This window comes from Nicotiana tomentosiformis, chromosome 1 (assembly GCF_000390325.3).
Source record: "Nicotiana tomentosiformis chromosome 1, ASM39032v3, whole genome shotgun sequence".
Lineage (NCBI taxonomy): Eukaryota > Viridiplantae > Streptophyta > Magnoliopsida > Solanales > Solanaceae > Nicotiana > Nicotiana tomentosiformis.
In genome coordinates this window covers 45,612,337-45,756,515 of record NC_090812.1, presented here as the reverse complement: position 1 = coordinate 45,756,515, position 144,179 = coordinate 45,612,337, and the positions used below count along the sequence as shown (strand labels likewise).

The following is a 144,179-nucleotide window of genomic DNA, read 5'->3' as shown; positions in this document are numbered from 1 at the left end:
TATCATGTTTTGTTTCAACTGCTGTGAAGCCACCGAGCTTCGAACATTGAGCCCTTAGGTGAAAGCCTGAACAGCCCAATCATCATTGATCGGTGGCAGGTCCATTCGTTCCATTTGAAACCGGGACACGAACTCTCTAAGCATCTCGTTATCCTTCTATTTTACTTTGAAAAGGTCCGATTTCATGGTCTTGACCTTGATAGACCCGGCGTGTGCTTTCACGAAAGAATCCGCAAGCATAACAAATAAATCAATAAAATTAGGAGGTAAGTTGTGATACCATATCATAGCCTCTTTTGACAGGGTCTGTCCGAACTTCTTCAATAGGACAGACTCGATCCCATCATCCTCCAAGTCGTTCCCTTTGATGTCATATGTGTAAGAGGTTACATGCTCATTTGGGTTAGTCGTTTCGTTGTACTTAGCAATCTCGGGCATGCAGAATTTCTTAGGGATCGGCTTTGGAGCAGCGCTCGGAGGAAAAGGTTTTTGCATGAACTTCTTGGAATCCATGCCTTTCAATATTGGCGATGCTCCTGGGATTTGGTCTACCCTGGAATTGTAGGTTTCCACCTTTTTGTCATTAGCTTCAATTTTCTTCTCCCTTGATTCTATCCATTTTGTCAGCTCATCGAGCATCTTAATGATCTCGGGGTTAGCCCCCGATTCATGTTCATTTGACCTTTCTGTGACTAGTTCATCCCTGCGGGTGACTTCCCGGGTGGATCAGGTTCAACCCTACTCGGTGCTCAGTTTTGGTTCTATAACTCAGCTATCCCCGCCTGTTGAGCCTGTAACATTTTGAAGATCACTCGTAAACTGATCCCGTCTCCTCCAATGTTTTTGTGTGTTTTGAGTTGCCAATCGGGCTTCACCACGGACGCTATTCTCGGGGTCGGTTTTGTGTCGATAGCCACATGTGAATTAGTGTCAATTGGGTCTGCGACTAGAATTCCGATGGGATCAATGGGCGGTACTTCGTCATCGGGCACTATGTTGTTATTTTCACTGTGATGGCCGGACTCATTATCATCATGTAAGGAATCTGATTGAGAGTTCGGCGTTTTGAGTTTTAACCTGAAATTAGAGACTCTTCGAAGAACAAGTGTAAAGTAGTGTGTGTTATGGAAATTTGTATCAAATAACTACTATTATTCTTAGCCCCACGGTGGGAGCCAAACTGTTTACCCTCAAATTCGGATAACAATTGAATTTGTAAGTGGTTTTAAGGATATGTGGATTAACTTGACACAAAATAATAAATCAGATTGCAATTGAAATAAATAATAATAAAGTAAATGCAAACCACATGAATTGAACAGTTTCAACCTTGGAAGGTTAGACACTCTCGAGACGAACGTATTTCGATCGATATCAAGACAAAAAAATAAGAACTTAAAGAGAATAATGATGTACTGCTTTGGGATGTGTGTTACAATGTGTCCAATGAATAATCAGCCCCCCCTCCCCTAAGAAAATCAGATTGCCGGTTCCTTATTGATTCATGCTGAGATTCCCGCCGCAGTATCCCACCGCTCATGTATATTTCGGTCTTCTATTGGTTATTATAACAACGTTTCTTCGAGCTCGATCGGGGGTAAGGTCGACTCCGGAATTACGGACTTAATGTTCTCGAAGATAGGCATTCTGACCTCGGGTTCTAGCTCGGTGGGACTCGAGGTAGATCTTCAATATTTGGTTGTCATGTTCCAAGCCTAACCTGTCATGTCGTACGCGAGCTCGATTCCGACCGTATACATGTTAAAATCATGTTCTCTAAAATGCAACAGGAATAAGTTAAAATTGGTGCATTAAAATCTTATTGGATTGTGATTTGTGAATCATGCCAACCCCTGGCAATGGTCCTAGAGTCGGAGTTTTCATCAATCGGCAAACCTATCCTCCTGTTCCCTACTCCCTTTATTTCTTTCTTTCTTTTATATTTTGGTTTAATTTTTTGTTTTGTCCCTTCTAAGTTAAGAGAATCACTTGCAAAAAGAAAAAGCCTTTTCTTTCGTGATCAACGGTCAGTATTTGATATGTTCTTTTTAGGTTCTTTATTAATTACTTTGTATATCTATATTTACTAGTTATATACAAAATCATAAAAAAGAAAAAAATTCAAGATCCCTAAAATCTAACCTATCAATTACATGATACGGTTTACCCGTAAAGCAATACAGTTGAATTTATACGTGGTTTCTAGACAAGTGAATTAGTTTGATCCTGAAATAATAGATAAATTAGATAAAAATATAATACTTAGCCTTGAGATGGAGACAAAATAGCAGAAAAAATAGTTCCAGGAGCAGGGCTTACGGGCACGACAACAATGATATCAAAAAAACAAGAAGATAAAATTATATTAAGGTTTGAATAGAGTGTAGCGTATGTTTGCGAGAAAATTCGTGTCCCTTACAATGATAATAGAGCTCACTATTTATAGCTGCACCTAGGGAACAAGGTCTTGGATCAAGCCCTTCTTTAATGTCAATTATGAGGGCCATTGAAGAATGTGTAACGACGGACAATGAATGTCATATTTCTTGTAACTGGCAGTGTATTTAATTCTGTAGAATATTCTTCATTAAATGCTACCGGGTGGCAGACATTTATTTCATCTTTATGAGTATCATTCTCTCTGGTAACAGACAGGATCGTTGCCTTCGGTTTCAGCTATCTTCTGTCTTCGGCTCCACGCATCACTTCCTCATGGGTCATTTAATATAACATATTTTACCCTATACAGATAGTCCCCTTGGTTTTCGGTGGCATAACTTTGTGCCACCGGAAAGTTGGTAGAAACATTCTTTTTGGCGGAAAATTTATTGACCCTCTCTGAAAAATTTCTGACGGTTGATTAGACACACGTATATCCGCATTTAATGCCCCGAACACGCGTCATCCCATGATTTAACATCACTTTTGCCAGTTATCGAGGTAATTATGGTCATGATTTTATTCGCCTATACCTTTACTTATACGCATCAAACTTCTTCATTTACACTTCATAATACTCTAAATTTTCTCAAACTTTCTTTACTAACTCATACTTTGACTTTAACCTTTCTTTAGCTTCCTTGTGTGAGAGAAAAACCCTCCTTCTAATAAAAATGGTCTCTTCTTCAAAAAACCCTAGTTCTTCAAAGAACAAAGGTAAAACTAATGTTGCTTCTCCCCATACGGTGAGTACCATCATCCCAAAGAATCTAATTACCACCAAAGATTTTGGAGAGAAGTATCCTTATGCTCACCCTCGTACATGGGTTGTTAGCGTATTCCCTTCTTCTATCCACCCTTCCAGTATCTCTACTTTGAAGGAAGATTGCCACTGTCAAGATTTGGATATTATCGCTCCCAACCTAGCGGAGTGGATAACCTTACCGAAGAAGGGTTTTACATATTTTTACACGTATCCCTTCACTTTGGGAGCATTTTCTTTGAGTGGAGAGCTTGATTCCACCATTGTGGAGTAGTGCCTCCATTATCAGGTGTGCTTGGCATGGGTAAGCCCTTCCGTGTGAAGGACAATCACTTGTCTTTGGCACCTGTGCCAGGAGACGGGAGAAGAGCATTTCTTAGCTCGAGTTATGAACCTCTATTCCCCAAACATCTTCCGCAAGGGAATGATAAATTTCAGCAAGCGTGGCCACCATACACTGTTATCTATCATGGATGATGACAATGACCATGGGTGGATGTAACGGTTCTTTTCAGTTTCCACCAGTGACATCATCCCGGCCACAGCTCCGGCTTTCCCGGAATTATGGAACTATACTCGTAACTCCATCGTTATTTTGTTCTTCTGTTAAAGATTATTCCACATTATTATTGACTCTTCTTCATTTACTTATTTCAGCGACTCAATGGGTTCCACCTAGGGTAGAGGGCTTGGACCAATAGGTTCAGAAATTTTTGGACGTTATTACGTCTGAAACTCGCACGTGGAAAGAGTTGTCCCTGAAATACGGGTGAAAGGCCAAAAATCATGGGAAGTCGAACTCATCTTGTTTTTACCTTTTCACATAAGGAAAGTGTTTGACACTTCTCTCCTATTGAATCCAGGTCTACCCCAGGGCTCAGTTGTCGTCTTCGAGGAGGACATTTTGGCTAATCCTGTTGATGTGGCAAGGTTGTTACAGGAGGCTTTTACACAGACATGCGTCTCCGGGCCTACTTCTAGTGCGAGTGCTTGTACCCGGAGTCCCCGAACGGACAACAAGCAACCAAAAAGAAGACGTTCCTCCCGGGGGGAGGGGGGGAGGGGAATAAGAGGGCGAACAATTCCGCTCCCGAGTCGTCTTCAATGGGGAATCCAGCGAGGAGGGGGCTTCTCTACATTGAAGATGATGACCATCCTCAGCTAAATAGACTGCTCAATTTGTTGAGTTAGTTACACCAATCGAGGACGATGCCTCGGCGCTCTGGGGGAGTTTGAGATGGTGGAAAATGCCAACTCCCATGTCTGGATCCCAATCGATGTGCCCGGTACTGTGAGGATGAGTATCGGGTCCCTGTCATCTTCGTTTGACAAGTAACCAACACCTAGCATTGTGTTTTCCGTAGTCGCTTCTCATCCTTCAACGCTATCAATTTCATCTCCTTCTTCATCGACTCTTCCACCAGTAACTGCTACATCATCTCCACTAACCGCATCTGTCGGAGAAGAGGATGTTCCTCTCCCCCAGTCCCCAGTTCATGGGAACTTAGGGTAAAATTACGCCACCCCCTCAGAAGATCCGCAAATGAGGAGGAGCGTTACTCTCTCGGTTTCTACCGGATGTAATCTGTTGTACCGACCGGTGGAACTTGCTAACTATATGAAGCCTTTGGCTTTAGAAAAAGATTGGAAAAAGATTCAAGCTATCTCGGGAGAGTGCTTGTTAAACAGTGTTATGCACAACGTCGCAACGATATATTCTTTATTTCATTTGTTATCTCTTTTATCTTTGATTTAGTAGCATTTTGAGTTTGCCTTTTTTGTTTCGCAGGACAATTTACTTGTTTTTGAGGACCTTCAAAGGTTGATTCGAGATACGGAGGAACTTACCTACGAGCGTGATTGAGTTTTGGCCGAGCGGGACCAAACTACTGCTCGCCTCTCAAAACTGGAAACCAAAACTGCTGAGGTTGTTGTATTGGAAGCTCGTTTGCAGCAAAGTGAGCAAGAAGTAGAGATTCCTAGACAAAGTATCACCCCACTGAGTGTTCAATTTGAAGAAGTTATGGCCAAACAGGCTGAAGTCTATATTGTGTATCTTGCTGCATCCGCTTGCGAGGCTGCCTCCGCTGAAAGATTAAAATCTTTAGAGGAGGCCTTGAACTTTAAAACTGAAAAGCTTGTTGCTGTCGGGGTGAAATATGCCCAATTGGAGGAGAAGTATAAGAGGACCATTGAGCATAATAGACTTTTCAACTCTACTGTCTGTGATCTCGATGTTAGCCTTCGGTTCGTTAGATCCGCATGGGAAAATCTTTCTGCCGTGGTTGACTAACTTAAAGAGAAACTCAAGCGCCGAGCAGCTTCCCTCGTTATTGAAAAAACATATGTTATGTATAACATGAGGAGAATAACCTTGAAAGAGGCTAAAATGGGTGTCATTGACTTTGATGTCGAAATCGCTAAAGCTCGTGAGCTGGAGTCAACTGCTAAAAAGGGTCTTCCAACTAGGCCTGATGCTTCTGGTTCTTTTAGTTCTGGTTCCGAATTCTCGGGAACTGAAGAGGAACCGAAAGGTGAAGATGTTGAAGTTCAAAATGATGAAGGTCAAGATATCGAGCCGACGCTGGATCTACCCACTTCTCCTGGGGGCGCGGATGCTTCTTTTCCTCCAGTTTACGGAGATGCAACAACTTAGCTTTTCATTTCTTTTCCCGACTTTTGTACTTGTGCCATTTTGGCACATTCATTGTAAATAAAAACATCTTTTGCTCAAGTATTGCATGAGTCTTTCTGTGTTCTTTTGTTTTAACTTTTATACAAGTTTAATCTTTGCGTCCTTTCTCGTTTAAGCGTTTTGCACAAGTTTTATTATTTGTGTCTGATTATGCAAGGCTTTGGGTGTATTTTCTCCCAAAAGCATTTTGATTTCGGGCACAAGTTCTTCCGGAATCAACCCTTTATCGTGAGAGTTTTCATAAGAGATGGCCCTCTTATGTTTACGGTGCTCTTGAATAGCACGTATCTTATTCATTACAGCACTAGCATTTGAAGTACTTGTTTAATTTTCAAATGACAAAATCAATTCATCGTTCAGACAAGAAATAAGATAGAAATAAAAGGACTTTACTTTATTCCTTTCATTTTCAAAATGTACATAAGCATTCGTTATGCTAAATAGAAATTGCCATTTCTTGTGGCTAACTTGCACAATATATTTCTACGGGGTTGGTCGCGCAGTCCGCGGTCTAGATGATATGACTATTCTTTCCCCCCTGTCCAGTGTTTGAATGCGAAGAATGTGAATTGGAATACTGGAAGTTTTACACCTTCGAGGATTCCACTGATGAATTGCTAGATAATATTCAGTTCGGTAAAAAACTTCACTTCCCCTTAGGAATTTATGCTATCGAGCAAAAGACTATCTAACAAACCCCTAGTGGCTTGCACTTGTGAACGCTCGGGTAACCTTTGTTCGATAGTAAACATAACTTCCCGATGAAAACTTTGCTAACGAGCAAAAGATTATCTAACCACTCCGAAGTGGTTCTTCACTTGTGTGCCTTGTTATTAAGAGGTCTTATTGCTGTTGTTGAAGCCTTTTTCGTAGTATGTTTTCCGTTGTTGCCTCGTTAAAAACCTTGCCAGAAAAACCCAATTGGGACAAAAACTGGATGAAGGGAAAAAGAGTGCAGCACATACTTTCAGTACATGTGATGTTCATCAGCAATAGTATCTCCTGAGATGTGCCACATTCCAAGTGCTTGGCAACTTTTCTCCATCTTGATTCTCCAACTCGTATGAACCTTTCCCGACGGCAACTGAAACCTGGTAGGGGCTTTCCCATGTTGGACGTAGCTTCCCTATATTGAGTTCCCGGGTGTTTTGAGTTACTTTCTTGTAAACCAAGTCTACCACTTTTAAATAATGGTGGTTGGCTCTTCGATTGTAATATCTTTCTATTCTCTGCTTTTGAGATGCTATCCTTATATGCGCCAAGTCCCTGCGCTCATCGAGCAACTCCAAATTGACCAACATTGCTTCATTGTTTGCTTCTTCATTTACCTGGAAGTATCTTTAGGTAGGCTCCCCTACTTCCACCAGGATCAGGGATTCTGCTCCGTACATAAGGGAGAAAAAAGACTCTCCTGTGCTCGATTTGGCCGTTGTTCGGTATGCCTATAGTACCCTAGGCAGTTCCTCGGGCCATTTGCGCTCGAATAATAGGGCGAAAATGTGATCTTTTTGATTTTCAAGTTTTCAAGGAACTTCGTGACCTTCACGTCTATAAACGGTGGCTCGTTGTCATAGGCTATCTTTTTTGGTATCCCGAATCTGCAAATTATGTTCTCCCACAATAAATTCACCACTTCACGTTCACCGATATTCTAATAAGGACCTGCTTAAATAGTCAGTTAAAATCAAAAGAAACCTTACCTTACTAGGGGCCGGCGGCAGTGGTCCAGCGATATTATTCCCCACTTTATGAATGGCCATGGTGACAAAACTGAGTGCAATGGTTCTACTGGTTAATGTACCAATGATGCGTAGCGTTGACACTTATCGTATTTTATGAATAAAAGCTTTGGCGTCTTGTTCCATTCGGGGCCAGTAGAATCCTAACCTTACCAACTTTAGTACTAAGGAATCTGCACCCGAATGATTTCCACAGATCCCTTCGTGGGCTTCTTGCATAACATAATTGGCTTCAGAAGCTCCCAAGCATCGGGCCAGCGGACCTTGGAAAGATTTCTTGTACAATCGGCCTCATTTGAAGCTATATCATGTTGCTTTAGCGCGCACCACCTGGGATGCCTTAGGGTCTTCAGGCAACTTTCCGTGCTCGAGATAATCAATGATCTCATTCCTCCAGTCCCAAACCAAATTAGTCATATTTACTCGTAGTAACTATCTATGTCTAGAACCGAGTGTATAATCCGTACGACCGTACCAGAGTCCGATCTCTTCATTTTTGTTAATAAGCCAAGGTTAGCTAATGCGCCCGCTTCTGAGTTTTCTTCCCTCGTGATATGTGTAATTGACCACTCCCGGAATCGAGAAGCAGAGCCTGAACCTTTTCTATGTGTTTTTGCATGTGTTCCTCTTTGGCTTCGAATATCCTGTAGACCTGATTTAGCACCAGCTGGGAGTCATATTTGATTTCTATGACCTCGGAATTTAGTCCCTGGGCCAATTCGAGTCCTGCAATCAAAGCTTCGTACTCCAGTTCATTGTTAGTTAGAGGAACCGTTCTTATGGCCTACATTAGGGTTTCTCCCGAAGGCGTGGTTAATACTATGCTAAGCCCAAACCCTTTTACGTAGGAAGCTTCGTCCGTAAATAGGGTCCAAACTCCTTATGTCGATTATGACACCATTACTACTTCTTTGGTTGCCAGATGTAACAATCCCGCACTAAAATCGGCCACAAAGTCAGCCAAAATTTGTGACTTAATCATAGTCATATATTTATATTCTATGTCAAATTCACTCATTTTGACGACCCATTTGGCCAACCTACCCGAAAGATCGGGTTTATGAACGATATTCCGTAGGGGAAAGGTGGTCACCACAGTTATCGGGTGACATTGGAAATAAGGCCTTAGCTTCCGAGCGGCGATTATGAGGGCCAAGGCCAGTTTCTCTAAATACGGGTAGTGGTTTTCTGCTCCCGTTAAAATTCTACTAACGTAATAAATAGGAGATTGCGTACTTTTGTCCTCACGGACTAAAACAACGTTTACCGCTACCTCCGAGACTGCGAGGTAGATTAACAATTTTTTGCCTTCACAAGTACCTTTTCAAATCCCTCAAAACCTGCTGGCATTCTGGGGTCCATTCGAAGTTGTTCTTCTTTTTGAGCAGCGCGAAGAAATAGTGGCATTTCTCTGAAGACCGGGAAATGAACCTGCTCAAAGCGGCCAATCTCCCTATGAACCTTTGAACCTCTTTTACGCTTGATAGTTGGTCCGGAATGTCTTCGATGGCTTTGATTTTATTAGGGTTAAACTCAATCCCCCTTTGTGACACCAGAAATCCCAGGAACATGTCAGAGCTGACCCCGAACGCACACCTCTCGGGGTTAAGCTTCATGTTATACTTCCTTAGGATGTCAAAAGTTTCTTGCAAGTGTTTAAGATGATCACTTGCGTTCAAAGACTTAACAAACATATCGTCTATATAGACTACCATGGTTTTCCCTATATGTTTTTCAAACATCTTGTTTACGAGCCGTTGATAAGTGCTCTGGCATTCTTTAGCCCGAAGGGCATCACATTATAGCAATATGTGCCGAAATTCATTATGAAAGAAGTTTTTTCCTGATCCTCCGGGTTCATCTTAATTTGGTTGTACCCGGAGTAAGCATCGAGGAAACTCATTAACTTATGCCCGGTCATTGCATCAATCATTTGATCGATATTTGGCAATGGGAACGAGTCCTTTGGGCATGCCTTGTTCAAGTATTTATAGTCTACGCACATGCGAAATTTCTTCTTCTTCTTAGGAACTACTACTACGTTAGCTAGCTAGTCCAGATATTTTACCTCTCGAAATGAACTGATATCAAGTAGGCGAGTTACCTCTATTTTGACAAATTTATTTCTGGCCTCGACAATAGGATGTTTTTTCTGTCTTACCGGAGGAATGTTGGGATCCAGGCGTAGCTTGTGTACAGCCACTTCCGTTGGGATAACCTATCATATCCGCAAGCGACCACGCAAAATAATCGACGTTAAATTTAAGAAATTCAATAAACTCAGACTTGAGATCGAGATGTAGTCCTGTCCCCAAGTGGAATTTCATCTCCAAGAACTTTTCGAACAATGCGACTTGCTCAAGCTCTTCCGTTGTAGACTTTGTTGCTTCATCTCTTCTAGTACCTGAAACTATCTTGTCACGTGATAAGATTCCGACGTCTCTTCCCCATGGTTAACTTCACTTGACTCGAGAGCAGGCGCCGGTTCCTACAATTGCTATGCCGCATGCCCCTTCCCTTTGCTACTGGAGACCGAAATTGCATTCATCTCTCTTGCCGCCGGTTGATCGCCTTTTATCTGTTTAATCCCCTCGGGAGTTGGGATTTTCAGCAACTGGTGATACGTCGATAGTACAACCTTCATCTCATGACACCATAGTCTTCATAGGATAATGTTGTAGTCCATATCACCATCCACCACCTCAAAAGGGGTCGTCTTCCTCACCCCCTTGGTGTTCGTGGGCAGCAGGATCTCTCCTTGAGTTGTCACGCTTGCTAGGTTGAACCCGGCGAGGAGTTTTGTGGCCAGAATGATGCTTCCGGTAAGTTTGGCTTGCTCCAATACCCTCAATTGTATAATATTGGCCGAACTCCCTCGATCTACCAGGACATGTTTGATTTTAAAATCTAATACATTTAAAGATCTTACCAATGCGTCATTGTGTGGTAGCAACAATCCATCTGCATCTTCCGCCGTGAAAGTGATGTCGCCTTCAGCGACTTTCCGGAGTCTCTTGCTGTGGGTTATGGATACCTTCATCTTTTTTGTTGCCGAGAAGGTAACCTCGTTAATATCGTTCCCCCCGAAAATTATGTTGATCGTCACGCGTATGGTATCTTCTCCTGCTTTTGAGAGCTCCATGTTGTCACGATTGCGACCGTAATTGTTTTTGGCCTGGTCACCTAAGAATTTCCTGAGCTGGCCATTTTTCAGCAGCGTCACCACCTCTTCGCGCAGATGTCAGAAGTCCCCAGTCCTGTGACTGTTCGTCCCATTGTATTAGCATCACAAATTAGGATCTCTCTAGATGGGATCGAAACTCATCGGCTTCGGGAACTGTGCTTCTTTAATGTTCCTCATAGTCGATACCAACTCTACTACATTGACGTTCAAGTTGTATTCTGAAAGTCTAGGGTAGGAAGGATCTCGAGAACCTAACATTTGCTTGTCCTGTAGTGACATGGTGTTCCGACTACGATCGGTTTTTCTATCGGTAACAAACCTATCTGCCGACCAGAAGCCTCTGCCGCGTCCTTCGGACCGTTCATAGGGCAAAAATCGGCTCCTAGAAGACCGTCTATCTGTGTCGAAACCGTCTTTTGATTTCTCTTTATTCTTTTGCTGACCTTTAACCGACGCCGGGAAGATGAGTTGATCATACCCAATCCTTCTCTTTGACTCGTACCGGTTGTGAACATCCTCCCAAGTCGTCGCTTGGAACTCGAGCAAGGTTTCTTTCAACTTTCGTGAAGCATCAGAACTTCTCGAATTCAAACTCTTGGTGAATGCTTCAGCCGCCCATTTATCTGGAATGGCCGGGAGTAATATCCTTTCCTTCTGGAATCGGGTTACAAATTCTTGCAGAAACTCTGACTCTCCTTGTGCAATTCTAAATATGTCGGCCTTATGGGCATGTACCTTTCTGGCCCCGGTATTGGCCTTAATAAAGGAATCCATGAGCATCTCGAATGAGCCTATGGAATGCTCGGGCAACAGTGAATACCACGTCAAGGCTCCCCTCGTGAGAGTCTCTCCGTATTCTTTTTTGAGGGTCTGAAGTCTCACTATATTTCGGCACGTCGGGCATTTTAAATCGCTTCGAGATTAATTCTGGTGCCACGCTTGGTTTGTACGGCAATTGATTGTACTTATTTGAGTTCGGTCCTTTCAGCACCGGTGGTGCACCCGGGATTTGGTCCATGCAGGTGTTCATTTCCCTCATAAATCGTATGAGTTCATTTTTGAAGGGATCGCTCTCGTTGTTGGGACCGGATCCGCTCTCCCCGGCCCCATCAAAGTCGACCTCATCCCTCGGGGTGTTGTTGTTGACCCTCTGTGTTATTTGGTTTGCGGAAGCACCGGGAGGAGCTTGACCTCACCCATTCGCGTTATTGGAAGCACCCGATAACGCCTGCTTTAGCTTTGTCACAACCTTATCCTTCTGTGTGGATGGCCTAGAATTCCCCCTTGTTGCTCATGCACCACCCTTACCGCTTCAACGATGTGCTCCTCTTCAGCGTCATGAGGAGTCGCCTCCCGAACATGTCGCAGGTACCGCCTGTCATGGACCGATGTGACCTCGTTCACCTCACTGCGGGTATCACTCAATGAATCCTCGTGTTGAGGTTGTTTTCTTGGGCCTCAAGGTTGTGTGTGTTGTTAACACCATTATCTGTCATTTTTATAATTTTTTTGCTAAGAACGAATGATCGAACATGTTAGTAAAAGAGGCAAGGACCAACTTAATTATAAAATTGTCTAGGCCCCACGGTGGGCGCCAAACTGTTTGCCCGTAAAATGGTACAGTTGAATTTATATGTGGTTTCTAGACAAGTGGATTAATTTGATTCTGAAATAATAGATGAATTAGATAAAAATATAATACTTAGCCTTGAGATGGAGATGAAATAATAGAAATAGTAGTTCCGGGAGCAGGGCTTCCGGGCATGACAACAATGATATAAAAAAAATAAGAAGATGAAATTATATTAAGTTTTGAATAGAGTGTAGCGTATATTTTTCAGAAAATTCGTGTACCTTACAATGATAATAGAGCTCACTATTTATAGCTGCACCTAACCGAGGAAACAAGGTTCTAGGATCAAGCCCTTCTTTAATGTCAATTATGAGGGCCATTGAAGAATGTGTAACGGCGGGCAGCGAATGCCATATTTCTTGTAACGGGCAGTGTACTTAATATTGTAGAATATTCTTCATTAAATACTACCGGGTGACAGGCATTTATTTCATCTTTATGAGTATCATTCTCTCCGGTAAAATACAGGTTCGTTGACTTCGGTTTCAGCTATCTTCTGTCTTCGCCTCCACGTGTCACTTCCTCGTGCGATCATTTAATATAATATATTTTACCCTATACAGACACCCAACCCCCATTTGCAATAATCCCCCTACATTTAAGAAACTTTCCTTTTCCAAAGGATTACAAAACATCTTCTCTCTTTCTTAACAATTACCCAAAATTGTTCTTATCCACAGTAACAAATTTCACTTGCCCATTGTTATCCAAAATCTCGCTTACCCACTGTTACCCCCCTCCCCCCCCCACAAATTGCAGTTTCTTTTCCTCTTCCAAAGCGTTTTAAATTCAATTTCTCTCTTTCTTACTAATGACCCAAAATCTCTATTTCTTATTGATACAATGCAAACGAAATTCGGAATATTACTCTAGAATCAAGTTGTGGGTAAATTTTAAATCTTGTTTTCTTTCTTTCTAAAATCTTTATTGTATTTAACTTGCATATGATATATCAATACCCAAAACAATATTCGATACAATACTAATACAATTATAATATGATTATATTAAATTTTTAGTGTAGAGTTGTGATTGAAACTTGAAGAAGATGAAGATCATAATTGTATCACAAATTTTCAGAAATGTATCGCGATTGTATTATAATTGTATATGTATCATAATTGTTGCAGGAATTGTATTACAAATGTATGATAATCGTATATTCATTGTATATTGTTACGAGCATTTGTGAGTTTGTGACGAATTTCACAATTTGTATCACAAATATGATAATTGTATATTAATTTATTTATATTGTATCATGTATTATTTTGGGTATTAATGTACCAGATACAAGTTAGATACAATTGTGATACAAGTATGATATATTTATGTTTTAGGCATTGATGTATTTGATACAATTCAAATAAAATTATGAATACAACTATCATACAATTATCATATAATTTTTTAATAATATAAACCTGTCGAAAATGGTGGAAAGAGAGAAGATGGAGATTCTGGGCGTAGATTAAGTGATTTGATGTAAAAGGAAAAAAAAAAAAAAAAAGGAGAGAGAAGAGGAGAGAAAAAAAAAAGGAAATGATTTAATTGAATCCCTTAATTAAAGATATTAATAATGGGGTGTAAGCCTTTTAAGAAGTAATGTATACAATTTGTAAGAAAAATCTAGACACTTGTTAAAAACTATAAAACATAGGTAAATAGGTTTCTATTATAGTATAACTAGGTAAAAATTCCTCTCTTTTTTTCAAACAGTCTATTCGAAATAAAATTATAGAATAGAACCAAAAAATTGATATGACCAACTATGGCATTTCTCCATTTCTCGTAAAATGAAAATACTTTGCGGTATTTCAAACCGCCATATATTTGTGAGAGAAAAAAATGTATGATGGATAATATAACACGCATCGTCCGCTTGGAGATAGCTCAGAATTCATCCAAAATTTGTCAGTTAGTGCAAATGTTTGTCAAATAGACCAAGTAAATTCAACAGTTTGAATCTCACATAAAGAAACAAATTTAACACAACCTGTCTTATATCCTCTATGTTTTTGTTACTTCCATCTTATACTACTTGATTATTACATACGATTTTGCAACGTATTTTTAGCCGGTTTCCTTCTCTATGAAATTTCTCTTTTAAAGTTGGTCCAGAGCAAATTTGTGAGAAAAAGAAAATTTGATTAGTGGAAAAGGTTCATTTTCATTTTATTGATTAACGTTTAGAAACAGATCCGCATAAAAAGAGTAAAATCATCCATCTCCTCTCTATTTATCCATTATCTCACCTCCTGGCTATCTAGGGGACATTATTATATGAAGCCAGCTATATATATAAAACCTTTGTCTCTTATGAATTATGATATGAAGCTAGCTATATATATTAATACTACTGGAGGAACAAAATGTTCTTTAGCTGTGACTTTTTCTTCAAATATATATCGTAAAATATGTGATTTATTACGGTTTTTTAAAACATATAAATCTATATCTCAAAAAATTGAAGAATCGGTATTTCATGTTTCATCGAAAACTAAATAATTTAGTCATCGTATTCAAATTCCATCATATGTTATATAGGACGGCAGTAATCCTTTTAATGATACTCCAAAGTAAGTGTCAGCTAATGTACCCCTATCCCTATGCATGTGTCAATTGTGTTTTACTTTTGTTAAACATATTTTCAACAAAATAGTGCATTCAAGGCATTCATCGCATGGATCATTAAGCAATCAAAAGATTAATTTAATTGATCTATCAGTTGTATATCTCCACTCACTATATATTTTCTGTTGGAATTGTTTTAATTTGGATATCTAACTCAGGATCATGATTGGTGTTTCCAAAACCAATAAACTCATGTGACACATTATTGGAACTGTCATGTTCTTTCTGTAGTCGGGTTTTTCTGAAGGGAAGTGGGAAATCAGGAAGTGGAAAAATGATTCCTACTAATATAATTACCTTACTTAAAAAGGGGAAAAAGAATCCTAATAACTAGAAAGTACAAAATACTAAATGATGGTGGTGGGGATTTCTGTTCTAGCCTCCTGCTTACACAGCAACCAAGAAGCTGTTATCCTTTTTGACTTTTTACGCTTAAAACAATTTTTGCCCCTTCATAATTCTTGGAGCCAATTTTGTATTGCTTCTATTTTTGTTCTCTAAAGAGGACAAATCATTCCTAAATGAAATCTTTGTCCCCTAGCATTTACCTTATTTGATATCTATTCCTCATCTTTGTAGTGAAAGCTTTGGAAGCGAAGCCCTACGAGTCATGAGTTCCATACTGCTAACATTTTGAATTTGAATATTTGGATCAAACGAAAACGAAATCGAGTAGAGGAGCGAAGACGTGTTGAGTACATGAGAACAAAGTTTCATATTGAACGTTGATATGAAAAAAAAAAAAAAAAGAAGTTACATATATGTAAGATTACTATTAATATGAGAACCGTGCAAAATTAGCAAAAAATAACAGTATCATATCAGGTTAAAAATGTGTTTAGTTAGCTTAACCAAACAAACTAGTATTAAAATATGGAATATTTACATTCCTATACAATATTTGAAACTTTATTACCCTCCCTACTCAAGTTTCAATTTAATTACATCATATATACAAATTTACCAATTATATATATTTTAGGAATTAAATGAGTATCCCTTTATATTATGAATCAATTATTTTCCATCCTTATTCTCTCTCCCTCCTACGCTCTCTCTCTCCTGCGCTCTCTCTCTCTCTCCACGTCTCTCTCTCTGTTTCTCAATCCTTAATTCCAGTAGTGTAGAGCAAAGGGAAAGAGAGCAGCAATTCCATGCTTATTGAAATTCCAGTAATGTAAAGATTAAGGTGTTGCACAATTGGTGTTCACCATTGACAGCCATTAAAATGCTTTGAAGCTTTGAATTCAAATTTGAATTTTCAAAAATCATTATTTGTTTGGATTGGGTGTTGTTGCAAACAATTGGGAATATTGTTTGGAGTTTATATCTCAATTTTTAGGGTTTTTTGGTGAAGATTAGACTTGATTTTGGCTGAATTTCAGATTCAAACTCGAAGAAGAAGAAGAAGAAGAAGAAGAAGAAGAAGAAGAAGAAGAAGAAGAAGAAGAAGACATGACATACATTATACTTATGAAATTATAGTAAAGTTGTAGTAAAATTGTAGAAAAATTATATTTTGTTATTTATATATATTTTTTTATTTAAATATTGTATGAAAGTTGAACAATATTGTATAAAAATTATATTTCAGTTGTATGATATGGTAGTTATATATAACTGGGTAGAAATAATGTATGAAAGTTGTAGATAAGTTGTATAATATATAATTAGTTGTATGAAATTTATTTTTACTATGTATAAATTAGATACAAAATATACAAAAGACATATTATGTAAAGTTTGTATAAAAATTATAGTTAAGTAGTATGATATTGTAGTTGTATATAACTGGGTAGAAATAATATGTAAAAATTATAGATAAGTTATATAATATATAATTAGTTGTATGAAATTTATTTTTACTATGTATAAATCAGATATAAAATATACAAAAGACATATTGTATAAAATTTTGTATAAAATTTGTATTTAAGTTGTATTTAACTGTGTAAAAAAAATATACAATAGTAAAGTTTGATGAAAATACTTTTAAGTCTATTATAACAGCCACGACCCAATTTCACCTATAGGTCGTGATAGCGCCCAACACTACAACTAGACAAGCCAACTAGTAATTTAAACCCATATTCAATTCTATAAAAATTAATCGAGTAATTAAACTCTTCTTACTTGCAAGAATTTAGACAATATGAAAAGATTTAGTAAATTAAAATAACCAAGAACAGAATTTAAATCCAAACATTCTACTAGTGTGTGTATGCCAAGACTGGTGTCACAAGTGTATGAGCATCTAGTAGATTATACAAAAATTATAAAGACTATCTGAAATGAAATAGACAGAATAAAATTCCCAGAAAAGGCACTAGTAACTGCAGAACGGTTCAGAAAGCAGCTCACCACTAAGACTCTGGATAACGCGGGTGTGCGCCGATAGGTCCAACGATAGCACATGTCTCAGGTCCTGTACAAAAAGTGCAGCAAGTGTAGCATGAGTACGTAAACAACGTTCACCCAGTAAGTATCAAGCCTAATCTCGAAATAGTTGAGATGAGATGGTCGACTTTGACACTCACTAAGGGTCAATAATAATAAATAAAATAGAAATAGAAACATTCAAATCAACATGATTCACAAAGTTAACAACAATTTTATTTAACCAACAGAAATAATTAAATTCCTTCAAACATAACAATTTTCAATCTATTAATTAAATTCACAAACTGCAATTGAAATACCAAGGTATCGTGTAATTATTATTATTATTAGGCACGATTTCTGTCGAGGTCGTACGGCCCGATCCAAAGTGTCGTGTACACTGCCAAGGGACGTGCGGGGCGATCTATAGATGCATTTATACTGCCGAGGCGTTCGGCCCGCTCCACAAGAAATGAGGACATTTTCTTATGTACCTCCGGAAGAAGAGTATATTTATTATAGATTAATTCGAGAGGATGAATAATTTCTTTTAATAATTAATTAATTTAAGCAGAAAATTAAGTATATAAGATTTCCATCCTTTACTATCTTTCCCTAACAATTCACAATATATTTCAAATAATTTAATTAAATAAAGGATACAATTTACGCGCATAATTCATGCTTTGAGTCCTAAATTACTCGGACTTTAGCATAGATAGTAGCTACGTACGGACTCTCGTCACCTCGTGCGTACGTAGCCCCCACAATTAGCAACAATTATTAATTTAATCACCTATGGGCTAATTTTTCCCTCACAAGATTAGATAAGAGACTTACCTTATCTCAAAGTCCACTTTCCGATCACCATGTCACGTTAAATTCTCAATTCGATGCCGAAAAATCCAAAACTATCCAAATGATATACAAAATAATTAATACATGATCAATAATGCGAATTTAGGCTATTAAATTAATTACCCATGCCAAAATGGTAAAATTCCTAAAATTAACCTCGGGCCCACGTGCCCGAATTCCGGAATTTTCGGAGGAATCGTTACCCATAATCTCAAGAACTCAAATATATATTTTCCATCCAATTCCATAACCATTTTCGTGGTTAAAATCTCATTTTTATACAAATCTAGGTTTTTCCTCTAACCCTTGATTTCCAATATTTACAAGTTATAATCTACCCATAATTTATGTATTTAACTCAAAGTGTGTAGAGTTAACTTACCTTCAAATTGCTAGTTGAAATCTCCTCTCAAAAAGCTCCAAAATCTCCCAAAAATGGAAGAAATGGGGTTAAAAATGGTGAAATCCCGTTTTAAAGACATTATGTCCGGTACAGTGAATCCCTTCTTCGCGAACGCGGTTCGTACCTCGCGTTCACAAAGGCAAAATTCCACAACCTTAAAATTACCCTTCGCGAACGCGACAGGGGTCTCGCGAACGCGAAGGCTTACTGGCCTGCCCTTCGCGAACGCGTGATCTCCTTCGCGAATGCGTAGGAAATAATCCACGTCGATCTTATTCCTCTTTCGCGAACGCGAAGGCCAAAACTCCCGGGCTTCGCGAACGCGTCACCCTCCATGCGGACGCAAAGGGCAATAGCCCAGCTCCCATTTTCCTTCTTCATGAATGCGAGGTTCCTTCCGCGTTCGCGAAGAAGGAAACCAGAACTTGAAATTTCCGGCTTTTCCAACTTAGCTCCGGGTGGTTCAAAAATCACCTGAGCCCCCCGGGATCCCATCCAAATGCACTAACAAGTCTGAAAATATAACACGGACTTGCTTAAACTCTCAAAATATGCAAATCAACAATGAAACTAAGAATCGCACCCCAAAACCGAATTGGATCAAAATATGAACTTCAAGTTTCTAACTTCCTTCGAACGCGCCGAATCATACTTATATTACCCGGAATGATACCAAATTTTGTGTACAAATCTTAAATCACTATACGGAGCTATTCCCAGACTCGGAATTCCAAACGGGCCTAAGTACTCCAAACCAAATTTAAAGAACATTAAACCTTTAAATAGTTGATTTTTACTATTAAGTGCCGAAATGCTCTCGGGTTGTCCAAAACCCGATCCAAACATACGCCCAAGTCCAAAATCATCATACGAACTTATTGGAACTGTCAAATCCTGATTCCGGGGTCGTTTTATAAAAATATTGACCGAAGTCAAACTTGGCATTTTAAAGCCAATTTAAAGAACTAAGTGTTCCGTTTTCAACTCGAACATTTACAAATCTCGAACCAATCATCCCCGCAAGTCATAAATTAGTAAAAGCACATTCGGTGAATTTTATTTAAGGGAACGGGGTTCTAAAAGTCAAAATGACTGGTTGGGTCATTACATTCTCCACCTTTTAAACAAATGTTCGTCCTCGAACGGATTTAGAATAATACCTGGAGTGCTAAATAAGTGTGGATATTTGCTCTGCATGTCCTCCTCGACCTCCCAAGTCTCTTTCTCGACTGGTTGGCCCCTCCACTGAACTTTTACTGCAGAAATCTTCTTGGGCCTCAACTGGCGAACCTGTTTATCAATAATGGCAACTGGCTCCTCTTCATAACCCAAGCTATTATCTAGCTGAATTGTGCTGAAGTCTAACACATATGACATGTCGGCCTGATACTTCTGGAGCATAGATACATGGAAAACCGGATGTACTCCCGATAGACTGGGAGGCAAAGAAAGCTCGTAAGCAACCTCCCCAACTCATCTCAACACCTCAAATTGGCCTATAAACCTTGGGCTCAACTTGCCCTTTTTCCCAAATCCCATGATTCCCTTCATCAACGAAACCTTCAAGAGAACTTTCTCACCCATCATAAATGATAAGTCACGCGCTTTCTGATCTGCGTAACTCTTTTGTATGGACTGCGCTGTAGGAAGTCGCTCTTGAATTAACTTTACCTTTTCCAAGGCATCCTTCACCAAATCAGTACCATATAACTTAGACTCACCGGGCTCAAACCAACCGATGGGCGAACGACATCACCGACCATATAAAGCCCAAAATGGAGCCATCTCGATACTGGATTGGTAACTGTTATTATAAGCAAACTCGGCCAAAGGCAAGAAACGATCCCACTGACCTCCAAAGTCAATCACACATGCCCTGAGCATATCCTCCAAAATTTGAATTCTCCGCTCTGACTGCCTGTCGGTCTGCGGATGAAAGGCTGTGCTGAGCTCTATGCGGGTCCCTAATTCACTCTATACGGCTCTCCAGAAATGTGAAGTAAACTGAGGGCCTCTATCTGATATGATAGAAATTGGCACACCGTGCAACCGAACTATCTCCTGAATATAAATCTGGTCCAACCTCTCTGAAGTATACATAGTCATAACCGGAATGAAATGTGACGACTTGGTCAACCTGTCAACAATCACCCAAACCGCATCAAACTTTTGCAAGGTCCGCGGCAACCCGACTACAAATTCCATAGTAATGCGTTCCCATTTCCACTCCGGTATAGTCATCTACTGAAGTATGCCACTTGGCCTCTAATGCTCATATTTAACTTGCTGGAAATTTAGACACCTAGCTACATGCTCAACGATGTCCTTTTTCATTCGTCGCCACCAATAATGCTGCCTCATGTCACGATACATCTTCGTAGCACCTGGATGAATAGAATACCGAGAACTGTGTGCCTCATCTAGGATCATTTTCCTTAGTCCATCCATATTAGGAACACATAGACGATCCTGGAGTCGCAGAACACCATCCGCTCCAATAGTAACTTCCTTGGCACCACCCCGTAGTACCGTTTCTCGAAGAACCAATAAGTGTGGATCATCATACTGGCGATCCTTGATCTGTTCAAATAGTGAAGACCGAGCCACAACACATGCAAGAACTGGACTGGACTTTGAAATGTCCAATCTCACAAGTCGGTTAGCCAAGGATTGAATATCCAAAGCTAATGGCCTCTCTTTTGCTGCAATAAAAGCCAAACTACCCATACTCTCTGCCTTTCTACTTAAGGCATCTGTAACAATATTTGCTTTGCCTAGATGATACATGATAGTGATATCATACTCTTTCAGTAACTCCAGCCATCTACGCTGCCTCAAATTTAGGTCCCTCTACTTGAATAAATGCTGCAAATTACGATGATCAGTGTAAACCTCACAAGATAACTCATAAATGTAATGCCTCCAAATCTTAAGAGTGTGAACAATCACAACTAACTCCAAATCATGCAACGGATAATTCTTCTCATGAGGCTTCAGCTGACGTGAAGCATATGCAATAACTCGCCCTTCCTGCATTAATACACAACTCAAGCCAACGCGTGAAGCGTCACAATACACTGTATACATCCTCGAACCGGAAGGCAACACTAACACTGGTGTTGTAGTCAATGCTGTCTTGAGCTTTTGAAAGCTCACCTCACAATCATCGGACCATCGAAAGGGAGTACCCTTCTGGGTTAATTTGGTCAAAGGTGTTGCAATAAATGAAAAACCTTCCCCGAACCGACGATAATAACCTGCTAAACCTAGGAAACTCCTAATCTCAATCGCTGAAGTGGGACGATGCCAATTCTGAACTACCTCAATCTTTTTGGGATCAATCTTAATGCCCTCGCCCGATACAATATGCCCCAAAAATGCTACAGACTCTAGCCAGAACTCATATTTGGAGAACTTAGCATATAGCTTTTGTTCCCGCAACGTCTGAAGCACCACTCTCATATGTTGCTCGTGCTCTTCCTTATTGCACGAGTAAACCGAAATATCATCAATGAAGACAATGACAAACGAATCAATATATGGCCTAAATACCCTGTTCATCAAATCCATAAACATTGCCGGGGCGTTAGTCAAACCGAAGGACATCACCAGAAACTCATAATGACCATATCTTGTTCGGAAAGCAGTTTTCGGAACATCCGAATCCCGAATCTTCAACTGATGATACCCCAATCTCAAGTAGATCTTAGAGATCACCCTAGCACCCTGCAACTGGTTAAATAGATCATCAATACACGATAACGGGTACTTGTTCTTAATAGTGACTTTATTCAATTGGCGATAATCAATACACATTCGCATCGTCCCATCCTTCTTCGTCACAAATAACATCGGTGCACCCCAAGGCGATACACTCGGTCTGACAAACCCTTTGGCTAGTAACTCCTCAAGCTGTTCTTTCAATTCTTTCAATTCTTTCGGAGCCATGCGATATGGTGGGATAGATATAGGTTGGGTATTTAGAGCTAAATCAATACAAAAATCAATATCACGATCAGGTGGTATGCCTGGAAGATTTGAAGGAAATACATCGGAGAACTCCCAAACTACAGGCACTGAATCAATAGTCGGAGTCTCTGCAGTAGTATCTCGAACATATGCTAAATAAGATAAACAGCCCTTCTCAACTATGTGTTGAGCCTTCATAAAAGAAATAACCCGATTAGATGCACTAATAGACGAACCCTTCCACTCCAACCTAGGAAATTCTGGAATAGCCAAGGTAACAGTCTTGGCATGGCAATCTAGGATGGCATGATATGGAGATAACCAGCCCATGCCCAGAATAATTTCAAAATCGGTCATCTTAAGCAATAGGAGATCTGCTCTAGTTTCATAATCACAAAATGTAACAATAAAGGACCGGTAGATCCGATTGACAATAACAGAATGGCCCACATGAGTGGACACATAAACGGGAGTACTCAAGGTCTCACGGGAAACACCCAGGAAATAAGCAAATAGAGATGACACATAGGAATATGTAGATCATGCATCAAATAATACGGAGGCATCTTTGCCGAAAACAGAAATAATACCTGTAATCATGGCATCCGAGGCCTCTGCATCTGGTCTGGCTGGAAAAGCATAGAACCGAGCTGGAGCGCCAACTGGCTGGCCTCCGCCTGGCTGACCTCTACCTCTAGGACGACCCCTACCCACATGTCCTCCACCTCTTGGTGGTCAGACTACTGGTGCAACTGGTGCCTCAATCATAGGCTGCTGACCCTGTTGCACTGGTCTACCCCGAAGCCGGGGGTAGAAGCTCCGTATGTGACTGGGATTCTTGCACTAGTAACAACTCTTCGGTACAATAGGTTGCTGACTAAGAATCTGGCCCTGATGACCTGAATACCCACTGGAAGAACCCTGAATAGCTGGTGGGCGATAAGAACTATCTCATATATGACTAAAATAAGGTCGCACTAGAGGAGCTCGAGGAGGAGGTAGTGCTGGATATGGGGGCCTGCTGGACTGCCCTCTCACGAACTGACCTCTACCCCCAGACGGAGTACCTCTGAACTCTCCAGAATATCTAAACCACTTATCTCTCATAACCTTCTCTCGGCTCTGCTAATGCACACCCTCAATCCTCCGGGCTATCTCCACGACTAGCTCATAAGAAGTACCCATCTCAACCTCCCGGGCCAGAGTGGCCTGAATGCCAGTATGTAAACCTGTAACAAACCTCTGCATTCTCTCCGCCTCAGTAGGGAGTATCATAAGTTCATGGCGAGATAACTTAGAGAATCTCGCCTCATAATCGGTCAATGATATCTGACCCTGCTAGAGCTGCTCAAACTAAAACTACAACTCTTCCCTCTGGGAGGGTGGAATATACATGTCCAAGAAGATACGGGTGAACATGTCCTAAGTCATGGGAGGAGAATTTGTTGGTTTGCCAAGAAGATAAGACATCCACCATCTACGGGCTCTGCCCTCTAGCTGAAAAGTAGCAAAGTCAACCCCATGATACTCAAATATCCTTATGTTGTACAGTCTATCCCTGCACCGATCAATGAAGTACTGGGGATCCTCATGTCGTTCACCCCCAAAGACAGGAGGATGTAGTCCAGTCCATCTGTCCAATAGTTTCTTCGGATCAGCGGCTGTAGCTGGCCTGGGCTCAGGTGTAGCTGCTGCCACTGGCTGGGCTCCACCCATGGGTAGTGCACTCTAGGTCTGATATACATCAGTTGTCTGCCCATGAGCCTGTGCGGTAGGGGTCTGTGCTCCCCCGATCGCTTGAGATGTGACTGGGTCTGCCGAAAATAAACATGCCTGAGTCATAGTGTCCATGAACCACAGCATACGACCCACGACATCCTATAATCCCGGTGCAGATGTGAAATCCACCGGAGCTGGCTCTGCCACAAACACCTCACCCTGTTCTCAATAATGGGATTCTCTGCTGGACCCACTGGCGGCATAACTGGAACAGTCATGGGATGTCCTCGTCCCCTACTACGGGCTGGAGCCCTCCCTGGGCATCTGCCTCGGCCTCTAGCAACTGGGGAGTAGCTCTTCCCTGGTCTGTAGCCTCAGTAGAGCGCGTTCTCACCATCTGTAAGAGAGTAAGAGAAAGATATTTAGTACTACATCAATTGCACGATGGAAGATGAAGAAAGATAGTTTCCTAATGCCCTATAGCCTCTCAAAGATAAGTACAGATATCTCTGTACCGATCCGCAAGACTCTATTAGGCTTGCTCATAACTTGTGAAACCTACGTGAACCTAGTGCTCTGATACCATGTTATCACGACCCAATTTCACCTATAGGTCATGATGGCGCCCAACCTTTAAATTACTAGGCAAGCCAACTATTAATTTAAACCCATATTCAATTCTTTAAAAATTAACCGAGTAATTAAACTCTTCTTACTTGCAAAAAATTTAGACAATATGAAAAGATTTAGTAAATTAAAATAACCAAGAACAGAATTTAAATCCAAACATTCTACTAGTGTGTGTGTGCCAAGATCTGGTGTCACAAGTATATGAGCATTTAGTAGATTATACAAAAATTATAAAGACTATCTGAAATGAAATAGACAGAATAAAATTCCCAGAAGAGGCACTAGTTGCTGCAGAACGGTTCAGAAAGCAGCTCACCACTAAGCCTCTGGATAACACAGGTGCTCGCCGATAGGTCCAACGATAGCACATGTCTCGGGTCCTGCACAAAAAGTGTAGCATGAGTACGTAAACAACGTATACCCAGTAAGTATCAAGCCTAATCTCGAAGAGGTAGAGATGAGATGGTCGACTTTGACACTCACTAAAGGTCAATAATAATAAATAAAATAGAAATAGAAACAATTAAATCAACATGATTCACAGAGTTAACAACAATTTTATTTAACCAGCAGAAATAAGTAAATTCCTTCGAACGCAACAATTTTCAATCTATTAATTAAATTCACAAACTGCAATTGATATACCAAAGTATCGTGTAATTATTATTATTATTAGGCACGATTTCTGCAGAGGTCGTACGGCCCGGTCTAGAGTGTCGTGTACACTGCCGAGGGACGTGCGGCGCGATCCATAGATGCATCTATACTACCGAGGCATTCGACCTGCTCCACAAGAAAGGAGGACATTTTCTTATGTACCTCCGGAAGGAGAGTATATTTATTATAGATTAATTCGAGAGGATGAACAATTTCTTTTAACAATTAATTAATTTAACAAGAAAATTATGTATATAAGATTCCCATATTTTACTATCTTTCCCTAACAATTTAAAATATATTTAAAATAATTTAATTAAATAAAGGATACAATTTACGCACATAATTCATGCTTTGAGTCCTAAACTACCCGGACTTTAGCATAGATAGTAGCTACGTACGGACTCTCATCACCTCGTGCGTACGTAGCCCCCACAATTAGCAACAATTATTAGTTTAATCACATATGGAGTAATTTTTCCCTCACAAGATTAGACAAGATACTTACCTTGTCTCAAAGTCCACTTTTCGATCACCAGTCGCGTTAAATTCTCAATTCGATGCCGAAAAATCCAAAATTATCCAAATGATATACAAAATAATTAATACATGATCAATAATTCGAATTTAGGCTATTAAATTAATTACCCAACTGAAAATGGTAAAATTTCTAAAATTCACTCCGGGCCCACGTGCCCGGATTCCGATAATTTTTGAAGGAAATCATTACCTATAATCTCAATAAATCAAATTTATATTTTCCATCCAATTCTATAACCATCTTCGTGGTTAAAATCTCATTTTTATACAAATTTAGATTTTTCCTCTAACCTTTTGATTTTTAAAATTTATAAGTTATAATCTACCCATAATCTATATATTTAACTCAAAGTGTGCAGAATTAACTTACCTTCAAATTACTAGTTGAAATCCCCTCTCAAAAAACTCTAAAATCGCCCAAAAATAGAAGAAATGGGGTTAAAAATGGTAAAATCCCGTTTTTAAGACATTCTATCTCGTACAGTGTATCCCTTCTTCGCGAACGCGGTCAGTAACTAGCGTTCGCGAAGGCAAAATTCACAACCTTAAAATTACCCTTCGCAAACGCGACAGGGGTCTCGCGAACGCGAAGGCTTATTGGCCTGCCCTTCGCGAACGCGTGATCTCCCTCGCGAACGCGTAGGGAAAACTCCACGCCGGTCCCATTCCTCTTTCACGAACGCGAGCCTACCATCGCGAACGCGTAGGCCAAAACTCCTAGGCTTCGCGAACGCGTCACCCTCCACGTGAACGCGAAGGGCAATAGCCCAGCTCCTATTTTCCTTCTTCGCGAAAGCGAGGGTCCTTCCGCATTCGCGAAGAAGGAAACCAGAATTGGAAATTTTTGATTTTTCCAACTTATCTCCGGGTGGTTCAAAACTCACCCGAGCCCATCGAGACCCCGTCTAAATGCACCAACAAGTGTGAAAACATAACACGGACTTACTCGAACTCTCAAAATATGCAAATCAATGACTAAACTAAGAATCGCACCCCAAACCGAATTGGAGCAAAATATGAACTTCAAGTATCTAACTTCCTCCGAACGCGCCGAATCATACTTATACTACCCGAAATGACACCAAATTTTGCGTGCAAGTCTTAAATCACTATACGGAGCTATTCCCAGACTCAGAATTCCAAACGGACCTCAATTACTCCAAAACTTACTCCAAACCAAATTTAAAGAACATGAAACCTTCAAATAATGAATTTTTACTATTAAGCGCAGAAACGCTCCTGGGTTGTCCAAAACCCGATCCAAACATACGCCCAAGTCTAAAATCATCATACGAACCTATTGGAACCGTCAAATCCCAATTCCGGGGTCATTTTCTACAAATGTTGACCGAAGTCAAACTTGGCATTTTAAAGCCAATTTAAAGAACTAAGTATTCCGTTTTCATAAATCATAAATCATAAAGAACAAGTCATCCCCGCAAGTCATAAATCAGTAAAAGCACATTCGATGAGTATTATTTAAGGAAACGGGATTCTAAAAGTCAAAATGACTGATTGGATCATTACAATAACCATTGTTATTTCCACTTTACTCGTTTTAAAATTTAAGTATAAAGAAGATGATTTTTTCCATTTTGCCTTACTGTTAGTAAGGATTTCCAATATCAAAATTACCTTACACAAAAAATATTTGATGAGGTATTTGTGTTGAAAAATGGAAGAAATAAGCGAAGGAAGATGCCACGAAGGCATTCTGTCAAAGTAGCCAACGATGATTTATTGTCTCTGTTTCAAGAAGAGAGACGTAACCATGGTTAAATTAATTTTTAATTAAATAAATGTCGCCCATCAATTAGGGAGCAAGACACGTGTCAAAGGATGAGAACCCTATTGAAGGATACTGGAGCAATCTTTACTGGAGGGGATCCCGTACTAATATTCTAGAAAGAAGAAAAAGAAAGGAGAAAAAAAGGAAAAGGGTGTAATTAAATCCCTTGATTGAAGATACTAATAATGAATTGGGAGCCTTTTAAGGTGGAATGTATATATTTTATAGATAAAACTTGTTAAGGTCGGGTAATTAACTAAACATGAATATTTTTGGTAATAAAATTTCAAATAATGTATAGGAAAAAAAAATCCCTTAAAATATTGATTATAACGATTATTGAGACAATACAAAATATATCATGTTACAACCCACAACGAGTTTTGCAAGCCCAACTAAATAAAAGGCGTGGAGTAAGTCCATTTACTATTTTACTCACAATTTGGAGACTCGTATAATGAGAAGCATGTGTGTTTGGTGGCCATAAGTACTCAAATTTTACGTGTGGCATGCAATGAATCTCTAGATAAGATGGAAATTCTTGGATATGATCCATGTGATATTTAATTCAAGAGAAAAATTATTGGGGGTACGGATAAGTCCTATACTAGAAGCTTATAAGAAAATAACTACAAGGCAAGCATGTTTCTAATGATACGAAACATTTTAGAAAAATAAGATTGTGTTAGAATAATCTAAAGCGACAAATATCATCAGGGGGTAGGGACGGATTTAGAGTTTCATCAATGGGTATCACTAGGGGGCATGGGCAGATTAGAGTGTCATCTATGGATTCACGAACCCAATATAACCAAATTATATATATATATATATATATATATATATATATATATATATATATATATATATATATATATATATATGTATATATTGTATTTATTATTGTAAGTATTTGACTGTAAATCAATTTATTATTGTATTTAAGGTTGTTATATGAACCAATAAATTTAAAATTTTGAATCTACCTCTGAACATCACACCATATCAAGATGCTTTTAGGCAGGGGCAAATTTACGTAGAGCTTTGTGGGTGTTGGAGCACCCAACAAACAGAACTTTTGATGGTTACTTTGGTAAGGGATGGGTGCTGAGTACTAGGGGTGTTCGTCGGTCGGTACAGTACGATACAGTATTTAGATATTTCGGTTCGGTATTTTTGATACTCGATTTCTTAAAATGCTATACCAATACCGTACCTAATTAATTTCGGTATGGTTTGGTTTTTCTCCTATCGATTTTGGTTTATTCAGTTCGGTAACTTCGATTTGAATACTAACTAGTCCATAAAGTCATAGATGGTAATATTCTTAATTAAAGTACTCATAAGTATAAAATTAAAAATATTTGTTGACAAAACTTTTGTCCAAAACTAGCAAATACCAACCCAAAGAGAGAAAAATGTACAAAAAAGAATAAATTTGATCATTAGAAATATCTTGTTACTTGCTTAGTTTTTTTTTGGGTTAATTATATATATATATATATATATATATATATATATATATATATATATATATATATAAACATCCACAAAATTACATCACTATAAGGGGAGGGTGAGGTCCGATGTTGATTGTCATCAATGTCTACCAATGTCACCCTATTACAAATATTGGTTTTCCTTTCAAAATCAGTTCCTAATATGTCTGCCTACACTGCTTCATTTGCAAATACCGGAGGAACTGCCAAAAATTAGGTCTTGTCAAAAACTTCCTTCTTAGCTCCTTCCTTTGCGAGGAGGTACGCCACTTGATTTTTCTCCCTATAGCTATGGCCTATGACTGGGTTCCCCAATTGCTCCATCAAATAATTGCATTCAGAAATTATGGGGTTGTGAGTTAAGTTGCCATTCTTTAACATTTCCAACATTGTTTTCGAGTCAGTATCAATCACAATAGGTGCCAAGCCTTGATCTAGGACTATTTTTAGCCCCAACCATAGGGCTTGGAGTTCTTCCCTAAGACTATCAGTGTTTGGGAGCCCCCTCATGAAGCCTAAGACCTAGTCTCCCCTGCTGTTTCTAAAAACCCCCCTATACCCCATTTCCCTGCATTAAGGCATGCAGCCTCATCGGTGTTCATCTTATAATATCCTTTATTTGGTGGTTGCCACTTTAAGTATAAGGTGGTTGTTGCTCTAACAAGCCTTGAAGTGGCTGCTACATGGTGGTATTCAACAACCTTTGCAATTGTTTGGTGCACATTAATGTGATTGTTCCTCTTTTCAAAGACATTAGAGTTCCTAGTGAGCCAGATGGCCTAGAGGCAGTAGGGCAACTGTTGTTTCCATTTTGTGCAAGTATTGTAATCCACATTTTATAGCCTATGTCATGTATCTTCCCAATTTGGCATAAAGAAGGAATTTACACTAAGGTTAGGCTTTTGGGTGCAGTTGTACAACAATTGCTGCCAGAAATCTTTGACATTGGGACATTAAAAGAAGATGTGGTTTATATCTTTAATTGCGTAATCACAAAAGTAGCAGTTAGGGTTAATTCTCAGGACAATATGATGTAAGTGATTCTCAGTAGGCAGCCTGTTTTGCTGCATTAGCCATATAAAGAAATTGATCTTATTTGGGGTCTTTAGCTTCCAAATCAAGCTGAAGTGGTCTTTATTAAAATTGTCATTGTGCATTAGTGTATCAAGGAAGGAGTAGATTGATTTAGTACTAAACATGCCATTAGGATTAAGGTTCTAGATTAGCTTATATTCAACAGATGTGGAGGTGGGAATGGAGGTGTTTTGTATTATCAAGGTGATGTCATGGGGGATTGGGTAGGAAATGTAGCTAAAATCCCAAACCCCATTGGAGAACACTTCATTAATCCTGGTATTCATGTCATTGTGGTTTCATGGCCCATTAAGGATTTTTTCCAGAGGTTGCATGTTGGGAATCCATGAGTCAGTAAGGAATCTAACCCCATCCTCTTTGTAAACCATCCATCTAGTGTAACTTGTGCATATTTTCCATCCCTCTTGAACATTCTTCTAGGTTCTAGTCTTGGCCTTACCCATGTTCCCTCCTCCACTGCAGTGCTTTCCCATGAGCACCCTAGCCCAGATAGAGGTAGTATTATTGTAGAGTCACCAAGCGAGACTGGTGTGGCATGTTTTGTTCTTTAGGTGGGACTACTAGAGACCCAACCCTCCCGTGTTCTTTGGTTTGGTAACAGTGGCCCACTTGACCATGTGCAGCTTTCTTTTCATAGGAGTTGTACCCCAAATAAAATTCCTTTGGATTTTGTCAATTTGCTCGTTAATTTGGGGTGGTAACTCAATGTATTGCATTATATGGTTTGGGATGCTACTAAGGCATGACTTGGCCAGAGTGGCCCTACCATCCATGTTCAGGAACTTGGTTTTCTACCCTGTCATTCTACTATTAAGGTTATCTATGATGAATTGGAAGTCATTATTCCTAGGCCTTCGGGTGAAGATGGGGAAACCAAGGTATTTGCCAAATTCTTTATTACCTTTGATACCTAAAATGGCACTGCAAGATGTGGCACACTATGCCTGGCAATTAGAAGAAAAGATCACTTGTATTTCCAGAGGTTGGCCTTTTGCCCAGAAGCAACATTGAAATTACCTAAGATGGCTAAGATTGTATCGCAGTTTCTTCTATTAGCTCTGGCAAACATAGTGAGGTCATCGACAAAGAATAGGTGGGAGATTCTAGGCCCTCCCCTACTGATACTGATAGGGCACCAATCTTTATCAATTACAACATTGTCTATATCTCTTGAAATCCTTTCCATGCATATGATGAACAGATAGGGAGACATGGGGTCCCCCTGCCTAATGACTCTACTGGGCTTGAAGTAATTAGTCTGGGTACCATTGACAAGGATGGATATGGAGCTTGTGATGAGACATGACATGATTAGGATGGTAAGTTTACTAGGGAAGTTGAAGAAGATAATGGATTCTCTGATGAAAGACCATTCTAACCTATCAAAGGCCTTCTCTAGGTCCACTTTTAAGATCATATTAGCATTCTTACCTTTCATGTTTTGGAGGTGAGTAATGTATTCTTGGACCACAATGGCATTATCAGCAACTCTTCTATTGGCTAGAAAGCTGGCTTGAGTCAGGCCAATGATGTTTTGAAGTAATGGTTTGATTCTATTGACAATGATCTTGGTGATCAGCTTGTACATAGTGTTGTACAAACCAATTGGCCTGAAGTTTTTCAGCATAGTGGCATTAGGGCATTTGGGAATGAGACAGAGGTTGGTTTGGTTTATTTCAAGAGGGACCATACCAGTGAAAAAGACAATATTGCATAATTGGATTGCACTGCCATAAACTATATGCCAGTACTTCTGATAGAATAAGGGATGAAGGCCATCAGGCCCAGGTGCCTTCATGGCCTTAAAGGAGAATAATGCACACTCGATCTCAGGGAGCGTAAGGGTGGAGTCAATGGTGTTTTGCTCACTAGTAGTCAGTACATTAGCACTATCAGTAATGTAGATGTTGTTCAGCATTGAGCTATGGTGTTCAGTGGTATAGATCTTGGTGAAGTAGTTAAGGATTATGTCTTTAATGTTTTTGGGATTCTGAATATTGTTCCCCACCTCATCCTTTAAGGAAAGGATTTGGTTCCTCCTTCTTCTGTTAAGTGTGGATATATGAAAGAATTTAGTGTTAGCATCTCCGTCACTTAGCCAGTTTATTCTGGATTTAAGCTTCCAGTAATCTTATTCACTATTTAGAATGACAGAGAAATCATGATGGATCTTGGCTTCAAGCTCCTGAAGTAAGGTGCTAAGGGGGTAGGCATTGGACTTTTGGATGACATAAAGTCTGGCAAGGATATGACTTTTCTTATGGAAGATGTTGCCAAAGACATGTTTATTCCAGTCAGCCACTCTATTTGTAAAAACAGAGGTAGCTTTCAGGATATCAGTATTGCCATCAAAACTGCCCTCCACCAGAGGGAGGAAGCCAGGGTGGCTGCACCACACAGATTCAAACTTAAAAGGCATGTTGACCCTGCTGTGGCTCTAATAGATTAGGCTTAGAAGAAGAGGACAATGATCTGAGTGGGTCCTAGGAAGATGGGTAACAGTTGAATCAGGGAACTCCTCAATCCAATCATCAGTTGCAAAGCACCAATCAAGTCTTTCTAGGATTAGGTCATGCTTATTGGAGTATCTTTTATTAGACCAAGTATATTTAGAGCCTTTAAAACTTAGGTCCACTAATTTGCAACTATTCAAGCATTTCTAGAATCTGTTGCTTCTATTGGTGTTCAAGTTATTACCCCTAAACTTATCCTTGTCTTTTAGAAGTTCATTAAAATCCCCTCCAACAAGCCAACTACCCCTACACAGAAGCCAGACCCTCTAATGTATTCTGGAGCTTATTTCTATTATTGACACAATTACTAGCATATATAATAGAAAAAAATCATTTGGTGGAGGAGGGGAGTACCTTGACCATGACATGCACTCCCTGTAGAGTAGTGGCTACTTTCTCCAACTTAACCAGATAATCCTTCCACATGAGCACAATCCCACCAGACTGACCAACAGCAGGGATTGGAATTGGGCATCAAACTTGAGCTCAGCAGTAAGGTATTTGTGATCTTCCATTCTAGTCTTCAGTAAGACCAACATGGTAGGGTTATGGAGCTTCACCATAGATGAGCAGTGCCAGCATAACTCCGCACTATTGGCCCCTTTAGCATTCCATATTATGAAATTCATTAAGAGAGGGTTGTGGGTTGGAGCCTTCCTTTTGATTCCCTTCCCGTTACTCACTGGGGTTAGGTTCATGATACCCACTAGAGGAACCAAAGTCACTGCTAAGTTTTTTGAGTTTGGAAATGAATGTACGCGGAGATCGAGTTTGCAGCTTATGAGTTTTTTGGGACATAGAGCAATAAGCATTTCTCCTGACTGATCTTTGAACTCTATCTCCATAGGTTCCTGCATGAGGAAGGCCTTTGTTTTTGGCATCTCTAATTTTTGTAGCATGTTCTCCAAGTCCACATTGGACTCTCTGAGATAGTCCAATGCCATGGTGGTTCCCCTGCTCAGTAGATCGATGGGTGAGGGTGGTTGTGATGGTGGTGACTGATGAACTTGAACTATTGGTGGTGGAAGATGAAAGGTTGGAGATGGGATTGGGGACTCCAAGTTCATGAGTGGGAAAAAGGGAAGGTATCCGAGATTTTGGATGGTTATTTCCATTGGGATAGATCCAACCATCATTTGGAGGTTCTGGGTGTGTCCTTGGAGTGCCATTTCCAACCATGACTCCGGCAAGAGCTCTAGAGGCATTGGGGTATTGGAGATGGTTAACGGAGTTGTGGTTTGTGTTTGGGAAGGAGGGTTGTTGTTTTCCATCAGAAAGGTTAGAGTGAATGGGGTTGGTGGTGTGGCTTGGGGTTAATAGAGAAGAGGAGGAGGGAGAAGCATTATAGCCCATCTCTTCTTTGGGTTTCGTGAGGGATGATTTTCCTTCTGTAATTAATCTTGAGGGATTGATAGGGGGTGTCACCTCAATGATAATATTGGTTCTTGGGTTTATAATAGGCAATTTATTACCTTCATTGGAAGAGGCAAGTTCGAGAGAGAGATGGGACGCATTGGAATAGCCTTTTGTGAACAAGTGGGCCAATTTAGGATTAGGTTGTGCTGACAGGGGATCCTTTTCTAAAAAGGAGATACTCTCTATTTGTGTAAGAGTACCCGATTTGGGTGGAGCAGAGTCAGGGGGGTGGCATCAACAATTCAATTTTTGTAGATTGTGTTGGGACTTTTGGGAATGGAGATATTCCCTAAAGTGGCATCTTTAGTGATTGTGCATGACTTGGGCATATGCCATTTCAGTCCAGTCTGTTTTGCTTGTGGGATTTCTCTTGTTTTGACAGGGCCCCCTTGTGAAGATGGGCCTTTATTGGAGTTGGGCCTTAAAGACTTCAAGTCTTGTTGGTTCTCCGTAATCCACCCCATAGGGCCCAAGTGTTCACCCAGGTTTAGGTGCTCGTGTGCTTTAGGGCTTCCGCCGCCACTGGTGGTGGCAGTAAGGTCGAGGTACGTACATGTAGCTTCATTGTACCGCTTTACCTGGATCGAGTGAGTTTCCGGTGATGCTCCAATTGGTCTTTGTAGGTGATTTCCTTTATGGGTTCCTTTTTTGTTCCGCTTGAATGGGACCGTTTGCCATAAAGAATCTTCAGCAGGAGTTGTACCTGTTGTTGTGGTTGTAGGGTTTGGATTAGTTGGGCTGTTGGTTTCATTGACCTTGGGGGTGAATGGACTGTAGTGTAGCGTATGGCCAATTCTCCCACATACCTTGCAGAGAATCCATTCCCCCTCATATAGGATGGGTTGGTGGTGGGCTTCGATGGTGATAGCGGTGGTGACGGGGATGTCTAATGTAACCTGGACACAGATCCAAGCGTACCTGCCCCTAAGGGTGGAGGAGGTACATGTATCTATTTTTAGTAGTTTGCCTACCCTATTGCCCACTTGCTCAAGAATCACCCTATCATAGAACTCCGTTGGGAGCTGTGGAAGTCTGATCCAAATTGTTGTAATAGCAAGTTTGGATTCTGCTGGGACAAAGTTTGGTTCTCATTTTCGTATAGAGAGGAAGTGGCACGTGACAAACTAGGGTCCCTTTATCAGGACTTTGTTCATGCTAGCTTCTAGGTTGAATTTGACAATAAAGAAGTCATAACCCAGATCGATGAGCGTAAGGGGTTCAATGGGCTTCCAAAGATGTGTGAGCTTTGCTCGCAGTAGCTGATGGGGAATTTTCCTCCCAAATAGTTTTATTATTAGGGAGTATCTCCAGGGGAGGTATAACCTTTTCTTGTCCTCCTTTGACAAATGTATGGGGATATTCCCCACATTTAGTTCGAACAGGGGAGGGAAGTGGGTTAGTTCATATGAGGTGGTGGACATCAGATTCTTTTCCAGTAGGATCTCTTTGAAAGAGTTTGTTTTTGAGGGCTGTCCTCATCCATTTCAATTTGGGAGGCTTTTGTAGGGGGGTCCGATGAGATCTTGGAGGATGGGTCTGTTACACCCCATATTTTTCTACGTGAAAGTATGCCATAAATAAATTGATGGAAGCGCGTAAATGATATGTTACATCCCGCATTTTCGTACGTTGAAGTTTCGTCGTAAGTTAATCGACGTAAGTTCAGGAATGAGATTATTTTGGGATTATAAGTTTTACGCTATTTCAAATAAGTGATGAGTAAATTCGTGAAGGTGAGAGGGAAAGCAAATCAAAGAAACTGAATTTCGTCAAAATTTGATATTTTGGGACAAAATACGGTCTAAGCTATAATACCCGGTAATTATGGACTAGTGTCATACAAGATACCACATGACCATGATAGTGATATGTATAAGGTGTGCTAAAAATGAGCAATATTTTAAGTAATTTGAGATAATTCTTAATTATGTGGACAATTGACTAATTGTTGAATTAGTGGTTAATTAATAAACTAATTAAGGAAAGGGGTGAATTATTTTGGATAAACTTGATAAATTTGAACACCCCCCTCCCCCAACGTGGCTGGCCAAAGAGGCCATGATAATGAGTCTTTAACTCACAATACAAGGTGGCACATTTTGGAGGAGCTCTTAGCTTAGTCATCTTATCAAAGTGGGGTCCACACCTAAAGATTTAATACTTCTCTAATTCACTTTGTATACAAGGTAATAATGGAAAGCTTCAGCAAGGATAAACTTTGCAATAGCAACGTTATCAATTGTTCATCTCTTAAGAAAAGCTTCAAGCAAAATCAAAGTGGGGTCCACACCTAAGCATTTAATACTTCTCTAATTCACTTTGTCTACAAGGTAAGAATGGATGAGCTAATACGTGGCAGCCCAAATAGGCTATGATAGTGAGTCTTAACTCACAAAGAAAGGTGGCATAATTAAGATGCCTATGTGGCTTAGTCATACAAAGAGTGGGGCCCACTCTCTTTAATAAAGACTTCAACATAATTCATTAAAATACATATGATACATTTGCACTTTGAAGAGATTTGCAATTCTGTATGGATTGAAGGCAAACGGGTGGAGCTCACAACATTTAAAGATCTCTTTACTTCATTAAAGAGGGGTTATCTTCTTATTTGCAATTCATACAAATGTGACTATTTAATGATTTGCTTCAACATTTCAGCATTCTAGTAAAGAGATGTATCATACAAAGAGAGGTATCATTCTGGTAACTTGATTTTCTTCAACAAATACATACGAGACTCCATATTATAATAGCAACGGGATTTTGCGATTCTAAGGGAGTACGGTGTAATCTTTCTCAAGAATATCATACGGATTTTTCCCTACTCCATGTATGTTAAGACTATCTCTTCTCTCTTTTTGGCATGATTAATACGATACAAATAAAATGAGTAAATGCATAATTTCCATAAATGACTCTATTCATTGAAGTACTAGGAGTGTCTATATTCTTGATTCCCCATGTGAATTATTATTATTATATCTTCTGTTCATGGGTCTCAGAAAAATACATATTTGATAAAGTTTATCCGAAAGGCATATTAATTTTATGACATTCCGAGAAATCTTATTAAAATAATTCTTATGCATTTCATGCATTTATACATGCACATTGACCCATGACCAGATGGCGTTATATACGCGTGTATATATATATATATATATATATATATATATATATATATATAGGGGGGGGATATGGGAAAAGGTTATGACGTTATATACACACCACCACCTGATCAGTTGGTATACATTGATAATTTGCCCACAGTGGTCGAGATGATATGATGGGATGCCCTTAGAGGCTCGATGATGTTATGAACGCATATACCTATGCATGGTATGACATTTATACGCATATGTAGGACATTATAATATTAATGATTCACAGAGTTGTTCAAACTTACATGTTGAGACTTTTACTCCGTGTTTCTCTCATGTCAATTATTTACTGATTTTCATTCCTTACATACTCGGTACATTATTTGTAATGACGTCCCTTTTGCCTGGGGATGCTGTGTTTCATGACCGCAGGTCCCGATAGACAGGTTGAGAGTTCTCCAAGTAGGCTATCAGTTCAGCAAAAGATGTTGGTGCACTCCATTTGCTCTAGAGTTAATTATTTGGTCAGTATGATTCGAACGTGTATTATTTAGTATAGCGGGGCTCTGTCCCGACCTTTATGGTATTTATCTAATCTTAGAGGCTTGTAGACAGATGTCATATATACAAAAGACTATACGGCCTTGTCAGCCTATGTTTAGTGTACAAGTGGTTATTTTGATCTTATAGACCCGTATATCTTATGTATAAGTTGGTATTACATATTGTATTTTACTTATCTCGCGGCACCCTCTCCGGCTCAGTTATCTATGATAGTATGATACAAAAAGATACGTTATGTTGGTACTCGGTTGAGTAAGGTACCGGGTGCCCGTCGCGGCCCATCAGTTTGGGTTGTGACAAAAGTGGTATCAGAGCAGTTCTGTCCTAGGGAGTCTACAAGCCGTGTCTAGTAGAGTCTTGTTTATGGATGTGTTGTGCACCACACTTATAAGCAGGAGGCTACATGGCATTTAGGACTGTCATTCTTTCTTCTTACTCTAGATCATGTGGTAGAGCTCAGTTGTAAGAACTCAATTTCCTTAAACTCTATCTTATTCATAATACGACGATGCCTACATCCAGAAAGACTGTTGGTAAGAGATATAGATGTGGAAGAGTTGAGTCAGAGGAACTCAATTTTTGTATCATGTATATGATGGATAAATATGAGGTATTCAGTAGATCATGTGTGTACTAAGACGTGTAAGCTTCTTGATAAGGATCCCTAAGGCAGGAATGTCTATCCACTCTTACGGTAAAAAAGAATAAGAGAATCGGAAGGTAGACACAAGTTTCAGCAAGTAAAAGAAGCAAGGTGAAGAAAGATACGAGGTACCCAGTTAATGAAAATTAACAGTATTTACAATTCAAGCAGAGAAATATAAGCATTTTTGAGTTACCTTCAATTGTAACAGAGGTATGTACGATTAGTCACACCTATCTCAATTATGCTCCATGGGAGCCAATATATATAGTTTAAGAGAAGGACAGGATATCAGGATTCCGCTGGGGTTAAAGTAACCCAAAATGTTTGATGGATTGTTAGCGTTAGCTAACATTCTGAAGGATATTGCGAATGTGCTAATAGATCTCCTTGTGAGACACCCAAATGGTACACTCTAAAATAGTACAGCTAGATATGAGTACTGCAAAGACAGGCACTGGAAGCCTTGAAGGGATAAATATTACCTTAGTGTGGCTCCCATCCCTAGTAAAGAAAGAATGTTAGGCAACCCGAAGAGCCAGTGGATGGAGCAAGGAGAGCTAAAAGCAAAAGAATGTCTTGTTCGAGTTTTCAGAATAAAGTGATAGACATAAATGTTATTGGGAAACAAGAAGAGGGTTAATGAAGCATTATGAGTAAGATGCGATACATGTATGACAATGGTAGATCAAGAAGATGACAGTATTACAGAGTCTATAGTAAAGTAAAGGAAAGGACAAGCGGTGACATGTCTGGAGACAACAAAAGAGTATAGGCCATAAAGTCATATGTTCATTTCAAGAAATAAGTTCGTGACTCTAACGCGACTACCAAAAGGAAAAGTTAGACCCCAGAGTGATAAGAAATCATCATGGACTGATGAACAAGATAAACTAAACATGAACTAGGGACTGAGTAATAGTCGGCATCATGAGAATTTCAGAGATTGCGTCCTGGGGATAATAGAATGGACGACACAAGAATACTCTTTAAAGGTCATTTAGGAAGACGCTTCCCTAAAACAAGCAAGGCGAGCAAAGTTAAGCTTAAGGGACTGTATGTGCCAGTTATACTAAGTGTCGCCCTCACGAATAAGGAAATTTGTTATCCTTGGTACATAAGGATTACCGCAAGGCAAGTAAGGATCATCGATGATGTGAAAAGATGCCAAAGATGAAGAATTAAAACATTTATAGGTAGATCGTCGTAGCACTAAATCTTAGTACTCCCCTAAAGGGGGGAATATGGAGTAATGTGGCATGAAGTCATAATTAAATGGTTCTAGTAATTATGGAATGGTAAAGGAAGAATGCGGAAAAAAATAAAAAAGGAATGAGCGTGCACTTACCCAAATCCTACAGATATGCTACGATTCCAGAACATTATGCAAGCACGACGTCAAGTAGAGAAAGTAAAGGTTCCTGCCTGAGATGTTATTGATATAGAAGGAGCTAGTGCGAGACGTAAGTTAAGACAAAGGAAATAACCCAAGAAAGATTATGCGGAATGTTGATATGAGAATGGGCCAACGAATAGTTAGCAGTTGATTCAGGAAGAGCCTAGTTATGGCTAGACAAGAGGATACAGGCAAATCAACAGATCATATAAGATAAACATAGTGAACCCTAACATGGGGAATTCAGTCTTGCAGGTATGACATTGTGATCCTTGAGAAATATTCAGATAGGAGTTTGGATAATAAAGGTACCGTATGAGTGTTACGGAAATAAAAGAGAGTCCCACTGGGAAGACAGTCAAAATATTAGTTCAGAAGCAGCCCTACAAGCACAATGGCGTGGAAATACGTAACTACGAATAATTATAGGCGGGGAAGATATCAAAAATTTTGTCAAATATACGATGTGATAAGCTTGTAACTTTACAAGAGCCAAAAGGTCTCCCTAAGTACTACAACGAAAGACTAGCTGAGAAAATAAGGAAGAAGGCTTCAACCTAAGCACAGTAACCTAAAGAGGAAATGGTATTGTAACAACAGTCTCACTACAACATTGTATGCACTCCATGAGAAAGTGGCACCTACCGAAGCTAATGAACGGGAAGTAAAAGCAACAGTAATACTCGAGATCATATGAGTTGTACATGGGAACTAAGATAAGCTAAGTATCCACGCAACAAAGGGGCAGAAAGACCAGGAAAAGTAATTGCTTACATTTAAAGAAAGCTGAGATGGAACGAAAGGAATTATTCGATCAATGATCCATAGTTAGTTACGTTATGAACGCACTTAAAATTGTTGAGTATTATCCATGCAGCATATGCATTGACATTCATACAGCCGTAGAAGACTCTGGTATAATTTAAAAGAAAGAATTGAGCTTAGGGCATAGACAAGGGATTGAATTGTTAGAAGATTGTATCATGGATACTCCATAGCGTCCATGAAGGGCAAAAGCAATAAATAAATACCATGAGCCGCAGATCGGAAGATAGCTTAAGCCTACATAAAAGCTGATAAGAAGGAAGAGGAAACTAAAGAGTTATATCAACCAAGTAAATCAGGAGTCTGATTATTGGACCCAGGAAATTATAGAAATTGTGATTGAGAACATTATAGGATTACCCTTAATGCCAGAGGTACAAGAGAGATAGTACAACAACCATATTATATAACGGCTCTACGAGAAAGCCAGTTAGAAGAGTACCAGTCTCATAAGAAGTCAGTATGAAGCTCCCACCGGATTGTGTATACACCGGAGGTGCAAATATTATAATAGATCTTCAAGTTGTGGATGTGAATCATACTTATATGGAAGGGAGGTCATGAACAAAATAGAAGATGTGATGCGAGATTTTAAGGCAAGTAAGGTAAAGGTGAATAACGTACGAGATACTCAGGTACAGAAGATTGTGAATAATCTATAACTTCAAGATGAAGGACTAGAAGCATTGGGATTCAGTATCCAGGAATGATAGCGGCGGCGTCAGAGGCATATCTTATAGCCTATGGTTTCTAGGTACCGACAGATCTAGTCAAGAGAGTAAAGAAGAGTTAGAGACAATGTAATGTCTCGCGTGATGTTCCAGAATGACATAAGAAAATCTATGATGCAAGCAAGGTGAAGAAAGGTTGCGGGTAGTATAACTAGATATGTGTAGGTCGCAAGCTAAAGAATGGTAAAGCGACAAGGTTTTAGGAAGAAATGAGTAAGGATAAAAAAGGACGAGTGAGAAGGTGATGAGAATGAATAAGTCCTTAGGATTAAGCCCATGAAAACAAGAGAGCTAATGGTATCTCTAAGTTATAGAAAGCTTAGTATAGCCTGAGTGAACTCAAAAGAGTCTAAGACTAGTAGCATTTAGAAGAGATGGAATGTTGCCCTTGTAGTAGAATGAAGGTATAATTGTGATAAATGAAGGATGACGTTTGGGCCTTCGATTGAGTAATGATTTCATGAATTGTACAGGATTAGAATACTCAAGTTGGGAAAATCACATTGGGATGCTATGAAATGTTGTTATGGAAGCATAGTATCGCCCCAAGGTGGGTCAGGAAAATCACTTCAGATATTCCCTGATGAGACGTGAGCCCTAGCGGCAGTGTTACAAAAGAGGTCAAGTTATCGGTATTAAGGTGAATCAACAATGGATGGATAAAAGCTGCAAAGTACAAGATGAGATTCGGCCATCAGTCTTAAGATGAATAGTAATGAATAAACATTAAAAGACTTAGCTTTATGCATATAGGATAAGCAACAAAAGTAACCTGGAGTTTGGTAGCAGACCTCAGTAACGATAAATCGAAGTAAGAATTATGGTATAGTATGGCGTACTTAGATGAAGTAAAGCTAATGATGCCCAGAGGGACAACTTGACATAATTTTATATATGAACACAAAGTGAAGCCTAGAGATTGGCTAAAAGCTGGAGGAAAGAGAAGAGAAGAGAACAGTCGCATAGGCGCACATACAAAGTTAAAGTCGTACAGGCTGCATGATAGAAGGTAGCAACAGTTACGAGATTAGAAGGATTCCGACTACAAGTTGTGGTGTGAGAATGAGGCTTAAAGGGGGGAATGCCCTAGACTATGGATTTATTCAAAGAACAGTTGCCTAAATGTCAAGGAGAATATTAAAATATTCGGAAGACAAAAGTTATGAAAATGATAAGTGCATCAGTCAACATTCGAGGATGAATATTTCAAAGGGGGGAATGATGTTACACCCCATGTTTTCGTACGTGAAAGTACGACATAAATAAATTGATAGAAGCTCGAAAATGAGATGTTACATCCCGTATTTTCATACGTTAAAGTTTCGTCGTAAGTTAATCGACATAAGTTCGGGACTGATATTATTTTGAGATTATAAGTATTATGCTATTTCAAATAAGTGATGAGTAAATTCGTGAAGGTGAGAGTGAAAGCAAATCAAAGAAAATGAATTTAGTCAAAATTTGACATTTTGGGACAAAATATGGTCTAAGCAATAATACCCGATAATTATGGACTAGTGTCATACAAGGTACCATATGACCATGATAGTGAGGTGTATGAGGTGTGCTAAAAATGAGCAATATTTTAAGTAATTTGAGATAATTTTTAATTATGTGGACAATTGGTTAATTATTGAATTAGTGGGGGATTAATAAACTAATTAAGGAAAGGGGTGAATTATTTTGGATAAACTTGATAAATTTAACCCCCCCCCCCCCCCCACGTGGCTGGCCAAAGAAGCCGTGATAATGAGTCTTTAACTCACAAGACAAGGTGGCACATTTCGGAGAAGCTCTTAGCTTGGTCATCTTATCAAAGGCGGGTCCACATATAAGGATTTAATACTTCTCTAATTCACTTTGTCTACAAGGTAATAATGAAAAGCTTCAGCAAGGATAAACTTTGCAATATCAACGTTATCAATTGTTCATCTCTTAAGAAAAAGCTTCAAGCAAAATCAAAGTGGGGTCCACACCTAAGGATTTAATACTTCTCTAATTCACTTTGTCTACAAGGTAATAATGGACGATCTAATACGTGGCAGCCCAAATAGGCTATGATAGCGAGTCTTAACTCACAAAGAAAGGTGACATAATTAATATGACCATGTGGCTTAACCATACAAAGAGTGGGGCCCTCTCTCTTTAATAAGGACTTCAACGTAATTCATTAAAATACATATGATACATTTGCACTTTGAAGAGATTTGCAATTATGTATGGATTGAAGGCAAACAGATAGAGCTCACAACATTTAAATATCTCTTTACTTCATTAAAGAGAGGTATCTACTTATTTGCAATTCATACAAACGTGACTACTTAATGATTTGCTTCAACATTTCAACATTCTAGTACAGAGATGTATCATACAAAGAGAGGTATCATTCTGGTAACCTGATTTTCTTCAACAAATTCATATGAGACTCCATATTATAATAGCGACGGGATTTTGAGATTCTAAGGGAGTACGGTGCAATCTTTCTCAAGAATATCATACGAATTTTTCCCTACTCCAGATATGTTAAGGCTATCCCTTCTCTCTTTTTGGCATGATCAATACGATACAAACGAAATGAGTAAATGCAAAATTTCCATAAATGACTCTATTCATTGAAGTACTAGGAGTGTCTATATTCTTGATTCCCCATATGAATTATTATTATATCTTCTGTTCATAGGTCTCAGAAAAATACGTATTTGATAAAGTTTATCCGAAAGGCATATTAATTTTATGATATTCCGAGAAATCTTATTAACGTAATTTTTATGCATTTCATGGATTTATACATGTACATTGACCCATGACCAGATGGCGTTATATACGCATATGTATATATATGTATATGGGATATGGGAAAAGGTTCAGCGTTATATACGCACCACCACCTGATTAGCTGGTATACGTTGATGATTTGCCCACAGTGGCCGAGATGATATGATGGGATGCCCTCAGAGGTTTGATGATGTTATAAACACATATACCTATGCATGGTATGACATTTATACGCATATGCATGACATTATAATATTAATGATTCACAGAGTTATTCAGACTTACATGTTGAGTTTTTTACTCAATGTTTCTCTCATGTCAATTATTTATTAATTTTCATTCCTTACATACTCGGTACATTATTTGTACTGATGTCCCTTTTTCCTGGGGACGCTACGTTTCATGCCCACAGGTCCCGATAGACAGGTTGAGAGTTCTCCAAGTAGGCTATCCGCTCAGCAAAAAATGTTGGTGCGCTCCATTTGCTCTAGAGTTGCTTATTTGGTCAGTATGATTCGGACGTGTATTGTTTAGTATGGCGGGGCCATGTCTCGACCTTTATGATATTTATCTACTCTTAGAGGCTTATAGACAGATGTCATGTACGTAAAATATTGTATGGCCTTGTCGGCCTTTGTTCAGTGTACGAGTGGTTATTTTGGTCTCATAGGCATGTATATCTTATGTATAAGTTGGTATTACATGTTATATTCTACTTATCTCACGGAAGCCTCTCCAACTCAGTTATATATAATAGTATGATACAAAAAGATACGTTATGTTGGTACTCAGTTGAGTAAGGTACCAGGTTCCCGTTGCGGCCCATCAGTTTGGGTCGTGACAGGGTCCTTCGCCGGGGTTGGGGATGTGGCCATGTCAATGGTATTTGGTTATAGAGTGTAGAGAGGTGTGTTTTTCTCTCTCTATCTGTTCTTCACTGGAATTAATATAAGAACAAGTTGGTAGTTCTACTTGCTTAGGGTTAATTGATGAACTTAGAAAATAAAGGAAAGTAAAATTTTAGATTTCTTATATTTATGTTATAACTAATAATATGTGTATTATGTAATATAATATATATTTCAGTACGGTTTCGGTATTTTATTTTAAAATACCAAATACCATACCTAATACCAATTTTTTTAAAAACTTAAACCAATATCATATCGAATACCAAAATATCGAATACCAAATACCAAAATTTTCGAATTCGATACGGTAATTCGGTATTTACCAAATTATACACGGCCTTACTGAGAACTTGTGGACGCGGGGGTGGCGAGGGTTTGATCCTGATTGTCTACACTAATTTTATGTGAATTTTACTCATTATAGTTTAGGTCTTATTGTCGTTTCTTTTCAGCATACAACAATTTTTTGCCCCAAACTAGTTATTTTTTATTTATTTTCTTTATAGACTTTATTGATGGCTTCTTGATTTAGTTCCTTTTTGTTATAAGAAATATCAAATTATGCTAGATGTCTACTCTTCCTCCATGATCTTCATCTCAAATGTTTAATGACATATTCAATTACATATTTTCTATGTTTAATGACATATTCAATGACATATTTTTTTCATTTTTTATGCCTATATAAAGGCCTTGTAATAGATAGGAAAATACACACAATTGAATAATAAATAAGAATCTATTCTCTCTTTCTCTCTATGTCTCTTAGATTGTTTTTCCTTATTCTATATTCTTACTTTGAGCTATATTTCATAACACGTTATCAGCACGAAGTTCTAGCCAATTGAGTTGTTATGATGCGGCCAATGCCGGTAGCGTCATTTAATGTTAATAATATGGTAAGAACGATGAAGGTATAAGGTGTACAACTCCATCATATATTTGGCCATCACAGTTAGCCTTTTCTAATTAGTTTTCAAGTTTCTTTACACTTTGCTATTTATATTTCCATACATGAACAAACTTGCTTTACGGAAATATTTTCTTGAAAGTTCATCAAATCATGTAAGGATTTTTGGTGTAAAGAACAATAAATATGTTTCCTAAAACAAGTATTATGTTCCTATGTGTTAATGTTAAGAAACACGAAGTGAAGACTTTTGAGAGAGCACATATTTTTCCTTTCTATTTTATCACGTATTTCTTCCATCTTAAAATGGGATAATTATCACAAAGGACACGTAGATTTTAATTGACACATAGATTTCCTAAGTTTTCAACCAAAAATATTGTGTTTTCATGGTGGAAATTGGGGGTTTGGGTAAAATTAGGGATTTTATAAAATTGAGAATTAGACCTCAAATTAAGGTCGGATTCCAAAATAAATTACATAACCGAGCTGGGGGATGAATGGTTAATCGAATTTTGATTCGAATTTCGGGATTGGACCAAGCGGGCTCGAGAGTGAACTTTTGTTGACTTTTTCAATAATGGCCTAAATTGAATTATTTGCAATCGTGGGTAGTTCCTAAGGCTTAATTTGAATCGTTTGATTGGTAATTTGCTAGATTCTATTGGTTCGGAGGTTTGTTTGAAAGGCAAAGTTGTGATTGAGCTTTGAGTGGACCTTTTGGAGCGAGGTAAGTGTCGTGGTTAACCTTGACTTGAAGGATTATGACTTGTTTGCCTATATGCTACATGTTTAGATGTTGGGTACAACGTATATGTGAGGTGACGAGTACTTATGCATTGTTGTCAGGTTAAAGCATGCGGGTGGGACTTGTTCCTTGCAATTATTGCTTACTTTGATCATGTTATCCATGCTTGGACTAGTTATTCGTTATATTGATCATTCTCCCCGTGTTTGTGGGCTTTGTGATAATTGAGTATTGATTCCAATGTTGAGGTTGGTATTGTGCAACTATTGTTGAAGTCAAGTTTGTTCTTGTTAATCCTATCTCCCTGTTATTATTTGTTCATTGTTATGTGTAAGGGAGAGTGTTAATGTATGAAGGGTGATGTCGTGCCATATGTGAGTGTTAATGCACGAAAGGTGATGCCGTGACATATTGTGATTGTTAATGCACGAAAGGTGATGTCGTGCCATATTATGAGTGTTAAAGCACGAAGGGTGATGTCGTACCACATTGTGAGTGTTAATGCACGAAGGGTGAAGTCGTGCCATGTTATGAGAGTTAATGCACGAAGGGTGATGTCGTACCGTATCTATTGAATTATGTTGTGAGGTTGAGAGTAAAAGTACGAATGGTGATGTCGTGCAATTTTCTTCATTGTGTTTAGTTGTTTCCACTGGTTAAAATCATATTAACTGTTTTGGTTATCATTTTCGTTGTATTCCTTATATCTTGTGCCCATTTAGCATGTCCCCATCCTAATAGTACATGTTTAGCTGTTATTGTTGTTTTCTTGTACATTTATTGTTATCTGTACAAGTTTATTATGTGGGTATCATGTCATAGCCTCGTCACTACTTCGTCGAGGTTAGGCTCGACACTTACGAGTACATGGGGTCGGCTGTACTCATACTATACTCTGCACTTCTTGTGTAGATTTTGGTACCGGCCCTAGCTGATCGTAAGACTTGGCAGTCCGTACTTGCTTATCAGAAACTCAAGGTAGATCTGCCGGCGTCCGCATACCTTGGAGTCCCTTTTTAGTTTCCTTATTTTACTGTTTCTTTTCATTCAGAACAGTTGTATTTCGTTCATACTCTATTTGTAGAAAATCTTAGAAGCTCGTGAGTTGTGGCTTCAGGTCCGAATTGTATTAGATATTATGGGCATATATGTTATTCTGCACTCGGTTTTGTTACATTTTGTCTTAATTGACTTTATTTGTTGAAACTGAATAACAATTGACTTAACGCTTCTCTAACGTTGGCTTGCCTAGCAAGTGAAATGTTAGGCGTCATCACGGTCCCGAAGGTAGAAATTCCAGGTCATGACAACCCACCTAGTGGGTCGTTTAGATATTTTATGGTCTTAATAGATGCATCTTCTAGATGGTCTCATGTATGCCTATTGTCATCTCGCAGCCTGGAATTTGCAAAATTAATGGTACAAATAATCCGATTACGGGCACAATTTTTCGATAATCCAATTAAGTCTATTAGACTTGATAATGCCACTGAGTTTTCATCCCAAGCATTTAATGATTATTGCTTATTAATTGGGATAAAAGTGGAACATTCTGTAACTCATGTTCACACTCAAAATGGCCTTGTAGAATCTTTGTTTAACCATATGCAATTGATAGCAGGACCATTACTCATGAAAACCAAGTTACCCACTTCAATTTGGGGTCATGCTATTTTGCATGCAACAATGCTAATTCGTCTCAGACCGATAAATTATCATAAATATTCCCCGTTGCAATTAGTTTTGGGTCATGAACATAATATATCCCATCTAAGAATTTTTGGATGCACTGTAAATGTGCCTGTAGCACCACCATATCGCACCAAGATGGGTCCCCAAAGAAGGTTAGGAATATATGTTGGGTTTGAATCACCCTCCATTATTCGCTACCTTGAAATATTAACGAGAGATTTGTTCACTACTCGATTTGCATATTATCAATTCAATGAGGCATTTTCCCCAAAATTAAGGGGAGAAATTGGTGAAACCAAATGTGAAATTTTGTGGAAAAATAAATCATTATCTCATCTTGATCCGCGTGCCTCTATTTGTAAAAAAACGGTACAAAAGATTATCCATTGCAGAAAATAGAAAATCAAATGCCAGATGCATTTACGGATCTGAAAAGGATAACGAAATCACATATCCCTGCAGAAAATATTTCAATCCGTATTGATGTCTCTATTGGACAATTTTCTAATGTCATAACTAATGAGTCAAAAGCACGCCTAAAATGTGGCAGACTAATGGGTTCTAAGGATCTAAATCCTAGAAAAATAAAAATAAATGATCAATATGACACTAAGAAACCCATGATTTAATCAATCCTGAGATTCTTGAGGATATTGATGAACCTGAGACTCAAGAAAATAAGGAACTATCAATAAACCCAATCGATATTGAGACAGATTTTAATCGATTGAATATAGTTGTGGATTATGTCTTTGCATACAATGTTGCATCTAGCATTATGCAAGATAATGAGTATCTTGAACCTCAATCCGTTGGAGAATGTCGACAAAGGCGTGATTGGCCAAAAATGCAAGAAGCAATCCAATCTGAGTAGGATTCACTTGCGAAACGTGAAGTTTTTGGGTCTGTAGTCCAAACACCTAATGGTGTTAAACCTGTTGGCTATAAATAGGTCTTTGTACGTAAAAGGAATGAGAAAAATGAGGTACAAAGATATAAGGCACGTCTTGTTGCACAAGGATTTTCACAAAGGCCTATGTCGATTATGAAGATTCTCTTATTATGGATGCTATAACGTTTTGTTATCTCATTAGTCTTGTTGTCCATGAAAAGCTTGACATGCATTTAATGGATGTGGTTACAACCAACCTTTACGGCTCACTTGATAATGAGATATACATGAAAATTCTCCAGGGATTTAAAATGCCTAACGCACATAATTCAAAGTCTAGGAAAATATTTTCAATCAAATTGCGAAAATCTTTGTATGGTCTAAAGCAATTAGGAAGAATGTGGTATAACCGTCTTAGTGAGTATTTATTAAAGAAAGGTTATATAAATGATGTCATTTGTCCATGTATTTTTATAAAGAAAACAACATCGGAGTTTGTTGTACTTGCTGTATATGTTGATGACATAAACCTTATTGGAACTCATATAGAACTTCAAAAGGCAATTGATTATTTAAAGAAGAAATTCGAGATGAAAGATCTCGGAAATACAAAATTATGTCCCGGTTTGCAAATTGAACATTTGGCAAACGGGATTTTTGTTCATCAATCTGCCTACATAGAAAGGTATTGAAATAGTTTTACATGGATAGAGCACATCCATTAAGTACTCCGATGGTTGTTCGATCACTTAATGTAAATTAGGGCCTGTTCCGACCTCAAGAAAAAAATGAAGAGCTTCTTGGTCCTGAAGTACTATATCTTAGTGCAATTGGTGCACTAATGTACCTGGCTAACACTACAAGGCCTGGCATAACTTTTTTAGTTAATGTCTTAGCAAGATATAGCTCTACTTCTACAAGGAGACATTGGAATGGAATCAAACACATACTGCGGTATCTAAAATAGACTACCAATATTGACTTATTTTATGGCAATAATTACAGTCTCGATCTTGTTGGTTATGCCGATGCTGGATATTTATCTGACCCACACAAGGCTCGATCTCAAACAGGCTATGTGTTAACATGTGGAGGCACTGCAATATCTTGGCGATCGACTAAGCAATCAATCGTGGCTACTTCATCTAATCATGCTGAGATAATTGCTATACATGAAGCAAGCCGAGAATGTGTATAGTTGAGGTCTATAATACACCTTATTCGAGACAAATATGGTTTGAAGTGTGACAAACTACCAACAAATTTGTATGAAGACAATGCAGCATGCATAGCTCAATTGAAGGGAGGATTCATAAATGGAGATAGAATAAAGTACATTTCACCAAAGTTATTTTTCACACATGATCTTCAAAAGAATGGTGATATCAGTGTGCAACAGATCCGTTCAAGTGATAATATGACTGATTTGTTCACCGAATCTCTACCGACGCCAACCTTCAAGAAACTAGTGTACAAGATTGGGATGCGAAGGCTCAAGGATGTGAATTGATACTCTCATCATGGGGAGTTAATACGCGGTGTACTCTTTTTCCCTTACAAAGTTTTGTCTCACTGGGTTTTCCTTGCAAGGTTTTTAATGAGGCAACCAAAAAACGTATTCCTAAACATATGTACTCTTTTTCCTTTACGAGAATTTTTTTTCTAATAAGGTTTTAACGAGGCACATTGTCTATGGACATCCAAGGGGGAGTGTTATAAGAAATATCAAATTATGGTAGATGTCTACTCTTTCTCCATGATCTTCATCTCAAATGCTTAATGACATATTCACTGACACATTTTTTATGTTTAATGACATATTCAATGACATATTTTCTTCACTTTTCATGCCTATATAAAGGCCTTGTAATAGATAGAAAAATACACACAATTGAAGAAGAAATAAGAATCTCTCATCTCTTTCTCTCTATATCTCTTAGCTTGTTTTTCTTTGTTCTATATTATTACTCTGAACTATATTTCATAACACTTTTTTATTTTTTATTTTTCCTTTATCTGAATGATTATAGAAAATGATAGAAAAAATTAGCTTCCAAAAAACTCCAAGACCTTCTTGAAATTTTATATGGTTGTTTAATTTGATATATAGATAGTAAGATATTTGCAACTGTAAGCAATAATACTATTATATTATCTTTTTTATAAAATAAAAAGTCTACTATATTTGTGGTTTGTGAACATAAATATCTTTTTAATGATAATATTAAGTGTAATTTTTTTACTTAACTCTTTTTATTATCGTGTTCAAATAATTATGCACTTTATACTATGTGTTTTATAGTAACTTTACGTTAAAAAAAGTGAAGCACCCACAAACTTAAAATCTTGGATTCGCCACTATTTTTAGGTTGACTTAAACCATCAAACCGACCTTCCTACTACAGAGACAAACAAAGTTTGACCATTTTTACTTTTGTTTATTTAAAAGTTATTTATGTGTTTGGTGGAGTTTCACTTATACAAATTCGAACTTTAATATATTATACGGAAGTTCTTCTGTGTTTTAGGTAAGAGTATTTTTTACCAAAACTTTTTTTATATCAAAAGAATAACTAAATATTAATAGAATTTAAAATGGTAACTAATATTTGATACTTAGGTATTAAAAGTGGCTATTTGCTAATTTATTCCTTTTATCAAATTTCTTCAACCCACTCTTGCCGATGTGTTTACTTGGGTTAGATCCCAAAACGAATTACCCAATTCAATTTATCTTCTGAGGGCCCAATGATCTTAAAATGAATGGTCTTGATTTTTTGACTCTCACTTGTCTCATAGTTAAATTTTTAAGGTCAAAAATTAAAAGTATTTGCTGGTGGGTAAGTGAGAGGTACTACTCCCTAAATTTGAAGTTCTATTCAGGAGATAAACCCGATAAAAAAATCAAAAGTGACACCTAAGTGTCTTATTTGTGAAAATCACCATAATTTCCTTGACCCACTCTTGCCTGAGCAAATTACAAAATGGTCCCTTAATCCTTCATTCTATCCGCATATTTAGATTACTCTCGCATGATGGAAGAAAAAACAAAGGAAAAAACATCTTTTGTTAAAAAAAATTAGTTGAATTCCAAATTCGGTGCGTAGTAAAGAACAACAATTCTATTAGCAAACAAAAGAAAGAAAAGAACAACAATTCGACAATAAAAAAGTTGTTTATACACATGTATACGTAGTTGAGCAGATGGCGTGAGGTTCTAGATCATAAAAAATGAATATAAATAATGATATAAAGTTTCAAACAAGTGAAACAAAGTTTTTATGAAGTGCAAAATAAATCATGTGACGGGAAAAATTAAATAATGTGGATTATGTGGAGTATGTTTATTACTTTTAAAATGTGGAGTATGGTTATTGGATTATATAGCGCAATGAAAAAGCAAGGGCTTTTTCATATTTAGCACGTACAAGAAATTATTTATATTTGGGGTACAAACTATGGTATAAAATTTATATATATATATATATATATATCACGTGCTTGCACGTGTAGCCTTAAAAATTATTCTAAAATTTTTATTTAAAGATAATAAACTTTAACTTATAAATAAAAATCAATGTCAGTTTTTTTATAGTTGTATTTATTTTTTATATTTTCAAGTTAGTACTATATTAAAATTGATAAAGACAATAACTCGATAACGATATTAGATAGGAGTATCAATTTTTTATGTCAATGTAAACTTTAGTTTTATACCAAAATCTTAGTTAATTTCAAAGTCTTAAATAATAGAACAATAATTTAATGATAATTTATCTAATATGAAATTTATTTTAAATGATAATTCACGCTGGATATTTTGCTTCAAGTTTTCTTGCAAACTCACAATGTATTATCGATGAGATTATCTTCACCTCTTCTATGTGGCATTCTTCGTCCCTATAAACATCCACTTCTAATTTGAAATGGTGAAATAAGTTTATATAAAATGTGCAATTTACTTTTATTCAAAATGAAATTTATTTACGGTAGAAATTCCTTTACAAACTTAGATGACAAAAATTGAATTAATTAGTAACAGTATAAAGCTATAGTTTTCGCCATAATCCTTTCGTCACTTCCTACTTTTCCTAAATAAGGAAAGAAGAAATTAGCCCTCTATATACTCCTAGTAGTTTTTTTAATCATTCACTATCTTTCTCTAATCCATTTACTCAGCAAATTAACTCGCCATTTACATTAAATCACCACAAAAACTCTATTGTTCAACTTTTGATATAATTATATGCAAAGCGAATGGAATATGTTACATTTTCAATATAAAATTCTAAGTTTTAAAGCCATTAGATTTCTTGCTCAAATATAACACTATTGTAAATTTATTTCGACCGATATTTTGCTTTTCTACCGTAATTTCACAAGCTTCACTATTACGACATCATCAAAGAGATTAACATATTCCCTATGGATGCAATCTCTTATTTTAAGAACATCAAACAATAAGTAACTTATATTATGTCACAATTTTTTTTATTTGCAAAAACCAAGATAAAAAACTATTAAAAAATTAACATACCAAACTTCAAAGAACATTCTTGACGCTTCAATTTACTTTTCTCCAACAAATAAAATGTCATTAAAGTAGCTTCTCTGCAATAATCTGATTCATTAATGAACAAATTTGGAGATGCTTTGTAACAATCTTGTATGTGGTCTTGATCCATGACATTGGAACTTGGACTTTAAGAATAAATAGGATTTTTTTAAAAAGATTAAGAGCCCATTTGGACATAAGAATTTTTTTACTTTTTTTCGAAAAATTTTCAATTTTTTTCAAAATTAGCGTTTGTGCATAAAATTTTTAATTTTCATTTGAATATGAATTTTGAAATTTTTCGAAAATTTGAAAAACTTTAAAAAACTGTTTTTCAAAATTTCCACTCAGATCACTCACAAAAATTTAAAAATAACCCAAAATTATATTCATGTCCAAACAACAACAACAACAACAACAACAACAACAACCTAGTATAATTCCACTAGTGAGGTCTGGGGAGGGTAGTGTGTACGCAAACCTTACCCCTACCCTGGGATAGAGATGCTGTTTCCGATAGACCCTCGACTGAAGTGGAGGGTGCTAACCACTAGAGCAACCCATTCATGTCCAAACACAACTCTAATTTTCAAATATCATTTTTGCTTGAAAAAATATTTCACTTTTTTTTAGAATTTTATAATTTTTATGTCCAAACGCTCACTAAGTGTTTTCATTCTCCTAATTCTGTTGGGAAATGAGTAACTGGTAATTGATTTTTTTTTTGCAATATAAGACTTTCGTTCTCCTAGTTCTGTTGGTTTCTATTAGGAAGTAAGCACGTCTTCATCATTTACTCCCCTTTATTTTAGTAGGCGCCACTCTTCTTCATGGGCCGCATTGCATCAATATGGATCCAATAATCCATTAGGTATACATTCAAATATGGATAAAATTATTTTTTACCCTTATTTTTATGTAAAGAATCTAATAGATTGGGTATCTTTTGCTATCTTTTTTTTCATTTGGCAGCTTGTTCTCTTTGCAAACTTTTACTCACAGAATTCCTATTATAATAGGTCTATCATAATAGTTCTAGAACTCTTCAATGTAATGACAATCATAGCCTTTCTACTCATAAAAGTAAATTAATATTTTAAGGATATTTTGGTAAACCAATATTATTATTCGTCCTTTTAAAATAATATGATATGATATATATATATACCAAAAATATATATTTTTCTGACTAATATACAATGTCATTTTATCAAAAATCAAAATAAAAAAATAATAATTAACAATGGATGGTGTACCAAAAGGTCCAAAAACACAGCACCCTTCCAAACTAAGGGATCCAGAACCCATTTGTGGTTTTTTTGGACAAGTGTGACGAAAATGTGTGTTTAAAAAAAAGAGTGACATTTTTATATATAGCGCTCTTTTAAAAAGAGCTATACTTTAACGGAGTTTTGGCCGTTAAAGTACATCGCTCTTTAAAAGAGCGCTATATATATATATAACGCCACTATAAACCGCGCTATACAGGGCTGATAAGACAGCTATGCATAGCGCGGTATATAACCACGCTATATATGTATAGTGCAGTTATATACCGCGCTATACATAGATAAATAAACGGTCCCCCTCCTTCTTCCCCACACTTGAACCAGACGCCCCCTCCCCAAATTCAAAATTTTTAACCGATCCTCCCCCTCCCCCCCCTCAAAAAAAAAATTTCTTCTAAAACAATTGTAGTGGACCTCACCCGTCACACAAAAAGATAAGATTGTAGGCCCCACATCCTAGCCAAGCCTTCTATTGTTGTGGTTTCCTCATTTCGGGCTCAAATTTTCAATTCATCGACTTTCCGAAAAACATAAATCGAGGTATTCCGATTTAGTTTATGTCGAAACTCATATAATAATGCATATTAGTTGTTTTGAATGTGTTTCCATATTGTTTTATGTTTTTTTGTGATTAAACTAGTATGTTATTTTTATCCGGACTAAGATATTGGTGTTTTGCGTTTGTTTTGTGATTAAAATGTATTTGTTATTTTTATCTAGTTTAGATTATTTATTTGCTTAAAGACTAGTACCCTTTTAGCGTAGTAAAATATAGAGCCTTTTAGCGTAGAATCCATGTAATTTAAGTATCTTTTATACTGATAGGTCAAACACAAACTCTGTCCAATTAAATATGATAAAAATTAATTATTTAATTTATAAAACAAACATACAAAATTATGAAAATATTAAAATTGACACACACAAGAATTCAGGACAGCTTGGTGCTACTGGGCCTCAAATATCGAGCCTGGAACCCATAGGTATATACTTTGTCCAATTAAATATGATAAAAATTAATTATTTAATTTACAAAATAAACATACAAAATTATGAAAATATTAAAATTGATACACAAGAATTCAGGATAGATTGGTGCTACTAGGCGTCAAATATCGAGCCTGGAACCCATAGGTATATACTCTGTCCAATTAAATATGATAAAAATTATTTATTTAATTTATAAAATAAGCATACAAAATTACGAAAATAATAAAATTGACACATACAAGAACTTAGGATAGCTTGGTCCTACTGGGCATCAAATATCGAGCCTGGAACCTATAGATATATACTATGTCCAAGGCCCTGGTATGTTTTCTGTTATTATTAATTATATAACTGTAACTTAGTGTTCTGTAGTTTATATTTTATACGTTGTGCACGCTATTGGCCTACATATAGTCTACCAGATGGGACTGCAGATGCAGCAGCATGCCGGCGAGGGAGCGGCCGCTTTGCACGATTACGGCCGGCAGGTTGCAGAGGTAGCTGCCCAGACATTGCAGCGAGCTCGAAAGGATCAACGCTTGGGACACGACCCTGCTTATATGGCGCCAGAGCAGCACCAATGAGGTAGGGGTGTCGCATGAGGGAGGGGTGCCCCTCGAGGTAGGGGTGCCCCACGAGGCAGGGTTGCCGCACGGGGTCGTGGTGGGCGGCGAGGAGGTGGTCCCCAGCAAGGGGGCGTTGAGGCCCATATTGATAATGTTGGTGCTGATCTGCCGGGTGACCTACATGAGTCAGACGAGTATCCCACCAGCATGCCGTCATACAGCCTTGGGATGCAGCTCACGCCAGGGACTTCGCAGGTGACCCCGTCAGGTCCGTTATTGATCACGGGCACGAACCTTACCGGAGAGGATTGGGAAGCATACTTCCCAGGGTCATCGACCGCTGCTGAGGATCGGCCGACCCGAGATTTGGATAGTGGACGTCGGCTGAGTTATGGCTCATCATCACAGGCACAGGTATGTTTTTATTAGTATTAAATTTAAATTTGTTTTTTCTTTTCTCATTTATTTTCCATAACTTTATTAATTTTCTTATTAAGGCTTCATCCCCGCCCGTCACGGAGGCCCATTTGTGTGATGCTGACATGGCTGCGACGGAAGATTATATTCAGGAGCCCGATGAGACCATGGTAAGACAATTTAAATTGTTGTGACTTAATATATACTTTCCTATACTGAGCTGACTTATTCTTCTTTAGGTTTCTACTGGACCGACGGCTCCTTCTACCGTTCCTACCAGCACCACTGATGATCATGCTGCAGCGCATCCTGCTATAAAGAGGCGCCGTGATAAGGATGATCCTGATAGCATAGCCGGGCGGGATGGGATGCGCCTCAGGCCAGCGGCTGCATTGAAGCACACAGGCTGTGGGACACATTGATTTTTTTTTTTGTATTTTATGTAAATATTATTTTATGTAAATAATAACAACAATTTTTTTTGTTTACATAATATGCGCATTATGTTTTTATTTTCCCGTTCCTTCTTTATTTTAATATTACAACACAAACACAAAACATAATAACTTAACATAGTTTAAATTCAGTACAACTAATGAAAATACATGACACGGGAAACATAAAGATAAAGTAGTACACTCAACACATACATGTCATTGTTTAGTCACTGCCGCCCATTATTCTCTGCTCCAGCCATTTAAATTTCTCTTCCATCTTATTTTTTTCTAATTCTGGCTCTTTCAGTTTCTCCTTCAACTTCGCAATTTCTCGTTTATATTCTTTTTCATATTCACACTGTTTTAAGGTCAAATCACGAAGATACTGCAAAGATCGTTTGTAGCATTCCTGCTTACACGGTTCATCAATCCATACCTCAAAATTGCAAAAAGGTTCATCGAGAACCCTATAAAACTTGTCCACACATCCAGTAGTGGCGTCCAACTTCACCATCATCCCAACAGTCATCCATCAAATATTTTTTGCCGCACTGGCATCTTGGTACATAAAGGCGTTCAGACATTTGTTAAAGCGTTAAAAAAAAAACCTTGCTTTTATGGAAAGTTTTGCTATTGGTTATTGTTAAGCGCAAAAAATAACTAGAATGCGCCCGTTATTTATAGGCAAGACAACACACATAATGTAGTATTTAACCGCGCTATATATATTCACATAACGTAGTATTTAACTGCGCTATGCTTTGCGTGTTAAAGATGATTACGGATACAAAACAACTTTTTCTCAGACGGGCAGCTTTTCAGTTCGATAAGACAATACACATAACGTAGTATTTAACATATATATATATATATATATATATATATTCACATAACTTAGTATTTAACCGCGCTATGCTTTGCGTGTTAAAGATGATTACGGATACAAAATAGCATTTTCTCAGACGGGTAGCTTTTCAGTTCGACAAGATAATACACATAACGTAGTATTTAACTGCGATATATATATATTCACGTAACGTAATATTTAACCGCGCTATATATATTCACATAACGTAGTATTTAACCGCGCTATGTGTATTCACATATTTATCAGAAATCTACCTTTAACTCAACTATTTTTGAACTATATTTATCAACTATATTTATCAAATATATTCACATATTTTTCCGCTTTTTAATCCAATACTATTTTTGATTACATAAACGGGAGGGAGAAATGCATTAATTTACTCAACTGAAAAATGTTAAATATCAATAAGATTTAACAACAATGAAAACATAATTTTATTTGATACATCTTGCAACATAAACAAAATATCTACTTATTACAACATAAACTCATTGATAGTTGGGAACATTAGAAGAACACCCACCACGAGCTTGATTACCACCACCACCCAAACCAGCCGAAGGACATTTTCGACGGTCGTGTTCAGTTTGTGAGCATATACCATATTTGCGCGCATAAATGATATCGCTAACATCCGTTTGGTTCCGTATACGCGTTATCTTCTGCACCTGTATTCGACACAAATAGTCCTTGTTATAGACCATTTTAAATAGTTCCGGTGGCCAATAATGCTCAGCACCCACTGGCTGTAACTGCCCACTATAGGTGTTTAAGTAAGCAGCAACACTATATTGTTTATCAATGTAGTTGGTTGGCCCTAAACCTGTATGTTGAAAGCACCTGATGGCATGTGAGCACAACATGTGGTAGATGAACCATTTCCCACAAGAGCATAACCTTCTAGATTCATCTATGGTATGTACATTATTCCTTCGATTTTGATGGATATCGGTGCGAACTTCAAAAATATTTCTGTCGTGATCATACTGCAAAAATGAATGCCAATGTGCTCGCCGCCTGCATTTCTCAAATCTCTTCATCGGCAATGGCATAAATTCAACACCACTTTCCATCAATGACGTTGCAGCTACAGTCTTTTCAACAAATCTCTCTACCATCTGCTTGAACGACATCCGCACCATGGCAGTGACAGGCAATCCTCTTGCCGACTTCAATAACCCATTGAAAGACTCTGACACGTTTGTAGTCAGAATTCCCCATCTTCTTCCACCATCAGCATGCAAAGTCCACTTCTGAAGCTCATGTCGCATCAGCCAATGATAGGCTCTCTCGTCTTCCTGCCTGATAGATTCCATGTGCCTCCGAAATTTATGCTCTTGGTGGTCTGTTGCTGCCATCCACATCAAATCATGCAGATCCTTGTTGGGATGTGCCTTCTGGAAATTGGTCTTAAAGTGCCTCACATAGTAATAATGGTAGGCATAAGGTTCTTGCCATGCAGGTAAGTTCTCTACAGAACTTAAGTGTGATGACCCAAAATATCATCTTTAAATTTAATGATTAATTATGTGATCTAAGTACTATTTACCATTACTCGACTTGAGTGTGCAGTCCGTAAAAAAATTTCGGAAAGTTTTCAGGTGAAAAATGAATTAAAATGTGAATTAGAGCTTTAAAACTCAACTGAGTTGACTTTGGTCAACATTTTGAGCAAACGGACTCGGATCAGTGTTTTAATAATTTTGTTAGGTCCGTATCGTGATTTGGGACTTAGGCATATGCCCGGAATCAAATTCCGAGGTCCCTAGCCCGAGATATGGAATTTTGATGAAAAATTAAAAGTTTTAGTTCAAATAGTGACCGGATATCAAATTATGTGCAAACGACTCCGGAATAAAATTTTGATGATTCCAACAGCTCCGTATGATAATTTTGAACTTAGTAGCGTGATCGGAATTTTATTTGGAAGTCCGTAGTAGAATTAGGCTTGAAATGCCGAAAGTTAAATTTTTGGGAAGTTTGACCGAGGGGTTGACTTTTTGATATCGGGGTCGAAATCTGATTCTGAAAATTTTCATAACTCAGTTATATTATTTATGACTTGTGTGCAAAATTTGAGGTCAATCAGAATTGATTTGATATGTTTCGGCGCAAAATATAGAAGTTGGAAGAATTGAAAACTCATAATTCGATTCGATGCGCGATTCATAATTTCGTCGTTGTTTGGCATGGTTTGAAGCCTCAACTAAGTTCATATTGTATTTTGAGATATGTTGGTATATTTGGTTAAGGTCCCGAGGCCTCGGGTGGATTTCGGAAGGTTAACGAAATGGATTTCGGACAAAAAAGAACTGCTGGAATTTTTCTGCTGCAGAAGCTGTTTTTGGACAGCAACCGGTGCAATCGCAGAGCTGACTTTGGAAGCTTATATCTCGCAATTCATAAGGAATCAGAAAATATGCAAAACATGAAAGTTGTAGTCGTATGATTATAGGTTCCAGAAATTTAAACTATGCATTATTTGGACATTTGTACAGAAAGTTATGACGGATTGAATGAAAGCTGGTAGAGAAATTTTGCCAGAAATTTTGATGCATGCAGCCAACTTTGGGAGCTTATATCTCGCAATGCATAAGGAATCGGAATAATTGCAAAACATAAAAGTTGTAGTCGGTGGATTCTAGTTTCCAGAAAGCTAAACCATTTATCATTTGGACATTTATACATAAAGTTATGATCAATTGAAGTAAGACTGGTAGAGCTATTTCTGGTGGACTTTTAGTGACGAAAATGGACTTTTAGTGACGGATTGGCAGAAACTTAAGGACCAAAAATGCTCATTTCATTCATTTCGTTTTGGATTTTTGGAGCACGGTTCTTGGGCGATTTTTGGGCGATTTTCAAGGGAAAACATTGGGGTAAGTGTTCCTTATCCTATATTGATTATGTTTCATGATTCCATACTCAATTACATCATGAATCCGTGAATTTATGGAAGAAAAATCAAAAATTTTGCAAAATCTTCCAAATACGAAAATTTAAGATTTGGAGGTTGAGTTTTTATCGGATTATGGTAAAATTGGTATGGGTGGACTCGTAATTGAATGGGTTGTCGGATTTTATAAGTTTCGTCGGATTTCGAGATGTGGGCCCCACGGGCAAATTTTGAGCTAATTTTGGATTTTAATGAAAATGTAATATTTTCTTATGAAATTAATTACTATAACTTTTGTTGACTGTATCGAATTAATTATGACTAGATACGAGTCGATTGGAGTCGGAAAATCGAGGAAAAAGCATAATACTTGGTTAAATTGGAGCAAGTCGAGGTAAGTGACTTGTCTAACCTTGTGTGGGGGAAATTTTCCCTAGGATTGGTATTGATGTGATTATTAAAATGTGTTGAAAGTCGTGTGCACGAGTTGACGAGTGTGTACACGGGTTAAATTGCGAAAGATTATATTTTTAAATTGTATAGATCACTGTTGCGCATTTATTAAATTATTTTATCTTGTTATATTCTTCATCATTGATGTGAGATATATACTTCAAATTTGTTTGATCTTTTCTTACTAATTGTTTTACCTGTTTAGTTGAAACTTGGTTTCTTTTATTCTGTGCATTATTTGAAGGTTGATTTTATTTAAATTAAATATTATTAATATGAAGTATTTGACATTTTTAAACATGATATTGAAGGAACGTAGTAAAGATTTTGAAATATTATTTTCCTATATTATTTACTCGTGAATATTTTTATACTCATTGTGAGGGAGCCGTGAGCTCTTTATTGTGGAAGAATATTATTGATGAATTATTTTGACATGAGTCGTGAGCTCTTTATTGTGGAAGAATATTATTGATGAATTATTTTGACATGAGCCGTGAGCTCTTTATTGTGGAAAAATATTATTGATGAATTATTTTGACATGAGCTGTGAGCTCTTTATTGTGGAAAACTATTATTGATGATTTATTTTGGCATGAGCCGTGAGCTCTTTATTGTGGAAAAATATTGTTGCTGAATTATTTTGGCAAGTTAAATTATTTGAGCACTTGAGGTGCAAATTGTGATATATTGTGATATTGATACGCATGCGGTGGTATAAGGTCTGGGTGTTGAAACGCATGCGGTGAGATAAGGGTGGCTTGATACGCGTGGCTAGTAGGGGAACTACTAGAAGTCATGCGTTGTGATAAGGGTGGCTAAAACGCGGGATGCTATTTCGGGAAAAAATGTTTTCTTTAAATAAATTGTGAAGGCTCCCGCGGTGATATAAGGAAATAAGATATTGTTAATTTATTTATGATTTGGGACTACGAGGCGGTACCTCGGGAGTGCCCTTGTTGATATTGATTTATGGCCGTAGTTGCCTTTGATTATTATTGTGATTTTCATAAAGTTGAAGGAAATTCTGTTTTGATTTCCACGAGATATTATTTGCAATTATTTGGTGTCATTAAATGTGACATACTATTTGATTCATTTTCGATGTCATTTTATTTTACTACATTGATAAATATTTTACCATGACATTATTATATTCCAGTAGGGCCTCACCTGACCTCGTCACTACTCTACCGAGGTTAGGCTTGGCACTTACTGGGTACCGCTGTGGTGTACTCATACTACCCTTCTGCATATCTTTTTATGCAGATCCAGGTACATTTTACCAGCCTAGACGTCATTGAGTTACCTGCGCACGGAGACTTCGAGGTATATCTGCCAGCGTCCGCAGACTCCGGAGTCCCCTTCTATCATTTTAGGTTGCTTCCTTATATTTTATCTAGACCTTGACATATAGAGACATTAAGAATAAATTCTTAGAAGCTTGTGACTTATTTCTACCGGGTTTTGGGAGTTGAAATTGTTTAAATTGTAGTTTATTTATTTCAGATATTTATTATTATTCTTCATTGATAGGCTTACCTAGTCTTAGAGACTAGGTGCCATCACGGCATTCTACGGAGGGAATTTGGGGTCGTGACAAGTTGGTATCAGAGCACTAGGTTCATAGGTGTTTTGAGTCACAAGCAGGTTTAGTAGAGTCTTGCGGATCGGTACGGAGACGTCTGTACTTATCTTCGAGAGGCTATGGAACTGTTAGGAAATATTCACTTCTTTGACTCTTTATCGTGCGACATTGATTTAGCTTGAAACATATATCTTATATTCCTTTGTATCCACTCGTGTATAACATTGCGCACTTGGTATCAGTTGTGCATCGACGGTTCGTCGATGCTGTGATGAACTATGAGAGAGCCAGAGATGCTCAACTATTGCCTCAACGTGTGGTTCCGATTGAAGATGCGGACGTATTGAGAGATCACCTAGAGAATCATATGCGGGATGCAACAGACATTGGCGTCTGGTTGATTTATACGAGCTGTGAAGGTTATTATTGTGGATCATCGGACGTTGTGACCTATGACTTCACGCAGTCCACTACCAATGGGTGGATTGCGGGGTCATGTATTATATCAATTTTGGCCTGAAATGTATATATGTGGTGCTGAAAGGTTCCCTAAAATTTACATATGTTTAAGACCTGAGATTTTGTAGAGGATAAGGTTGGGACTTACGGTATGTCCGCCTCCTTAATAATCCTATACTTCAATACCAAAGGAATTATAGAAACAACTCTAAATTTATAGAAGGTCTACTCAGCGTGGACGTCACTGTTGCGGATTTTGGAGTGCTTCGGAGTAAGTATAGTTGTTAACAAGATTATGGACTATGTGGTTCGTGCCAAGATTTGTCTGTATGGAGCTCTACTTTTGTGATCGTTGTGTATAAATAGGGGTAAGGGTTACCCCAAAGAAGAATCAAAGAGTATGTTAAGAAATGGGTCAGCTCAACAGTGTTGAGTCAGCATAACAAAAGAAGAAATTTGTCTTGGGAGAGATAATTCTCCACCAGTGTTCGTGGTAAGACTATGAAGAGGGCAGATCAGCTAATGCAACACCGCCCACTTGGCTCAGGCAGTCGTCCAGCCCAGTCCACACATCGGATTACTCGGGGTGCTCTAGTAAGTTCTTTTAATGTACCACCGACATGAGTTCCTACAATGGTTATTCCAGTTATCTGGCACAAACTCAATATGAGCAGCCTAACCCGCAAAGGGGTTATTATGAATACGGTGATACTGGAACATCAGGAGAAAAATTTCCCAAACTTGGGAGAGACTTATTTCATTAAATCACTCAGGCTACGTGCCCCAATGCACTTACTACACCACCCACACGACCAGTTAGGGGTGGAGGACAAACGGGTAAAAGGCGTCCTAGAGGTGAAGACCCAGCCATTGATATATTTCTTTTATGGTATGGCGGAGGTCGCTACATCAGTTGATGTCGTTACAGGTACGACTTTGATATAATATAAAGGAATGATTTCCTTAAGTTGATTCGGTTCTCAATATCGAAACGAGTCTTCCTATTGTGCTTCACTTATGAGTGAGCTTCATAATTCTATAATTTACTTATGTGTTTACCCCTGTTGGGAGATTTTATGGAGATAACTACACCTATCATTTCGTATTGGTCACTAATAAGAGCTGCGAGGCTAAATGTGGCTTTTTGTTACTCATTTCGGTAAATTTTGATGTAAATTCTGAATAATTAATTGCAAATTATGAATTATATGCCCTATCGGTATGAGGTTCATTATGTGTTATGATTTGGTGTAACCGAAATTATTTAAAAGGAGAAAATAGAAATTTTCAATTGGCACGATGTGCATATTACTTGTGATTCAGAACTGAGGACGAAATCCTCACATTTTTTTATAAATTGATATGTTTAAACCGGGCTACGAGCTGCGGTGGAAGTTATATAAGGACGAGATCCTTGAGAGAAAAATTCTTGTGTTTAAGTTCTCCCTTGTGAAATTAAATTTGTACTATAGTACTAATAGGGAGTCATGCCTGTTAGGTTTATTTGAAAATTCTTATATGAAATTCTCTGTGCATAGTTGTCAAATTCATGTGGTAATTATTAATTTTTAACCTACGAGGTAGGTGCCCGCCTAGGTAGTGTTAAATGCGACTCGTTAATTTGGGTAAATAAGTTTGAGGTCTTCATGCCTCGTGTCTCGTTATCAGTATTGTGAAAGTTTGAAATGAGATTTTCGTTAACATGAAGTTAATTGATGATTCGGTAATTGATTATGAACAACTATTAAGACCAGATTGACCCAGAAGGGTGCTCCATTCAGATGGACCGAGGAATGTGAGGAAAGCTTCCAAAAGCTCAAGACAGCTTTGACTACAGCCCCAGTATTGGTATTACCTATAGGTACAGGATCTTATACTGTGTATTGTGATGCGTCACGTATTGGTCTCGGCGCAGTGTTGATGCGAGACGGTAGGGTGATTGCTTACGCGTCCAGACAGTTAAAGGTGCATGAAAAGAATTATCCTGTACATGACCTGGAGTTAGCAGCTATTGTTCATGCCTTAAAAATTTGGCGGCATTATTTGTACGGTGTCCATTGTGAAATCTACACTGATCACCAGAGTCTACAGCATCTGTTTAAACAGAAGGATCTTAATTTGCGGCAGCGGAGATGGTTAGAGTTGCTTAAGGATTATGATATCACCATTCTCTATCATCCGGGGAAGGCCAATGTGGTGGCCGATGCCTTGAGTCGTAAGGCAGAGAGTTTGGGTAGCTTAACATATTTACCGGTAGCAGAGAGGCCTTTAGCCATGGATGTTCAGGCCTTGGCCAACCAGTTTGTTAGATTGGATGTTTCCGAGCCGAGTCAGATTTTGGCTTGCGTGGTTTTCCAGTCTTCACTTTATGATCATATCAGGGAACGTCAGTATGATGACCCCCATCTGTTTGTCCTTAAGGACACAGTTCAGCACGGCGATACCAAGGAAGTCACTATTGGAGATGAAGATGTATTACGGATGCAGGGTAGGCTATGTGTGCCTAATGTAGATGGTTTTCGTGAATTGATTCTCCAGGAGGCTGATAATTCACGGTACTCCATACATCCGGGTGCTACGAAGATATAACAGGACTTGAGGCAATATTACTGGTGGAGGAAGATGAAGAAAGACATAGTGGAGTATGTAGCTCGGTGTCTAAATTGTCAACAAGTGAGATATGAGCATCAACGACCTAGTGGATTGCTTCAGAAGTTAGTGATTCCAGAATGGAAATGGGAGAGGATCACTATGGATTTCGTTGTTGGGCTCCCACGGACTCAGCGGAAGTTGGACGCAGTTTGGGTGATTGTGGATAGGCTGACCAAATCAGCTCATTTCATTCCTATGATTACTACTTACTCTTCAGAGCAGTTGGCTCAGGTATATATTCGCGAGATTGTCAGACTTCACGGTGTACCAGTATCTATCATCTCTGACCGGGGTACACAGTTAACCTCACGGTTTTGGAGGGCAGTACAACGTGAGTTGGGTACCCGGGTAGAGTTGAGTACAACATTTCACCCTCAGATGGACGGGCAGTCCGAACGCACTATTCAGATACTGGAGGATATGCTTCGTGCATGTGTGATAGATTTTGGGGGTGCTTGGGATCAGTTCTTACCACTTGCGGAGTTTGCTTACAACAACAGTTACCAGTCAAGCATCCAGATGGCTCCGTATGAGGCCTTGTATGGTAGGTGATGCCGGTCTCCAGTGGGTTGGTTCGAACCAAGCGAGGCTAGACTTTTAGGTACAGACTTGGTTCAGGATGCCTTGGAAAAGGTTAAGTTGATTCAGGATTGACTTCGTACAGCCCAATCTAGACAGAAAAGTTATGCGAATCGGAAGGTTCATGATGTTGCATTCATGGTTGGTGAGCGGGTATTGCTCCGGGTTTCGTCTATGAAGGGTGTGATAAGGTTCGGGAAGAAGGACAATTTGAGCCCTAGGTATATTGGGCCTTTTGAGATTCTTGAGAGAGTTGGAGAGGTGGCTTACAAACTTACACTACCACGTAGTCTCTTTACTGGTCATCCGGTATTCCATGTTTCTATGCTTCAAAAATATCACGGGGATCCGTCTCATGTGCTAGACTTCAGTTCGGTTCAGTTGGACAAGAATCTATCTTATGTTGAGGAACCAATGGCTATTTTGGATAGGCATGTTCGAAAGCTGAGGTCAAAGAACATTGCTTCCGGGAAGGTTCAGTGGAGGGGTCATCCGGTCGAGGAGGCGACTTGGGAGACCGAGCATGATATGCGCATATGTTATCCACACTTATTCACCAGCTTAGGTACTTTTTCTAACTCCGTTCGAGGAAGAACGTTTGTTTTAGAGGTGGAGAATGTGATGACCCAAAATGTCATCTTTAAATTTAATGATTAATTATGTGATCTAAGCACTATTTACCATTACTCGACTTGAGTGTGCAGTCCGTAAAAATTTTTCGAAAAGTTTTCAGGTGAAAAATGAATTAAAATGTGAATTAGAGCTTTAAAACTCAACTGAGTTGACTTTGGTCAATATTTTGAGCAAACAGACTCGGATCAGTATTTTGATAATTTTGGTAGGTCCGTATCGTGATTTGGGACTTAGACATATGCCCGGAATCAAATTCCGAGGTCCCTAGCCCGAGATATAGAATTTTGATGAAAAATTAAAAGTTTAAGTTCAAATAGTGACCGGATGTCAAATTATGTGCAACGACCCCGGAATAGAATTTTGATGATTCCAACAGCTCCGTATGGTGATTTTGGACTTAGGAGCGTGATCGGAATTTTATTTGGAAGTCCGTAGTAGAATTAGGCTTGAAATGCCGAAAGTTAAATTTTTGGGAAGTTTGACCGAGGGGTTAACTTTTTGATATCGGGGTCGAAATCCGATTCTGAAAATTTTCATAACTCAGTTATGTCATTTATGACTTGTGTGCAAAATTTGAGGTCAATCGGAATTGATTTGATATGTTTCGGCGCAAAATATAGAAGTTGGAAGAATTGAAAACTCATAATTCGATTCGATGCGCGATTCGTAATTTCGTCGTTGTTTGGCATGGTTTGAAGCCTCAACTAAGTTCATATTATATTTTGGGATATGTTGGTATATTTGGTTAAGGTCCCGAGGGCCTCGGGTGGATTTCGGAAGGTTAACGTAATGGATTTCGGACAAAAAGGAACTGCTGGAATTTTTCTGCTGCAGAAGCTGTTTTTGGACAGCAACCAGTGCAAATGCAGAGCTGACTTTGGAAGCTTATATCTCGCAATTCATAAGGAATCAGAAAATGTGCAAAACATGAAAGTTGTAGTCGTATGATTATAGGTTCCAGAAATTTAAACTATGCATTATTTGGACATTTGTACAGAAAGTTATGACGGATTGAATGAAAGCTGGTAGAGAAATTTTGCCAGAAATTTTGATGCATGCAGCCAACTTTGGGAGCTTATATCTCGCAATGCATAAGGAATCGGAATAATTGCAAAACATGAAAGTTGTATTTGGTGGATTCTAGTTTCCAGAAAGTTAAACCATTTATCATTTGGACATTTATACATAAAGTTATGATCAATTGAAGTAAGACTGGTAGAGCTATTTCTGGTGGACTTTTAGTGACGAAAATGGACTTTTAGTGACGGATTGGCAGAAACTTAAGGACCAAAAATGCTCATTTCATTCATTTCATTTTGGATTTTTGGAGCACGGTTCTTGGGCGATTTTTGGGCGATTTTCAAGGGAAAACATTGGGGTAAGTGTTCCTTATCCTATATTGATTATATTTCATGATTCCATACTCAATTACATCATGAATCCGTGAATTTATGGAAGAAAAATCAAGATTTTTGCAAAATCTTCCAAAAACGAAAATTTAAGATTTGGAGGTCGAGTTTTTATCGGATTTTGGTAAAATTGGTATGGGTGGACTCGTAATTGAATGGGTTGTCGGATTTTATAAGTTTCGCCGGATTCCGAGATATGGGTCCCACGGGCAAATTTTGAGCTAATTTTGGATTTTAATGAAAATGTAATATTTTCTTATGAAATTGATTACTATAATTTTTGTTGACTGTATCGAATTAATTATGACTAGATACGAGTCGATCGGAGTCGGAAAATCGAGGAAAAAGCATAATACTTGGTTAAATTGGAGCAAGTCGAGGTAAGTGACTTGTCTAACCTTGTGTGGGGAAAATTTCCCCTAGGATTAGTATTGATGTGATTATTGAAATGTGTTGAAAGTCATGTGCACGAGGTGACGAGTGTGTACACGGGTTAAATTGCGAAAGATTATATTTTTAAATTGTATAGATCACTGTTGCGCATTTATTGAATTATTTTATCTTATTATATTCTTCATCATTGATGTGAGATATATACTTCAAATTTGTTTGATCTTTTCTTACTAATTATTTTACCTGTTTAGTTGAAACTTGGTTTCTTTTATTCTGTGCATTATTTTAAGGTTGATTTTATTTAAATTAAATATTATTAATATGAAGTATTTGACATTTTTAAACTTGATATTGAAGGAACGTAGTAAAGATTTTGAAATATTATTTTCCTATATTATTTACTCCTGAATATTTTTATACTCATTGTGAGGGAGCCGTGGGCTCTTTATTGTGGAAGAATATTATTGATAAATTATTTTGACATGAGCCGTGAGCTCTTTATTGTGGAAGAATATTATTGATGAATTATTTTAACATGAGCCGTGAGCTCTTTATTGTGGAAAAATATTATTGATGAATTATTTTGACATGAGCTGTGAGCTCTTTATTGTGGAAAACTATTATTGATAATTTATTTTGGCATAAGCCGTGAGCTCTTTATTGTGGAAAAATATTGTTGCTGAATTATTTTGGCAAGTTAAATTATTTGAGCACTTGAGGTGCAAATTGTGATATATTGTGATATTGATACGCATGCGGTGGTATAAGGTCTGGGTGTTGAAACGCATGCGGTGAGATAAGGGTGGCTTGATACGCGTGGCTAGTAGGGGAACTACTAGAAGTCATGCGTTGTGATAAGGGTGGCTAAAACGCGGGATGCTATTTCGGAAAAAAATGTTTTCTTTAAATAAATTGTGAAGGCTCCCGCGGTGATATAAGAAAATAAGATATTGTTAATTTATTTATGATTTGGGACTACGAGGCGGTACCTCGGGAGTGCCCTTGTTGATATTGATTTATGGCCGTAGTTGCCTTTGATTATTATTGTGATTTTCATAAAGTTGAAGGAAATTCTGTTTTGATTTCCACGAGATATTATTTGCAATTATTTGGTGTCATTAAATGTGACATACTATTTGATTCATTTTCGATGTCATTTTATTTTACTACATTGATAAATATTTTACCATGACATTATTATATTCCAGTAGGGCCTCACCTGACCTCGTCACTACTCTACCGAGGTTAGGCTTGGCACTTACTGGGTACCGCTGTGGTGTACTCATACTACGCTTCTGCACATCTTTTTGTGCAGATCCAGGTACATTTTACCAGCCTAGACGTCATTGAGTTACCTGCGCACGGAGACTTCGAGGTATATCTGCCAGCGTCCGCAGACTCCGGAGTCCCCTTCTATCATTTTATGTTGCTTCCTTATATTTTATCTAGACCTTGACATATAGAGACATTAAAAATAAATTCTTAGAAGCTTGTGACTTATTTCTACCGGGTTTTGGGAGTTGAAATTGTTTGAATTGTAGTTTATTTATTTCAGATATTTATTATTATTCTTCATTGATAGGCTTACCTAGTCTTAGAGACTAGGTGTCATCACGACATCCTACGGAGGGAATTTGGGGTCGTGACATTAAGATACCACCATGCCGATCAGATATTAGATAAATGCCGGAACACTGTTTGACGACGTGCTCTTTCAAATGGTTCAAAAACAACGTCCACGTCTCTTGGCTTTCATTAGCACAAATAGCAAACGCTAGAGGAAATATTTGTCCATTAGCATCTACTGCAACGGCTATCAACAGCTTGATATCATACTTTCCATAAACATGAGTGTCGTCTATGGATATTACTGGCCGGTAATGCGGAAAACCATCAATTGCTGGTTTAAATGTCCAGAACACGTAATTGAATATATATTCTAATTTTCCCGGAATACGCTCAAGCTTCCATTCAACAACAATCCCGGGGTTAAAGTGTTGCAGTGCGGCCATGTACTTGGGTAGAGCTGCAAATGACTTATCCCAGTTACCATAAACAATTTCAAACGCACGTTTGCGCCCGAGAAATGCCTTTCTTTTGATAATGGTATGACCATATTCCTGGTGGACTGATGTAGTGCACTCTTTTATTTTATACCTTATGGACGCTTCAAGGTGTGGAATAAGGACAAGAGAAATCAAGTCAATATCCAAGTTGTAGTGATTCCTATTGAATGTGTCCATTTCACATCTGTGAGTGGGAATATATTTACCCACTTTCCACAGACCTGTGTTCTTCTTACTCGCACGCAACATCCAATGACAACCCGTAAACCATCTGCGACAAACAACCTTGTATACTGACTCTCATACCATCATCTCACGATACTCTTTTACGCTGTACATTTTCGCTGCCCCTACTTAGGCGCACTTTATCAGGAAAAAAAAGCATGCCCTTTGCCAGCACCGTTGGTCTAGAATCATCCCACATTGCCGTCCGAATTTCATCAAAATCCCTTGTGAGAGTATCCACATCCGGCATACTTGGCAAGTTATCAAGGTAGGGAATATTCCTTGAATGAAACGGCACTGGGGACTCGTACACTCTTGGTCTAACGGGGGGTGGAGCATACTCCCTCGTCAAATCAGGTCCTTCATTCTCTTCCTCCTCGTCACCATCCTCACGAGATAAGGGTGTGTCATCTCCGGAATTATCGGCATTGTTGTCATAATCACTGTTCTCTTCCTTACTCTATGCATCTACCAGATCTCGATTTAATATGTCATCTTCGGGTAATTGAGTGAGGACAGATGGTTCAACTTGATCGTTTTCACTGCACAAACAACAAAATAATAAGCTACTGAAATGAATAAATACTTTTCATATAGCTGTATCACTTCACTTACAAGTCGTAACGTGTTGACATTCCTTGATGGAAATTATCATGTTGGTGATGACTCCCGGATGGATCACCATGATCCAACACACCAGAACTACGCATATTCCAATTGGGTGTGGGTTCATAACTTGTAAAAGTCATATCTGGCCTGTCACGCCCCAAACCTGAAGGGGCGTGGTAGGCACCCGGTACCATACTCTGCCCGAGCGTACCACTCTGTAACTGTAAACTCTAGAGGAATAACCCTCAACCTAGGCCGATGAGGCCATATTCTGAATCATCTAAAAATATCGCCTGTCTCATCTAAGGGGAATATATATATATATATATATATATATATATATATATATATATATATATATATATATATATATATATATGTGTGTGTGTGTGTGTGTGTGTGTGTGTGTGTGTGTGTGTGTGCGCGCGCAGACTGACGAGGACGCCGTGAACATCTACTGTTATACAAACTATACAGGACTTGTCTACAAGCCTCTAGAGATAGTTGAACTGTATCATGGTCGGGACAGGGCCTCGACCTGCCCATCAAACCTGTATATATATAAAACGGACTCCAAGGTCTAGACCTGGTAACTCCGGGGAAGTGGAGCTTACTAACCAAGCTGATATTTGGCTCTGTATACTAGGAAGGTCTATCCAGTTGTCTATCAGGACCTGCAGGCATGAAATGCAGCGTCCCCAGCAAAGGGACGTCAGTATAAATAATGTACTGAGTATGTAAGGCAACAGAATAACTGAAAGCTAAAACTGAACTGATGATATAATAACTGAATGTAACTGGGAGTCAAAAATAATCTGAAGATATGCTTACCTGTTGATACTGACTCAACTCTCTCCATAGAGTATGTAAAATAGTTGTCCGGCCCTATAAGGCTCGGTATGTGTAACTGCCCTGCCGTAGTAGGCTCGCTCATAGGCGCTCGGCCATACTAAGCTCTATATCTCGGCCATTCTGGGCTCGCTCATAGGCGTTCGACCACAGTAGGCTCGGTATATAACTTACCATCTGATCAGAGGTTGCCCAATAGGGGCCTTCCCACCGATTATAGCTCGATGGTGGTGAAAATACTGTAATACTATATATATATATATATATATATATATATATATATATATATATACACTCTCTGCTCTCTTAGCTGAAAGAAGATAATACTAAACTGAATATGAAGTCCCAATAAGGGAGAATACTGTAATTTATGAGACTAGGATAATGTGAATAAATTCAGGAATACAAACTTCTCTTTATGCCTCGTTATCAAACTCATGTAGTTACGGGATCATGCCAAAATGAAGAAAGACTTAGCCTTAACATACCTTATCACAATCTTTCCAATCACCAACTTGAACTCGCCTCTTCTCACCTTAATCTACAACAACGATAATAATACTATCATTAAGTTACGAAAGGTACAACTAACGCACAACGAACGACAAGCTTATTTTGTATTAAATCGGACAGCATCTCCCCTATAATCCTTACTTCCTCCAAATTCAAGATAACACCACAACACCAAAAACAACAATAACAACATATATGCATTAGTTTCCAACCTTATGCACACCACACAATACTACAAAACAGCCCAACATACCCCAATCTCTTCGCACACAAAACGACCACCGTAGTAGTGTCAACAACCCGAAAATGTTACGATGAAAGACCAGCCCAACATACTGCATTTATATGGTATTTCTCCACACCATTCCTCCTCTAAAAATCCACAAAATAGTAGTAAAACACGCTTCCCAACAACACCAAAAAATAGTCCACAAAAATAGTCCGCTACAAATGAATAACTCAAACTCACGGCTTTCGATCACTGTCCCGTGAGTTCTTACAAATATAGAACAACTTACTATGCATATACAGAAGAAAAAAATGGATGAAAGAGAGCAGTAAACTTACCTTATTTGTTGGATAACTCGGCTCATATCTTGGTTCTTCAAACTCTAGGCTTTACCTCCAATTAGAACTTGAAATGGAGAGAAAATCAATTGGGGTTTAGGGGAAATTTCTGGGAGGAGTTTTGCAAAGATTAAGTCTGGTTATTTTACCCTATTATAATCCTAATATATGAAGGGGATAGGCCTTTAAAAATGCCTCTTTGAATGACCCGAACTGGCCCACTTTTGGACGACCCGAAGAGGCCCATTGTTGGATTCTCGTTTAAGCAAGTAGGTGACAGTCTGCGCAGTCTCGAAAAAACGCCCATATATCTCTACTCCGATATCGTATTGACAAACGGTTTAATGCGTTGGAAAATAGACTCATAGATCTTTAATTTGATGGGTGGAAAACCCCAAAACTCTACGTATATTAGGAGAAAATGCCAGTTATATTTTACCCAAAGTTTCAGTAAAACTCATGAACGTAACTTGTGATGACTTTCATCGACTTTTGTTCCACCACTCGCTTGACTTCAAAACAACACACGACTATCATACGACTAACATAACTCATAACATAACCTCCCTATCAATTTAAACACCCCGGTCTCACTCCAAAAGTACATGTTATAACATTCCCAATTTGTCGACTTTCGACGAAACATTATTTATTTTTCAATTCTTTTAGCTTATGAACCTTCCAACCATCTTTGTACTCGTTGTTCATGATCTTCAATATTTGTAACCTTCGAGGTAATATGATTAACTTACTTTGTAAACTTTTCAAATATGATTTCATTTCTGAGCTTATATCAATTGACTTATGACGTACTCGTACGTACGAAAACATGGGTTGTAACATCATTCCCCCCTTTGGAACATTCGTCCTCGAATGTTGACTGGTGCACTTATCAGTCTCATAACATATAGCTCTCATAAATATTTTATTGCTGGCCTTTCCATCTAGGCAACTGTTCTATGAATAAATCCATAGGCCAGGGCATTCCCCCTTTTAGGCCTCTTTCTGACACCACAAATTTTGGTCTGAATCCTTCCAACCTCGTAATTATTGCGACATTCTGTCATGCAGCCTGTACGACTTTGTCCTTGTATGTGCGCCTATGCGACTCTTCTGTTCCTTTTCCTCCATCTTTTAGCCAATCTCCAGGCCTCGCTTTGGGAACATATATAGAAATATGACAAGTTGTTCCTCCCGGTGTATATAGGTGTAGTGAATTTCTTTGCTCGGTATTTTGTCAAACTTACGACTGTTGCGATATCTTGTTTCGTAGCCTTCTAAATATATCCTTATGGATTTACTACATCTAGGTAGGTTATACTACACCATCACACTTACTTCGTTTTATTATTGTCGAGGTTTGCTACCCAACTCCAGGTTACCCTCTCGCTGCTTATCCTATATGTATAAATCTAAGTCATTTAGTTATTCCTCATTACTGTTCATCTTAAGAATGACGGCCTAATATTATCTCATACTTTGGAACTTTTATCTGCCTATTGTTGATTAACCTTAATGTTGATCTATAATCTACCACTGATAAATTAAAATCTCTTATGATATACATTGTCCTCATGGATCACGTCTCATCAGGAAACATCTGAAGTTATTTGCTTGATCCATCTAGGGACGATACTATACTTCAATAACTGTATTTCATCGCATCCCAACGTGATTCATCTTATGAGGGGTATTCTAATCTCGTGCAATTCATGAGATCCCTTCTATTTGAATCATTAACCAATCAATGATCTTAACGTTATCCTCTTATATATCACAATTACACCATTATTCTACTACCAGTGCAATATTTTATCTTTTCAAATTGCGCATAGTCTTAGACTCCTCTGAGTTCATTCAGGCTATACTGAGTTTTTTTTTTAAACTTATGGAAACCATCAGCTCTCTTGTTTTGATGGGCTTAATTTTGAGGCCTTACCTATTCTCGTCACCTTCTCAATAATATTGTTGCTCTACCATACTTTAGCTTGCGACCTACACATATCTATTTATAGTACTCATAACCTTCCTTTAACTTTCTAGCACCATACATTTCCTTATGTTATTCTGGAACTTCAAGCGGGACATCAAATCGTCTCTAACTCTTCTTTACTCTCTTAACTAGACCTCTCAGTACTTGGAAACTATAGGCTAGAAGATATGTCACTGACAACACCACTATCATTTGTGGATACTGAATCACAGCGCTTCTAGCCCTCTATCTGATGTATGGACTATTCACAACCTTCTAAACTTGAGCATCTCGTACCTTCTTAACCTTTACCTTACTTAGCTTTTAATCTCGCATTGTATCTTCTGTCTCTTTCATAACCTCCCTTTCACATAGGTAGAATTCACATCCACAACTTGAAGCTCTACTATAAACTTGCACCTCTAGTGCGTACACAATCCGGTGGGAGTTTCATACTTACTCCTTATGAGACTGGTACTTTTTTAAAAATCTGGCTTTATTGTAAAGCCATTATAGAATATGGCCGTTGTACTATCTTTCTTGTAACTCTAATCTTACGAGTGATTTTGCAATGTTCAGAATCATGATTACTATAAATATATTGGTCTAATAATCAGACTCCCGATTCACTTACCTGAGGTAACTCGTTAGTTTCCTCTTATCTCCCAGCCTTTAAGTAGGCTTAAGCTATCTTCCGATCTGCTGCTCAGGGTATTATTACTTTCTCCTTTGGTGGGCGCCATGGAACATCCATAATATAATCTTCTAACAATTCAAGCCTTTGTCTGTGAGGTGGACTCAATTCTTTTTGTTTTAACTTTATACCGGCATCTCCTATAGCTGTAAGAATGTCAACATATATGCTGCATGGATAATACTCTGAAATGTTAAGTGCGGTCATAACATAATTAACTCTGGGTCATTGATTTAATAATTCCTTTCGTGCCTTCTCAGTTTTCTTTAAAAGTGCGCAATTACTTCTCCTGGTCGTTTTGCCACTTATTGCATGAATACTTGGCTTATCCTAGTGCCAACACCTATTGGAATTTCGTGCAACTCATATGATCTCAAATATTTCTTTTGATTTTTACTTCCCGTTCATTAGCCACGATAGGTGCCACTTTCTTATGGAGTGTATACAATATTGTAGTGAGACTGTTGTTACAAGATCATTTCTTCTTTAGGTCACTATGCTTATGTTGAAGCCTTCTTCATTATTTTCTCAGCTAGTCTTTCGTTGTAGCACTTAGGGAAGACCCTCTGACTCTTGTAAAGCTGGGAGCTTTTTACATCGTATACCCGACGAAAGATTTGATGTACTGACTCACCAATATTATCCTTAGTTACTTATCTCTGCGCCCTTATGCTCGTAGGGTTACTTCTGCACTCGAATTTTTATTATCTCCTCAGTGGCACTCTCTCTTTTATTTCCATAACACTTATATGGTACCTTTTACTGCCCAACTCCTATCAGAATATTCCTCAAGGGTTACGATGTCGTATCTACGAGACCGAATTTTCTATGCTGGGTTTCACTTCATTTATCTTGCATGATCTACTGATTTATCTAAGACCTCTTGTCTAGCCATGACTAGGCTCTTCCTGAATTCCTGAATAAACTAATAACTACTCATCAGTCCATGCTCATATTTACCTTCTCGGTAACCACTCTTGGATTATGTTTTCTGTCTTAACTTAACTTTTGCACTGGCTCCTAATGTATCAAGTGTTCATTCACACTTATTTATCAATAACATCTGGTGTGGGAACCCTTGCTGCCTCTCCCCGATGTCGTGCTTGCATAATGTTCTGGAGTCGTATCATGTCTGTAGGATCTGAATAAATAAAATATCATTCCTTTTGCCATTTACTGCATTCTTCCTTTACTATTCCATAGTTACCTGAACCACTTAACTCCGACTTAATACCATATTACACCATCTTTCCTCTTTTAGGGAAGTATTAACATTTAATGCTATGAAGACTTACTTATACATATTTTACCTCTTCATCTTCGACGTCTTTTGATGTCTTTATTGACACTTACTCGCCTTGCAGTAACCCTTATGTACCAAGGATAATTGAATATGTTACACACGACGGCATCAGATACCTAGTGTAACTGGAATACTTAGTCCCTTAAGCTTAACTTTGCTCAAAGTGCTTGCTTTAGGGAAGCGTCTTCCTGAGTGACCTATAAAGGTTATTCTTCTGTTGTCGATTGTATTATTGCTGGAACGTGATCTTTGAAATTCTCTTGATGTCGACTATCATTACCTTATTCGATCCCTAATTGATGGTCAATTTATCTTGTTCACTAGCCCATGCTGATTTCTATTACTCCGGGGTCTAAATATTTTTGTTTTGGTAATCATGTTGGATGCACCAACTCATTTCTCGAAATGAGGATATGACTTTTAGCCTATACTCTTTTATTGTCTCAAGACCTGTCACCTCTTATTTTTTTCCTTCACTTGACTATAGACTCTGTCATCATATCATATTTTGATTTACTGTTATCACCCATTTATCACATCTTACTCATAATACTTCATTTACTCTCTTCTTATTCTCCTGCCAATGCTTCTGTTTATCGCATTATTCTGAAAACTTCAACAAAATATTGTTTCACTTTTAGCTCCCCTGGCTTAATCCACCATTTCGGGTTACTCTAACCCAAGCTGGATCTTGATATCCCATCCTTCTCTTAAACTATATATGTTAGCTCCCATAGGGAATAACTAAGATGGGTGTGGCCAATTGTACATATCTCTATTTCTGTTGAAGGTAACTTAGAATCCTTTTATTTCTCTGCCTGGCATGGAAATTCGGACAGTCTTCATTAACTAGGTACCTCGTACCCTTCTTCACCTTGTTTCTGTTACATGTTGAAACTTATACTTTTACCTTCTGATACTCCCATGGCCTGCTATTCACGGGGTATGTTAGATATTCCCGTCTAAGGGTAAATGGGAAATTCACACATATGGTAAGCACAATCTAATAGGGTCTCAAACAGGGCCACATAGTAAAGAATTCTCTCTCTATTAATGCTTTTACCTGCTGTTGTATTAGACCTTTAGCTAGCTATAATTTTTTTAATTGAAAGCATCGCTACATCATTAGCAAACATAAGCTTTGGCTCGAACTCTTATAACTCAGCTTTATAGCACGATTTGGATTTGAATGAAGGGTAACAGACTCCTAAATACCTTGTAGCCTCCTGCTTATAAGTGTGGTGCACAACACACCCATAAACAAGACTCTATAAGACACGACTTGTAGACTCCCTAGGATAGAACTGCTCTGATACCAAGTTTGTCACGCCCCAAACCTGAAGGGGCGTGGCTGGCACCCGGTACCATACTCGGCCTGAGCGTACCACTCTGTAACTGTGAACTCTAGAGGAATAACCCTCAACCTAGGCCGATGAGGCCATATTCTGAATCATCTGAAAATATCGTCTTTCTCATCTAAGGGGTAAACATAACCAAAAACTCATATATATATATATATATATATATATATATGCAGACTGACGAGGCCGCCGTGAACATCTACTGTTATACAAACTATACATGACTTGTCTACAAGCCTCTAGAGATAGTTGAATTGTATCATGGTCGGGACATGGCCTCGACCTACCCATCAAACCTGTATATATATATATAAAACGGACTCCAAGGTCTAGACCTGGTAACTCCGGGGAAGTGGAGCTTACCAACCAAGCTGATATTTGGCTCTGTCTACTGGGAAGGTCTATCCAGCTGTCTATCAGGACCTGCATGCATGAAATGCAATGTTCCTAGCAAAGGGACGTTAGTACAAATAATGTACTGAGTATGTAAGGCAACAGAATAACTGAAAGCTGAAACTGAACTGATGATATAATAACTGAATGTAACTGGGAGTCAAAAATAATCTAAAGATATGCTTACCTGTTGATACTGACTCAACTCTCTCCATATAGTATGTAAAATAGTTGTCCGGCCCTATAAGGCTCGGTATGTGTAACTGCCCTGCCATAGTAGGCTCGCTCATAGGCGCTCGACCATACTAGGCTCTATATCTCGGCCATTCTGGGCTCACTCATAGGCGCTGGACCACAGTAGGCTCGGTATATAACTTACCATCTGATCAGAGGTTGCCTAATAAGGGCCTTCCCACCGATATATATATATATATACTCTCTGCTCTCTTAGCTGAAAGAAGATAATACTAAACTGAATATGAAGTCCCGATAAGGGAAAATACTGTAACTTCTGAGACTAGGATAATGTGAATAAATTTAGGAATACAAACTTCTCTTTATGCCTCGTTATCAAACTCATGTAGTTACGGGATCATGCCAAAATGAAGAAAGACTTAGCCTTAACATACCTTATCACAATCTTTCCAATCACCAACTTGAACTCGCCTCTTCTCACCTTAATCTACAACAACGATAATAATACTATCATTAAGTTACGAAAGGTACAACTAACGCACAACGAACGACAAGCTTATTTTGTATTAAAACGGACAGCATCTCCCCTATAATCCTTACTTCCTCCAAATTCAAGATAACACCACAACACCAAAAACAACAATAACAACATATATACATTAGTTTCCAACCTTATGCACACCACACAATACTACAAAACAGCCCAACACACCCCAATCTCTTCATACACAAAACGACCACCGTAGTAGTGTCAACAACCCGAAATTGTTACGATGAACGACCAGCCCAACATACTGTATTTCTATGCATTATACAGTAGAAAAATAGATGAAAGAGAGCAGTAAACTTACCTTATTTGTTGGATAACTCGGCTCATATCTTGGTATTTCAAACTCTAGGCTTTACCTCCAATTAGAACTTGAAAGGGAGAGAAAATCAATTGGGGTTTGGGGAAAATTTTTGGGAGGAGATTTGCAGAGATTAAGTCTGGTTATTGTACCATATTATAATCCTAATATATGAAGGGGATAGGCCTTTAAAAATGCCTCTTTGAACGACCCGAACTGGCCCATTTTTGGACGATCCGAAGAGGCCCATTGTTGGATTCTCGTTTAAGCAAGTAGGTGACACTCTGCGCAGTCTCGAAAAAATACCCATATCTCTCTACTCCGATATCGTATTGATAAACAGTTTAATGCGTTGGAAAATAGACTCATAGATATTTAATTTGATAGGTGAAAAACCCCAAAACTCAACGTATATTGGGAGAAAATGGCAGTTATATTTAACCCAAAAGTTTCAGTAAAACTCATGAACGTAACTTGTGATGACTTTCATCGACTTTTGTTCCACCATTCGCTTGACTTCAAAACAACACACGACTATCATACGTCTAACATAACTCATAACATAACCTGCTTATCAATTTAAACACCCCAGTCTCACTCCAAAAGTACATGTTATAACATTCCAATTTGTCGACTTTCGACGGAACATTATTTATTTTTCAATTCCTTTAGCTTCTGAACCTTCCAACCATCTTTGTACTTGTTGTTCATGATCTTCAATATTTGTAACCTCCTAGGTAATATGATTAACTTACTTTGTAAACTTTTCAAATATGATTTCATTTCTGAGCTTACATCAATTGACTTACGACATACTCGTACGTACGAAAACATGGGTTGTAACATGGCCGGTACCTCCTGTGGAATATATGAGTGTTAATACAAATTCAATACAACAAATATATACATCGTAACACTAAGGAAAATTAAAGTTTACCACTCCTCTTGTAGATTATGTAAAGCAGGAGAGAAATTATTTTCCCGCTCCTCATTCGCCCGTGGTGATAAGTTTAAATCACGGCAAATTCTTTCATCCGGAACCTGTTCGGCAAAAACTGCTCCAGAATAATCACCTGATGACTGAGGGTTATCCCTACTATGCGCAACCTCATTATTGCGAACGTCTTCGACCTTGACGTACATTTCCAACATTTTTATATTCCCGGTATTCAATCGGAGTCCTCAAAAAATCCCTCAAAGTTTCATCATCGTCGATGTTAAACTCAGCGTAACAAGCAACCCCTTGCGGAGTGACGGAATACGGATATCTTCCGGTTACTTTAAGGTTCACCGAACGTTTCCTCACACTCATTTTATTACATAACAACGATATCAATCTATCGTACTCCATTGTAAGTGGCAACGTAACATGACACTGTGGAGATAAACTATAGCTCACGGAGTTATTCGCCACCACAACCTCACCCCCCAATATAACGAAACCTTTATTTTTCGCTCTTCAGACATTATGAAAAAATGCTTGAGAATTTAACATGAAGAAAAATTTGAACGAGAGTTAGGAATATTTTTAAATGGATTTTTGTAAAATGCTAACGCCTTTAAATAAGACAATGTCTAGCTCGGTGGACTGATTTTTTTTAGGTATAGCGCTCTTTTAAAGAGCGCTATACCCATTTGAATTATTGTTATGTCAGTTAAACGCATGAGACTTATTGGTGGGCCCACAAAATAGGTATAACGCGATTATATACCGCGCTATGTATATAGCGTGGTTTAAAAGAGCGTGCTCTTTTAAAGAGCGCTATACTTTAACAGCCAAAACTCCGTTAAAGCATAACGCTCTTTAAAAGAGCGCTATATATAAAAATATTACTCTTTTTTTAAAACACATTTTCGTCACACTTGTCCAAAAGAATCATTTTGGATTCCGAATCCCAAACTAAGCGGGCGTTACACGTCACATAACATCACAACTGCTCTTTTGGTACTTTTTGGCCATGAACCCCAAAAAACCATAATCTAATAGAAAATAGACACGTGGAAAACCTCATGAGATCCATGCCGTTCAAATTCCTCGATCACGGTTTCATCAAATGCAAAGTCTATTTTACCCCTACAGAAATTTCGACTAACATTTTTCCTTTCGCGCGTCCACGATACCCTCGTCTCCCTCCCAATTTTCCCTTCATGTTTCGAATTTCGCAACAATCTTGGAGCCAAAGCTTCCAATTCTTTGAGGAGAATTTAATATATTCTTTTTAATTTACTGTTTTTAATTTTTTATAGGGAAAAAGAACAAAAATATACCTTAGTTTTGCTACTTCACAGACATATATCCCTTCTGAACATATATATCTCCAATTTCATCGGTACATCTACGAAATTTTGTTTTCCGTAACTCACAAATTTCAGATACATCCGATTCTCATCAATTCAGAAGCTTCAAATTTCGATTTTAACTTGATTTTGTTGAAACATTTCGTTTGTTTTCTTCAATTTCACCGATTATAGAATTCTTCCTATTTTTTGTCCTTACGTGGTCTCGCTCTTTGGGATAAGTAAATTTGGAAAGTTGTCGATGTTGTTTCGATTGTGTTTCTGTAACTGATTGATTCGTTGAAGTGGTGAGTTTTTGGAGCAATTGACGTGAGTCTCGGGTTTTGAATTGGATTTGAGATTCGCAGAATTGGGGATTTGAGTTCGAAGGATTTGTTGTTTCGATTTGAAAATTAGGGTTTTGGTTTTGGGATGGTTGAGGATTTTCCTAACGTACAACTTCGCGTGCGAGGAGTACATCCCCACGTAACCGAATTTTGATGAGGAGAAAGATGTTTGTGAAACGGACGGTGAAAGTGGAAATGCCGAAACTCAAGCGGTGCAAAACCGAGGAGGATGAGAAATTGAAAACTGAAGAGCTGTTCACAGTGCCTATAAAGGAATTAGAAGATTACCGCACTAGTTTGGTGGATTCGTTTTGTAGAGAAGCTTTGAGTTACGCGGGTGAAGTGGAATCAAGCTTCGCTTTAGCTGGAGCTTCGAGAAGCTTGGAAAAAGCTTTTGAGGTTCATAACCATAATAAGCCTCCACTTTTGAAGTCTTCTCGTGGCCGCATTCAAGTGCTTCCTTCAAAGTTCAATGACTCTGTTTTGCCTTCGTGGAAGAAAGAACAAAACCCAGAAGAACAAGAGCTGTTGTGCTTGAGTGAGAAAGATGAAGGAGCAGTTCTGCCTCACAAGAAAAGGTTCAAGTCTGAAGGGTATAATCAACGAATGCAGCATTTACCTAGTTCTGTAATATTTGAGGATAGAGAATTTGGTTATATGCAGAGTAAAGATTGTTCTAGAAGTTCTGTGACGTCAGTATGTGAAGGTGGTGGTTCTTCAGCTCTGATGGAGAGTGGTGGGTGTGAGTCGCGGGCGAGGAGGGGCTTTGCAAGGGAGGATAGTAATTATATGAAGGAGAAGGTTGGAAAGAAGAAGGATTTCTTTGAGCCGGGAGATTTTGTTTTGGGAGACATAGTGTGGGCAAAATGTGGAAAGAATTACCCTGCTTGGCCTGCTGTGGTGATTGACCCGTTATGGCAAGCACCTGAGGCTGTTCTAAGGGCTTGTGTTCCAGGCACACTCTGTGTGATGTTTTATGGCTACTCCAAAAGTGGGCTAAGGGTAATCTCTCTTTCTTGATCATTAGTAATAACAATTTTTATTAGTTTGGTGCGGAGATTATACAATTGGTATATAGGCAGAAGGGTAATCTGTCTTATTTTTTTTGTTGTTGTAAAACTCAGCAATATTAAGTGAGCAGTTATGCCTTGGTATATTGAGTACTTATATACTTAGCTATAGTTATTTGATTAGAGACTTTAAAGCTATTGTTGTTTGTAGGATTATGGGTGGGTCAAAGCTGGAATGATCTTTCCTTTCCAAGAGTATGTGGACAGGTATGTGATGATCCATTTATCAATTAACTTCTGGTACTTCTGGGTACTTGTATTTTCATCATTTCTTTGTCCAGATTTCAGGGGCAGACTAAGTTGTATGGCAGCAGACCAAGTGATTTTCACATGGCAATAGAAGAGGCAATTCTAGCTGAACATGGTTACTCTGATAAACGCCCTGAGATGGAACAGGAGACATCTCCAGCAACTAATGACAGTGGAATTGAAGAGGCCACTGGATCGAATCAGGAGCTGGACTTATGTTTCTCTGACCAGGCAAGTTTTCAAACGTCCTTTATGTTTAAGCGAGGAAATGGATCTGAAATTGAATATTTTCTGACGTAGGCCTTAATCTAGCCTGTTATCAGCTTTATGCTATTCTCTTGAGTTTTATTCTTTAGGTTTATAGTAATCTTCTTACTTTTATTAAAAAAGAACCAAAACTGTCCTTTTACTTTTAGTCAAAAGTGTTCAATTTTTTGTTGCTGGAGCATTTGCGTTTTGAAATATAACCTTCACTGCCATAATGATTTGAAGAATCTCCAGTGGTTCCATTTTGATGACTTCTGATTAATTCTTTAGCAGGATGGATATGATAAGAGGAAAGACACTCGACGATGCGACAGCTGTTATTTGATTTTTCCATTCCGAACCATGAAGAAAGTTAAAGATACAATGTCCAAGGCCCAGTTTTTTTGTGGGCATTGTGTTAAGGTCATCTGCAAAATCTTTTACTATGCATTTCACTGTATTCATATGTATTTCCTTGCTGAAGAGCGAATCCTGAAATTCTGTATTTATGCTATTCAATTGATACTGTTGTATTTTTTTCTATGAGAATCTATATAATGCTATACTTCTTTTCGTTTCCCCACTTTCTGAAGATTTTTATGCTTGTTCAGTTGAGGAAATCAAAGCAATATTGTGGCATATGCAAGAATATTTGGCATCATTCAGATGGTGGGGACTGGGTGAGATTTTTGTGTTTTGATTTTGGTCTTTGGTTCCTTTGAATCTTTGGCTGGCAAACTAGATCAAACTATGGACCTTTTTTCATGTGATATTCTTATTAGGTGTGTTGCGATGGTTGTGATGTTTGGGTGCATGTGGAGTGTGCAGATATTTCCAGCAATGTTTTAAAGGTATGTCCATTTTCATATTCATTTTAAAGTACTGTCTTTCTTCCATTTTCTTTACTTGATTCTAGTTAAGGTTTTGGGAGATTTATCATATATACCAACCTTTTGCAGAATCTACAGAACACTGATTACTTTTGCCCTGAGTGCAAAGCAAATTCTAACAAAAAAGCGTCGGTCTCAGAGCAGCGGGGGGCAAAAGCGAGGTATCTTGTTTAAGTTGCACTTTGCCACTTTGGTTATTGTATCCTATCAAACCAACAAGCTGCATTTTTCTTTGGCTGGTCTTTTCCTTGTTCTAGTGTGCGGACTGTAACATTTTCTTCTTGAAACTGTTTAAGTATTTCAAACAGATTAAAAGAGAGCAATGGAAGTTTGATGCCTGACAAGATTACTGTCGTATGCACTGGCGTCGAAGGGATTTATTATCCTGATCTACACTTGTAAGTTCTTAAAATTCTGGAGAGAGAATGGGGGTAGAAAAGGCTTTGTCATGAAAATTCTTGAATTTGTTCTGGAACCGAACTAATCATGTGGATTGGAAAAAAAAAGGAAAGAAAATCTAACCATCTGGATTGCTCTTTGTGGAGTGCTAAGGTCAACTGTCTGCTGTGTGTTTGACAGCCAATCTTTCTTCTATTTTGAGAGTACTCTTGTGTCAGAAACATAATTCATGAACAGTATTTGGCATTTAATACACCAAAAAGAAATATACTACTACATGAGAAAAAATACTTGCCGTTGGTATCAAATGTGAAAACTTGTTTGAAGATGAGAACACTCTTGTGAATCAACTGGTCTGCTGCAAAATATATAGGACACTTCTAATGCTTGATTACTGCATACCTATCTGCTTTAGATATGAAGTGCTCTAGTGTACTTCCTTCATTTTTTTCAGAGTTCAATGCAAGTGTGGTTCTTGTGGAACAAGGAAGCTAACACTTAGTGAGTGGGAGAGACATACTGGTTGCCGAGCAAAGAAATGGAAGTGCAGCGTGAAAGTGAAGGGCTCAATGATAACACTGGATCAATTGGTTTGTTTCTAATTCATATATCATCTTCTCTGATGTTGTAATTTACTCTATCTATTCCATTGCATTCTGTCACTAATCTTAAAAGGGTTCTCTTGCAACTGTTCCTCAATGGTTTATTTTTTTGTGTCAGCTTCACAAAGATTTTATGTTGTTGGGCAGTAAAAGACTGCAAAAATGGATAACAAAGAAATGACTGATATTTGTTTTTATTTTACAATTAGCTTTATTTATTTATTATATATTTATTTTGATCGGTGCAGTATACCTTACGTAGATCATCCTTCACATTTTTGTTAGGGTTTTAGATGGATCTTTGGTAGTTAATAAACATGCTATCATCGCCTCAACGTTGCTTTTTTGTGGGTATTCATTTCAGTTTTTTTTCCTCGAGATCGTACGTGACATCATTTTGGATATGAACCTTTCATTTCCTTTGCTTTCCCGTGTTTTCTTTTTGACGTGAAGGGGTGATATATGATATTATTTGTTGGTGGGTGGATGGGTGAAGGAATATTCACTTTAAGAGGATCTTGCCTCCTCACTGCCAATAAATAGTAGTGATTCTTCTTCTGTTCGTTAATATCTGGAATAGGTTTGTTTTATTTTCTTTATCTGAGATAGTAGTATTGATGCTGCAGCTTTCAGATCATAATGCTTATAACTTTACCTATCAGAAGTTTACCTATCAGAAGTTAGATCACCAGCAGCTGTTTGCATTTTTAAGAGGTATGCTGTATTGGAGTTTCAGTTGTGAGCGCCTGTTTTTGTGTGTATTTTGTTGAACAAGAACTCATATATGTCCTTTTGTGGCAGAGAAGTATGAACCTGTTCATGCAAAGTGGACTACAGAGAGATGTGCTATTTGTAGATGGGTTGAGGATTGGGACTATAATAAAATAATCATATGCAATAGGTATTCCTGTAAATCAACTGTTTAGAAGAAACAAATATATTGGATGAATATGTTACTTTGATCTTGTTGGCGAGATATCATTTTCTAGTGTAACTAATGCCGAAGATTCAGGTGTCAAATAGCCGTACATCAGGAATGCTATGGAGTTAGCAATCTTCAGGATTTTGCTTCATGGGTCTGCCGAGCATGTGAGACCCCTGAAATTGAAAGAGAATGTTGTCTTTGTCCAGTCAAAGGCAAGTCATATTGTATACCCAGCATTTTTCGTAACATATTTCTCATCAATGGTTTTCAAATCTGGATTTGTTAAATGATGCTTTTGCAGGTGGTGCGCTAAAGCCAACTGATATTGACTCCCTGTGGGTTCACGTCACATGTGCATGGTTTCGGCCAGAAGTTGCTTTCCATAATGCTGATAAAATGGAGCCTGCCGTTGGGCTTCTTAGAATTCCTCCGAACACTTTTTTGAAGGTAATTTGGTTTCTGGATCCAAATATTTAGTGGTATCTTTCCCATCTCAAAAAATATATTTAGTGGTATCTTTGTATTCATTTGTTTGGTCCTTGGACATTCTTGGATTTCTCAATTGAGTCTGCTGCTGATTTGTTTGATGCAATAAGTAATTTTCTTTTTCTGTCAAAATATATAGTTACTGGTGGCTAAAAACCCTTGGTTATAAATAAATCTGCAGGCATGTGTGATCTGCAAACAAGTTCATGGATCATGCACTCAATGCTGCAAATGTGCCACCAATTTTCATGCTATGTGTGCTTTGAGGGCTGGATATCATATGGAAGTAAGCTTTTCCTCGTTGTATATGTTGTTCCACTATGATAATCTCTATGAGAGATGCATTCAGTAGTAGAAGGAAGAGAATGTGATAGTTTAGTGTAAACTTCAAATATCATTCACCAAAACTCAGGCTTGGAATGGTTGTCCTCACTGATGGATCAAATTTCACGCTCACATGTTCACAGTTGCTTGGCCAATATGGGAATGCTAACATCTAGACAGCTTTTTATTTCTTACCTTGTAAGGGGATGAACAAAGTTTTGTGATTGGCAAGGTCTATAATTTAGTTTCTTTTGAAACCTTTTTTTCTTGTGATAACTGTAGTATCCTGTCTTGCTGCGCGCACTTTGACTTGTCCACTGAGTATTTGCCACTTTCCTTACCTCTGCTAGAGTTAAAACCTTGTTTTATTTTTTAGATAACCGTGGTGTCTAGTCCAACTTACGTGCACTTCGACTAATTCCAATGGGTACCTGTTACCTCCCACCACCGACAGGTACCACCAACATGTACCAGGTAATTCTATCCACCAATACTTGGATAGATGTGAAGAAATCACCTAGTGCTTTTTGGTCTCCGTTGTTATTTGAACCTGAGACCTCATGGTTCTCAATTCACTTCATCGACCATTAGGCCACACCCTTGAGTGCCCTTAAAACCTTGGCTCTCAAGGTTGTTAATCCAATTCTTCGATTGTTATGTCACCCCTTGGTGAAAAACGAAGAGAAAAAATCAACAAAATTTCTTATCTTGCTGACTTGCTCATAAAGCTCCCTTCTTTTGCCTAGAATTGCTTAAGTATGCCATTGCTAATGATGCATATATGCTAGGACTTAAGTGCTGAAAGTTGTAGTGCCCAGTTTCTGTCCCTGCTTCCCTTTCCTTTAGTACATAAATGTTATGCTCTGGAACTGCTTTAATTGAATCTTTTGAATGCACTATGTGTTTCTTCTCCCTCCACGTGATTGGTAAGGCACTTGAACTAAGCGTTCTATGACTATATAATGTTTGTCGTGTGTGTAATAATGTTTATATGTAGATAGACATTTACTTATCAACAAGAAAGTCTGTTTGTATATGGCAATTTTTTTTTTTTAATTGGAAGTAATTACTTGCTTTGACAATTCGAAATTTTGAATCTCAGTTGAACTGCTCAGAGAAGAACGGTGTACAGATAACAAGATGGTTATCATATTGCGCGTTTCACAGGTAACATAATATCCTCTTATTCTTTATCTTTTGCTTCTTGCTTTGTTTTATATCTTTTTAGATTAATAACACCTACGGCATATAAACAATTCTCTTTTTCTATTAAATCTCTCTACCTAAACTTTGACATTGAACAGCTCAAGATTGATACCGTTAAGCTTTCCTATTAATTGTTGGGAAGCAATTTCTACATTGTTCATTATTTCCATGGTTTTGATGTTTACCTAATATGTGGTATGCTTTAATTTCAGGGCCCCAGATACAGATAATGTCTTGGTCATGCGGACTCCGTTTGGAGTGTTTTCTACAAAAAGTTTGGTTGAAAGACAAAGCCAAGAACATAGTTTGAGAGGTAGAAGGCTCATCTCATCTAAGGCTCTTGAATTCCCTGAGGCATCTGATGCTGGGACCAGTAGCTTTGAGCCATTCTCTGCTGCAAGGTGTCGTATCTTTCAGAGATCTAGCAATAAGGTATTATGCTCTTTTATATTTTTAGATGTGGTGTGAAAATACATACTTACCTTTTGCACATTATTCTGTTTAGTTCTGCGAATATCCTTTTATGATATTTTTTTTCCACGTGTGTTGGGTTGCGACATCATAAAGCTACCAACCTTTATTCCTTGGTAATAAAAGAAATTACTGAGGAACGATTGCCAAGTTGAGGATAAGATTCCTCTATGAATGATGAGGAGTTCAAATTGGAAGTAACAGAGCAAAACTGCTGTCCTCGCTGCTAACAGAGTGCTGTCTAGTTGTATTAACTGTTCAATAGAGCCACACCCTATCAGGCTCTTACAACACTAGAAAATCCATGTTTGCCACACCAAAATCTTCTGTCATATGCTAGTTGTGAATTTTTTTGCATGCCTTTCTGATGAAACTTGTTAAATTGATGACACACATCAAGAGCGCTGTATCATTTGCTTAATTTATCTTCAAAGACCCAAAACCTGGGTTCAATTTATTTCATTAGAAGCCTAGTACCCAATACTTCTATGCCATTCCATGTAACATGGCTTATAACAAGTCATGCATGTCAAAATTAGAAATCTCTAAGCCTTAGAGGAACCTTATCATAACAAATGAAATGGCTAACAGCAAGTGCATGGCTTGGAGATGCTAGCAAGATGAGCACAGAAATTGCAGGGAAGCGATCCATTAATTTTATTATTTTCCACCCTTTTGTATCTTTTGCATCTAATTTCTCTGGAATTTTTTTAATCCCGATCCATGTCGTAACATTATTTTAAATCCATTCAATTTGAATTGGTATTTTCTCCATCACAATTATTGATTTATTTTTATGAGCAAAATTTCTTGTTTTTCTTTTTCTCGCCTCTAATTTACTTTTATTTCGTCTAGAGGGCTGGACAAGTGGCACTATTCCATCGACTGATGGGGCCAAGGCATCATTCTTTAGAAGCAATAGATTGCTTAAACTCACAAGAAGTATGTAATATGTTTCTTCTTGTGTTTTAGAATCCTTCTTGTGTTGTAACACCATCTAATTGTATAGTTTTTCCTTCTATTTTTATGTTTGCAGTTGGCTGGAGATGTGAAGGCTTTTTCAACACTCAAAGAACGGCTGATCCATCTACAGGCAAACAATCTTCTCTTTATGCCACAAGGACTGATTGCTTATTCTTTGCAATATTATCTCTAGTTAATATGCAATTACTTAAACTAGCAAACTTGTTTTCCTAGTTGCATGATACCTGTTGGCTAAGCCCGTTCATCACCCTAATCTTTTGTACTACACAAAAACATAAGTATTACTTCTTACTGTCATTAATTAATCAACTATAACTGCGGCAAGATATTTATCAGACTAAAGGCAAACAATTGCTGAGAGTAGAGTTTGCAACACATGCTTCTAAACTGCAAATACATTTGAAACCAAACTTACTTTCTATTTGTTTAAATCAGACGACAGAAAGCCGTAGAGTTTGTTTCGGTAAATCTGGAATACATGGATGGGGCCTCTTTGCACGGCGAAGCATTCAAGAAGGAGAAATGGTACTTTTCATGAGTGGAACATTATAAGTAATTTTTTAATTATTCCTATGAAGGTTTTAATCTAGATATTTAAGTGATCCATTGTCTTTGGCTGCTTCTTTAGGTCCTTGAGTATCGTGGGGAACAGGTGAGGCGTAGTGTTGCTGATCTAAGGGAGGCACGATATCGGCTGGAGGGAAAAGATTGTTATGTGAGTTTCATTAATTTATGTGAGGTGATGCGTACATGTGCCTAGGCCATGGTTGTCTTGAACATGTAAAGATGAGCCTAATCTACTACACTAGTTTTAAAATAGGCTTAGATTTTAGCAGGAATCATTGGTTTCATCCTTCATAAGATGCTAAAGTGCTAAAGACAGTCTTATTTTGTCCCCGCTATCCTATTATCTGTACTCCAGTCAAAAGGATAAGGGGAATGAAGATGCATAAACTGTCAAGCCAATAAAACCAACAATCTCTAAGTTAGATCTGTTGCTTATTTGGGTTGTTTGCCTCAGTCATTAATTCTAACACATGTTCTTACTCCATGCAGCTGTTTAAAGTAAGCGAGGAAGTGGTAATTGATGCCACAAATAAAGGGAATATTGGACGTTTAATCAATCATTCGGTTGGCTGTTGTTCATTGTCAAACTGCTGTTTGAGTTTATTATACTCTCTGGGATACTTGGTTTCACATCTCTACCGTAGACATGCCTTTTTGCTGGCATTTTAATTCAGATACAGATTGCATACTTGTTTACTTTTGGTTTAAGCCTTTTTGTGCTATCTCATGTAGTGCATGCCCAATTGCTATGCGAGGATCATGAGTCTGGGTGAAGAGGAGAGCCGGATAGTTCTTATAGCCAAAAGCAATGTCTCAGCTGGTGATGAGTTGACGTATGACAGCTTCTTGTTTTTTCTCTTCATCTGTGGATCATCTGTTCGTTCATTTGGTTTCAAATTGTGCTTTCCAATTTGTAGTGGGCGTTTGGACATAAGAATTGTAAAATTCCAAAAAAAAGTGAAAAAACTTTTCAAGTTAAAATGGTATTTGAAAAGTAGAGTTGTGTTTGGACATGAATATAATTTTGGGTTGTTTTTGAAGTTTTGTGAGTGATCTGAGTGAAAATTTTGAAAAACAGCTTTTTCAAATTTTTCAAATTTTCGAAAAATTCCAAAATGCATCTTCTAAGTGAAAATTGGAAAATTTATGACCAAATGTTGATTTCGGAAAAAAGTGAAAAATTTCTTATGTCCAAACGGGCTCGTAGTCTTGAAGTTTCTCTCTTCTGAAAAATAAACTGTATTGTGCTTAATCTTGTTTAACAGGTATGATTATTTGTTTGATCCTGATGAGCATGATGATCTTAAAGTGCCCTGCCTATGTGGAGCTCCGAATTGCCGGAAGTTTATGAACTAGTGTAGCTGATGTACAGGATTTATTCGTACAGTGACGTGCTGACATGAATACAACAAATCTTTTTTTTTTTTTAACAGCCAAGAGTTTTGTCATTCTTACTCCAATTGAATTAATTTTAAGTTGTAAATAAGATGTATACACCAGCTATTTAGCTGGCATTTTACACTCTTCATATCGTGAAAGCTTCTTTCTTCTCACAAAAGGAAAAAGGAAAAAATTGTTGAATAACTGTTATGCTATTTGATTTATTTGGCAGAAGAGGGCTAATTGCATTGTGAGTTTTGAATCTTCAGCTCTATATTCCGGGAGAAAGTTATTCTATTGTGAGTTTTGAATCTGCAGCTCTATATTTCAGGAGAAAGTTATTCTATTGTGAGTTCTGAATCTTCAGCTCTATATTTCAGGAGAAAGTTATGCTATTTGTCTTATTCAGTTTGACCTATTATTATATTTAATTCTTTCCAGAATATCAGTTTTTTTGTTTATAAAATGGCACTAGCTTTTCCCTCAACTAGTTTAAATGACTATGAAGTTATATTATTTTGTAATATTTTGCAACGCAATGCGAATGTGCTCTACCTTTTTTTTTGTGGGATTTTCCCCCTGTTTGGGTATTTGATATTTGATTGAAATGTTCTCTCTTTCATTCTAGATTACATGTGGAAAGGAAATAAATTGAATCCTTTGTGTATGCATAATAACGATTAAGGGTGAATTTCAGCGTCATCTCATGTACATTTATTCCCTCCAAAGATGATCATAAATAAAAAAAGGGACTTGGAGTCGGCAAGAACTAATAAATAGCTTATGAATAAGTTTTGTTTTTAAAATTAGGGTACTATGATCATACTTGTAAAAACTGTTCATAATTATGAATTAGGCATCAAGAATACTATCTTCTCAAAATAATATTTACTATCTTAAAGATAAAATTACGATGAAAAAGGCAAAAGGCAAAAGGGAAAAAATTCTACATGGAAATCCTAGTTCTTAATGATATTTATAGCAAAACACAACTGCAAATGAATTCGGAAGTGCCAGAGATCAACTGTATCTCCCTTTTGAAGATTGTTAGCTACCACAAGATTGTTCCATCCTTTGTTAAGCACAAATCTCTTCAAGCTCTGCCATCTGGTGAACTTCATCTCATGAAAGTTACCCTCTTGATCCATTACTTTCACCTTAAAACTTTTATCTTTATTATTGCCCTCTAACTTGATTCTCTCCTCTCCACTCAAGTTCTTGAGTAGTTCTTTGTCGAATGTACCCGGAATTAAGAACCTGCTCAATTCTGGGTTGATGTCTGATTCTTCTGCCTTCTTCCTTCCGATGTAAACCAGTCGACTCCCTCCGGCAAGTCGAATAGCCCGATACATATTTGTTGGAGGCAAATTCTCTTGTTCTTGTTCGGGTTCAACGTTGCATGGGAAAATGCGTATTCCAAATAGCTTTATGGTCTTCGGCTCCTCCTCCACTTCAATTTCTTTCCCAAAGAGTTTTATTCTAGTCATGGCTCAATTGATGTTGTTGGAAGTGTAAACTTTGCATGTTATATATAGAAGGGGTTATGCTTTTTCCTATTTGAGCTGGATTCGGAAAAGTTATTTTGTATGTCTACCGTACCGTTAGCAACAATCCCATGCATATAAGAATTAGGAAAGGTATATTAAAAATTCGTAACTAAAGAAAATAGAAGAAATTTTCCAGAAAATAATACTTATTGGATTGAAATTACACAAGTACCTATAAGGTTCCCAAAACATGGGCTTCAGGCCTAGTGAGGCAAGCACCAGAGTAATGGGGGAGAAATTCAAAATTAGCATGATTTGCTTAGCTACTTTTTAAAAACTAATCGTAATTTAGCCAGTTTTTCATGCGGTAATAATATTTGGATAAAAATACCTTAATTTAAAATCCGGAAAATTTTTTTAGCATAATATATTCGATTTCAAACTTTTTACATAGGTAATTTCAGCATAATGTGTTGGAGTTCAAAATATCTTGTATGTGAATTTCATCACAATTCACTGGAGTTTGAACTCTTTCAAGTTACACTCCAGCATAATATGTTGGAATTCGCGTACAAGGTGTCTTTGAAGTTTGCAAGAGTTTTATAATGCAGTATATTATGCTGGATTTTTTTCGTATTTGGTAAGGGTATTTTTGTCTAGATTTTATCTCTGCATAAGATAGTGGTTATTTTTTAACGACTTTACACACGCTAGCTATTTTTCAATTATCAGTCGAAAACTGGCTAGCCCATGCTATTTTGACGAGTAATGAGAACCTAATAGGCAGAGGCATATAAGGGTTATTATCACTTTTAGCCAACGCCAGAAATTATTTACATCTGGTAGCCGAAAAAGTGTATAAAATTTATATAATTTTTGTATATAGCATACAGAATGTATATATATACAAAAAAATATATAAATTTTATATATTTTTTCGGCTATTATTTTTACAGCGGCTATACAGGAGTATTATCACTTTTAGTCCGCGCAAAAAACTATTTACATATGATAGCCGAAAAAGTGTATAAAATTTATATATTTTTGTATATAACATACAGAATGTATATATATACAAAAAATATACAAATTTTATATATTTTTCGGCAATTATTTTTACAGCGGCTATACACCGTCGTTTTTCCTACAATTAAAGAGAAAAGGGCTAGATCCGTGTTCGATGGGCCTGAAGCCCAGAGTACTGATGAAGCTCCAGTGTCCTCCCTCATGCAAAGAAAGCGGCTGTAGTTTGAATTCTAGTGTTGGCGCGCCTATAAATAGCTAATAGGCCTTCAGTTCAAACTAAGCAGAGTCATTTCAAATCTAAGAGATACAGAACCCACCATGGGTAAACGAATGAGAAGAACCAGAACGCTCTGTTGCTGCGTATCTCCTCGAGTTTCACATCTCACTCCTCACGCCATCTTCTCCTGGTTCTCTCTCTCTCTCTCTCTCTCTCTCTCTCTTCAAATTTGTATTGTGTATATCTAGAAAACAGGTAATCCGATTGGAAAAGAATTTTGACGCCGAAGCTTTTGTGATTTTTATATCAGTTTAGTGCACTAAGTTATGTGAATTCAAAAGCGAAACGAATTGAATTTTGTGCTTAAGTTCAGCTGCTCCGCTTATACTGATGCCTGTAATGCGGCAACTGTCAAATTCTTATTGATTGAGATTTTGCAGTTCAATACTCTCTGATCGAAATAATTGAGCGAGAAGTAATTTATCTTTGAATATTAGTTAAAATTTGATAGCCGAAATTTCTCCTGTAGTCGTTCAATTGCTTCTGTGAGAAGGCAATGAGATACTGTATTACTCCAATAGTCTCAATCAATTTGATGCTCTATGATATATGAATTTGAACACGGACCAAATTGAATTTTGAGCTAAAATTCAGCTGCTCTGCTTATTGCGACGTGTGTTATGACGCAACTGTTGAATGCATATTATTGATCGAACAGTTCAATGCTCTCTGATCCACAAATTTGACTTGGAAATCAATTCATTTATTAATATTAGCTACATTTTGATAACTGCTATATTACGCCTGCAATCGAATATATTGTTTCTGTAAGAAGGCGATTCGATCTCTCTGACGCTGCATATTTCTACAGTATGATATACTGCTATTAAAATCAACATCATTAGACTCTTTCTGTTGCGGCGTATTTCTATTTTATGTATCTAGAAGATAAGAAACGATTGAGAATACATTTGAAATTAAGGCTTTCTGATTTCTCAATCAGTTCAATGCTCTAGGTTCCATGGATTCAATAGCTAAACATGTTAAAATTCTGAGCAAAATTCAGTTGCTCTGCATATTGCGATCCATGTTGTGCTGCAACTATCAATGCATTCATCGATTGAGGCTTTGCATTTGAATGCTCTTTGATCCAAATTTTAGCTTCGAAAAGCGCTTCGTTTTAGTTTATGAGTTCAGGAATGAGTTTAGAAGTATTCTGGTTCGTGGATAACCGTAAGGTTTTGAATGTACAAGTTCAAGGGAATTTCTTATGGCTATCCTACTTTTGACGTCAGTTTAGCCTCTGTAATACAGAATCAAATGGTTTGTTATATCGCAGAAGTCAATGCTATGAACTCTAGAATATTAGCTGCTTTGTTTAATTAATATCATCTGCATGATCATGAACACTACTGAGATTATATTTTGTTGTGTATCATATGGTAGTTATCAAGTTACTCTTGAATGTTGAAACCGAGTTTATGCCTATTTGAATTCCATAAGGTACGAAGAGGACCTGTGGACAGAGATAGCTAAGTTCTTGGATGGAAAATCTTTGGTGATGCTTTCGGCAACTAGCAAGTGGTTCCGTCGTATCATTATGGAGGACAACATATGGAAATATGCATGCTTGCGAGACCTCCAGGTTCCTGATCCTGGAAAAGTATCTTTCAAATGGATCAACTTATATGCAACAGCCTTTAGTAAGTAGTTTCTCGGTTTACAGTGAGTTTGACAACTTAATTGAGAAATGACATCAAAAGTGTCTTGTTCTCTACTATAACAAATTAATTTATTCGTTGCAGATGGATGCCACTCTTACAAGTTCCGCCAGCAGGAGAAGCATATTGGTATGACCTCTCCTGCAGTTTTGCTTTTATATGGTGGATTTTGGTATTAACACTAAGCACGGCTGTGCTGACGATTTCTGTCAATGGTTGTTGACCCCTTTAATTTATTTGAACAAAATGATCAGACTGGATGCGCATTGGAGCATTTTCCTTTGACTCGCAAAATGCACTCCTGACAAATAATTTGATCCTTCCCTTGAAAATCCATAAGGGGAAGACAACAGAGAAGATGTTGGAGTCAAATGGGTGCTGTGTGGTCAGAAATATCAAGAGTGGAATCTGGATTTCTGGTAAAATTCGTGATTGTGCAATATAATTTCTTATCATCATGACTTTTAAACCCCTCTGTTCATTGGTTTTTCCAGATTTGCAGCTTGTTCGTTGTCCAGTCTGTGACCTCAACACATGTGATGGTAAGCTGATTGTGTATTCAGTTAATATTTAGAAAGGAAGGACAAGGTTAGTGTCCTTCAAGAGCTTAATCAGTTATGGAGGTTTTCCACTAAATCTGCAGCAAATTGAATGGTCGTCACTCGCCACTTTATATTAGTGCAAATTAAACTATTCCACACTAAGTACTTTTTGGTTTTGCCCAATTCACCTAGGGACTCCACCCCAGGATTAATTCCTTCGATTGTTTGTCCTATCTATCTGAAGTGATACCAAAGCTGCTTAAAGATTTGGATCATGTGTTATCGCAGGAACAATGCAGGTATTAGATGCAAGACATATTGAACTGTTCCTAAGTGAAGGATACCAGGATGGAAGCTGGGACTATGAATTACTGGGTTCCCACGATGTGAAGAAGCAAGCTGATGGAGCATCTGCAGGTATATTTGATATCAAACATCTCAAGGACTGCTCAACTTCTGGTAAGTTCAACAGTTCAAATCAGTGACATAGTTATAAGTTACTGTTAGTTTTTCCAACACCATCAATTTCAAAAATCGAACTTCCAAAATATAGAATCTTCATGCTGGGACCTTCTTGGGTTCTTCATGCATTAGTACAAGAGTTCATCAAATTTTCAGAACATAGATAATTCATAGTCACAAGAAATCATTGCAGACAACTCCTCGTATAAAGAACTTAGACTGAGACTTATTCCTGATATGAAATTTGATTTTATCCTGTGTGATTTATAAATGCATGTTCAGCTGTCCTTAATCTCAAGTCATGGGTAGGAAAGCCCAAGGATTGGCAACCAAAAGCTATGATAGCCCCTTATGCAGTTGCAGTCAACACAAATTTGCAAGAGAATGAAGGTATATTTTCCCTGGTTTCTGCAGCTTTCATGAGTGACAAACTGTCCCTTATCTCTCACTCAGTACTTACTGTTACATTGTGGTGGCAGGTCTTCACATAAAATTCCATACCATGAAGTCCGGGAAGAATGGTGAAATTGTTTCAATGAGAATATGTGAGCAGCTCCTGTGATTTTGTCAAATTCTGCCAAGTCTAATCTTACTGTCTACAAAACCATAGTTCATTTTTCCAGCAAATATCAGCTATAACTCCATAAATACAACAAGCAGCCCACTATCGACAAGTTTCAGATGGGTTGTAAGTTGTAACCCACCAAGTATACCTAGCAAATTAAAAGAATATATATACTATTTGTTAGCAAATGATTCTTGTTTGTAAAAGTATTACTTACTCGCCAAATTAGCACAGGCAAAATTCGTAATCTGCAGCCTGAACTTTTTTTATGGCTTATTCTTTCTTGTCCTCTAACAGAAGCGACCTAATAATAAATAAATGGAATTTTTAAGCTTTAACTTGTTCTGAGTTCCCAAAGGCAGTATTTTAAAGGAAGTTGAACTGTTAACATCATCTTATCTGTTTATACATCGTACAACTTGGATTTTATAACATCTTTGGCGTGTCAACGAACTTGAACTTATGACGTTTGAAACAACGTAATAAGTTAATGGAATTCTCTATGCTTTGCTATTGGCTATTACTGATAGCGGTTTGATTCTTTGATATACATGAGCAAACTGCTATATATTTCTGATGGCAGTTTCTCCCTATCCAAATTGACTTTTTGAAATACATGGGCAATCTGAAGTTTATCATTTTCTCTTGTCTGCTTTGTTCAACTATTTATGCAAGACATGATTACCCGGATTTCATTTGTGGGAACAACCACTTTGACATACGATTCCCTTTTGCATTAGAAGGCCAGAACCTTCAGAACAGTGGCTATCCTGGTTTCACTCTTAGATGTAGCAATCAAGGCAGAGCAATTCTAAGTCTTCCAGGTGCAGGAGATTTTTATGTACGTGATATCAACTACCTCACCCAAGAGATACAACTCTACGATCCATCTAATTGCCTCCCAAAACGGCTGTTGAATTTCAACACTTCTTCTTCTCCTTCTTCACCTTTCAAAGCTGTTTCCCATAGGAAATATACTTTCTTGACTTGTTCAACGAGTTCGGTTTTGTTTCAGTTCAATGTCATTGATTGTTTAAGCAATTCCACCACTTCTACTTTAGCTACTTCTTCAACGAGTCTTGCAAGCCAAATGACAAGTTTGTATAACTGTAGCATAATGAACACTTCGTCTGTTCCTGTTTCTTGGACTTCTCAATACGAATCAGATATTTCAACTGACCTTAATAACGATCTTGTGTTAACGTGGAATGAACCAAACTGCCAAGAGTGTGAAGCAAAACAAGGTGTTTGTGGGTTCAAGAATGCCACTAGCGGAGAAATTCAATGCTTTGATAGTCCTGGGACAGGTAAATATTTTTTCTAGAGTCTCCTTTCGTTTCTTCTTCTGTATTTTCCGTTTGGGTAGCTAGGAGTAGAATCAATCAATAGATTACGCCTCAATCTCAATCTTGTTGGGTTACTATACGAGACCTTGTATCTCTGGATTGGTCATAGTTAAATTACCTCTATATCAGCCATCAACCTAATGTAACTTCTTTCTCTCTCTCTCTGATACCAAATTATTGGTTATCACTCTCTCTCTCTTTTCTAAAAATATCTAGCTTAGGACAAACTATACTAGGCAATCACATAGGAGGAGCTAAAGGATAGGTGAGAGTATTCGAAGAAAACAATCAAGGGGGTTAAAGGACTTTTGATTTTTGATTTAGTAGGATATTCTAAGGGAACAGAAAAGGATAGCTTTAGGTGAGCTTTTGGAGTAGAGTCGGTTTATAAGGCAAGTGTTGAATAATGCGGAAATAAACTATAGTACTAATCATGATGTTATATGAATCTTGTATTGACTATCTCGCCCATTTATGTATTCACCACCAACGTTAATAAGTGCATTTGGCAAATTTGAAAGGCCAAGCTGCCCCCGTTTTATTTTAATATAGTAGTCAGATGTCAATCCTTATGGAAAAGCTGACTTCTATTTAAGTGGCTAAAGTTATTCCCCAACTTGCCAATCGTGATTGATTGAGATCGTGCAGAAGATGAAAATGTATCATGTATGTCATTTTATCACTTCCGTATAGATCGCAACAACTCAATAAACTGATAGTTAATGAATTGATTTGGATTGTACCACTGGCTTGTGAAAGAAAATAATGATTTAACTTGACATATAAAATATAGAGTATTATTTTTGGATAACATTTTACATCCAATATGAAATATTATATGACTCAACACCTTGCAATATATGTAATCCAATTTTGAGTTTTATACTTACGGGTGCAATGACAAGCTCACTAAAAGTTGGTTCTGATAATTTGAGTATCAAATTCGAACAAAAAAATAAAATAAAATAAAATATGCCAACAGTTTTGCCTAAAGTTACCATTTCATTTGCAGGCAGCAACCGGGGTCTAGAAATTTTCAAATTTATTGCATTAACCTTACTTATTCCAGCTATCACATGTGCAATGGGTGTATCATGTTACATCTGCTTGGATTATAGCCGATACAGCCGCGCCATGGCTGCAGTTCGGAACACCGCTGCTGCAATCCAGAACGCCACCAACAGAACAACCGTAGCACCACAACCGGCAGCGACTGCCGGCCTGGACGATTCGACAATCGAGTCCTACACAAAAGTAGTCCTTGGAGAGAGCAGGAGAGTTCCGGGGCCAAATCATATGACTTGCCCAATATGCTTGGCAGAGTACAATCCTAAAGAGATAGTAAAGAGCATACCTGAGTGTGAACATTGCTTTCATACTGAATGCATTGATGAGTGGTTAAAGATTAATGGTACTTGTCCTGTTTGCAGAAACAATCCTTCTCCTGCTCATGTTAATTCTTCATAACACATGTAGTTTGTTTACATTTGGCATTTCGAAATCAATGTTGTAAGTCCCCACTCAAAGTTGTACATATGCTTACAGAACGTTTCTTTACTTCTGAAGAAGTTTAGCTAGTTCTCCTCAGATCCTTACACACATACATATACACACAATTAAGTTTTCAATTAATCCCAAATTACACACCTTTCAAATCACCCTTTCCTTTCTTTCCCTACTCTGCTCTTTTGAACTAGTTATTATATTTAGGATTGCAGGTGAGCCTGGTGTATAAAACATCCCGTGTTCACGCACGGTCTGGGGAAGGGCGACACCCAAGGATGTGATGTTGACAGCCTATACCTAATGCAAACATTAGTGGCTGCTTCCACCACTCGATCCCCTGCAATATTTAGGATGACAGGTCTTCACATAAAATTCCCTGCCATGAAGTCCGAGAAGAATGGTGAAATTGTGTCAATCAGAACATATTGGGCAGCTCTTATAATTTTACTAGATAATGGCAAGTTTAATCTTTCTCTCTACGAAGTCAGAGTTTATTATTCCACAAATAATGACACCAAAAGTTTTTTTATAATATATATTATATATTCTTAAATATTATACTCAATTATATCATTATTCCAACATTATATATGCTAGAAAACTATTTGTTTTATTTTATAAATAAAATTTATTTGTTCTATAGGTAAGTCCATAATGTAGATTAAAAAGAGAAAAAATTCATAATATTAAAAAAGTAAAAAAAAAGAAAAAGAAGACATAAGTTGATAATTTGGAGGGTAAAATAGGTATTTGACAATTAAAAATTTGAGAAATCTGGTTGAGTGACCTTCTGAGTGCTATATGCATAGTTAAGTGACTTTTCTGTTACAAACGAAAGAAAGATGACTTTACTAGATAATTTCGGATAGTTGAGTGACCATTTAAGTAATGGACTCCAAGTTATACCTAGCAAATTCAAACAAATGTAATATAATACTGTTGCCAAGCCATTCTCGTTTTGTGTATATTATTAATACCATTCACATTAGTCACAGCCAAAATTCATATTCTATAGTCTGATCTCCTTATGGTTTGTGCTTTCTTGTACTCCCATTGAAGCAACTTAAAGATAAACTAATGGAACTTTAAAGCATTTACTTGCTATGAGTTAACAAATACGTGCTTCAAGGAAATGGAGCAGTTAAAATCTTTTCTATTTGCTAATAATCATTCAATCAATCTATTATTATGAATTATTTGTATCTGTTCTGCTTATTCAGGCTTATACGTGTCCCTAAGAATTTGTATTCACCTTTTCTTTTTAACTCTAGCGTTAGTCTACAGTGTCACATCCTCTGTCACTCTATTGTATAAGTTGGATTTTATATTTGCTGTTGAACAGGGTCATAACATCTTTGGCATGAACAGCAACTCAAACTTTTGACTTTTGGAACAACTAATAAATTAATGGAATTGTCTATGCCTTTGCAATTTCTAATATAAGCCGCCTGTCGTATCCGTAGCGAGATTGATTCTTGAAACATATGGGCAATTTGCAAGTTTTCTTTGTTTGTTTTCTGCTCTTTTCATCTGTCTATGCAATTGCAAGATATGATTGCCAAGATTCCATGTGTGGAATCAACCACTTTGATATACGATTTCCTTTTGGATTACAAGGGACAATAAATCTTCAGCACTGTAGCTATCCTGGTTTCAATCTTACATGCAACAGTCAAGGCAGAGCAATTGTAAATGTAGCAGGTGCAGGAAATTTCTATGTACGTGATATTGACTACGTTGCACAAGAAATCCAACTCTATGATCCATCTAATTGCCTTCCAAAACGGCTTGTTGATTTTCAATCTTCTTCTTCTTCTCCTTTCAAGGCGGTTTTTTATAGGAACTATACTTTCTTGGCTTGTTCTACAGATTTGATCAAGTCTCAGTTCAATGTTATTGGTTGTCTAAGTAATTCTACCACCTCCACTTTAGCTACTTCTTCAAGGAGTTTTGCAAAAGAAATGACAAGTTTATATAACTGCAGTGTAAATAGCACTTTGTCTCTTCCTGTTTCATGGACTTCTGAATATGAGTCAGTTTTTTCAACTGATCTTAATCTCGATCTTGTGTTAACATGGAATGAACCCAACTGCCAAGATTGTGAAGCACAACAAGATCTTTGTGGGTTTAAAAATGCAACTACTGGAGAAATTCAATGCTTTGATGCTCCTGGAACAGGTAAATAACTTTTCCATTTTTCAGTCTCCTCCCATTTCTCCTTCAATATTTTCAGCCAAAATTTGCTGAGAGTATCAATCAACTATGCCCGAATCTTAATAATTGGTTGAAGTTGGTTATAAAAATTAAGTTTGTTGTTCTTGAATAGCTCAGGCTGTTGGGCTAAATTTAAAAAAAAAAACTACTCTTAACTATATATTGTTCACTTTATGCCAAGTCCGCGTGCAGCAGCATGCCACACCGTGTTCCCTAAAAGGTGGCTATTAAAAAAATGAAAAATTAACCTAAAAGCCGTCCATCTAACCGCTGAAACTAAAAATAATATGTATAATACATGTATAATATATGTATAACCGTATATAATTAATGTATAATATATATGTTATATGTTAGGAAAGTAAACCATGAAACCGGCTGTCTATTTATGTAAATCTCCCTAAAAACATGCACACACCTTATATGCAACTTCTTTTTCTTGACGACTTCTAATATGAAACTTTATTTGCACATCCAATAAAAGGCGGAGTACTGGTCGATGGTTAACCTATTGTTCATGACGCTACTTAAATATAGATAGGACACTGAGCAATCCTTCGTAATCATTATTCTGTTGTAGTATTAAGAAGACTCATTATAGTTAGACTGATCCTCAATTTACCGTAATACTCTTTCTTCAGTTAAACTTCGAAGTGATTATAATTTACAAATAACCAGGGTTAGCTAAGAGTATTTAATGGATAAAAACAAATGCGGCTAAGCACATTTTGACCTTGATTGGGTCAAGTGGCCCTCTTTAATTAAAACCTTTAACATATATAGTACTCAAATGTCAAACTAATGGAGGAATAAGACTAATATTTAAGCGTTTATGTATTATTATTTCACCAACTTTACTATCGGCTGAGATCGTGCAGAAAATGATGTATGCCATTCTAAACCTTGCAGGTTTTAATTTTAACAACTTGATAGTTGATAAATTCAGAATTATTGAAATTGATTTGGATTAATATTACTTTAGCTGAGAGAATCTGATCTAAATTTTAAGCTTTTGGGTACAATTATCGCTGCACACATTAGTTCTTTATGAAAATGGGTTCAAACTTAATACTCCATAATTATGTATTGTTCAAAAATTCAAGTATATGTATAACTTGAGTTAAAGATAGCGAGTGTGTCACATTCATTGCGTTCAAAATACATCAGGTATTGTTAGCAATATTAACTAAGATTAGTAAGTAAAAAAGTCTATTTTATTTTATTTTTTTGGCCTTAACATTATCATAATTTTACTTGCAGGCCATACACGAGGCATACAAATTTTCCGAATTATTGCACTATCTTTAGTGATACCAGCCATCACATGTTCACTTGGTGTGACATGTTACATCTGCTTTGAGCAAAGCCGATACAGCCGCCGAGCGGCGGCTGCAGTCCAGAACACTGCGGCCGGTACAGCAGCCGTAGCACCACAACCGGAAACAACCACCGGCCTCGACGATTCGACGATCGAATCCTACACAAAAGTTGTGCTAGGAGAAAGTCGGAGAGTTCCAGGGCCAAATCATGGAACTTGTCCAATATGTTTGGCAGAGTACCATCCAAAAGAGACAGTGAGATGCATACCTGAGTGTGAACATTGCTTTCATGCTGAATGCATTGATGAATGGTTAAAGATCAATGGTACTTGTCCTGTTTGTAGAAATACTCCTCCTCCTGCTCATGTTAATTCTTAATATATAACACGTTCTAATTTCCCACATCTCGAGTCTTGTCTTTATATTTATATGCATTTTTCTCTTCAAACCTTTTTCTCTTTGTTTGTTTTACACGTTCCATCCTAAAATTAAAATTGTATATCTCAATTCAAACATGTACATATGCTCACTGAATGTAAAACTTTTTTTTGTTTTTTTTGTTTTGTTTGTGTGTGTGTGTTTTTCTTCTCATTCATAAGGAAAATATTTCTCTGCTTCGAGGATTAGACTTAGCCAAATTTCGTTAAATCCTTGTATTATTTTTTATATTTGTTTCGTTACAGTTTACTAGCGCATTTATCTTTCGAGAGAGCTGCCTTGTAGTTTCAAGTAGTAGATACAGATACATTTGTTTACCCGGAAAATGGTACAGTTGAATTTGTACGTGGTTTCTAGACAAGTGAATCAATTTGATCCCATAAGATAATGAATCAGTCAATTTGGATGCAAGATACTTAGCTCAAATGTAGATAAAACGATAGATATGGAGAGCCCGGGGACAGAGTTTCCCGGCACGATGATGATAAGAACAACAAGCTAGAAAAATAGTATCAAGACGCTGTATTAGAAGAATTCTTTGATGTCTGGAAAATTGTCCTACAACGAATGTTGAGCCTATTATTTATAGCTCAGTGGGTGTAATGGTTGGGCCCATCACTAATGGCAATTATTGAAGTGCGGTAATGAAAACCTAACGATAAACATAAATGACTAAATTTCTGTAATGAGCCATTACTCTTTAATGCTGTGGAATATTCTTTATTAAATGCTACCGGACGCATCATGCTTAATGCCTTTATAGACTTTCCTTTCTCGATGACACACGAGGTAGATGTGCCCGATTTTCTGTCCTTCCGGCTTCGATTCCACGTGCCCCCTTCTTTGGTGGCCACATATCGTAATATATTTTACCCAATATAGGTAGTCCCCCTACTTTTCGGTGACATAACTTCGTGTTACCGGGAAGTTGGTGAGAATCTTCTTTTGGCGAAAATTACTAAAATTCTTTTTGAAGGTTACTGACGGTTGATTAGACGCCTGTCCCTCCATATTTAATGCCTTGAACACGCGTCCTCCTATGATTTAGCACGCCTTTTGCCGGTTATCGAGGTAATTGGGGCCAAGTATTTTAGCCGCCCAAAATTCTACCTATACGTATCAACTCTTTTTTCCTTTGGGTCTCACCAGTCGATTGAGCTTTTAAACTGCATTCCTGTTCTTCATCTCTTCTCTAATTTTCTCTCGACACAGAACTTTTTCTTTCTCTTCTCCAATGGCTTCTTCATCTAAACGCGTTGGTTCTTCGAAGAGCAAGATTAAGAACGAGGATTCCGTTCCTCCAATAGTAAGTTCCATAATCCTTATAAGGCTTAGTACTTTGAAGGATTTGGAGGAGAAATTTCCTACTGATAGCCCCCGTACTTGGACGGTTAGCAGGTACTCATCTTCCATTCGTCCTTCCAGTATCCCTACTGTGAAGGAAGACTGCTACTGCCAAGATTTGGACATTATCGCTCCTGATCTATTGGAGCGGGTGACCCTTCCCTGAGAGGGTTTCACATATTTTTATACGTACCCTTTTACTTTGGGTGCATTTTCTTTGAACGGAGAACTTGATACTGTGATAGCGAAATTTTGTCTCTATTATCAGGTGTGTTTGGCGCAAATAAGTCCTTCTGTGTGGAGGACGGTCGCCTGTCTTCGGCGCCTGTGTCTGGAAACCAAAGAAGAGCTATCATTAGCTCATATGATGAATTTGTATTCCCCCAAAGTCTTCCGCGGGGGAATGATAAATCTCTGCAAGCGTGGTCACCATACTTTGATATCAAGCATGGATGATGACAACGACCGAGGATGGATGGAGCAGTTCGTTGCAATTGCCTCTGGTAACATTATTCCGACAACAACTTCATCCTTTCCGGTTGCTTAGAACCGCTCTCGTAAGTTTCATTCAATATCTTCCTCCTAAATACTTTTCCACGCCTGTATTGATCATTTAACTCCTGTATGTTATAGCGACCCGATGGGTCCCATCGATAGTAGAAGGCTTGGACCGGTGGGTTCAAATGATCTTGGACGTTACCACGCCCGAAATCCGCTTGTGGAAAGAACTGTCCATCAAATACGGGTAGAAGGACAAAAATCATGGTAACTATAATTTGCTTTGCTTTAGTTTTTGTATATGCAGAATTTGGCTGAATCTCCTGATTTGTTTATCAAATTAGGTCTACCCCCGAGCTCAGTCGAGATCCCTGAAGAGGATGTTTTGGCCGACCCTGCTGATGCGGCGAGGCTGCTCCAGGAGGCGCTTGCTCGAACGGGTGCCTCCGGGTCTACTCCGGGCACAAATATTTCTTCATGGAGTCCCCGGCCAGAGAACAAGAAACCAAAAAGAAGGCGTTCCTCTGCGACCGGGGAGAAGAGTAAGAGGGCAAAGGTTGATGCCCCCGAATCATCCCAGGTAGCGACGTTGGCCGGTCCTCCCTCCAGGCCGGTCATAGATACCGTAGTGATTGATGATGAAGAAGCTAGTGATGAGGGAGCTTCTATTTATAGAAGACAATGATCCTTATCCTCTCAACAAGATGCTCAACCTGTTGATGCAGTCACACCCGCCGAGGACGATATCTCAGCACTTTGGGGAGAGTTTGATTTGGTGAAAAATGCCAACTCTCGTTCTCGGGCCCTAATTGCCATGCCCGGTACTACGAGGCAGAGTACCGGGTCCTTTCCGTCCTTGGTTGGTGAGCACCCAACGACCAGTGCTGCCTTCGATGCAGATGTTTCCCGTTTTTCTCCCTTACCAACTTTATCACCCACTTCTGCACCTTCAGCTGCTGCTATATCATTTCCATCTTCATCCACGCTTTCCCCAACAATATCACCTCCATTGGCCGCACCTGACCGTGCTGAAGGCGTTCCTCTCCCACAGTCCCCCGTTCATGGGAATTTGGGACAAAATTATGCTGCCCCTTCCGAAGATCCTCAGAGGAGAAGGAATGTTACCCTTTCGGTCTCTGCCGGGTGCAACCTTCTTTCCCGGCCGGTGGAGCTTGCAAATTATCTGAAGCCATTGGCTTCGGAGAAGGATTGGGAAAAGATTCAGACACTCTCGGGAGAGTGTTTGTTGAACAATGCCATGTATAATGCCGCAGCGGTATGTTTCTTTCTTTTTCTGCTATTTTTCAGCTTTTGAATGAGTGCATTTTAAGCTTTACTTCTTCTTATCTCGCAGGCCAATTTTCTTGCTTCTGAGGGTCTACAAAGGTTAATCCGAGAAAAGGAGTAACTCTCTTCTGAACGGGATCAACTTTTGGCGGAATGGGACCAAACTGTTCTCCGTCTTTCAGAACTGGAAACCAGGGCCACTAAGGCCAATGTTTTGGAAGCCCGTTTGCAGCAAAATGAGCAGGAAGTGGTGACCCTTAGCCAAGAAGTTGGGCCACTGAGGGCCGGTTTCGATGAAGTCAAGGCTAAATGGGCTGAGGTCCACAATGCCATTCTTACTGCCAACAATCGTGAGGCTGCTGCTACTGAAAGGATAACTATTCTAGAAGTAACCTTGAATTCTAAGGCCAAAGAGCTTGCTGCCTCGGGGGCGAGGCATGCCCAGTTGGAGGAGAAGTATAAGAAAACTATCGAGCACAACAAGCTCTATAGTTCAACTGTCCATGATCTCGATGTCAGCCTCCGATATGCTAGGTCCGCCTAGGATAATCTTTCTGCCAAGATCACTCAACTCAAAGAAGAACTCAGGTGCCGAGAGGCTTCCCTCATTGTTGAAAAAACCTACGCCATGTACAACATGATGAGACAGACCTTGGAAGGAGCCAAAGCTGGTGTTTTTGATATTGATGCCAAAATTCTAAGGCACGCGAGCTTGAGTTAGCTACAAATAAAGGACTCCCAGCGCGGTCTGATGCTCCAGGTTCTTCTGATTCTGGTTTTGAGATTTCAGATACTGAAGAGGAATCGGAAGGCGATGATGCTGAAGATCACGATGGAGAAGATGTTTAGCCATCGGTTGAACTGGCTACTGCTCCCGGGGATATGGATACTTCTCTTCCTCCCGATTCCAGTGATGCTGTAGCTTAGCTTTTTCTTTCCTTGTTTTATATTTCTTTTGGCACATTCTTGTAAATGAAGACATATTTTTGCTCAAATGTTTGATCGAGTCTTTCTTTTGCTTGAATGTCTATGCATATTTTCCTGTATGTGGTTTCAGATGCATTTTCTTCGATGCACTTCTGTCTCCAAGAATTATACCTTTTGCATGAGGGTTTCAATAAGTATTTTGCGCAAGTTTGGTTTCTGCGTCTTTTTCATATGTGGCTTCAGGTGTATTTTTCCCTGATAGTATTTTTGGTTCAGAGGATATATTCTTTTGGAACTAACCCTTTAATATGAGGGTTTTTATAAGAGAGAGCCCTCTTATGTTTACGATGCTCTTGAAGAGGACGTCTCCTATTCATTACGGCACTAACATTTGAAGTACTTGTTTAACTTTCAAATGGCAAAATTAGTTCATCGTGTAGACAAGAAACAAGATAAAAGGAAAAGGATTTCATTTCATTCCTTCCATTTTCATAGTTTACATAGGCATTTTGATATGTAGAAAAGAAGCTGCCATGAGTTGTGGCTATCTTGTATAACTTGTTTCTTCGGGGCTGGCTGTGCAGTCCCCGGTCCTGATGATGCTTGGCATTCAGTGTTGCCTTACTGAATTTTCGTTCCCGGTTGACGTGGCATTTAGTGTTGCCTTGCCGGATTTTCGTTCCCGGTTGACGTGGCATTCAATGTTGCCTTGTAATCATATCATTATCCCCCAAGTGTTCTAATGTGAAGAATGCGAGTTGGAACACTGGAAGTCTTGTATCTTCGAATGTTCCACCGATGAATTGCTACGTCAACCCTTCGCTCGGTAACATATTTTGCTTTTCCTTTAGGAATTCATGCTGTTGAGCGAAAAAATACCTAACAATCCTCTAGTGTTATGTGCTCGTGAACGATCGTGTAACCTTTGTTCGGTAGCAAACTTAACTTCCCAGTGGGAATTTGCTATCGAAGCAAAGATTACCTTATCGTCTCCGAGTGTAGACTTGTCTGTTTGCCTTGTCATCAAAGGTCTTATTACTGTTGTTTTTGTAGTATACTCGTGGTTGTTGCCTCATTAAAAACCTTCCTTTTCGTTTGACTGTTGCTTGTCAGCAGTAATATTTTTTGAGATGAGTCATGTTCCAGTTGCTGGGCAACTTGTCTCCGTTACGGTTTTCCAACTCATATGACCCTTTACCGGTGATAGCCGAAACCCGGTAAGGGCCTTTCATGTAGAGGCTAATTTTCCAGCGTTGAGTTCTCGGGTATTCTCAGTCACCTTCCTCAAGGCCAAGTCTCCCATTTTGAAATAACGCAGGTTGGTTCTTAGATTGTAATACCGCTCCATCCTCTGCTTTTGGGCTGCCATTCTGACATGTGCCAAGTCCCTGTATTCCTCGAGCAGTTCTAAGTTGATTAGCATTGCCTCATTGTTTGACTCTTCGTCTGCTTGCAAATAACTTAAGGTTGGTTCCCCTATTTCCACCAGTATTAAAGCTTCTACGCCGTACACAAGGGAAAAATGGGTTTCTCCTGTGCTTGACTTGGCTGTTGTTCGGTAGGCCCATAGCACTCCAGGTAATTCTTTGGGCCAATGGCCTTTTGCTGTTTCTAACCTTTTCTTTAGGTTTTGCACAATTATTTTGTTTGTTGACTTCGCTTAGCCGTTTGCGTTCGGATGGTAAGGTGAAGAGGTAATCCTTTTTATCTTCAAATCTTCGAGGAATTTTGTGACCTTTGCGCCGATAAATTATGGCCTGTTTTCACATGCAATCTCTTTCGGTATTCCGAACCTGCAAATTATGTTTTCCCACAGGAAGTTGACCACTTCACGTTCTCTGATATTTTGATAAGGACCTGTTTCCACCTATTTGAAAAAATAGTCAGTTAAAATTAGAAGAAACCTTACCTTTCCAGGAGCCGATGGTAGCAGGCCGACGATGTCCATTCTCCATTTCATGAACAACCATGGGGACATAATTGAATGTAGTGGTTCCGCTGGTTGATGTATTAGTGGTGCATGGCGCTGTCACTTATCGCATTTTCGCACAAAGTCCTTGGCATCTAGTTCCATACTGGGTCAATAATACCATGTCCGGACTAATTTCAACACCAAAGAACCTGCGCTCGAGTGGTTGCCGCATATTTCTTCGTGGATTTCTCTCATGACGTAGCGTGCCTTGGAATGATTTTCTGTACAATTGGCCTTTGTCGAAGGTGTATCGCGCGGATTTTGTGCGCAATGCTCTTGATGCTTTGAGTTCTTTGGGCAGTTTTCCGTGCTCGAGGTAATCAATTATCTCGTTTCTCCAGTCCTAGACCAGATTGGCCGAATTCACCTCATAGTAACCATCTGTGCCCAAGGCTGAGTTCATCAGTTGTACTACTGTACCTGATTTCAGTCTTCAGATTTCTGTTGATGAGCCTAGATTTGCTAATGCATCTGCTTTCGCATTTTCTTCCCTCGGGATGTGGGTTATTGACTCTGCTTCATTGTTAGTTAAAGGCTTCGTACTCTGCTTCATTATTAGTTAAAGGAATCGTTCCGATAGCTTACCTTAAGGTTTCCCCCGAAGGTGTGATCAAGACTATCCTGAGTCCGGACCCTTTCACGTTTGAAGCTCCATCTGTGAACAAGGTCCAGACTCCTAATGTCGGTTCTGACAACATTATTGCCTCTTTGGCATCCAGGGGTAATAGGCCCGGGCTGAAATCGGCCACGAAGTCAGCCAGAACTTGTGATTTAATCGTTGTCCTTGGCTTATACTCTATGTCGAATTCGCTCATTTGAACGGCCCATTTAGCCAATCTACCTGAGAGCCCGGGTTTATGGAGTATATTCCTCAAAGGAAATATAGTTACCACGGCTATTGGGTGGCATTGGAAGTAGGGCCTCAGCTTTCGAGCGGCGACCATGAGAGCTAAGGCCAGCTTTTCCAAATGTGGGTAGCGAGTTTTTGCTCGCGTTAAAATTTTGCTAACGTAATAAATGGGGGGATTGCGTACCTTTATCCTCCCGGAATAAGACTGCGCTTACCGCAACTTCCGAGACCGCCAGGTAGACCAGTAATGTTTCTCCTTCTTTTGGCTTTGAGAGCAACGTAGGGCTTGACAAGTATTCCTTTAATTCCTTCAAGGCTTGTTGACACTCTAACGTCCATTAGAAATTAATTTTCTTTTTGAGTAGTGCGAAGAAGCGATGACACTTTTCTGATGATCGGGAAATGAACCTGCTCAAAGCCACTAATCTGCCTGTGAGTCTCTGTACTTCCTTTACGTTGGATAGTTGATCAGGGATGTCCTCTATGGCCTTGAATTTGTCGAGATTTACCTCAATTCCTCTCTGTGAGACCAGAAATCCTAAGAATTTACCTGATCTAACCCTGAATGCATACTTCTCGGGGTTAAGCTTCATATTATGTTCCCTCAGTATGTCAAACGTTTCTTGAAGATGCCTCAGGTGGTTACCTGCATCCAGAGACTTAACGAGCATATCGTCTATATATACTTCCATAGTTTTTCCTATTTGTTTTTCGAACATCTTATTTATGAGTCGCTGGTAAGTGGCTCTAGTGTTTTTTAGTCCGAAGGGCATTATGTTGTAACAATATGTACCAAAATTTATTATAAATGAAATCTTTTCCTGGTCTTCCGGGTTCATCTTGATCTTATTGTACCCGAAATAGGCATCAAGGAAACTCATTAACTCGTGCCCTGCCGTAGCATCGATCATTTGATCGATATTTGGCAATGGGAACGAGTCCTTCGGGCATGCCTTATTAAGATCTTTATAATCTACGGCTCTACGCACATGCAAAATTTATTGTTCTTCTTAGTTTCTTCTTAGGAACTACTACTACATTAGCTAGCCAGTCCGGGTATCTTACCTCTCAGATTGAACCAATCTTAAGTAGACGGGTTACCTCTTCTCTGACGAATTTATTCCTTGCTTCTACGATATGGCGCTTCTTTTTCCTTACCGGAGGTACGCTCGGGTTCAAGATTAACTTGTGCACGGCTATCTCCGTTAGGATTCCTGTCATATTGTAACACCCCGAAATTTTTTGAAAGTACTTAAGTGCAAAGCCCGGTAAAAATTACAAAAGAAAATAATATTTTGTAGTGCCGAGTTGAGCTTACATGTTTGAGACGAGCCTTGGCTCATACTTTTTGGGTTGAATAATACACCGAAAAGTAAAGAAAATTTTTTGGCAAAAAGGTGCATTTTTGCGATCCACTATGCGACCGCAGAATCACTCTGCGGACCGCATAATGGCCGCAGAGGGAGGCAGTTAATTGGGCCAGTTGGAAGCAATTATGCGGTCGACTATGTGACCGCATAACTGTTATGCAGTGCACTATGCAACCACAGAATAGTTATGCAGACCGCATAGTGACCGCAGACACATGTAGATTTTTGGACGTTTTGGACACCAATTATGCGACCGATATGCGGTCCACATAACCATTATGCGGTCACATATGCGACCGTAGAACCTGTTCCAGAGCTTCATTTTTGGGTTTTTAAAACCCGACCCTATTTCGTTAAATACACTCTTTGGCCATTTTTGAGAGATAATATGATATTTTAGAGTGAGAGAGAATGCCCTAAAGTGAGAAGGTGTTCTTCAATAATTGTTCTTCAATTCTTGCTCAAGTTTTGGAAGATTAAGAAGGGAAGCTCACTAGGTCTTCATCCTAGAGGTAAGATTCGACACCCTAAACCCTAATTTTGAAATCATCTGAAAATGGGTAATTAGCAAGATAATTTTTGGGCATGAGAGTTGATTATTTTACATACATGTGATATCAAGGGGTGTAGGAAGATTGTTGAACTAAGCATGGTAAAGATTGGGTTGTGGGATGATGGAATTCTCCATAAAAGGACCTTGAAACCTTGTGCACACCTAGTGTTTGATAAAATGCTCAAATGAGCTAGAACCATGATCATCTTTCTAATTTTGATTCAATTTGTTATATTTCTACAATAGATTGAAGTTGCTAAGAATTCCAGAATATTTTAGAGTTTAAGGAAGCTCAATTGAGGTATGTTGGCTAAACTCTTCTCTTAGAATTGAATCACACGATATTCATGAAAAAAATATATAAGTCCCGAGTGGTTCATTATAAAATTGGCTATTCCGAGTAAGATAGAGTTGAAAGATATATATATTCGACAAGTATCTCAAATGCTTTATTCATGTTATGTTATCAATTGAGGATGTGTTAAAATATGGGTTATGCATTAATAATGTTTCAACTTCAAGTCAAGTTCAAACGAAAGCTATTATGCCAAATTTTGTGAAATATCTCTATGTGCCTTAGATTCTAAATTGCTCACATGTGTACCACACACCTTGATTTGAATTGTATTTGTTGTTGTTGATGATGATGATATTTGAAATCGAAAAGGTGAGCATGAAATACTAATTATGGTCACGTGCCAAGAATGATCTTATAATTATCGCCATTAGTGCCAATGAAATGAAAAGATGTGAAAATAATATGAAATGGGATGATTGATATAAAAAGGTTGATGTCTCAAATAAGACAGCCTAGCCGGTCAGGTCGTGATCGGACACTATACCGCACACATGGTGGTTATTGTGTTGGAAATTATATTTGAAAATTATGATTGTGGTCGATATCCCTAATAGATAGTCTAGCCGATCGGGTCATGATTGGACTCCGTGTTAAAGATGGTGGTATTGATATTGAGAGTAATTGTCGTTGATGTCTCTAATGAGATAGCCTAGCCGATCGGGTCGTGATCGGACTCCATACTGAGAGTACGGTGGTAATGGTATTGTGAATAATGGTATTATGAATAATGGTATATCGATACTAAAAATCTCCCAATGTGAGATATGGAAATTGATTTGAACACTGTCTTGATCCTAAATTGAGGTTTGATATTGATTAAGTCTTTCATTGATATTATGATAATCTTCTTCGTATTATTTGTCATTCTATTGAGAGGATGTTTAGTTATACATACTAGTGCAATTCGACAGTACTAATGTCCCTTTTGCCGGGGGCGCTGCATCTTTAAATGGATGTAGGTGGTTCCATAGCAGGAGATATTGATCAATGATAGCAGTACACCTTCTTCCCAGCTGACTTGGTGAGCCCCACTTCATCCCGGGGTCATGAATCTTTTGTACTTTATGTATTCTGTTTCAGGTATAGCCGGGGCCTTATTGCCGGCATTATCATTGTACTCTTCTTTATCTATAGAGGCTCCGTATATATAGTGTGGGTTGTGTATTTGTACTGGGAAAGACAAAATATGTTATGATGTGGTTGTATTATTTGTCCATTTGAGACTTTAAAAATGAGAAAACTATTGGAAATGAATTGGTATTGTAGACGTGAATACCTTTTTGTCTAATTAATGAAAATATGTATTATCTCCATTCGTAGATGAGTTTGGGTAAAAGAAAATCTAACAGGCTTGCTCGGTCGGGTTCACTCGGTTGGGCACCGGTCGTGCTCCTCGATTTTGGGGTGTGACACATATCCTCGTGCGACCATGCAAAACAATCAGCGTTAATTTTAAGGAATTCAATAAAATCTGACCTGAGCTCTGGGTGCAGTCCTGTTCCCAAATAGAACTTCCTTTCTAGGAATTTTTCAAATAGTGCAATTTGCTCCAGTTCTTCTGCCGTGGACTTCGTTGCGTTAGTTTCTTCCGGTACTTGGAAATACCTTAGTATCTGATGTTGCTTTGATTCCTCTGTCTCCGGGAGGATTCCCTCTGGTTTGGGGGCGGAAGCCGGTTCCGATAACTGCTATGCCGCAGGTTCCTTTCCCTTAGTATGGGAAACTGAGATCGCATTCAACTCTCTTGCCGCCGGTTGATTACCTCTTATCTGCTTGATCCCCTTGGGTGTTGGGAATTTCAGCAGTTGGTGGTACGTCGAAGGCACAACTTTCATCTCGTGCAGCCATGGCCTCCGGAGGATGATATTATAGCCCATATCTCTATCTACTACTTCGAGAGAGCTATCTTTGTTACGCCCTCGGCATCCGTAAGTAGTAAAATTTCCCCTCGGGTTGTCACGCTTGCGAGATTGAAACCAGCAATGAGTTTTGTTCCCGGGATAATGCTCCCGGTGAATTTAGCTTGATCCAGAACTCTCCATTGTATGATATTGGCAGAACTTCCTGGATCTACTAAAACACGTTTAATTTTGAAATTTAACACATTCAAAGAAATTACCAGTGCGTCGTTGTGCGGCAGTAGTAATCCATCCGCGTCTTCGTCCGTGAACGTGATATCATCTTCCCGGAACCTCTTGCTATAGGTCGTCGACACTTTTATCTTCTTTGCGGCCGAGAAGGCGATCCCATTAATTTCGTTCCTTTCGAAGATCATGTTGATCGTTTGGCGCAGAGGTTCCTCTCCTACTTTCGAGGTTTGCGTGTCTCCCCTATCCCGACCATAGTTGTTCTTGGCTCGGTCACTCAAGAATTCTCTGAGGTGACCATTTTTGAACAACATTGCCACTTCTTCACGGAGGTGCAGGTAGCCCCAGTCTGGTGACCGTTAGTGCCATGATATTCACAGCATAAGTTTGTGCCCTCTAACGGGGATCAGACCTCATCGGTCTCGAGAACCGCGCCTCTTTGATATCTCTCATGGCCGACACTAATTCCACCGCACCGACATTGAAATTATATTCTGATAATTTTGGATAGCGTGACCCTGGGATCTCCCTATCCTGCAGTGGTCTGTTATTCCGCCTGCGATCGGTTCTCATGTTATTAACAAACTTGTCAACCGACCGGAAGCTCATGTCGCGACCTTCTGTCCGCTCGTAGGGTAGAAAATGGCCCCTTGAAACTCGTCTATCTGAGTCGGCATCATCTTTCACTTTATCTTTGTTCTTCTCCTGTCCTTTTGCTGATGACGGGAAGTCAACCTGATCATCTTCGGTCCTTATCTTTGACTCGTACTGTTTGTGGACATCCGCCCAAGTTGTCACTTGAAACTCGAGCAGACATTCCTTCCGCTTCCGGGAAGCATCCAAACTCTTTAGGTTTAAACACTTAGTGAACGCTTCAGCTGCCCATTCATACGGAACAGCCGGTAATAACATCCTTTCCTTCTGGAACCGACTAACGAACCTTCGTAACAATTCGGACTCTCCCTGCGTGATCCTAAATATGTCGGCCTTTCGGGCTTATACCTTTCTGGCACCGGCATGGGCCTTGATAAATGAATCTGCGAGTATCTCGAAGGAATCTATGGAGTGCTCGGATAGTAATGAGTACCATGTCAAGGCTCCTCTCGTGAGAGTCTCACCAAATTTCTTTAATAATACAGATTCAATTTCGTGAGGAGCCAGATCGTTTCCTTTCACAGCCTGTGTGAAGGTGGTGATGTGTTCTTGTGGATCTGAAGTTCCATCGTATTTTGGCACTTTAGGTATTCTAAACCGCTTAGGGATTAGTTCCGGGACTACACTCGGTTTGTACGGTAGTTGAATATACTTCTTCGAGTTCGGACCCTTTAATATCGGCGGTACGCCCGGGATCTGATCCATGCGGGCATTGACTTCCTTCATGAACCGCAAAAGTTCTTCCTTGAATAGGCCGTTATCGCTGTTAAGTCCAGATCTACTCCCCCCGGCCCCGTCGGAGCCAACTTCGCCCATGGGAGTGTTGTTGTCGATTCTCTGCGTTGTTTGGTACGTAGGAACAACTGGAGGAATTGGATCTCGCCTGTTTGCATTATTTGAAGCACCCGATAGCGTCTGTTTTAACTCCGTCATAACCTGATCCTGCCGCGTGAGGTGACCTAAGATGATTGCATGTTACTCTTGCAGGATCCTTATCGCGTCTGCTACGTGCTCCTGGTCAGCATCATCTGGAGTCTCTTCCCGTATTCGTCTGGGGTACCGCCCGTCATACACCGGCGTGGCATCTTCCCCCTCATTGCGAGTGTCGCTGATTGAGTCCTCAAAATGGGGATGTTCCCCTTGAACCTCAGGATTATGAGTGTTGTTAATGGTATTGATTGCCATTCTTTGTAATCTTGCTAAGACAAGAACGATCAAAGCTTGTGAGTGAAAGAGGTAAGGATCAACTTAACCACACGACTGTCTAGGCCCCACGGTGGGCGCCAAACTATTTACCCGGAAAATGGTACAGTTGAATTTGTACGTGGTTTCTAGACAAGTGAATCAATTTGATCCCATAAGATAATGAATCAGTCAATTTGTATGCAAGATACTTAGCTCAAATGTAGATAAAACGATAGATATGGAGAGTTCAGGGACAGAGTTTTCGGGCACGATGATGATAAGAACAACAAGCTAGAAAAATAGTATCAAGACGCTGTATTAGAAGAATTCTTTGATGTTTGAAAAATTATCCTACAATGATCGTTGAGCCTATTATTTATAGCTCAGTGGGTGTAATGGTTGGGCCCACCACTAATGGCAATTATTGAAGTGCGGTAATGAAAACCTAACGGTAAACATAAATGCCTAAATTCATGTAATGAGCCGTTACTCTTTAATACTGTGGAATATTCTTTATTAAATGTTATCGGACGCATCATGCTTAATGTCTTTATAGACTTGCCTTTCTCGGTGACACACGAGTTAGATGTGCCCGATTTTCTGTCCTCCCGGCTTCGATTCCACGTGTTCCCTTTTTTGGTGGCCAGGTATCGTAATATATTTTACCCAATATAACATTCTTCCATGCAGTGTAATCTACAAAACAAACTAATTTTTCTTTATGTTTAAGTTAAACTTCTTTATTTTAGATGGAAATCTATAGTCTACGATTTAATTTGTGATTCTCCGACTTCAAGATTAAACTCTCGTCCCAATTTTGCATCAGACTGATTAACTGTAGTTAAATCGTTCCATAAAATTAAAAGAAAAAAAAAGTGGGGGGAGGGAGACGGGGTGGAGGGTGGGGCAGGAGGAGGGAGTTGTCTGTAATTGTCAAATCTCAAAGACTTAAATAAAAAAAAATGTGGCAGGGGTAAAATTGACTTTCCAATTATTATCTCTATTACAATAAGCGTCACACAACTATAAAAGAATCTCAATTGGATGATATAATATTGCTAGCATTGCACAGAACTAAAAACTTTTAACAACTAGTACATGATCATAAGTAGTTGACTTATATAATACATGGTATATTGATGATCTGGCTGGTAATACATATATATAAGGATGCGATTTAGCTGAATATTCCAGAATCAATGGCAACTCATCAATTAATCATCTTCGTCCTAATAGTTACGCTATGTCTTGTTGTACCCTCCATATTGTTAGTACTCTGTATAGTATTTCGTTTTCGCGCGGAAGGCATTCACCGGCAACATCGACAAAGCGCCGGCGAATCAGCGGCGGAAGCCGGCACCGGCGGCGGTCTTGATGAGTTTACGATTCAGTCATACACAAAAATAGTTATTGGTGAAAGCCGGCGACTTCTTCCGGCTTGTAAGAACGAATCAAGTTGCCCTATATGTTTGGCTGAGTACTTAGCAGGAGAAATAGCAAAGTGTATGCCTGAATGCCAACATTGCTTCCATCTTGATTGTGTTGATAAGTGGTTGAAGATAAATACTACTTGCCCTGTTTGCCGAAAGTCTCTCCTCTTCTCCAAAATGCATAATGATAACCTCGTCCCCAATTTGTAGCTCATCACATTTTTCTTTAATATCGGGTATATTGTTATAACTCATAATTCGCCTTGTACATAAACTTGGATCAGTGGGAATTCTAAAGCTTATTTTCTGTTCCAAATTGATGTTTACTTTTTTGTTATTTTCAATAGTTTCGTCTATGGTATACATATTGGAGTATTTTTGTTTAGGACGATAGAATAATTTTAATTAAAATTTCCGACAAAGTTTGACGAATGATACTCTTGGTTCAAGGTGTCTATGCAATTGATTAATGACGGCAGAGAAGGATACCAGAATTAGTGTTAGCAGTTGACTTTTTTGCCACATTAGTTGTGAGCATAATCAGTTTTGATCTTTGGGAAATGCACGTCTAGTAGATGAGAAGTAGAAAAAAGCGAAAAACCATAAGTTAACCGTAAATATAGTCCTCGATATTAGAAGGAATATATTACTTATATTAATTGGATAACTTTATATTTGGACTAAATTCTTAAATGCCTTAACCGCCTCTTGTTTTGCTACCCCTTAATGTTATGTGTTAGGATTGAAAGAATCAAGCTTTAGCAAGCCCGAGAGTTCCAAGTGCAAAGCCAACATTAATAGTTGGATCATATTGTAAAGCAGATGTTAATCAGTGATCCATATTATGCTTCTATTAGCTTTAGTTTCTTCAACTCTAATCAAATATTAATATGTGCAGTCCCGATAGATAATAGTGTTTGCTAGTTCACATCTCAGTAACCTGTTTCTTTATTATTATTGAGTTGAACCTTTCCAACTTGTTAACTTTGAAAAAGAAAGAAAAATCAAGTATTAGTCATTTTCAAGCCGGAAATAATTAATTTACCCTCTGACTCACTCAATGTATTATGTATCAGGCCAGGTTTTAGGAGTGTCTTTTTGTTCCTTTTTTTTTAATTCTTCGCTAAGTTTGATAATGTAGAGTTTTTTCTTGAAGCTCAAAGGGACAGTGACCCTTGCATTTCTTCAAATTATATACTCTTAGTTGATTTTCCTACTTTAAACAATAAATTGCCAAAAGTCTCCTCCTCTTCTGCAAAATGATAAGCTTGATTCTTTCTTTTTCTTGCATAGCTTGATACTTAATTGTAGCTGAAGGGGCAAAAAATATTCAGTTATACGAGACATGTCTTTTCACTTTATGCTTTGCACGTAAGTTTTGATAATCAAGAATTTTATCTTTCTTGATTCTACCTAATGACCCATGAAAAGACCAAACATAATATTTTAGAGAGATATACTATGTTTTTTATTTTATTTTATAGATATACAATGTTAAATCACTAGTGAACTTAATTCCTTCTCTCTTCACCAAAAAGTCAAAATCTTCATAGATGAGACCTATGGGCACTCTGAGTCTCTTCTTCTTTCTTTTTCTCCATCATTTTGCCCTTAGTGGTTCTACAACATATTTCTCTTCAAACATTTCCATTTGTGGGAATATCACCATTAGATACCCTTTCCAACTACAATCCCAAAAACATCAAGATCAAAATCCAGGTTATAACAATTGCTTTTCCTTAAGGTGTACTGATCAAGGCAATGCACTACTCAATATTCCTTTTTCAGGAGATTTTCTTATACTAGAAATCAACTACACCAATAAAGAACTAAAACTCCAACATCCCTCTAATTGTCTTCCAAGAAAGCTCCTACAGTTTCACCTTCCTTCTTCTCCGATTTCGGCTTCTTCTTCTCAGAACTACACCTTCTTCTTGTTATCTGGCTTTCATGGAGATCTTAGACTATCATGGGATGTTCATCTTGACAAATATAGAGATAGTAACATGACAACAAGTGGAGAAACCACCCATCTCAATGTCCCAAGAACAGGTGAATGAAGTTTTTGACTTTTTACAACATGTTATTTAGTACTCCTATTTATTTCAACTCACTAATCAATGTTTATTATATAAAATTACCTTCAATTACCTCTTAAGTGATCTAACTATGTAAGTTTTTTTTTACTACCGTAAGTGCAAGTGCCTAGAACGTAGCTAAATGTTTTGATGTGCGTTGTGTAGATATCACAGCTAACGCATTTGCGTATACGAAATGTCAATTAGATGAAAAGTCGTAAGGTTTAGGCTAACGTTAGTGCTTAGCTTTTCTATTTTTCACACACACACACACAGAGACACATATAAAATTTGTATACATGTAGTTGATATTGAATTATGTGATAACTAATTATATATTTTACCATGGATATGATCAATTTCATGAATTGACAGATAGGACTTCACGTTCAGAAGCAATCTTGATCATTTTCGTGGGTGTGTCCCTCATTCTACCATCCCTCCTCTGTTTAATCTGCGTAACATGTCGAATTTTTCTCGAACTAAGGCATCACCGCCAAGTGACGGCCGCTGCTGCTGCAGCCGCTATGGCAAGGTTAGCACCAATGCCAATGATTGTGATAGCAGGGCTTGATGAATCCACGGTTCAGTCCTACCCGAAAGTGGTTTTTGGTGAAAGCCGGCGCCTTCCGGGAATTAATGCTATAACTTGCTCAATATGCTTAGCTGAGTACAATGCTGGGGAAACACTGAGATGCATACCTGAATGTGAACATTGTTTCCATGCTGAATGTGTTGATAAATGGTTGAAAATGAATAGCACTTGTCCTGTTTGTAGAAATTCTCTTCATTCATGATCTTGTGCTCTTCTGCTTTAGCTTCAGTGCTTTCAGCTCGAATCATATATATGTGTGTATATATATATATATGGTAGTTACTCTGAACTATTGAGCCCAAATCCTGCAGTCCGCTCCAAGTTGTGAGCTTTTCTCTCTAATTGATGCGTTTCGATAAACGTGAGAGCATATTTGATGTATACTGAACTCTGTCTATATTAGATTCACAACATATACCTGGCCCCTAGTTTAGACTTTAGAGTAAAGGGATTTGTAATAGACAGATGATTAGTGTAAAATAATCATCAACAACAACAATCACCCAGTGTAATCTCACAAGTGGGGTTTGGGGAGGGTAGAATGTAAGCAGACCTTACCCCTGCCTTTAAGAAGACAGGAAGGGAAAAGGGGAGGGGTGTAAAAATAGTCGAACTATGAAAAACAGTAAAGAAAAATGAATACAACGGATTCATATAAGTAAAAACCAACCCAGTTTATTTGGATTTGAAGTGCATTAATGTATACTTCTTTTATGGTGATTTTGGTGTGATAATCCAAAGCACGGCAGCAGCTCTTCATCTCCCAGCTTCAGGAGAGTTTTTTGTGCGCGAAATCAACCACTTCAAGATTACAACTATATGATGCTCCAAATTGACTTCCGAGAAGGTTTTTAAACATCAGCAACTTCTCTTCACCATTTCAACCTTTAAACTACCAAATCTACACATTCCTTAAGTGTCCTCAGGAGCTAGTGAAGAGCTGGTTCTCCAATATTGAGTGCCTTAACAATTCTATAACTTCAATATTAACTGCCACTTTAATGAATGTAATGAGAGCTATGGACAAGTGAGAAATTGATGTAACTAACTTGCCTGCCTACATCTTATCACAATGATTTTGTTTCAATGATTGCATTTGCCTAGGTTGTGTATCCTTTTAATATCTATTCCAAAGTTTTTAGTTAATACTTCCATTTCCAAACGAATGAGGAAAAAAACCTTTTCTAAAGATGGACAAGAAAAATTGTGAATGTAACCAAAGACTATCAATAGGAGACCGTAACTTAGCATGATTCTTACGGCCCGTTTGGACATAATTCCTTTTTTCAAATTTTTTTTTTTGAAAACAATGTTTGCATCAAAATCTTACAATTTTTCCAATCTCACTTGAAAATGCATTTTCAAATTTGAAAATTTTTCAATTGAAAACGGGAAGGTTATTACTTACTAGTGTTTAGTTGCAAAATATGTTGAAAAAAAGACATCCAAATATGTTGTAAAAATTATAACCAAACACAATTTCATCTTCAATTCAAATTTTAGTGAAATTCCAAATTTGATTTTTTTTTTTTTTTTGGAATTCATGTCCAAACGCCTACTTAATGTAGCTTTAATAGTAGTATTCGTATTAAAAACCAGTACTGGTTAGCTTCTGGGATTAGTAAAAACGAATCATGCAGTCATGCATATACGGCATTGAATTCACAAATATCGAAACAAAATCAACATTAGTAACCTTTTATAACTCTGAAAATGCGAACTACTATTCATCATTCTCGGAACATGTTCTGGAACCCAGTAAATACACTCATATCTACAATTCTACATGGTACGTCGAACAGAGAAAAAGCTGACACTTTCCTTAAACATTTGGGTTTACAAGTTACAACCAGCTCCTCAAAAGCAAAACAAACGAGCACACAATTATTTCTTAGCGAGCAACTTCTTTGGAAGCATCTCCATAGGTGTGGTTTTGAGTAGGAAAAGCCTGGCTGCACGTTCTTGCAGAGTGCCCCCACACTTCAACCCACGCACTTGAAGTTCTGATTTTAACCTCTCCATACCGACGGCCTAACATAAAACCAAATAAAAAAACATTAATAAGGTACAATAAAACTATAAATGAGAGCAACACGACTGCTACGTTTACAATTTAACACCAAGACAAGCATCACTGTTGATGAGGCAACCATACAGATAATAGAATATCTCCAATGACCAAATTCTTGATACACTTTCCATTAATATAGCAACTAATTATATGCCAAATGCATTCATGTCAAACAACAGATAACCCTTGCACTCTTCAAGTCAGACTGATAGGACATGCTTAGTGTCAGACACCTCCATACTCTTGTCTAAGTAAAGACTCACGGCAGAAAGTCAGAAACCAAGCAATGCCTTAAAACACGAGTTGCCCAAAACAACAGACACCCAACATCCGCACAACCTTATTCCCCTTAAAAGTTAAAACACAAACTTACTTGCAATAAGGCACATAGTGACATAGGTAGCATCCAATTGGGTGGAAAACAGCAGCAAAGTACCGGAAGATAATTATTACGTACAATTTCTTATTCATTTTGATAGAAATAAAGTTGTTAGAAAAGCGCTTAAAACATTCCCCCACGTAAGATTTCCTCCAAAGTCCTACAAATGAGAAAAAAGGAAAATAGTCCCTCCTTTTTGTTTTTGTTTTTTGTGGCAAGTGAAAATGGTCTTCTTATCATTTAACACTCAGTTCCTTTCAAACAAAGAATTCTAGAGAATAACTTCCCTTCTCTTTTTCTGATTTTACTGCAATTTTCTCAGGAACACATTTTCCTAGTACCTTTTTAACATCCAATTGAGTCCTAACGAAGTATATAATAGTCACTGAAGAGCGATGTCACTGATTCAGCTAACATCTAAAAGGTAATAACAAAGAGGATGGACCATGACATATGAGATTGCGAGAATGCACGGGAGAAAAATCTATTTTTTTAAATGATACAATGAGCCATATATATAATACATATTCTACTCTTACTACATATAGAACTAGGACATATTTTACTCCTACTACATGTTGGGACTAGGACATATTCTATTCATTTACACATAACTAACTAACACATAACTAACTAACACTCCCCTCAAGCCGGTGCATACAAATCAATCATATGTACAGAACTTGTTACATATGTAACTAATACGAGGAGAATTGAGGAACTTGCTGAAAATATCTGCAAGCTGATCATTCGACATACAAGGCCAATAGAATCCCCCTGAGCAACAAAACCAAGTGGTTGCTGATAAACAAAAGATGGCCGAAAGGACGCCAGAAAAATTTGAAAATAGTGAGACTAAGCCTAATTCCACACTACAAAATAGGTTCTAAAACACCACCAGAAAACAGAAACTTTTCTGGAAATTACTGTTCAAGCCGGGAAAAGTGCACTGTTCACGCAGAAAAAATAGAAGTTGTCAGAATTGATGTAATTTATATGGGTAGGCTCGGAATCACGGGACAAGTAAGTTGTCCTGAAGAAGTATTGTCAAAAAGTGGCCGGAATGGCTCACACGTGCCGGAAAAGTTACCCTAGTTCCGACGGCGCGTGGAGGCGCACGACTGGCTTTCTGCCGGAGCAATTGACTGGGGTTTTGTCGCCTGACTTTTCCGAACAAGATGGTAGTGTTGGTTTCGCACAACACTTACCAATGAGGAGATATCGCAAATCAATCTTGAGTCGTCAATTGGAAAGAGTGACTGACTTTTCTGTTCCGATGAGACTGGAATTTCTGGGGTTTGGTCGCACAAGGGTTTCGGATCTAATGGGGTACTGGTATATGTACAGTACCACTGTAGCAGTGATGAACCTCGGGAACAAGACGAAGTTGCCGGAAAATTGCATGGCAATGAGATCTTTCTTCCAAGATGTCGCTGAAATGACGCACAAATATAATTTTCTCACTGAAGCTTTGATACCATGTGAGAATGCACGGGAGAAAAATCTATTTTTTTAACAATGATACAATGAGCCCTATATATAATACATATTCTACTCCTACTACATATGAGACTAGGACATATTCTATTCCTACTACATATGGGACTAAGACTATTTACACATAACTATCTAACAGAGATGTTTAGCAACTCTCTCAAAGATTTCTATCCCAATTGTCTCAAGTTGGCCTGCAGCGCAGCCTGCAGGATATAAAAGGTTTGAGACTCAATCCTAAGTATTACTCCCATCAGCTAGGCTAATGTAAACAAGAAAACAGTTACCCACATTGTGCAGTCATTAGAGAATTTTTAGCTATCTAAAACAGAGAACGGGTCACCCATAGGGTGTCCACAAATAAGAGAAGTTCGAGCTCTGTTATTTTCAGTGTGATAAAAAACGAGCTAGTTTGAGAACAAATAGGTAGCAAACAGAGGACGGCCTAAAGGATATGTATGTAATGACAGATGAACCACACACATGTTCTACGTAATGGAATCATATGATGTCTACTATATCATAACAATATCAGAGAATCTGCATACATACCTCCAGTTCTGATGCTGAACTAAATTCCTCAAAATTGAAAGGCTTTTTCAAGTCTGAATCCTTTGATGTTGCATCTTCCAGAGGAACTGGTTTAGGGCTTAAACTATCGCTGGCTTCAGCAACATCATTTTCTTTCTCACCGGAGCTAGCTTCCACAACAATTGGCTCAGAACTACCAGAAACTTCCTTTTCTGTTTGAATACTTTCAGTTGCAGATGCAATATCAGTGCCAACAATAGAGGCAACACAATTCTGTCCAGGTCTTTCTTGATTGTCCGGAGTGAGTGAGGACGGACTTTCACCTTCATGCTGAACTGAAACTACACTGACATCTTTACCAGATTCAGAATTCTTCAGAGGAGTATCCTTTTCTTCCTCGGAGCCGCTCTCAGATGCAACACCATCAACTTTCCTGCCAATCACAGAATCCAAACTTCCCTCTGCTTCTCCATTGGAGTCTGAATTATTCTCATTATCGATGACAATGGATTTGTCATTCTCTTCCTCGTCTTTGTCACTGTCATCATCATCTAGATCCTCGCTATCACTGTCGCCCATTATCCTCTTACCCAACCTACCAAAAATCACAAGCTTTAAGTTATTATTCCCTTTTACAAGGTACTAATTTTATTGAATAAAATGGGAATTTTCCGCATACAAAATGTGTATAAAAAGTGGAAAATCATCATGAAAAAGCGTGATTCTCTCCAACTAGCATTCAATCATTTCCATTTTATAAATTAATGTGTTTTCTACCAGGCAGGTAACGCGTAAAATTATGAGTGTTTATAAATACATCATTATACAGAACACTGATTACTCAAGCGCACCACTTTCTAAGAACAAACTGAATAGACAAAGATCAATTCTAGCTAAGGATTCTTATGGTCCAACTATAGAGAACCAGCATCCTTTATCCAAATAAGTAAATAAATAAATAAATAAATAAAAAGAAAGAAAGAAACAGGAAAACCAGGAAAACAGTGCTTTCCCTCCTTTCTGCCAGATTATTTGGTCTTAGAATGCTGATCTTAAGAATGAATCATTACCCTTCCAGTGGCGGAGCCACATTCAATCAAGGTCGCCGGAAAATTACATTGTATTGCTAGATAATTCTTTTTTGTTTTCTGTATATTTACTATATGTTACTCCCCTAAACTTTTCGATGTATCTAATTTTTTATATTTTGACACCCCTTGGTGAAAATTCTGGCTCCGCCACTGTACCCTTCCCTGTCCCTGATTGCCCATCAGCTAATGTGTTCAACTTGTTGACCAAGTTTCAATGGTTGTCGAAGGTGGCCTTGAGGCAATACAACTCTATAAAAAGGGGAGAACTATACAAAATCAGTCAAAAACATACTAAACATAAGAGTATTACCTTTTAAAACTACTTCACTTTGAAAAACTCAAAGCACGCGTTCATGTGCTCACATCCAAATTAAACTGAAATACATTTCAGACACTGAAAAATTATAGATGATATTCAGCTGTTCAACCTAAGATAATGGCTTTCCAAATAGCAACTCAATTCAACACAACACTAAAGCAAAACCTAAAAATTCCCAAAGTAGTTGGCATCAGCTACTAATCCTCAATATCCACTCTGGTTTCATTCCAATACTAAATATTTAGTCTTTCAAGCAAAATAGTTGTTCTTGAACAAAATGGCGCAAAAATGAATGCAACAAGTGAAAAGTGACAGGCCTTACCATATCTTGAGCTTCTTGGGATCAGATTCATTGAGCTCAGCAGCACCTTTCCTTTTAGATGAAACAAACCCCTTAAGCGATTCCCTAACAGACCTCTCTACTTCCTCCATACACTTAGCAGAATCCTCCCTATACTTCTGCACATACTTATCCGTGTTACTATCTCCACTCTTATTACCCTTTTTCGCTGCTTTCTTGGCATTTTTCTTAAGGAAATCCTCCGCCATCTTCTCCAACTTCCTCTCCTCCGCTTCAGCCCTCCACTCTTCCAGCTTCTTCTCCGCATTCACATGCCTTAGCCTTCGTCCACTCATGTCCCTGCACGCGTCGAAATTATTCGTCTTCTTCTGCCCTGCCTTCGTCGCCGCTCCTCTCAGCAATGACCCGAATCCTCCTTTACCTCCCCTCAGGCGCACCAACAAATTCACCACCACTGGAAAATTAGACCCGTTAAAGAGATTTAGAGTTTGGCGGTCGTCATGTAGGGGGTAGAATGAATTGGAAAGGAGCAGGAGCTGAAGGTGACAAGGGATTGAAGTTAGGGCTTGGATTTTCTGCTTTAGGGTTAGGGTCGAGATGGATGGGGTACTGAAATTTAGGGTTTTGTGCTTCCCATCGAGAAGTTTAACGAGGACTTGATGAATTACAGACCCTTCCTTCATCTCCATCGCCGGTTTAATTGATTGATCGGTAGTTTCCCTTTTGTACTTGTTCGCCGGAACGTGCTTTAAACCGATGGGCGATTGGGATTGGGATTGAGGAAAGAATGAATTCCAAATATCTGGAAAATATATATAGGAGAGCTCGAATTCGTTATAACTTCGAGGGAAAAAAAGAAAAAGAAAAACTATGGATAACTTGAAGCCGGGTCGGTTCTTATTAGTGTACATCAAAGTTTGGGCCTTTATACAAGCCCAAGATGTCTCATTTTCTCGTTGTCGGCTCAATTTATTCCCTCCTGTAAAATACTACTAGTAATTTTATTGGAAAATGACATTGTAAATCCACTAAAATAATAGTCTAAAAGATATATATATATATATATATATATATATATATATATAGTATATAAAAAATACATAAATTTTATATATTTTTCGTGTATCGAATGTAAATAATTTTCGTTACGGGCTAAAAATAATCTTTGACCAATTTTATTTCATCTAGTAGTTCCGAGTCTTCCGACAAGTCATCAATCTTCATTTAATTTTCTATTTAAGTGTACAGGAAATCCTGAATTCGCAAACTAAACTTTAGATATTGTACACATGAGATATTTTAGTAAACATTGCATGGGGCGCCCTATTTGGTCGCCCCTTTTTAACATGTACCCGCTTTGTTTTTCTGTTTGCATCCGCACCCATTTTTTTGTTAAAAGCCTTTTAAAAAGATAATTTTGCCCTTCTTTATTAAAAGACTACTTTCTCTCCAAATATACGATATTCTACTGTCTCTGTCTTTCTTCTCCTGTTCTTCGCATTTTTTGATTTGTTTCCCTCTGAAATCAAACGATTTTCGATTCTTCTTGATTTTTTAACTGTTTGTTCCCCAATAACATTACGTTTAATCACAGGTACATTGCATTAACTTTGATTAGTGCATTAGTTTTCTAGGTTTTATTTTTACGATTGTGTTTTTAGGTTTTTTGAACGTGTGTTTGTGTTTTTGATAAAAACTCTATAAATTCTTCAGTGATTTTTGGATACTTTGATATTTTTAACAATTTTGAGAGTAAAATAAGTGATGCTATTAAAGTGTGAAGTTTATAATACTTCAATGATAACTTAATTCTAGGAGCTGAAGTTTTGTTTTGTGTTTTGTGTTTTTGTTATATTATTTTATGAACTTCAGCATTATTTGGAGTTGAATTTGTGTTATGTATTTGTAACTTCTGCATTTCTAGGAGCTGAAGTTTTATTTTGTGTTTGCTGAACTTCGAGTTTTTGCTGAAGTTTTTGTTTTATAACTGTTGAACTTCAGCATTATAGTCCTGAAGTTTTTGTTTTTGTATTTACTGAACTTCGAGTTTATGCTGAAGTTTTTGTTTTGTAATTGGTGAACTTTCAGCATTCTAGGAGCTGAAATTTTATTTTGTATTTGCTGAACTTCAGCATTCTAAGAGCCATGCCAAGACTGTTACAGTTTTTGCTGAAGTTTTTGTTTTGTAACTATTGAACTTCAGCATTATAGTCCTGAAGTTTTTGTTTTTGTGTTTGGTGAACTTCAAGTTTATGCTGAAGTTTTTATTTTGTAATTGGTGAACTTTCAACATTCTAGGAGCTGAAGTTTTATTTTGTATTTGCTGAACTTCAACATTTAGGAGCTGAAGTTTTTATTTTATATTTGCTGAACTTCAGCCTTCTTAGACCTGAAGTTTTAACGGATATTTGTTCTGACGTTATTTTTCCTATATTTTATTTTTTTTGAACATATGGCATCTACGAATCCTAAAGCACCTAAAGATCCTAAAGCACGTAGAATACGTAAATCTCCTTTAGTCCCTATTGCTATACCTACAAAACCAGGGGACGGATATTATGAGTTTGGAGATTGGTTTAACTGTTGTGCTTATTGGAAGGGGAACAACGGATTGAAGCATTATATTACAACTTTCTTGACTCCTACACAACAGCAGAAGCTGGATAATGGTACATTTCGGTATATTATGGCTATGGAGAATTTTTATTGCAGCATGAAGTTGGATTATTGTTTGATTCTTTCTCGCGTATTCACCAATGACCGAGACTCCATTAGTTTCAAGATTTTTGGTTATAATGTGTCGTTCACTCTTGAAGACTTTCATATTATGTGCGGTTTGAGGATCACATCATATGATGTTGAAAAACCAGTTAAACAAGAGAGCAAGATTCTGAAGCGCTATTTTGGCAAGTCTAAGGGTGTGACCTTGAAGGACATTTGAGATTATATGACCCGGAATAAAATTCAAAAGGATGATGTGAATTTCAAACACGTATGCAAAAGTGATGAAGATGTTGTGAAGCTTATGAAAATTCTTGTTGTGGAGTCTGTTTTGTTTGGAAAAAAGAATTAATTAACTGTGTCGGCGGATTATGCAGCTATTGTTGAAGATGATAAGGCTTGTGTTGATTATCCTTGGGGTAATGCGTCTTATGAGAAGCTCAGTACCTCAATGAAATATTCTTTGAACAACCAGGACAAAAAGAAACCAACTGAGTATACTGTAGGTGGATTTCCATTTCCACTATGTGTTTGGTTCTATGAGCGCTTCCCATATATTCGGGAGAAGTATTTAAAAGAGGAAGACTTCCTTGATACCCCTCAAGTTCCCAGGATGTTACGTTATGTATCTTTGGGAGAGCCTAAATATAAAGAACTTTATGAGGATTACTTCAGTAATCATGGTATAAGTTAATTTTTTTTTTTTTCTGTAGTTGTGTTAATATGTTGACGTATCACTTTTATTTTATTTTCATAATATACTTTTTTGTATTAAACAAAAATATCGAACATTTAGGATAGTGGATATAATTCCTATCGAAGAGGAATTGAATTCAATGCCTTTAATTGGACAATTACCATGCAGCCGGATTCGTTCAAAGGTACTGAATCCGGTTCCATCAACTGGTGAATCACCACATAGTCGAAGTCGATCAAAAGAAGCCAATCGAACTCCTGTAATTGGTGAATCATCGCGTAGTTGGAGTTTATCAAAAAAAGCCAATCGAACTCCTGTAATTGGTGAATCACCTCGTACCAGAGTCGTTCTAACCGTTCTACAATGGCGTTTGACAATGATGAATTAGTCAAAACAATATGTCGTGTAAGTTTTGAGCTGAAGTTTTTTGTTTTTGTGTTTTGTAAAACTACATCATGTTTTAGCTGAAGTTCTTTGTTCTGTTTGTGATGAACTTCAACATTCTAGCAACTGAAGCTTTGTTCTGTATTTGTTGAACTTCAACATATTTTTAGCTGAAGCTTTGTTCTGTATTTTGCTGAACTTCAGCATGTTCTAGCTGAAGCTTTATTCTGTATTTGCTAAACTTCAACATGTTTTAGTCGAAGTTTTGTTATGTGTTTGGTGAACTTCAGCATTCTTTTAGACCTGAAGTTTTGTTCTGTGTCTCTATACTAGAGGGTAACGGGGGAGGTTGAAAGACATGTAGAGGAAGAAAGACACATGATCGCGAAAAAAGTTGTTGAGAAGTTTCAATAGGATGATCGATCTTCTATTGTGGATGAGGTTATGATAAAAGTCAAGGTAAGCTTATTTATAGAGAAGTCTTTTTTTTTTCTGCTAATGTTATTCAGATTAATCATTGTTAGTAATTTTTTTATAGGAATATTTTGATGAGAGGTTAGAAAAGTTGTTTAAGATTGTCGATAAATAAAAAAGAATGGATGATGGTGATGCAGATTTTGATTTGATGAACTATAGACAATATGATAGGATGAATGACTCGTTCGAACCTCTATCGGATATTAATGCTGCTCATGATCCACTGCATAAAGTCGCAGATGAAAATATAACATGTGGGGAAGTGGCTCTTGAAGGCAATATTCAAGTATTCGAGGAAGTTCAACGTGTTGAACAACAAGTTGAAGAGAAAAGTACCAGTGATGATAGACTAAGCAAAGATGGATATGATGAACAGTTATCAACTGAGAATGTAGGAAGCAAGAAAGGTGCAGCTGATGAAGTTGTCGATACTGAAGAACATGCACCGAGTTGTGCTTTGGGTAGTGATATTGCACAAGGCAATGTGTGTGGTGATGGAGATCATGAACCTGTTGGTACTGAAGAACTGACACTGAGTGATGTGTGTACTACTATTGGGAAAGGCAATCCGTTTGCGAACGCAATAGCTATTTGCCAAGAAATTTTAGATGTCGAGACACAGGAAGTTTTTACTACAGGTATAAATATTTCTATTATATATATATATATATATATATATATATATATATATATATATATATATATATCATTGATCCCTCCCCCATCTTTATGAATATGCAGTGGAAGTTAAAAATAGTGGTGCTTCAATTGATACTACTCAAAAACTCTCTGATGATGCTGCATTGCATGAAGATAGAGTTGAGAAAATCCTTCTAGAGAATACTCAAATGCTCTTCGACGTCGTTGCTGCACAATTGAATGAAGCTGGAGCTGCTGAGATTGACAAAGGCATGCAGTCTGGCGAAATCGCAGTGGAAGACAAACGTCAAGGTATTCTATAGATCACAAATTTATTACATTTGATCCAATTATATATTTTCAGTTTGAAATTTTACATACTTTCTTTTCCCTTTTTATGCTTTTTGATGATTATTCAGAAAGACTCAATGCATCTGAAACAGAAATTGGTGAGATCATTCCGCTACATAAAAAAGAAGAAATACATCTATTCATACATGTTGGATCACAGACTGGTGTGAAGTCTGTTTGTATTATTTTTAAAATTTAGTCAGTATTATTGAGTATATTATTTTTTTGCATGAAGATATAGGCGTATCTGATGGTAATGGAAGTGGATCCGTTAGAATGCAAACACAATCTGTGTCGTAACACTTAGACCAGGTAGTTATTTTCTGCAATTCGATTACAAGGTATTTTTTTTGCCTAATGTGTATTTTATATCAGTTATATTTTATGTATATATTTTCCTTACTTTTGCAGATCTCATCTGATGCATCACAACTTCTTCCAAATCCTAAGAGAAGGAAGATGTCCAGTTATCCTAATGTTATGAGTGACACCAGTGATATCCCCAACTTCAAGTTATGTTCATTTTCGCTGGGTAGTATAGAAGGGACTGGTTTAGAAGGTAATTCTGCTGCTATTGTTGTTGGTGAAGAGAGACAAGAACATCGTGAACAGCAGGGAGTTGGTCAAGTATCTGCCACCATGGCTGTGGATTTTTCCCATGTTGCTGAACCGCAACAGTTAGTTATGATGGAACAGCAAGAAGAGCTAGCAAAAAGAAAACCAGATAAAATAGGGAAAAGGATTCGTATGGAGAGTATTTGGTTAAAATCTCCTTACGTCATTCCTAAGCAAAAGCGAATGAGGCAAGATTGGAAAGTAGGAAAGACTACACGAAGGTGTCCCTTCCATTATGTTAATCAAGACAGTGCATTGATGCAAAGATTTACAGACTGGTTGAAGACGATGCCAGTGAATATAATTCCAAGCCATTCAGATTAGCTGGAATTGATATTCCAAAGTCATTTTTTACCGAGCTTGTGGATCCTACCTCTGATTTTTCGGGTGAAGTAAGTTATTAAGTTTGTTTTTTGAATTGGTTTTCAACTATATTTTCCAAAACTTCAGCTTATTTTTGTTTTAAAGTTTTTGTACTATAATTTGGTAAACTTTAGTTTTATGCATGGTAAAACTGCTGAAGTTGTTTAGCTTATTTGCTAAAACTTCAGACTAAACTTGCTGAAGTGTTTGACATGCAGTCTCTAGTTTTTTTTCTAAACTTTAAATCAAACATGCTGAAGTTTTTTAGGTTATTTCCTAACACTTCATACTGAATATGCTTAAGTTTTTATCATGCAGTTTGTAGTTTTGTAATGTGTTTTTTCTAAACTTCATACTTATGCATGCTGAAGTTTTTTATTTCACATATTTTCTTTTGTTGTTGTTCATTTTTAGCATATTAAAGTGGGCGTATATTTCTTGTGCAAAAAATATTGTTATCACCTTCCAAGTTATCCAAAATCAAGATGTGCAGTAACAAATTTAATTTTTGATCGGTATATGACTAAGTTGGCTAGCGTTCATCCTTCAGATGAACAGAAGGAGAAAATTAGAATAAGGAAGGAAAAGAGAATGGAGGAGAAAAAAAATGGAAGGGAAAAAGAGCAAATCAAAGAGAAAGAGGACTGCCAAAAAATAGGAATGTGAGGATTATGAAGAAGAAGAAGAAGTGGAGATTGAGGATCTTACCGAGTTTACTTGGCTTATTGAAGAAAAGTGGCCAACTACGTAAGAGGCATTGACCTTTCATGTGGTATCACATGGGCATCGGCCGAAAAAGTATTCTTTCCATTTCGACTTAAGCCAAGGTCGGGCCAGAGATCTACGCATTACTTTCTTGGAATTCTGCACTTTAAAGATAAAACTATATATGTATATGATTCCATGAGCAATACGCCATATGAGCGTGCGGTTGAACATATCCAAAATTATGCCCGGTTGATCCCATACTATCTCAAATGCTTGGACTTTGGCACACACAATAAAATATATGGGGAAAATCATATGGAAAAATTTGCAATTAAGTGGATGAACATACACCTACAGGATAACAAGTATGTATTTGGCATATGTTTACCATGCATCTTATGTTTATTATTTTTTCTTCTTGTGTTAACTATTCTTCAATTCTTTTCATGTTCTTTTTGTAGTGTTGGTTGTGGTATATTTGCTCTTAAGTTCCTTGATATGCGGTTGAAGCAAGAAGATGTCTTCAAATTCAATCAAAGTCATGCGTTGATATTCATGAGAGAATTGACTGCAAATCTTTGGGCTCATGAAAAGTGAAAATAAGATAGCGGTTATGAAACTCCAGAAGAGCAACAAGATAGCGGTTATGAAGACACTCTATGTGAATTTTTTCGATAGAGAATAACTTGTAAATAAAAAACAATTTTTTTTCTTTTTTTCAAGGATGTAAGTGAAAACAAAATTGGATTTGTGAATATACATTAATTTGTGTGAATTATGTGATGTCTGTATTTTAAATTTTTGTTCTATTCGCGTTAATTAGTCTTTTAGTTGTCTTAGATTGTATCAAATACTTTTGTCTCTTTTATCATGAACTTAAGTGTATTTTTGTGAAAATTCAGCACACTAAACTTCAGCACGAACTCAATAACTTCTTGTTTAGGCTGAAGTTTTGGATAAAAAGTGTCGACTGTAGGAAAAAAAATTCATTAGCATATTTAGCATATTAGCATATTAGGATATTAGCATGAAGTTTTAAGTTCTGCATGTTTAGTGTGAAGTGTTAGGAAATGAACAAAATAACTTCAGCATGTTCAGTCTGAAGTTTTAGCACATGAACTAAATAACTTCAGCATCTGTAGACTGAAGTTTTAGCACATGAACTAAATAACTTCAGCATATTAGCACATGAACTAAATAACTTCAGCATATTAGCATATTAACATATTAGCATGAAGTTTTAACTTCTGCATGTTTAGTGTGAAGTGTTAGGAAATGAACAAAAAAACTTCAGCATGTTCAGTCTGAAGTTTTAGCACATGAACTAAATAACTTCAACATCTGTAGACTGAAGTTTTAGCACATGAACTAAATAACTTCAGCATATTAGCACATGAACTAAATAACTTCAGCATATTAGCACATGAACTAAATATTATCATATTAACATGAAGTTTTAACTTCAGCATGTTCAGTCTGAAGTTTTAGCACATGAACTAAATAATTTCAGCATCTGTAGACTGAAGTTTTAGCACATGAACTAAATAACTTTAGCATATTAGCACATGAACTAAATAACTTCAGCATATTAGCACATGAACTGAATATTAGCATATTAGCATGAAGTTTTAACTTCAGCATGTTCAGTCTGAAGTTGTAGCATATGAACTAAATAACTTCAGCATCTGTAGACTGAAGTTTTAGCACATGAACTAAATAACTTCAGCATATTAGCACATGAACTAAATAACTTCAGCATATTAGCATGAAGTTTTAACTTCAACATCTGTATACTGAAGTTTTAGCACATGAACTAAATAACTTCAGCATCTATAGACTGAAGTTTTTATGGGAAACTCATTGCTAACCTTCAAAACTTCAGCATGTTTTGTATTTTTTTAACTTGATACTTATCTTTTTTGCATTTACTAGCTACTTTTTGTCTTTTATTACCTACTTCATCTTACATTTAAATTTGTTCGATCGTTTGGTCCATTACAAAGCTTCCCTATCGAGGCCCTTTGACATGAAGTACTATTCTCAAGAATACATCATCCGAGGGTGATGCCCTCTAGTATTCGAGGTTGATTGCAAAAAAGCCTTGGATACTATTGAATTGTCCTCAAGTAGCATATAATTGTTTCCTCGTTAAAAACCTCGCCGGAAAAACCCAGTTAGGATAAAAACCGATCTAAGGGAAAAAGAGTGCAACGCGTACTTTAAAATCTGAGCTCTCGATGTCTTTGGTCGAACTCCTGCAATGAGTTAGCGTCGAATATATATAAATGAAAGAAGGGAGAAAGTCATACCTTAACAATGATATTGTTTGAGAAGTGATATGTTCCAGTTGTTTGGTAGTGGTTCGCCGTCCATCGTTCCGAGTTTATAAGACCCTTTTCCGACTATATCGAGGACTTGATAGGGTCTTTCCCAATTCGGGCCGAGCTTTCCTTCATTAGGATCTCGAGTGTTGATGGTGAACTTCCTTAGGACCGAGTCCCCGACCCTGAAGTGGTGAAGGTTGGCTCTTCTATTATAGTACCTTTCGATTCATTGCTTTTGTGCAGCCATTCGAACGAGTGTCGCTTCTCGTTTATCATCTAATAATTCGAGGTTAGTATTCATAGCCTCGTGGTTCGATTCCTCCGATGCATGTCAAAACCTAGCACTGGGTTCTCCGACTTCGACTGGAATTATGGCTTCGGAGCCATACACTAAGGAAAATGGAGTTGCCCCTGTACTGGACTTCGATGTTGTTCGATATGCCCAAAGGACTTCGGGAAGAATTTCTCTCCATTTCCCTTTAGCTTCGTTCAACCTTTTCTTCAGGTTTTGGATGATAGTCTTGTTCGTCGATTCGGCCTGTCCGTTCCCACTAGGGTGATACGGTGTTGACAATATCCTTTTTATTTTATGGTCTTCGAGAAATTTTGTCACTTTACTGCCGATAAATTGTTTACCATTGTCACATACTATTTCTGCGGGTATCCCAAATCGACACACGATGTGATCCCAGATGAAGTCTATAACCTCTTTTTCTCTCACTTTTTTGAACGCTTGTGCTTCAACCCATTTAGAGAAATAGTCAGTCATAAATAAAATGAACTTAGCTTTACCTGGGGCCGATAGAAGAGGGCCGACGATATCCATCTCCCATTTTATGAATGTCCATGAAGATAGGAATGAATGAAGTTGTTCTCCGGGCTGATGGATCATTGGTGCAAACCTTTGACATTTATCATATTTTCGAACAAACTCCTTAGTATCCTTTTCCATGCTATCCCAGTAGTATCCTGCTCTAATGAATTTGTGAATCAGTGATTCGGCGCCGGAGTGGTTCCCACAAGTGCCTTCATGGACCTCTCGTAAAACATAATCGGTGCCTCCTAGTCTTAAGCACACTGCCAATGGTCCATCGAATGTTCCATCTTCAGCCAATGTGAATCGAGCATCTTTCGTTCGTAAGGTCCTCGACTCTTTAGGGTCCGATGGGAGTTTTTCATTCTTCAAGTATTCAATATATTTATTCCTCTAATCCCAGGTTAAGTTTGTAGAGTTTATCTCGGTATGACCTTCCTCGATTACAAATCTCGAGAGTTGAACGACAGTCCCTGAGCTGATCTCATCTTCCTCGACCGATGACCCCAAGTTTGCAAGTGCATCGGCCTCATTGTTTTGTTCTCGAGGTACATTCTGTAAAGTCCATTCCTTGAAACGGTGCAAAGTTACCTTCAACTTGTCCAAATACCTTTGCATTCTATCCTCTCGAACTTCAAAGGTTTTGTTTACTTGGTTCACCATCAGTAAAGAGTCACACTTGGCTTCAATGACTTCTGACTCCAAGCATTTAGCTAGCTCGAGACCTGCAATCATGGCCTCGTACTCGGCCTCATTGTTAGTCAACCTAGAAGTTTTGATAGATTGCCTAATAGTGCTACCCGCGGGCGGCTTCAAAACGATGCCTAGCCCGGACCCTTTTACATTTGAAGCACCGTATATGAAAAGGGTCCATACCCCCAATAACGTACCCGATTTTAACAAGAGTTCCTTTTCAACTTCGGGTACGAGGGTTGGCGTGAAATCGGCCACAAAGTCCGCTAAAATTTGAGACTTGATTGTAGTCCGGGGTTGATATTCGATGTCGTACCCACAGAGTTCGACGGCCCATTTGGCCAATCGGCCCGACAATCCGGGCTTGTGCAAAATATTACAAAGTGGGTAAGTGATTAATACGCATACGGGGTGACATTGAAAGTATGGTCTTAACTTTCTAGAGGCGCTTATCAGTGCAAGTGCCAATTTTTCTAAGTGTGGATATCTAGTTTCTAATTCTCCTAAGGTTCGACTTACATAATAAACGGAAAATTGCGTACCTTGCTCTTCTCAAACTAGGACACCACTTACCGCGATTTATGATACTGCCAAGTACAAGTAAAGTTTTTTATCTGCCTTTGGAGTGTGAAGTAGTGGTGGGCTCGATAGGTATCGCTTTAACTCTTCCAATGCCTATTGGCATTCTGGGGTCCAGGTGAAATCGTTCTTCTTTTTGAGTAAAGAGAAAAATCTGTGGCTTCGATCCGATGACCTCGAAATGAATCGGCCTAAGACAGCTATCTGTCCAATTAGCCTCTGTATGAATTTTACACTATCCACGACAGCGATGTCTTCGATGGCCTTGATTTTATTGGGGTTGATCTCGATCCCCCGATTCGATACCATAAATCCAAGGAACTTGACCGAACCAACCCCCAAAGCATATTTCTCGGGGTTGACCTTCATGTTATATTTCCTTAAAATCTCGAACATTTCCTGCAAGCCAAATGGTCCTCTGCGCGCAAGGACTTAACTAGCATGCCATCAATATAAACCTCCATTGATTTACCTATTTGTTCTTCGAATATTTTATCCACTAGGCATTGGTAAGTAGTTCCTGCATTTTTTAGCCTAAAGAGCATTACATTATAACAATATGTTCCATAATTGGTGATAAATGAAGTCTTTTCTTGGTCTTTCGGGTTCATTTGGATTTGATTGTACCTGAAATAGGCATCGAGAAAAGTAAGGATCTTGTGGCCGGCCGTGGCATTGATCATGCAATCGATGTTAGGCAGTGGAAAAGAATCTTTGGGGCACGCCTTGTTTAAATCCTTATAATCTACACACATTCTAAGTTTGTCCCCTTTTTTAGGGACTACAACTACATTGGCTAACCATTCAGGATATTTCACCTCCCGAATGGATCATATTTTGAGAAGTTTAGTTACCTCGTCCTTTATGAATGCGTGCTTTACCTCGGACTGGGGTCTTCTATTTTGCTTCACCGGTTTGAATCTAGGGTCCAGGCTTAGCCGATGTGTCGTTACCTCCGGTGGAATCCCTGTCATGTCTAAATGGGACCAAGAAAAACTATCTATGTTATCAATAAGAAATTGAATAAGTTTTTTCCTGAGTTTGGGGATTAATCCCGTTCCTAGGTATACCTTTCGCTCGGGCAGGTACTCGATCAATATAACCTGTTCCAGCTCTTTGACCGTTGATTTGGTGGTGTCAGTATCTTCGGAAACAACAAAAGTTTGAGGGGTCAGAAAATCCTCCTCTTCTTCTTCTATATTCCGCTTCCCTGATTCGGTCGAGGCTGGTAGTTGTGCTTGCTATTTGACTTCCTGTTTATCTTTGATGCTCGACCTTTCCGAGGTTGATAGTGTCGATATCGGGGTCACCTTATCAACCAAAAATATTTCCTTTGCAGCATGTTGCTCCCCATATACTGTTTTTACACCGTCCGATGTCGGGAATTTCATCATTTGGTGGGGAGTCGAAGGGACTGCCCTCATATTGTGAATCTAAGCCCTTTCGAGCAGGGCATTGTACCTCATGTCGCCCTCGATTATGTGAAACTTGGTATCTTGAATAGTTCCAGCCATGTTCACTGGTAGAATAATCTCCCCTTTAGTTATTTCACTAGACATATTTGCCGAGCTACCTGGATCCACTAAAACACGCTTAACTTGAACTTTATTTAATAAGATAGAAATTATCAAAGCATCATTGTGGGGCTGAGAAATGCCTTTTGCTTCTTCTTTGTTGAATGATAAAGTTCCTTCGGGCACATAATCTCGGATTCGTTTTTCCCTAGAGATTGATACCTTAGTGCGTTTGAATATGGGTCCCCGTGGGATGTCGACCCCACCGACGATCATATGAATGACATGTTGGGGTTCCTCCTGCTCATTTTTCCTGTTGGCGTCCCTTTCTTTGAAATGATTCTTGGCTCGATCGCTGAGGAACACTTGAAGATGACCCTCATTGAATAGATGGGCTACCTCCTCCCTTAATTGCATGCAATCCTCGGTCTTGTGACCATGCGTGCCATGATACTTGCACATCAAATTTGGGTTTCTTTGGGAAGGATCAGTTTGTATGGATTTGGGCCACCTAGTATCTCTGATTCTTCCGATTGCCGAAATAATGCCCGATGCATCGATGCTTAAGTTATATTCCGATAACCGAGGTGCCTCTGTGGGATTGGCATACTTGTCAAAACCACTTTTTCTCATAAGTCCCCGAGCATTCTGTCCTTGATCACTTCTTCGATCGTTCAGGGCGGAATTGCATCCTGAACCATTGTTCCTTCGATCTACGGTATATGTTTGATATCGGTCCCTGTTCAACCTTGACTCCATGTCGACGTCCATCTGGTTTTTAACTGTCGACCTTTTTGGATATACTGAACCGGAAGGGGCTCCTAATTGGTCGTCCTCGACCCTGATCTTCGACTGATATCGATTGTGCATATCTACCCAAGTTATAGCTGGATACTCGATCAAATTTTGTTTCAACTTCCGTGATGCTATCGAACTCCGTTCGTTCAACCCTTGGGTGAAGCTTGAATGGCCCAATCATCTGTGACCGGTGGCAACTCCATACGTTCAATTTGAAATCGGGACATAACTCCCTTAGCATTTCATTATCCCTTTGTCTTACCTTGAAAATGTCTGATTTCCTCGTTGCGACCTTTATGGCCCCGGCATGTGCCTTTACGAAAGAATCTGCTAAC

At 38.0% G+C, this 144,179-nt stretch overlaps 10 protein-coding genes across 12 annotated transcripts; 6 read left to right on the top strand and 4 right to left on the bottom strand.

Annotated features, from left to right (window-relative positions):
* Window positions 1–59,358: 59,358 nt before the first annotated feature.
* Window positions 59,359–72,175, bottom strand: LOC138906386 (uncharacterized). Its single transcript, XM_070195028.1, has 2 exons — window positions 71,590–72,175; window positions 59,359–60,341 (listed from the first exon to the last, which is right to left on the bottom strand). Exons 1-2 carry the CDS (start codon window positions 72,173–72,175, stop codon window positions 59,359–59,361), a joined length of 1,569 nt encoding a protein of 522 aa, XP_070051129.1.
* An 11,425-nt stretch (window positions 72,176–83,600) lies between these two features.
* On the top strand, window positions 83,601–94,218 carry LOC104099936 (histone-lysine N-methyltransferase ATX4-like). Of its 3 annotated transcripts, none has more exons than XM_009607073.4 (23): window positions 83,601–85,153; window positions 85,373–85,428; window positions 85,503–85,701; window positions 86,011–86,139; window positions 86,328–86,396; window positions 86,499–86,567; window positions 86,676–86,767; window positions 86,903–87,004; window positions 87,460–87,595; window positions 88,234–88,321; window positions 88,409–88,508; window positions 88,620–88,744; window positions 88,834–88,979; window positions 89,200–89,304; window positions 90,445–90,509; window positions 90,761–90,980; window positions 91,875–91,961; window positions 92,056–92,112; window positions 92,439–92,528; window positions 92,632–92,718; window positions 93,060–93,134; window positions 93,303–93,403; window positions 93,836–94,218. In XM_009607073.4, exons 1-23 carry the CDS (start codon window positions 84,305–84,307, stop codon window positions 93,924–93,926), a joined length of 3,138 nt encoding a protein of 1,045 aa, XP_009605368.1. In that variant the 5' UTR covers window positions 83,601–84,304; the 3' UTR covers window positions 93,927–94,218. The 3 variants fall into 3 exon arrangements, with proteins under 3 accessions (XP_009605368.1, XP_009605369.1, XP_009605367.1); XM_009607074.4 differs by having other exon boundaries at window positions 86,008–86,139; window positions 86,915–87,004; XM_009607072.4 differs by having other exon boundaries at window positions 86,008–86,139.
* Window positions 94,219–94,909: 691 nt separating this feature from the next.
* On the bottom strand, window positions 94,910–95,437 carry LOC104099937 (putative B3 domain-containing protein At3g49610). Its single transcript, XM_009607075.3, has one exon. The coding sequence runs from the start codon at window positions 95,435–95,437 to the stop codon at window positions 94,910–94,912; it is 528 nt and encodes a 175-aa protein (XP_009605370.1).
* A 1,329-nt stretch (window positions 95,438–96,766) lies between these two features.
* On the top strand, window positions 96,767–100,514 carry LOC104099934 (probable F-box protein At3g61730). Its single transcript, XM_009607070.4, has 8 exons — window positions 96,767–96,870; window positions 98,184–98,383; window positions 98,486–98,530; window positions 98,656–98,820; window positions 98,896–98,943; window positions 99,232–99,402; window positions 99,688–99,795; window positions 99,885–100,514. The coding sequence occupies exons 1-8, from the start codon at window positions 96,782–96,784 to the stop codon at window positions 99,965–99,967; spliced, it is 909 nt and encodes a 302-aa protein (XP_009605365.1). The 5' UTR covers window positions 96,767–96,781; the 3' UTR covers window positions 99,968–100,514.
* A 13-nt stretch (window positions 100,515–100,527) lies between these two features.
* Window positions 100,528–102,903, top strand: LOC104099935 (putative RING-H2 finger protein ATL21A). The gene is made up of 2 exons (XM_009607071.4): window positions 100,528–101,277; window positions 102,329–102,903. Exons 1-2 carry the CDS (start codon window positions 100,587–100,589, stop codon window positions 102,781–102,783), a joined length of 1,146 nt encoding a protein of 381 aa, XP_009605366.1. The 5' UTR covers window positions 100,528–100,586; the 3' UTR covers window positions 102,784–102,903.
* Window positions 102,904–103,941: 1,038 nt separating this feature from the next.
* On the top strand, window positions 103,942–106,759 carry LOC104099933 (putative RING-H2 finger protein ATL21A). Its single transcript, XM_009607069.4, has 2 exons — window positions 103,942–105,000; window positions 106,297–106,759. The coding sequence occupies exons 1-2, from the start codon at window positions 104,307–104,309 to the stop codon at window positions 106,731–106,733; spliced, it is 1,131 nt and encodes a 376-aa protein (XP_009605364.1). The 5' UTR covers window positions 103,942–104,306; the 3' UTR covers window positions 106,734–106,759.
* Window positions 106,760–112,077: 5,318 nt separating this feature from the next.
* On the bottom strand, window positions 112,078–114,363 carry LOC138906383 (uncharacterized). The gene is made up of 4 exons (XM_070195023.1): window positions 114,080–114,363; window positions 113,407–113,476; window positions 112,643–112,716; window positions 112,078–112,465 (listed from the first exon to the last, which is right to left on the bottom strand). Exons 1-4 carry the CDS (start codon window positions 114,361–114,363, stop codon window positions 112,078–112,080), a joined length of 816 nt encoding a protein of 271 aa, XP_070051124.1.
* A 6,714-nt stretch (window positions 114,364–121,077) lies between these two features.
* LOC104098415 (RING-H2 finger protein ATL20-like) lies at window positions 121,078–121,518 on the top strand. The gene has a single exon (XM_009605137.4). It carries the CDS (start codon window positions 121,078–121,080, stop codon window positions 121,516–121,518), a length of 441 nt encoding a protein of 146 aa, XP_009603432.1.
* A 1,040-nt stretch (window positions 121,519–122,558) lies between these two features.
* Window positions 122,559–124,701, top strand: LOC104098414 (putative RING-H2 finger protein ATL21A). Its single transcript, XM_009605135.4, has 2 exons — window positions 122,559–123,360; window positions 123,762–124,701. Exons 1-2 carry the CDS (start codon window positions 122,862–122,864, stop codon window positions 124,181–124,183), a joined length of 921 nt encoding a protein of 306 aa, XP_009603430.1. The 5' UTR covers window positions 122,559–122,861; the 3' UTR covers window positions 124,184–124,701.
* A 951-nt stretch (window positions 124,702–125,652) lies between these two features.
* On the bottom strand, window positions 125,653–130,971 carry LOC104098413 (uncharacterized). The gene is made up of 3 exons (XM_009605134.4): window positions 130,189–130,971; window positions 128,478–129,051; window positions 125,653–126,012 (listed from the first exon to the last, which is right to left on the bottom strand). Exons 1-3 carry the CDS (start codon window positions 130,854–130,856, stop codon window positions 125,866–125,868), a joined length of 1,389 nt encoding a protein of 462 aa, XP_009603429.1. The 5' UTR covers window positions 130,857–130,971; the 3' UTR covers window positions 125,653–125,865.
* Between the last annotated feature and the right edge of the window lie 13,208 nt (window positions 130,972–144,179).

Coding starts and splice junctions, on each gene's coding strand:
- LOC138906386 (XM_070195028.1), bottom strand. CDS start 72,175: ATGGACACATTCAATAGGAATCACTACAACTTGGATATTGACTTGATT. Junction 60,342..71,589: donor AATATCTGATCGGCATGGTG/GTATCTTAATGT, acceptor TAAGTTCTGTAG/AGAACTTACCTGCATGGCAA.
- LOC104099936 (XM_009607072.4), top strand. CDS start 84,305: ATGAGGAGAAAGATGTTTGTGAAACGGACGGTGAAAGTGGAAATGCCG. Junction 88,322..88,408: donor GCTGTTTGCATTTTTAAGAG/GTATGCTGTATT, acceptor CTTTTGTGGCAG/AGAAGTATGAACCTGTTCAT. Junction 92,113..92,438: donor AACGGCTGATCCATCTACAG/GCAAACAATCTT, acceptor TGTTTAAATCAG/ACGACAGAAAGCCGTAGAGT.
- LOC104099937 (XM_009607075.3), bottom strand. CDS start 95,437: ATGACTAGAATAAAACTCTTTGGGAAAGAAATTGAAGTGGAGGAGGAG.
- LOC104099934 (XM_009607070.4), top strand. CDS start 96,782: ATGGGTAAACGAATGAGAAGAACCAGAACGCTCTGTTGCTGCGTATCT. Junction 96,871..98,183: donor CCTCACGCCATCTTCTCCTG/GTTCTCTCTCTC, acceptor GAATTCCATAAG/GTACGAAGAGGACCTGTGGA. Junction 98,384..98,485: donor CTTATATGCAACAGCCTTTA/GTAAGTAGTTTC, acceptor TATTCGTTGCAG/ATGGATGCCACTCTTACAAG.
- LOC104099935 (XM_009607071.4), top strand. CDS start 100,587: ATGGGCAATCTGAAGTTTATCATTTTCTCTTGTCTGCTTTGTTCAACT. Junction 101,278..102,328: donor CTTTGATAGTCCTGGGACAG/GTAAATATTTTT, acceptor TTTCATTTGCAG/GCAGCAACCGGGGTCTAGAA.
- LOC104099933 (XM_009607069.4), top strand. CDS start 104,307: ATGGGCAATTTGCAAGTTTTCTTTGTTTGTTTTCTGCTCTTTTCATCT. Junction 105,001..106,296: donor CTTTGATGCTCCTGGAACAG/GTAAATAACTTT, acceptor TTTTACTTGCAG/GCCATACACGAGGCATACAA.
- LOC138906383 (XM_070195023.1), bottom strand. CDS start 114,363: ATGGAAGTATATATAGACGATATGCTCGTTAAGTCTCTGGATGCAGGT. Junction 112,717..113,406: donor CCTTCGGGGGAAACCTTAAG/GTAAGCTATCGG, acceptor TTTTTCAAATAG/GTGGAAACAGGTCCTTATCA. Junction 112,466..112,642: donor TGGGAAAACATAATTTGCAG/GTTCGGAATACC, acceptor CCTAAAGAAAAG/GTTAGAAACAGCAAAAGGCC.
- LOC104098415 (XM_009605137.4), top strand. CDS start 121,078: ATGGCAACTCATCAATTAATCATCTTCGTCCTAATAGTTACGCTATGT.
- LOC104098414 (XM_009605135.4), top strand. CDS start 122,862: ATGAGACCTATGGGCACTCTGAGTCTCTTCTTCTTTCTTTTTCTCCAT. Junction 123,361..123,761: donor TCTCAATGTCCCAAGAACAG/GTGAATGAAGTT, acceptor ATGAATTGACAG/ATAGGACTTCACGTTCAGAA.
- LOC104098413 (XM_009605134.4), bottom strand. CDS start 130,856: ATGGAGATGAAGGAAGGGTCTGTAATTCATCAAGTCCTCGTTAAACTT. Junction 129,052..130,188: donor CCCAAGAAGCTCAAGATATG/GTAAGGCCTGTC, acceptor GATTTTTGGTAG/GTTGGGTAAGAGGATAATGG. Junction 126,013..128,477: donor GTTCAGCATCAGAACTGGAG/GTATGTATGCAG, acceptor GTTTTATGTTAG/GCCGTCGGTATGGAGAGGTT.